Source organism: Spea bombifrons, chromosome 4, assembly GCF_027358695.1.
Source record: "Spea bombifrons isolate aSpeBom1 chromosome 4, aSpeBom1.2.pri, whole genome shotgun sequence".
In the NCBI taxonomy this organism is placed as follows: domain Eukaryota; kingdom Metazoa; phylum Chordata; class Amphibia; order Anura; family Pelobatidae; genus Spea; species Spea bombifrons.
In genome coordinates this window covers 50,667,883-50,812,061 of record NC_071090.1, presented here as the reverse complement: position 1 = coordinate 50,812,061, position 144,179 = coordinate 50,667,883, and the positions used below count along the sequence as shown (strand labels likewise).

At 38.3% G+C, this 144,179-nt stretch overlaps 1 protein-coding gene across 1 annotated transcript; it reads right to left on the bottom strand.

Annotated features, from left to right (window-relative positions):
* Positions 1-55,558: 55,558 nt before the first annotated feature.
* On the bottom strand, positions 55,559-142,845 carry ADAMTS20 (ADAM metallopeptidase with thrombospondin type 1 motif 20). The gene is made up of 39 exons (XM_053463502.1): positions 142,719-142,845; positions 140,292-140,647; positions 125,680-125,845; positions 115,654-115,910; positions 109,490-109,573; positions 109,172-109,296; positions 108,151-108,191; positions 106,496-106,601; positions 105,407-105,553; positions 104,950-105,091; positions 102,374-102,478; positions 100,014-100,159; positions 98,804-98,985; positions 98,574-98,710; positions 98,125-98,242; positions 96,487-96,579; positions 89,097-89,263; positions 88,292-88,421; positions 88,009-88,135; positions 87,527-87,737; positions 86,988-87,152; positions 86,216-86,380; positions 85,551-85,670; positions 85,229-85,333; positions 84,264-84,428; positions 83,880-84,170; positions 83,494-83,655; positions 82,548-82,724; positions 66,291-66,458; positions 65,655-65,828; positions 65,144-65,314; positions 64,245-64,445; positions 63,700-63,829; positions 62,075-62,166; positions 61,903-61,997; positions 59,189-59,322; positions 57,962-58,053; positions 57,385-57,489; positions 55,559-55,731 (listed from the first exon to the last, which is right to left on the bottom strand). Exons 1-39 carry the CDS (start codon positions 142,807-142,809, stop codon positions 55,642-55,644), a joined length of 5,733 nt encoding a protein of 1,910 aa, XP_053319477.1. The 5' UTR covers positions 142,810-142,845; the 3' UTR covers positions 55,559-55,641.
* Between the last annotated feature and the right edge of the window lie 1,334 nt (positions 142,846-144,179).

Genomic DNA, 144,179 nt, shown 5'->3' with positions numbered 1-144,179 from the left:
CACAGCAGCTGTTGCCGCACGGATCACAAGGGAGTGATATCGGAGGTCTTTAACAGACCTCCGGCTCCCTTGAGCGATTTTAAGCCGGGTTCAAGGGAGATCCTTGAACCGGCTTAAATCACTCAAGGGAGCCGGAGGTCTGTTAAAAGACCTCCGATACCGCTCCCTTGCGAGCCTGCTCCTCCAGCGGCGGACATTACTGTCCGTCTCTGGAGGGGTGCCGGGTGCCCCCCCGATGAGCGGCACCCGGTGCCCCCCGCTAGGTACGCTACTGGCGGCCGCGGACCCCGCGGTGGCGCCCCCTGAAGTGTGGCGCCCTGTGCGGTCGCACAGGTTGCACACCCCAAAGGCCGGCCCTGCATGGTCGCTGCTGGCTACCATGCTACAAAAAGTTTAAAAAATAAAATAAATGTATCTTTTTTATATCTAAACTGTGTTTGTATAGTATATTATTATTTCATATTTAACATACACAATCGTGACACCCGACCATTACACCAACAGGGACTTTTATGACATTGCATTCTAAATACATACACTTCAATATGTAGTAACAGCTTCCTCTCTTCTGGAAAAGCTTTCCACAAGATTTTGGAATGTTCCTGTGTGAATTTTTGTCCATTCATTCAGTAGAGCGTTTGTGAGGTCTGGCACTGATGTTGGACCAAAAGGCTTGGCTCGCAATCTCCATTCCAGTTCATCCCAAAGGTGTTCAAGGGAGTTGAGGTTAGGGCTCCGTGTGGACGAGTCACGTCCTTCCACAGCAAACGAATCCAACCATGTCATAAGAGTGTGCTTGCTATTTCTGTATTTATATTTGGTCCCTTGGGGTTATCTCCTACCTATTTCATCTCTGCTCTTTTTGATATTATGTGATATTTCATTTTCAGGGTAGGTGTTTCAACTCATTTTTGGGTAAAGGAACCAAGCATCATATCTAATAAGGAAAAACTAGAGATAAATCCAGTAAACGGGACAAAGGTCAGAGCAGGAAGAAGTAAATCATGTCAGGAATAGTGAAGATTTTAATTGGGCCAACTAAATTGGGCTTGTATGGCTAGGGAGCCGAACATTATTCTGGCCCAGCTTGGGGGAATGGTAGTGCCCTGTTGACAGGAGGTTACGGGAGCCTTATTGGTATTGTTTACAGCATTTAATGGTATTTGTAAAATGTAACCTAAAGCCTCTCCCATTGTTGCTTACTCATTCATTATGTACTAAAATAAATCTGTGGCCTGTTTCAGTGGTGCTTGTTCTTAGGCAATCCTGTTCTGTACTCCATTCAGTCTCACTGATACAGCTTATTGGTAAGCAATATAGCCATTAAAAATTAAATAGGACTTGCCAAACTTGGAGTACTTTGACATAGTGCCGGGCTCAGCAATGTATGACCATATCGTGTGACAAATCCCCGATATTTATGCCTTAGATTATCTGTACTCTGTCTAGATTTTGTAAACATGTTGAAAACACAAATAAAAAAATAAAGCTGTGACCATCTCAATCTAAAGAAATTGCTTGTGGTGTATTATTTACTCTGGGATGTGGGTAAAATCATGAAAGGAGGGAGTAACTTGAACAAGAAAGTCCAAATAAAGCATTTGAATTGAGTAAAATATGTATTGAGTACTTTTATATGCCAAGCGATAAAACCATGTAAAATGGATTAACAGAATGTGGTTTCCGTTAATAACACAGGAATCTAAGCAATCTTTTATAAATATTTTGGTTTAACAAATCTTATATGAAATCTTGTATTGTACCCACAGTGTTTATATTTGATTTTAATGTCTCACTCGTCATGGTATTTTAGACATATATACTACTTTAGGGATTTTATGTCTGCATTTAAAACCATCAGGAGCATAAGAAAATATTGGTTGAACATTTAAAAAAATCCAAAACTTTGTTATTTAGTAAGAGCATGGAGACGATACATAATATTTGACAGCCATAGACTCGGAGCGAAGGATATGCGAAAGGATGATTCAAATCAACAAATGCCTTCACACCTAATTAATCAAACTAACGCATAGACAACATAAATATTATTGCGTTCATGAAAGACTATCCTGACTCTGATGTGACAAGCCTGAAAGTCTATTTGCATTGTATAAATAAACCAAGGTTTGAGCTGGATATAGGTGTCATGTGGTCTTTACCCCCCATAGTAGAAGCCTAATGTAGTAAGCTATACACGGAGGAAAATAAGCTAGCGTTAAAATGGAACAAAACAGCCTTAATACAGAACTGCCAATCTGTCATCAAAAGGTTAGCAAGCTCACAGTTGATAGAAAAACTGTGCACTCTATGAGTGACTTTACAACATAAAATAGGACATGAATTTTAGAGAAAATTTACTGACTCACAGTGTTATCCATTATAAAATATTTCTTTCTGTTTTGTAGGTCTGGATCTAATATGTATATATATAAATATATATATTGTTCCCCCTTGAATGAGGTGAAAGTTATTGGTTTATGGGTGGGACAGATTTAAGAAGAGAAGAATGTCAGAGAAGGTTAAACGTACTTAATCACATGCGATGGAACTTGTCCTAATAATGCAGTACAGATACTACGTAAAACATTTTTTACCGATGAAGTTAAATAAAACCTACTTAAAAGCCTGAGGTAATATATTCAAAGACATCTGGAACTGTATGCTTCATTTGTACAAATATTTGGGAGGGATGATGTTATTAAGCCATGTGACCAAATTAAATGTATATGAAATTCCAAAGACATACATTTCTTTGGAAAAGAAGCAAATTCAATCAGTACCTTAACCCCTTCGCGACCATGAGTTTTCCCACCCTTGTGGATTTCTATATGTTACTATATGTTTGTTAAATCAAGATTCCTCTTTTTTTCTGTACCCTCCTGCTGGCGTCACTCATACAAACTTTTAAAATCCTGGTGCCGCAACTTGACCAGGGGAAACCACTGGTCTCTCCGCTCCAAGAGTTAAAGGTCCGTATGAACGACCAATAGAGTCGCTCGTACAGACCTTTAACTCTTGGAGCGGGCCCAGGGCAAGTTCCGCCATCAGGAGTTATTTTGGGCGACACTGTTGGTTGATGGCAGAGGAAGCCCCTGTAGGCGACCAATAGAGTCGTTCGCAGTAAATGAAGACGAACACGAAGATTCTTCGTGCTGTGTGTCTTCGTATACGTTTTGCCGCCGCCATGTTTGTTTGTTAGGTATTCGAGCTGAACAACGAAAATGCACCCTTCGTGTTCGTTTTCATGTTCGAATACACAAGTCTAATTTAAACACCTATTTTTACAATTTTTTAACTTTTTTTTAAAAAAAAATGTTTCATTATTACTATCCTTATTATTGTCTTACTTTTTGACTGACAATCCCTTTGGGTTCTGTATTGACCTCAGGATCTGTCTTGTAATCACTTTCATCTCCACATTCATCACAGAGAGCAGGGCTCGAAAGCTCTGCAAATCTGATTGCAGTATTGGTGATCGGCCTACAGTGGGTCATCAGAGGCCCCAGCAGTACCTGGATAGTCCTCTCTGGTAACTCTTTTACTTATTATTGGTGTAGTTATTGGTGTTGACTCTGCCAGAAGAGAACCCCTGAGTAGAAGTTTCTCCATTGTATATGCGCAACCAGAACTCAAAGAGAGCATTGTTATAACCAGATCTCCTGGCTACCGGTGAGGAAACATCCCCATGCGTGCAAACACCATAGGACATACTATTAGGTTCTAACGGTCATCTAGCACTCAATCATTAGGATATAAAAATTTGTTCTGTGATCATTAAAGTGTAACATAGGAATTTGTATTTGTAAATGCACAGATACAGTACTGTGCAAAAGTTTTAAGCAGGTGTGAAAAAAAGTTAGAATGCTTTAAAAAAATAGAAATGTTAACAGTTCATTTTTATCATTTAACAAAATCTAAAGTGAATGAACATCTAAATCAAGTCAATGTTTGGTGTAACCACCTTTTGGATTCAAAACAACATCAATTCTTCTGAGTAAACTTGCTCACAGTTTTTTTTTTTTTTTAACGAACTGGGGAGATCAGTTGTTCTAAACATTTTGGAGAACTAACCACAGTTCTTTTGTGGGTTTAGGCAGCCTCAGTTGCTTCCCTCTCTTTGCGTAATCCTAGACTGACTCAATGATGTTGAGATCAGGGCTCTGTAGGTGCCATATCATCACTTCTAGGACTCATTATCAACTGTTCACCTTCATTAATTGCTGTTTCATTATTTGTGATCTAGTATTTCAGTTGTCCTTGTAGTCTTAACGTGCTGGACATAGCACCAGGTGATGCAAAGATTGATTTAAAGAGGATAGATGGCTTATGTCCAAGGGTGGTTTTTCCCATAGTGTCTCTAGGCATTTTTATGTGAATGATCCTTGTAGACTCGCTGTTATGGGTCAAGAGACCATTCCTTCCTTCAGACTGGAAGGTTTGTGTTATTTAAAGATAATCCTTCTGGATCAACTTGTTAAACATGCTTACTCCTAGAGGTTTAAATTAACAGCTGGCCCAATCTCTGTTTTTGAAATGGACTGGAAATTCAAACTAGGAGATGAACATTTAAATCCATGTGAAATCCTCGGAATAAAAAAAAAATACTGTTGAAGGGAAATTAAGTTTCCCTATGCTCCCTGGGCAAGCAGAGAGCCAAGTGAGGCATTACTTGCCTGGACCTGTATTTGCCATCTGGGACGTTTTTCCAGAGCCTGACTTGGCTGGATCGGGAAGGGAGGTTAAAGTTAGAGGATTATTAGGATAATTAGCCTACTAAGTTTTAGGCAGGAGTGAATAAAATGCTATTAAATAAGAATGCTTTCAAAAATAGACATGTTAGTTGTTCAGTTTTCTCATTAAACAAAATGCAAAGTGAAAGAACGGAAGAAAAATCTAAGTTAAATCAACATTTGATGTGACACCAATTTCCTAAGGTACACTTGACTGTGTTATACCTACTGTGTTATACCTACTACACAATATGTATATAGGTTGAACTTGATGGACTTTGGTCTTTTTTCAACCTTATGAACTATGTTACTATGTTACTATGTTACTAGTGTTTTTAAAGTATAAGGAGATGGAAAATGGGATGGTCCAATCGACAGGAACATCAGTTGCTATGGTGATAACACAATTTTTTAAATGCTGTTCAAAATTAATTAATACATTCCCCATCTTATCTACACAAAAATCTTGGTAGTTTTATACTAGCTATTTTTGTTTTGAAAACATATTATCCAACTCTTAACTGCTAATGGGTTTTTGAATTAATTATTATAAGTCAATACTTCTGGAAAATAGTGGGCTGGCCAAATAGTCTTATGTTTGGAAAACAAAGGCTCAAATAGCTGATGTTTGCAGGAAGCTAAGACCTAGTGAAAACGTTACTAAGTACGTGTCCATCACTCTTTATCTCATCTTTACATGACTTACTGGATTTTGTTTCAATTGAAAAGAAATCACAATGTTCTTGCCAAGAAAACAAGAATTAACATGTGTTGGTAATTTTGGCCAAGTTCTAAACTAATGGTAGTGTAAGTTAATATACTGATTTATATGTATATATATATATATATATATATATATATATATATATATAAATTTATTTTAATTCTGGATGAATGCATGATAATATATTATAAATGTATGCCTATTTTATGCCCTATAAAATATATGATGTTGGAACATGACTTGTTTTAAATAGAAATTTGTGCAGCCGAGTCCAGGACATTATTCCTTTAAAGTGTGGTACTGTGTTTCACAGAGATGAGCCCAGCCTGACACATGTTAGAAATGACACAAAAAAATAACACGCACATTCTAAAAAAGCATATGCATTCAGATTTTGGCATGCTGCTGAAATGATCAATAAAGTTGCGTGATGTTTTAGGCAAAATGCTGGTAAATTCTCCATTTTGGCTTTATGTTTGTTGTATAAATCATGACATGGTGTAATATGTCATGTGTTGCTATTTAGTTGAGGTTGTACGTAAGTTGTGAACCTGCTAAGGAAATAAGGATTGTTATTATGTCCTGATGTGTAAAACCAAAGAATTCACAGAGGGTTACTTTCTTTTTCACACAACTTTATGTACATCCAACAAAGCAATGAACCAGTGAGTACCCACAAGTTAGAATACTATCTGGGATGATTGGTTAGGGGCTACTCTGCCAGATGGCCCTTGTGTTTTTGACAAGGTTTGGGTTTTGCATATCCATATTGTATGGCTTTAAGATGGATTAAGGGTTATATTGTTATTTTAAAAAGTACAGGCAATACCAGTTCATGGTGATACCACTAAGTGTCTTTATATTTACGTCTTGTAAACAACAAAATGAAAAATTGTACAACTGTTCAATCTCTATCACTAGAAACACTTTATACAAAAGACCTTTTGCCTCCACTATAATCAAGTGATATATTAAACTGCCATTGTAACATGCAGTCTGAAAGAGGGCCAGTGGTTGTCCCAAGATTAATTATACAGTTCTGCTTACAACAGTATTCTCATCAAAAATGAACATAATCTTTGCTCTCAATAAATGCTTCTGGAGGTTTACTTACATGTTATAAGGTGACGTGTACTAATCATATAATATAACCTCCACCACGTTATGTTGTCTTTATTAAGTATACCTTCATTTTCATCAATGTATCCATATGTTGTCATCCTAATTTGTCTTCATAAAAGGGAAGTTGTGCGCCACATGCGATATCTATTCTGCGGTTGGCTCATATTTAAAGATGGATAAAAATACATGGCAGTAAGGGTTTGGCAACTACATGTTTATAATAACTGTCAAAATGAATTTGTAAATAGCATGTTAGAATATCTCCAGAAAGTCATAGCCATATAACCCTAGGTAAAACTGAAAATTAAGCATCAAGTTACATAAGTGACTTGTGGGGTATATGGTCCTTGTGGAACATCCCTTTAAAGGGACATCATACTCTATATCCATTAAAATGAATCACATACTTCCTTTGGCTAAGTTCCCTGAAAAAAAACCAGCAATATTTGTTTTTTTGTGGTATGTTTTGTGTGATAATAAAGGATGAGACATAACATTCCCGTTTACTGTCTAGTGCGCCTGTTATTAAAATGACCCCCCTTATTTTTTTCCTTTCCTTCTCTCTTTTCTCTCTCTCCTCCCTTTTCTCCCTCTACCATTTTCTCTCAGCTTTTCCTCTCTTCTCTTCTTCTCTATTCCTGTCTTGTTTCTCTATCTCTCTATCTTGTCTGTATCCCGGGTTCCAAATCACCTTGTCTCTCTCTCTCTCTCTCCCTTTCATCCTTCCCCTCTATATCTCACCCTCCTTTGCTTCTTTCAATCTCCCTCCCTTTCTTTTCTCTCCTTTTTCTCCTTCTCGCATTCTCTTTCTCTCTCTCTCTCTCTCCTGTCTCACTTCCCCTCCCTTCTCCCTCTCTTGCTGCATTCCTTCTGTGTGTGGCATGTGCACTCCAATTGGACATCACTTTATGCCCAGCTAAGCATTACTGACTATTTCCACAATGACAGAGAATTTTCAGAATGTAAGATATTCAGTTTTTGTTGGGTGAATATGCCGCCCTACATCCTATAAGAGCGAGGTTTAGACAGAGAAACGTAAAGTTTCATACAGGTAATATAAGAAGAAAATACCTTAGGAATGCCTTAGACTTAACACGTGTTCTTTAAAGTGCCTACATTATCTTGCAAATCAAAGTTTGCACACAACCTGTCCCATGTTTCCTAATGCATGCTATTTCATAGGAAGCTATCGAACAGCAAAACTATTGTGCCTTGAGGCCATGTGTCTTTTATAGTAGTGAAACTCTTCAACGCTTCTGTGTACTTTTTCCTTCATCTTGACATAGTTCATAAAAATAAATCCATTAATCTTTAAGTTGGACTGTGTTTAGACAATGGATTGGGCAGATTTCCAGTGTGATTGGAGGTCTTCACTTTCTTCATTTCAAAATGTGGATTTATCCCTGTAAGAGTTAAATGAGAGGAAACAGCGCTGCAGGAGATAGAGGTTTTAATGAAAAACACATGAAGCAAGATGTCTCTATGGGAATGAAGAATGAAGTTCTAACTTTGTTCTTCATATTATATGTTTTTGTTATGTTATATATACTCCCTTTCATTTCCAACTAAATCAAAATATATTTGGTATTTGAAAACATCTTTTTTTCAGAATGCTTAAATGTAAACTTGCTTTGTAGCCTTTTTTATGTAATGTTTGCAAGAAAAATTTAAACATAGTATATGCCAGTGGCAGTGGTTGTGTTACAAGCTTACGCCCAAAGATTCCTAACCCAATGCCAATAATCATTGGTGCGCAACTTCATGCAACAGGTAAACCTATTCGTTATCACAATGCTCCATGCCTGGACTATGTCCACTGTAATTTTTCACACTCTAAGTCATGCCACCTACTCCTTAAACACATAGCTTGTATTTTTCCTTTCCTGTTGGAAGACATCATTTATCTCCTGTCCTGACTACTGCAGCTGACTGTCAAAAGCATAGCTGGTCCTAGGGTTCTTGGCATTCTTGGTGAACCTTGTGTCTGGTGCCCTCTCCTGAGTGCCCTTGTTTGCTAACATAGGAAACCCTGTGGTGGTACCCTTCGCCAGCTCAGCGTGTATGTAACCATAGTCGCCTATGCAAGTCACACTGGTCACACTTAAAGTCCTTTTTAGATGTATACAATCCACAACAACGCAACCAGAAATTGTTCATTAACATTTCATGTTTCAATATGGGACTTATTAGCAAACCTTTACAGTTCCTCTATTCCATTAACAAAATACAAGTTCTCAAGTTCTTGACTCCATTCTGGCAAGGACACATCTTATCTTGCTGCTTACATAGTTTATCTAGATTTACAGAAATGTTAAGGAACACACTACCTTGGTTTATTAGACTGCCTCTGCTTCTAGACCTTAGTACATCTTCAGGGAAATGTATCCACTAGTTATATAAATACTCTCCTAGGCCAATAGGTCTGTAAAGGTGGCAGTTACAAGAGAGATCTCTGTTCTCCTCAACAGGGCCATTTACACCATGAAGGAAAGCCTCTATAGCATGCTGTTCATAGGTAATGTGTGTTCTATCTACCATGTGGGTCAAAACATTTTTTTTCAAATGTTTCTATTCTACTTTTTTGACACGAGCACAAAGTGCTGTGAACTTGCACATCTTTAGTCTGCTATTCTAATCACTATAGCTGTACTGCAAGGTTCTTTTGGTTCCGACCTGCTCTAGCCATATACTATAGTTTGTTTTATTTTTTCATTCAAGCAGGGTTCTACTTTCCTTTGGTTCCAAGGTGCTATGTCACAGACTATATTTGCACATTATGGACAACATGTTGGAGCTTCATAAACAGAAATAATGTATATAATAGATATTTACTACATACCAAAAATTAATAGACATAATATATACAGTTATGGTCGCCATTATTGCCATTCTTTGATTTTTTGTACATCATGTACAATATCTTCTGAAATAATTGGAAATAGATATATAATTGGAAATTAGAATATTTTAATGTCTAAACCCATTCAACAAAAATGCCTTTTAAAATGATAAATGATTTTACAGAAGAAACATAAAATATGACCTGGACATCATTCAAGGCATCCTTCCCTAATATTTGGTTGCACAACCCTTGGCATCGACAGCCTCCAAACATTTCTCGTAGCTGTCTATAAGCTTCTTGCACCTGTCTTTTCAATTATTTTTGCCTCATCCTATTTGTGCTGTTCGCTATATGCGTTTTCAGGGTGCCAACAATGCTCATAAATGTACATTAATTACATTATTATTTCAAGTTAAACTAAATAATACAATTATAAAAAGATTATTATTTTATAATAAAAACATAAACCCACATTTATTGTGCTTTTAATCCCATTAACATTTATTGCAAGATTGCTGCTTATTTGTGACTGGAAAACAGGTGTTCGTTCTGCCCAGAATTAATGAGACCCCCAAGTGACTCATTAGATAGCTTTATAGACTGCTCTGTTAGTGTGAAAACAGCCTTAGGGAGTACATTATAACTGATACGTTATCAAAAGGGAAAAAAGACAGCAAGGTAGATATATAAATAGACAATTTGTGGGGGAAAATCCAAGAAGTCCCCTTGAATAATTATTGTAATTTAACTTGAGAACATGTTATCTGCATCTTCAGTAAAATATACCAGTATGAGTATTATATCAGAAATGCACAGTTGTAGCAAAGTATTTTTTCATAGTCTTTATTAAATTATGATTGTTTAAGTGAAGTTTTTGTTTCTTACATATCATGATCATAATGGTTCTGTTGAAAATCATCAGGATGTCTTTTAATTTATGTTTGTTTGTTTATTTCACTTTGAACATTGGTTTATTTAACAAGCTAGGCTTGGATTATTTCCAGATTTCTGTGAAGAACTGAACTTCTGAACTGCCCAACTCAGCAATATCCATGGAAGTTTTGATTCTTAAATCTGTGCACAATTATTTGCAAATGGAATGTTAACCAATCCCATGATCACAACCTTTATCTCAAGTGCATGTCTATGTTCTTTCAATACAGTAACATACCATGTTCCAAATGACCAAGGACGCCAGCGGTGTCTACTGAATGCAACTGAAGCTCTTGTATCTCTTTTGTACTTACGACAATCTTTTCTATGGGAGTCACCAGGGCTTTAGGTAGAGACACAGATCTTCAATATTTTCTAATAAGTGGGGCAGAGTTGGCCCTTTAAAGGTCTTGTTCCAATTAGACCAAACAATGATTGTAGTTATTAGTATGTAAAGAAAATAAATCTTACCAGATCGTCCTTTTAACTGTTCAATGAAAAACTAATCAGATAAAATCAACAACAAAAAATAAGAAGCCTTTCAGTTTCTGTGGCAAAAACCAGTGGAAGGCTGGATTTTTCTGGTCGGGGGGGGGTTAGCTGAATGGCCCTATGACCCCCAGAGTAACTACTACACTAGCGCACACTTATACACACTGACTATAACACATACATACTTGCTGAAACACTTACACATAAATGCTCCCTCTATCAATCACATCTTACTCCTTCACACTTGATTAAAACTCTTCCTTATAGCTGCCATATTTTTACCGCAAGGTCGCGTAACATTACATGACCCCCACTGCATTTTCACCTCATAGAGTGGGTCCAAGACTTACTGGCCCTGTTTGATGAATTTTGGTCTTGCCCAGGGGACAATTGCCTCTGGCAAGAAACTGTCAGCAGCTGATTTTTGTGCCACGTGATAATTAACACTTTAAGTAATAAGCTAATTGTTGCAGTAATGCTATAGTTGGATTTGGGAAACAACCTTATATCATGCACTTTTCCCAATATTTCCTTACAAATGTCAAACCAAATAGTAAAAATAACAATAGAAGTAATTTTCTAAAAAGTTGATATCGCCTTCATAGATTTATCAAATTGATATGGCTGTATATACATGTGGATGCCGCCCATGTATAGGTTGTGCATGCGTACTGGTTAGGTGCATATGAGAAGTACTTGCATGCTCTATAATTATTCTAAAAAATATAGGTAGAAAATACAAATGGTTAAAAATATGGCACTCTTCTTGTACTCCTGGCCACCACTTTTGGGGGCTTCTACTTATTTACATAATATTATATCTATGTTGGTGTGTGTGCTTTAATTTTTTTCTCTTCAGATAAGGAATGGGTTTATATAGAAGGGATCAGACTTTTCCTCCTGCATGCTAGCTAGCTGAGGTCACAATAGTTAAACTGGTAGCATGCCTCCTTTTCTATTTTTCTTTTCTGTTTCTCTAAGAGATTTGTGCATTCAATGGTACTATCAATGATGTTTAGTTACAAAGGTGTTAAGTTCAGCCTAAGTATGTGGAACAACATCAAAGGCTGCTGACCTAAGGCTATTCTTAGGTCATCTTGAGTCTTAGTCTTCTCTCTCATCCTCGAATGAAACACTTGTACTAAGAATTGAGCTGTCAAACTGTTGGCAAGGAGAATAATATTGAGGAACAGTACTGAATTCCCTGAGAAGTAAATTACCTTCAGTAAAGCAGTCCTGTTGTATTACAAAATACATATTAATGTACAATCTTAAAATACAGATCTTAAGTATGTAACAAGTTTAAATATAATAAAATTATAAGATAACAATTTTGACAACATATGTGTGTTTATATGTGCCATCATGTTGACACCAAATTGAAAGCTTAACAGGTCTTAACATTAACCTACAGAGGCAGACAACAGGAGAAGCACATATTCAAAATCCATGATCAATGACACGGCCAGATTGTGCACGCGTGCACCTGGCACGGGAAGAAGGAAGCATAGGAGGGACAGTTAATGAGTTATGGAAGCCAAGCACTACACCTGTGTCACCAACAGATGCATGGGATTGATTGGATACACAATACTTCTTTGTATCCCAAGGAATACTCCGCCTGTCATGGCAACATTTCCAATTATTGTGTCTTAGACAAAAGTAAAGGATTAGTACATTGAAGGGGCACGCTACACAAACACATTATGTGTTTGCTTGTTAAAAATAATTTCAATTTCTTTCAGAGAAATCGCTAATTTAGGTGTTTTATGTTTTTAGGTCAAATTAGAATGTAAAAAAACGGATATAAAATAATTTTAGTAGTTATATAAAAACTACTATATTTTCGATAATAAAATTAATCTGACAGGGTAATGGCAATACTTGAATGTTACATTATTAAAATAATGTATAATTAAATTATTATTTAATTGATAATATGAAGGTATATATGAAAAATATAGTTGTCCTTACAAACATATACTAAAGGTACACCATGGTACACCATGATTTTTTTTGGTAGATGTTACGTAGGTAATAGCCCCAATATTTCATAATCTTTATTTCTGTAAGCAATTTACTTTCTACCAAGTATGGCAAAGATTACTTTTGATCACCAGATTGCAGAGCTCCCTTATGTCAACTGTGTTAAAGGCACATGTAATAATTGGCGGATTCAGGGGTGGAGGGAACGGGGCAATCCCCCCCCCCCGGGATAGATTGAGGCATGCTCCGGAAGAAGGGATAAAGTCCCGGCACCTGATCTTACCTCTTTATCTCCCTAACTTTCAGAAAGAGGAGGGGCCATGCAAGGTGAGTGACCCCGCAGAGGTCGTGCAAGCTGCATCAAGCACAGGCTAAGCCTTCCGGGGATAAGTGAGCTGTGTGCATGTTACTGTCTGTTTGGCTATGTATGTTAGTAAATGCATGTGTGCATGTATATGTATCTGGGTATGTTTGTGTGTGTCTGCCTGGGTATTTATGTGTGTTCCGGCATGTGTGTGTTTGCCTGGGTATGTATGTATGTGTATGTTAGAATGGGTGTGTGTGTGACTGTATGTTAGTGTATGTCTGGGTTTTTTGTTGTGTGAACATGTATCTTGGTATCTTAGTATGTGCCTGGGTATGTTCTGAACTCCCCAGTTATTGCTTGTGGAGCAGAAGGACCAGGCTGGCCACTGCTGTGAGAGCACAAAATTACAAGCAATCAGAGCCAATAATTCATTGGAGACAGTTATGTTGTATTATAAATAACAAATTGTTAATTATCTGCTATTTTTCATATACTTAAGGCATACAGACACAATTTATAAAAAATGTCATACAAATGTTAAGGAAATGACGGTATAATGTTTGGCTGAGTTAAATAAAACATATGTACATTTAGTTCATAGATCTCAAGAATTGCAATAAAACGAAAAATAGTCCCAATGGTCAACATAAAATAGACTTCAGGGTCTCCTTAATGAGCCATAAAGGGAAAAAGGGGCCTTTGGGTATGTTATACATAATACATCAACACTGTTTAAGGTTAAATTAACTGCCATGAGGTAGTTAATTATCACTCCTAATCATGTGCGTCTTTGTGTCAACACAATTTTTTTGTTTATTTTATAATTGATTATTAAAGCATAAGCAGGGCATGTCACTATACCACAGTAACTATATAATATTTAATTTGTCTATGGTGCTGTTATTTCCTCTTTTCACACTTCAGTTTTCCAATAGCAATATATACAATGTTTCTCTATAAAACAATATAGACTTTGCATTCTATTCCTATTCTATTCTATCTATTCACTGGTCCTGGCTGTCAAAAAGAGTTATGCAACTTCACATTGGTCAGTGTCTGCCATAATGTCCTATAGTCAGTAGGAAAATGACATTGGCACTTAATTGTTCTATTCATTATTGTTTTGCTTACCCATATAAAATGATTAAAACACATAACCCAAGCACAACAGGATTTAGCCAAAGTCACAACAGGCATGGTCCTTTATTTCCAGTAAGTACAAGATAATCCAAATATTAAAGCATTTGATTATTCAGCTATTCTTGTGCAACACACGCACAATAGTGTTCACAAGCTGTATTAAATGACCGATGATGTCCTTTGTTAAAAAAAATGGTGACAGTTCCGAATTTCTAAACTAATAATCTTCAAATCTGCTGTGTAACATAGAGTTGATAACTAGCGATAGCATATGCAAGAAATAGTTAGGCTTTTGTAAATTAATTAACTAAATAATCCCTGAACCGAGTTACACACAGTATAATGTAGACCATAATGGGGCTGACAGATGATGTGCATTCAAATTAACTATATATATCACTATATATTTTGTGATTTGGGGTCCCTGATTTGGGGTTTATATCCCGCCTATTGCTACCTTTGTTCCGCTTTGCAGAAGCAGAGGTAGGGTGAGGCGAGAGCCGTTGTCACCTCAGGTGCAGCTGCGGGGGGGGGGGAAATGTGCACAGCCTGCAGGACTAGTTGGGAGATCACAATCTTGCTCTAGTAGGCTCAACATTAGGGAGCTCCCTAATCACTATGCGCCCCCAAATAATGCCGAGCGCGGGGATATGACGTCATATGAGTGATGAGGGAGCAGTAGTGACAGGCCTCGCGCTCCCACCACAGGATGGTGGATGAAGAATGAAGGAAGAAGGATGGTGGACGAGATAAGAGATGGGGAGAAAGGGGTGTAATGGCAGTGTATATGAATGTATGTGTTTGTAAGCTTGTGTATGTATGGACAGGTGTGTGTAAGAGCAGCATAGGTATTTGTAAACTGTGTGTAAGGGCAGTGTATGTGTATATGTGTGTGTAAGCACAATGCACATGTATATGTGTGTGTAAAGGCAGTTGTGTGTAAGGGCAGTATATGTTTATATGTGTGTGTAAGGACAGTGTATGTGTATGTGTGTTTATGAGCAGGTGTGTGTAAGGGCTGTGTATGTGTATTTGCATGTGTGTAGGGTCACTGTGCGTGTATATGTGTGTTTATCAGCAGGTGTGTGTAAGGGCAGTGTATGTGTATATGTGTGTGTAAGGGCAGTGTATGTATATGTGTGTGTGTAAGGACAGTGTATGTGTATATGTGTGTTTATGGGCCGGTGTGTGTAAAGGCAGTGTGTAAGGGTCCTGGGAGGGAGGCTAACATTAGCCTTTTTTTTTTTTTTTTTTTTTTAAATATCTGCTGTTGTTGACTACTCGTCCAATGATACTCAGCCAGCATCATGGAAGCAGTATGTCTGGCTGAGCCTCATGTGAACTGTAGTTAACAGCAGATGATGTGACAGGTGTTAGTTGTAAATTTAAACTCCCACGATGCCTAGTCATGTGGACACCTGGCTGGCTGAGCATCATGGGAATTATAATTCACAGCTAACATCTACTGTTAACTTTTCAGCCAGCATCATGGAGGTAGTATGTCTGGCTGAGCCTCATGGGAATTCGATTCTTTATTCTTTATTTTTAATATGCATGACTGTGCTGACACAAATGTAGCGTGTTTTAAGTAGCCATGCAAGCGCGGCATTGTAGAGTGCAATTGTATAGATGAGTTCCGCGAGAGCAATTAAAAAAAAAGTGTCCCTCATTTGGAAATGTTGGGAGGTATGCTATTATGTGTTGTGGTCATGAAACTGATTCTGTGGCACAATGCATTCAACAAAGTATCAATAACTAATCTCTTAAAACCCCTATAAATAGATAGATACTTAGATTTTGGCAAAGAGAACCACATAACATTTAACAGAAAGTAAGGCTTAACTAATAGGAAGAGGGCTGCACATGCAATAAATGGGAAAGAAGGAACATATTGATAGCATATGAAAGCCATTCATGTCCACAGTTTATCCATTTGTCACCTCCTGCCTCCTCTCCCTTTGCCTCAAGTTATAATGCTGTAAATAGCTCAAGTTTCATTTTGATTTGTTTTGTTCTGCTTGGAGTAAGTGACTGCCTTAGATGGAACAAGGGGATGCCAACCACGACACTACCTATAAACAAGGGCAATAAATGGTTTCAAAGAAAGACTGATTCAAGGGCTTTGATCTGTTTCAAAGGACCACAGTTAAAACCCAAGCAACTAAACAAATGGCCACATTAAGCACATCTGGGTAGGTGACTTTTTACATTTTGTTTCCTGTATGTCACCTTTATAAACACATAAATAAATAAGCCATTACACGCATAATGCATGAACACAAAGAAGATGCATTGGAGCAAGAATCTGTAATAGTAAATAACAATTATTGTTGTTGTTGTTGTTGTTGTTAATAATCATCATTTTTCTCTCCATTAATATTGTCACTGAAATGCATCCTCTAGTCTATATGCCCATTTATTTTTGACTATGTCATTGATGAGCTATTTGGCTGCCTCAACCTCGTCCAACTGATGAAAGGCGCTATCACATCATGTATGCAATGTACAATAAATGGAAAATAAACAAGTGTAAATATATTCATTATTTTGTGTAATGAAAACTAAATCTATTGCCATTAATCTTTGCTGTGTATTATTTTTTTGTTATCCATTCATTTATATGGCAGATGAAACAAGAATGTGTTGAAATGAATGTTCAGTTAATTAGGTGTGATAATTAACTAGAGCTTGACATTTGAATTAACCTTAAACATCGGCAATCTATTATGTGAAAACTACGTTATTTGACTTTATGGTTCATTAGAGAATCTGTATAACTGTGAGTTGGCATAAGTGATCATTTTTATAATGCCTGATTTTATCGACCAGTTTTAGGGGATTAATTTAAGCATATCTTTAAAATGTTTAACCCCACAACAGCTGCATATAATATTTTTTTTTCCATTTTCATTATTAGGCAGGGTTTATGGCCATCGTCTCTCTCCAGATAGGCAGAGACCTCCATTGTGTAAATTGGCAGATTACAGGATCTCGGATCTACCCAACCACCCATTGAGGAAGTGGTTGTACTAGGGCGCGTAATAGACTCAAGTGCATTGGGATGTGCATGAATTCCAATTTAAACAAATTTTGTTGGATTTGTAAATTCATATGAATGTCCACCAACTAGAAGGGACAACCAATAAAACAAACAAGAAGAAGGAGAAAGCACAGATTTTTTGTTTGAAATTGGTTTGGTTTGTTTGTTTTATGTGTTGGATGTGTAATGTGTATTGTAGTTGTGACCAAGAAAATAGTAACCAAATTTCATTTTCTGAATGAAAAAAAGCCCTCCAAATTCCATCCAAACCAAAAGGGTTCATTGTCTGCAAACAAATGATCCAAAAATGAAACAAAAAACTCTTCTTAATTGTTCTTGGTTCTTGTCTAGACCTTTATCGTACAGTAGGGTGATCAGCTGCCAGTAATGCAGAGAATCACAGATTTTCTATTAAAGTTGAATTGCAGTTTCCATAATTTAATTATTCAAGGTAAATCAATTTTTAATATTAGTTCTCTTATTTCCATTTGTAAAGAAGAACAACGGATATTTGTATTATTTGTATCAGCCAAAACATTATGACCAGTGACAGGTGAAATGTATAACACAGATAATCTTGTTATCATGGCACCTGGGATGTATTAGGCAGCAAGTGAACATTTCGTCCTCAATGTTCATGTGTTAGAACCAGGAAAAATGAGCAAGTGTGATGATCTGAGTGCCTTTGACAAGGGCCAAATTGTGATTGTGATGACTGGGTCAGAGAATCTCCAAAACTGCAGCTCTTGAGGGATGTTCCCAGTCTGCAGTGGTCAGTACCTATTAAAAGTGGTCCAACTAAGGAAAAGAGGTGAATCGGCGTTATGGGTGGCCAAGGCTCAATGATGCAGGTGGGGGGCATAGGCTGATCCCTGTGGTCAAATTCAAAAGACAAGCTATTGTAGCTCAACTTTCTGAAAGTTAATGCTGGTTCTGATAGAACACACAGTGCTTTGCAGTTTTTTGTGTATGGGTCTTCGTAGCCGTAGACCAGTCCGGGTACCCATGCTGACCCCTGTCCAATGCTAAAAGCACCTACAATGGGCATGCAAGCATAAGAACTGGACCACAGAGCAATGGAAGAAGGTTGCCTGGTCTGATGAATCACGTTCCCTTTTATTCCACGTGGATGGCCGGGCAGCTGTGCATCGCTTACCTGGACAATACATGTCATCAGGATACACTCTGGGAAGAAGGCAAGCCAGCAGTGGCACTGTGATGCTTTGGGCAATCTGCTTCTGGGAAACCTTGGGTCCTGCCATTCATATGGATGTTACTTTGACATGCAATACAAACAAATCAATTCAATATCCTTTCTATGTTTCGTCCACAAGATCAGATCAAAAATGTAGTTTTTTACACATGGCTTCTCCATTTTTGCTTTACCTTTGTTGAATAAATCATGACACGGTGTAATATGTCATGAGTTGTTGTTGATCTGAGGTTGTATTTACCTAATTGTTAAACCTTCCAAGTATACCTTATTTGCTCGATTATAAGACGACCCTGATTATAAGACGACCCCCCAAAATCTGAATATTAACTTAGGAAAAAAAGAAAAAGCCTGAATATAAATACATTTACCAGTAAATGTTAATTCATGTAAACTATTTTTTTTAAAAAAAGCTATGATTGAGAAAAATATTTTTTTTTCTTTTTATTTCCTTGTATTTTCCAACCTGTCTCCCAGTTACACACATCTGCCCCCAGGCTTGCCATACCAATATGGCACTGTGGCCCATGATATGCCTTTTAACCCTCTATATGCCACTGTGCACCATGGTATGCCTTTTGACCCCCTATGTGCCACTCTGCCTCCAGAAATGCCTTATACCCCTATCTCCCATTCTGGCATTTAGGGGGTTAAAATGCATATTATGGGGCAGAGTGGCATATAGGGAGGTATAAGGCATTCCAGGAGGCAGAGTGGCATTAAGGGAGTTAAAAGGCATTGTATAGAGCACTCTGCCTCCAGAAATGCCTTATACCCCTATATGCCACTCTGGCATTTAGGGGGTTAAAAGGCATATTATGGGGCATAGTGGCATATAGGGAGGTATAAGGCATTTCAGGAGGCAGAGTGCTCTATTAAATGCCCCCTTAACGCCACTCTGCCTCCTGAAATGCCTTATACCTCCCTATATGCCGCTCTGCCCCATAATATGCCTTTTAACCCCCTAAGTGCCAGAGTGGCATATAGGGGTATAAGGCATTCCAGAAATATGCCCTCATTTAACACCCCCACACACACACACACACACACACACTTACCGGTGCTTCCAATATCCTGCTGTATTGCCGGGGCAGCGGGTTGACGTCTCCTTCCGCTGCAGCCGGAAGGAGGTGGAGCTGGCAGCGGGGGTTTGTCTGCGTCCGTCGGACATACCTTCCCCGGCTGTCAGAGATCAGAGTTCCCCGGTGCGGGGAACTCTGATCTCTGACAGTCGGGGAAGGTATGCGCGACGGACGCAGACAACCCCCGCTGCTAGCCACACCTCCTTCCGGCTGCAGCGGACGTTGTCTACGCGGATCGCGTAGACGTCAACTCGCTGCCCCGGCAATACAGCAGGAAGCACCGGTAAGTGTGTGTGTGTGGGGGGGTGTTAAATGGGGGGGGAGACAGGAGGATCCAGGTCCCCTGCAGCGGTGCGGGGGATCTGGATCTTAGTCTCATAATCAGACCTCTATTTGAGGTCTGATTAGAAGACAACCCCGATTAGAAGACGAGGGGTATTTTTCAGAGCATTTGCTCTGAAAAAAAACCTTGTCTTATAATCGAGCAAATACGGTATATCCAAGGATATTTATATATATATACCGTATTTGCTCGATTATAAGACGACCCTGATTATAAGACGACCCCCCAAATCTGAATATTAATTTAGGAAAAAAGAAAAAGCCTGAATATAAGACGACCCTATAGGAAAAATGTTTTACCAGTAAATGTTAATTCATGTAAACTATTTTTTTTAATAAAAGCTATGATTGAGAAAAATATTTTGGTTTTATTTCCTTCTATTTTCCAACCTGCCCCCCCAGTTATGCACATCTGCCCCAGAAATGCCTTATACCCCCTATATGCCACTGTGCCCCATGATATGCCTTTTAACCCTCTAAATGCCACTGTGCCCCGTGATATGCCTTTTAACCCTATATGCCACTGTGCCACATTATATGCCTTTTGACCCCCTATGTGCCACTCTGCCTCCAGAAATGCCTTATACCCCTATATGGCACTCTGGCATTAAGGGGGTTAAAAGGCATATTATGGGGCAGAGTGGCATATAGGGAGGTTTAAGGCTTTTCAGGAGGCAGAGTGGCCTATAGAGAGTCAAAAAGGCATTTCTGGAGGCAGAGTGGCATTAAGGAGGTGAAAAGGCATTTCACATAGCACTCTGCCTCCAGAAATGCCTTATGCCCCTCATTTAACACTCCCTCCCCCTCCCTCCTCCAAACTTACCGGTGCTTCTGACTCCCCTGTCACGATTCGCGCAGACAACTTACGCTGCAGCCGGAAGGAGGTGTGGCTAGCAGCTGGGGTTGTCTGTGTCTATCGAGCAGACCTTCCCCGACTGTCAGAATTCCCCACACTGGTGCTGCACTGGTGCGGGGAACTCTGATCTCTGACAGCCGGGGAAAGTCTGCACGATGGACGCAGACAACCCCCGCTATTAGCCACACCTCCTTCTGGCTGCAGCGTAAGTTTTCTACGTGAATCGCGTAGACATCTACACGCTGCCCCGGCTACACACGGGGGACTCAGAAGCACCGGTAAGTGGGGCGGGGGGGAGACAGGAGGATCCAGGTCCCCTGCAGTTGCGGGGGATCTGGATCTTAGTCGTCTCATAGTCAGACCTATTTGACGAGTCTTACAATCGAGCAAATACGGTATATATATATATATATATCTCCTTGGATGAATAAGTTGAACAAGAAAACAAAATTAGCTCTTATCAGGACTAATTTAATTGTGAGACAAGCCCATTTTTAGCAGAACTAGACAGTTGCTTAGAATTATGTATGAAAGACTGTCATGAAATAGGAAGGTTCGCACCTAATTGCTTCAATTAACAAATACCATCTGTTATTTAACATCAGTACAAGGACTCTATAAGATCATTAATAACTGTTTTACAATGAAGTGCTAATTATTCTTTCTCAAGTGGTGACTTTGTGATCCATGTCTTTTGCTTAGGAAGGACCAGATTTTCACAATTATACATTTTATTAAAATACAAGAGTTCAACTCTTAGATTGACTCTTGTATTAGAAACATAGAATTTGATGTCACATAATGTCACGGAGCTGGCTAGTCCGACCGACTACCTCCGCTGTCTTGTGCTCCCTTAGCTTGGGACACCACACTTTCCCCGGTTCCCCAGTCACTAGCTGAGACTCAGTGTAGGGTAAAACCAAACGAAGACTGATTTATTTCTCACACACAGGACTGGATAAATCCAGCAAAACACACATTAACATAAAACAAGATATTGGGACACAAACCGCCCCCTTAATCTGCCTCCCAGAGACAACAGGGGCAGTAACGAGATTAACAATACAATAGGGGGGGGGGACTGATTTATACAACATTAAACTGAAACAATGGTGGTCACTCCCGGGTGGCAGATCCTGGCTGTCTGCTGGAGATAATCCCCTCAGACAGTGATGAGATGATACTGCTGGGGGTAGCCACAAAAGTCTTTACAAACCCAGGGTCCATAGTCAATAGGGAGGAGGCTGGCAGTCAGGCCTCTCCAGTGGTCCCAGTGATGGAGGCTTCCGTCACACATAAGGACAGTCTTCATCTTTTATTCAGGATTGTCATATACCTGCCCCATGCCAATTTAAAATCCCTTACAGTATTAACCTCTACCACCTCATTGTGTATTGAACAGCTGAAGTTTTCTCTGGGAAAGAAAACTGTATTTCAAAGGAACCATGTATTGGAAGAGACCCAAAAGCATATACGCTCTTCCCATGGGCTAAGGCTCTCCTCCTCACGTATCACCTCTTCCTTCCCATCTAAAAGATTTCACTTGGGCTGCCCCAAATCTCTGGAATCTACTTCCACCTAACCTACAGCATTCACCCTCCCTCCCAACATTCACGAAACATCTCAAAACTCACTTCTTCAGAGAAGAATTCCATCTTAGCTGCTAGAACTTCCTTGTCATTGATACAACCACTACACTTACTCTCACCCTTTCTCTGTGCCTTATGTTTGTCACCCCATTCCCTCAAGATTGTAAGCTTGCGAGCAGGGCTCTCTCCACCTAATGTATCAGTTTGTTTTAGTCTTGTTGGTGCTATTTAATAATTAGATAATAATAATATGATGATGATGCTTATAGAGTACTCTGGAGGCTATATTGGCTTGGTACTGTCTTCCATAGTGTAAATGGGCTGGTTGGGAGGTCAACTGGTAAGAAGAGCAGTAATTCACCACGGAGCCTGATCTTCCTGTTTCCTAGACCAGAATACATCACCGGGTTATTCACTAAAGACTGTTAGTTGAAATACTCATCTATACAATATAAATGACGAATGCCAGCCATTTTCCCCTGCAAGACGTACAGATGTACCCTGCCTAATGTACAGATTAGTTTTCAAAGGAATGTCATCTATTTATATATGAATTATTTAGAGAGACGTTAACAAGAAACTTGATACCCAGGTTAGCCTATTTACGAGGTAATCGCTCGGATTGGGCCTTTATAATATGCAGAGAAATATATAGTATATATATATATATATATATATATATATATATGTATAGTGCTGCATATATTGGAGAATTTATAGTTTTAACAATGCAATGGATTCTGATTGTTCTGCCTTCTGGATTCTCTTTGGATAGGCTATATTATTATAATTAAAAAAAATCACAGCATGCAATAACATATCATTTAGAGCTAAATGTTTTACCGACTTTAATTTTCTTTTTAATTCAATGTAGGCCTTTGTATTAATCATGCAAAACATTATCCCATTCAGCAATAAAAAGTAACACTTCACATTTTATTATGTGCTGAATCTACACATGAATTTAATTTGAAATGTGACTGCATGAAACAGTGGAACACATTTAGTCTTCGAAAACCAGGTCAATGAAATCACCATCATAGAGTTATAAACACCTTTTCTTTGGAGCAGTACAAAGCAAAAGTGTATATTTTATGGAGTTTGGGATCTACCTATATGCAAAAAAGATATTAACATTTATTAAAGAATAGAAAATGCTAAATATTTTAACATTATTTCATTTTCTCAAAACAATGCACTACAGTTCCATGTTATCTGGCGTTAACAAATCCCATCTGTTTTCGATTTATAAAGATTGAAATACTTCAAGTATACAAATATCCTTCTCAGTAACCTAGAAACCCATCCCTGTAGTTCAAAAGGTCCTGCACACAATTTCCATGTGTGTTTAAAAAAGGGAAATTATATTTTATATTATTTCTAGATCCATGGAACATCAATATGAAATCTACACTGAATAAAAAATATTGAGGCCACTACATCATAAGTTAATATGTATAGTGAAGGCTTTAGTTCATAAGTAAACATAAAGTATATGACTTGCTAGAAATAAGCTGAAACATATTTATATTTATACCTCTTCATGCAAAGGAATCACAATGTCTCCAATAGTAATGTGCTTTCTAAAGTGATCCTTGTATAATCTGGATTACAAGTATACTTTAATCTAGAATGTACAGAGAAGTGTCCCACACACCCATAAAACTTAAAAATGAACCTACCTCTGATATCGGTAGATATTCTAAATCATGTATGCCGAAGGGGACATACCAAGACATTTTAGACAATGCTTTGCTTCAAACTTAGTGGGAACAGTTTGGGGAAGGCGTTTTTCTATTCCAGCATGACTGTGCCCCAGTGCACCAAACAAGGTCCATAAAGACATGGTTGAGTTGGTGTGGACGATCTTGACTGGCCTGCACACAGCCCTGACCTCCGATTTTTCCTTGGATCAAAAAGCTGTTTCCCCATAATTAAAGATTATATCCCTGAATATTATGTTTTTCCAAGTATCCATCCAGTTGCAGTTTAAACGTCTGTACAGACTCCGATAAAACTACCTCTGCAGGCAGAGAATTCCACATCCTTATTGTCCTTACTGTAAAAAACCCTTTCCGCTGCCTTAGACTAAATCTCCTTTCTTCCAGTCTAAACGCGTGACCACGTGTCCTATGCATAGTCCTGTTTATGAACAGAGTTCCACACAATGGTTTGTATTGGCCCCGAATATATTTATATAATCATCATAAACTCAACATTTGGAAGCAAAAAAAAACGGGGTAAGATAATAGTCAGCAAGAATAATGTAAATTACCAGGGTCATCAATATCGGAAGGCAAATACAATCCATACTAAAATTTCTAAGCTACTTGTGCATGCAATATGTGTGTCTCTTTTAAGTACCAGAAATGTTACAGCTAGGAGATGAAGGGGATATTATTCATGAAACATGGCTTAGGTAATAAGCAATGTTGAGTTATAAGTCCAGAATGGAAGAGAGTGTCAGCGATGCGTACAGTCAGGATACTGTATATACACTATATGACCAAAAGTATGTGGACACCCCTCTTAATTATTGAGTTTAGGTGTTTCAGCCACAACAATTGCTTACCGGTGTATAAAACCAAGCACATTCTTTCTCCATAGACAAACACTGGCAGTAGAAGTGGTCTTTAAACCTGCCATTCTTATAGGATGCCAAATTTCCTACAAGTCATTTCTGGCTCGATCTGTCCCAGTCCACTGCATGTGCTATTTATTTGAAGTGGAAGCATCTAGAAGTAGCAACAGCTCAGCCAAAAAGAGGTAGACCACGTACTTTCACAGAGCAGGGCCGCCGAGCACTGAAACCGCTTAGCGTATAAAACTCTTCTGTCCTCTATAGCATAGTTTCACTACAGAGTTCAAAACTGCCTCTGGAAGCAACATCATCACAATCACTGTGCATCAGGAGCTTTATGAAATGGGTTTCGTGGCCGAGCAGTTGTCAAGATCACTATGCACAATGCCAAGCATCCGCTGGATTAGTGTGAAGCACTCTGCCAGTGTACTCTGCAGCAGTAGAAACCTCTTCTCTGGAGTAATGAATCACGCTTTGCTATCTGGAAGTGTGAGGGACAGGTGCCAGGAGAATGCTACCTACCAGAATGTACAGTGCCTGCTGCAAAGCTTGGTAGAGGAGGAATAATGGTATGGGGCTGTTTTTGAAGGTTTGTGCTGGGCCCCTTTTTTTTCTAGTTAAGAGTTGTGGGGAAGGCCCTTTCCTGTTCCAGCACGACTGTTAACCCTGACCTTAACCCAATTGAACACCTTTGCCCAACATTGCTTGAACTCAGAAAATGCTGTTTTGGCTGAATGGGCACAAATTCCAACAGACACACTCCAAATGTTTGTTGTAAGCCTTCCCAGAAGAGTGGGTGTATAGCCACAAAGAGGGGGTGTATCTCCATATTAATGCCCATGGTTTTAGAATGGCATGTCCAACAAGCTCATATAGGTGTTATTCTATTCTGCAGTTCCGTTCTGTCCTTAAGACGGTATTGCCAAGAATAATAAATGAATGCATATTGCCATTTGTACATTGTTTGTTGATGTGAAAAGCACTTGAAACACAAGGAGGTCCCTTACACATTCATACACGTATAGGTACATGTGTTTTGCTTTATTTATTTACCCCACCATTTAAGAATTCACTTTTATTTGGTTAGTTTAGATCACTTCTTCGAAAAGCAAACCATAAATTATATTTGATAACATAGCAAAAGAAATGAAAACCATACAGAAGACTATTCTGGAATAAATATAATAACAAGACATCAAACATACTTTCTAACTAACTAATACATATCATATGCTACAACCCATCATATGCTATGTATGATATTACATAGTACATTTTTTAACAAATATATATTCAATTTCACATTTTCTGCAAACAATTTCAATCATCTGAAAAGCCTAAATGACAACTTAATTTCACAGTGACGTTTCATGCTTTTATTAATCTACTAAATATTGAGACTTTACTATACATCATAATGGTCTATAACGGGCCTTAGTGTTCTCCTGCTGTAGAAAGAGCTTGACTGTCTCTGTATAACGCATTATTTTCTCTCCTATTGAATTATGCATTATACATGGCAAGCTTAGCCCTTCTAGCACGAATGGATATTGGTACATATCTGGGCAAACTGGTGTTGGGTGAAGTCTTTTGAGTTTTTAGAAATGATTCAGTATGATTACGTGATTCACTGTGATGAAGAGGCTCCCGTTATTTTTGAATACATATAGTGATTAATATATTGATCGTTAAAAGCGTGGGCAATATGTCACGAGCTGCCCGCGGTCACCTATACTCTATCCATGGTATAACCAAGAACAGCAGTAAAAGCAGACAGTTACGTTCTATGTATTGTTAGGTACCATTAATTTCTTACTATACTGTCCTTTAGTCCAGACCTTTTGTATGTGGAGAATAGTAGCTTGGGTTAATCAAGTGTCTAGACTTTCACAGGACAGTCCTGGGTTTTAGGCAGTGTACCGCTGTCCTGCATTGCTACATTGCTTTTATAGGCAATGGTGATCATGAACACTAGGAGAGATCCTCTCATGAGCCCTAACCGGCCCAGGCAACCACAAAAGCAATGGAGGGTCTATGCTGCTGTGATCTCGATTCGCCACACATTAAGGCTAATTAATATATAATTTTAGTATGCAATCTGCATTTTTAGACATGTCATTGAATCAAGTCCATTTTGACTGTGTATAACCAGAGTTTTGGCATATTTCTTTACTCCTTCTACATCCTTGTCTCTTTAGAGCATTAAAAGAAATGTGACTGGTAAGCGAAGGTCTGACACACAGTATACTTTTGATATCAAGACTGTACAACGTTCGAAGAAATCAACCTCAGTTTTCTCTTCTTCTTAATTTTAACCTTGCTTTACCTACCTTTTCTTACTTGTTTACACTAGCTTAATGTCTGTCATTTTCTTTTCTTATGATGAACATTGTACAATACCCAGAAAACACACAACAAAACACATATTTACATCTGTCCACTAGGCCTCGAACATAAATTGTCTTTTGTGACAGTAGGCACAATTCGTGTGTCAATAAAAAAGAAATTCATTGTTGACATATGGGAAGGCACGTGAGCTAATTCTGCCTCTGAAAAGGCTGTGGGAACATCTGAAATGAATAATGAAAAAAATGAACATATGTAGGTGGATCTGGCAAATGCAGTATTTATAGGAGGCGGAGGGGATCATTTGGGAAAAAGGAAAAAAGGTGGAATAAGATATGGTCTAGAAAATAACATGGTTACCTGTATGGGGAATAATACTTTCAAAGGAATGTGGACTTTAATTATAAAAACAGCTGATTGTACATAAGACTATTATGTTTTTTCATTCGGGTCATCCTGTATTCATTAAAATCCTTACAGCAGGGTATATTAGTGGAGCTTGAGCAGACTGTTTACAGTATATGTCTGCTTAGGAATAGTTTTACAAATACATTGCTTGCCAAGAATGAAAATCCAAAACACATTTTATAAACATACGGCAAAGTCTCAGTACTAGGATGTAGAATGGACAAGTGTTTGCATTGTTCTGTGGTATTTCCTGTTAAATAATGTTAGGGTTAGAATCAGCTAAATGATCAATAAACATAAGTACAGAAGGGAACCTAATTTTACCTTTACATATGACTATAGCACACCATACACAATCAGTGGCGTCACAACCACACCAGGCAGGGAACTCTATGAGAGTGTAATCCGCCTGGGATCACCCTACCATAGTGCAGCCGTGGCGGTACAACCGGAGCGGAAGAGGCAGATCTGGCACTGCAGATCATCACTGGACGGCAGAGGAGAAATTACGGCACCACGCACGTCGAGGGGCTGTGTTTTCATTTTTCATACCATATTGGAATTAATCCAAGAAGATGTACATTTTGTGTTGCCTTTAGACTTCCTCAGGGGTATACAGATGCAACCAGATTTTAGGTGGCATTTTTATTAACATACATACACGCTCCCGCGTATTCTGTCTTAAAACTCTCTACTTTTATATGGATGCCAAATGGGGCTGAGCTGGGTTGGAAATGCATATGCATTAGACCTGTGCAAATAGGCCAAAAACATTTCGGATGCATTTTTTTAGTTTGTTTTTGGCCCATTCGGTTCAGATTAAAATTGAGGGACTTTTTTAATTTGGGAACTAAATTCGTCGACTGGTGCCCTCATTCACTCTCTCACTCTCTTTTACATTCTTGTTCTCTCTATCCCGCTCTGAATGTTTCCATACCTTCTTTGCCAACCACTTCTGCTTCTGCCAACAACTTCCACGTCTTCATCATCCTCTCTCTTTTATCTTCTTCCGCATCTCTGTGAACATAACCTGGTGTGAACTTCTGTCAAAATGAGGGTGCTTCTGGTGACGTCCTCTCGCCAGATCCTCCAATTGTGTGGAAGGACATCATTTTGGTGGAAGTTTACCTTAGGGTAAAATTGCGGGGCTTTGGGTCATGTCCTCCACAGCATTTGGCAAGTAAGTAAACCACATGTCAGGAGATGTGTTCGGCTGCACAAAAAAATAACTGGGGGGGGTTACATATTGATATGGAGGGACTCTGCAGAATAGCAAGCATCAAAAAGTATTTAAATGTTCTTGGTTCTTTCAAAACCTACATATAGGGCCATTTGGATTTTGACTCTAAATGAGCAATGCATTGGCAGTTAAAAGATAAAGCAAATATTTGAATGTAAATTTCCATTTGTACAACAAACTATCACTAGCAAAGGGTTTAAAGCAAACAAAAGTTATTCATAAATCATTATTTATGCAAAATACCTGGGCATTCTAATGTTTAGTCGGTTTATGGTATCCATTACAATGCCACGAGATCTGCTCAGAGCTGCCAGGCAGGAGTCTGGACGGCCTGACACTACAAGTTACCTGATCAATTTAGTGATTTGGGACAAAGCCATCATTGTGCCTAGTATTTAAATGTCCTATAATGAACTGAAATAAAGCAGCATGCAACAGAAGGGAGAAGAGGCACTCTGCTAGAAAGGAAAGCCATAAAAAATAATGAGCAGCCTTTCACTTCCGTCTTTTTATTAACTTTCTGTACAAGACAACCTAACACTTTATTTTTAAACCCAGCCACCCGTTCGCAGCCTTCTACCATGCAGAGGGCAAAATGTCATGTTGTATATTGTTTATTATTTAAAAATGCATATTTGTACACAGAGAGGTACTGTAGTGTTAGCAGACTAGTCTGGAGAGAATTACAGAAGAATGTTTGTTACAGAGGCTGAATTTCGGATAGCTGCTCTAAGCTATTTTTTTCTGCTAAAGAAAACGTACATTGATAAAAAAAAAAAATGTCTGTTTTGGCTCACTTTACTTTCCTGTTTTACAAATGGCTTGTAAATGTGACATTAGGAAGAATGCAGTTGTTAGTCAAGCCCACTATTAACACTACAGTGTATGTTCAGCAGCCAAATCATGTTCTCTGCACCCTTGTAAAGGACACAGGTAACCTACTGAGGTGACATTTTTATATAGTTAGGTAGCATTAAAAGCTTATGACATTTTAAAGCTGCAAACAAACTGTCTTTAGTATGACCTACTAGCAGACTTCAATTGAGGTTATTAATATAAAGTGATTCTAGTACAAAGTTTAAAACGTGGTCTTATCACCAAATAAGTGCCAATCAGCATTGGATTCCTAGTTTTTATGGTGATAAAATCAAAACTTTGCACCCGAATCACTTTTTAAGCATCCATGTTATAGTGGAGTCCCAGCCCAATTCAACTTTAAAAACGTTTTTGATTTGGTAAGACAATCATGTTGAACTGATTGCATTGGACCAACAAACAAGACTTAATTTGCAAGCAGAGTCCACTATATCTGGTAATCAATTTTGCTGGAAAGCCTTTATTCTCTTGATCATCTATAGAGTAGGAAAACACACGATTCTTGGCCTCATTGCCATTCTGTGATCTGGATATGCCTGATCACACTTATTCAGCCATTCATTTTGTCAGGTGGCCGCTGGCCTTAAAGTGCCAGGGCCGCCTTGTGATCACCGCTCTGGTAATTCATTATTAGTTATTGGTGTATGTAGCCTCATCATGCTCCACAGCACTTAACAATGGGATGAATTCATTTATATAACACAGAGAAGCTTATATATTTTATGCATCTGAATTAGTTCAAAAGGAGCATCTGCATATATTTACAAAAACCCAAATTGTTGATATAAGTAGGTCAATGATTTTATGTTTGCCAGGATCAAAGACATTTAACATGACTGGAACATCTGAATTCTCTGACTAACAAAAACTTTTAAATACATGGTGATTCATAGATTACATGCTTCTGACTGATAAATCAAAAGCAGACCCATTCTCATCTATTTCTATGGACCACAACTTACTTACTGCCAGTCTTGCTCAAACTAAATATGAGCCAGTTCTGCCAAATCCAGTGCACCATCTTGAATACATTAACAAGGACACTCATGATGGTAGACAATCATTAGTTTAAATTTCATGCCACCGCTTTATTAATATAAATCTTATAAAACATATTAGCCAGCTTAATCCAAACCTTTTATAAAAAACAAAACTACCATATTTGCCCAGATGAAACTAGAGGAAAAAATAATTAAAATGAATTCAGTGTTTTCGGCTGATTATTGTCATTATTGTATCGCTATAAGTTAGTAAGCTTTCCGTGTCATGTGACATTAATGTGTCTTACAGAGTAAAGGTTATAAGTTCATCTCTTTTGTTAAATTGCCGATCCTTTCTTATGAAAGGCTTCTTTTGGCCTCCAGGTTATGCTTGTTACTTGTTAGCTCATATTACTAACAATGACCTCCTGTTCTATACTGAAAGTTTTGTCAACTTTATATTGAACTATATACACATCTTTACTTTTTCATACAGTTCCAGTGGAACAGGTATCATACAATTACCTGTTCCCTTACTAGAGGTTGAAGGGGGAACAAAACTACTTTTTCCCACGGAACCCAAGTAGAACCGCAAGCTTAAGCCTCATAGTCAAATCACTGTATGCAGGCCCGGACTGGGACAAAAAATAGGCCCGGGCATTTAAGCCTGAGCAGCCCATATTTATTTATTTATTTATTTACTGTTAAAGCCCACCCTTCATGTACCATCTTTGCATTTAATCATTCACACAAATCATTAACACATTCATTAATGCAGTCTCACAAATCATTCAAGCAATTCATCCTCACATGAATTCATTAATTGTCATACGCATTCACACAATTCATCCACACATTTATTCATTCATTCTCATACGCATTCACACTACCCCCTCTCATCATCTTATCTGCCCCTTCTCACTATGTTCCCCCTTTTCACTATGTAACCCCCTTCCCCACTTATCAATATGTACCGCCTCTATCTATCCCCTCTCCCCCTTTCTCACTACCTAACCCCCCTCTGCCCCTTCTCACTGCAGCCCCCTCCCTCACCCTACTTACCTTGTTGCCAGAGCAAGCAGCAACTGCGACCGCGCCTGTGGCAGGGCAGGATTGACTTAGGGGCTGATGGAGCTGCAGCTCCAGGCTAGTACCTTAAAATATGGCCGCATTAAGGCAGAGCCCCTTAAGCCCGCCGCAACTGCAACCGGGTCCGCCACTCTAAGGCAGAGCCGGCCTTAGGTGTTCTGGCGCCCTGTGCGGACTACTCCTCTGGTGCCCCCCATCCCAAAAAAAGAAAGGAATAAAAACTTGTAACAAAACTCCCCTTTCTCACTATCTATCCCCCTGTATCACTATCTACCACCTCTGCCTCTTCTCACTGTTATCATTATATACTGAGGCAGACATTGACGGTGGTACAGCATAATACTTATCACTATATACTGAGGCAGAAATTGACGGTGGTACAGCATAACACCTACCACTATATACTGAGGCAGACAATAACGGTGGTACAGCATAACACCTATCACTATATACTGAGGCACACATTGACAGTGGTACAGCGTAATCCCTATCACTATACATTGAGCCAGACATTGACAATAGTGCAGCATAACACCAATCACTATATACTACACCACTTCATTGTCTGGCTTAGTAGTAGGGATGCACCGAAACGAATTTTGGACTGAAACCGAAAATGCAGCATTTACCTGTCCGAAACCGAATATGACCTCCCCACACCATAAAAAAACACTTTTATTTAAAATAAGTAACACACCAAAATAGGACAAAACAATTAAAAAACAATATTATATGTATATATATATGATTGTTAACAGCAATCACATTCCTATCATGCCCAGGCATACCCAGATTCCAGGATGTACTCGCAGACTTGGCATGATAGGAGTATGATTGCCCTATCTACCCCTTCTCACTCCCTTCTGCCCCATCTACCCCTTCTCACTCCCTTCTCCCCTATCTACCCCTTCTCACTCCCTTCTCCCTATCTACCCTCTTTCCCCCGTCTCATGCCCTTTTCCCTATCTACCCCCGCCTAACTATCTACCCTCTCCCTCTTTGAAGTTCACTTACCTTTCAGGAGTCCTGCGGTGGTGGTGCAAGGCCTCTGCCTCCCAGCTCTGCCACTGTATGGAACAGTATAGAGTGATGGGAGTTATGATGTACTTTTAGAGCATAATTAGATCATGAAAAAGACATTGGAAATGGTACAGCATAACACCCATCACTCTCACACACTTACCAATCCACACATATATACCAATCCACACATATATACCAATCCACACCTATACCAATCCACACATATATACCAATCCACACGTATACCAATCCACACACATATACCAATCCACACACATATACCAATCCACACACATACCAATCCACACACATACCAATCCACACGTATACCAATCCACACGTATGCCAATCCACACGTATACCAATCCACACGTATACCAATTCACACATATATACCAATCCACACATATATACCAATCCACACATACACCAATCCACACACATATATACCAATCCACACATATACCAATCCACACACATATACCAATCCACACACATATACCAATCCACACACATACCAATCCACATGTATGCCAATCCACACGTATGCCAATCCACACGTATGCCAATCCACACGTATACCAATCCACACGTATACCAATCCACACGTATACCAATTCACACATATATACCAATCCACACATATATACCAATCCACACATATATACTAATCCACTCTCACTGAATATTTTCCTACCTTTCCTCTTTTCTCCTTACAGCTCCTTTTCCTCCTCTTCTTCAGTTCTTCTGTCTTCTCTGTCTTCTTCCGGTTCAGAGGGCAACAGCTGCTGTGCGCCGGGGTTTGTTGTCAGATCCCGGCGCACAGCAGCTGTTGCCGTGCAGATCACAAGGGAGCGGTATCGGAGGTCTTTAACAGACCTCCGGCTCCCTTGAGTGATTTTAAGCCGGGTTGAACCCGGCTTAAAATCACTCAAGGGAGCCGGTGGTCTGTTAAATACCTCCGATACCGCTCCCTTGCGAGCCTGCTCCTCCAGCGGCGGACATTGCTGTCCATCTCTGGAGGGGTGCCGGGTGCCGCAAGTTGGCACCCCCTGATGAGCGGCACCCGGTGCGGACCGCCCCCCGCCCCCTAGAGTGTGACGCCCTGTGCGGTCGCACACCCCAAAGGCCGGTCCTGCTCTAAGGGGCCGGGAAGCCCCCACCAGGGCCGGCCTTAGGGGTCTGCGGCCGCACAGGGTTTAAATTAAAACATCGGGGGTTTTTTTCAACTTTATTTAACATCCTCCATGTTAAATAAAGTTAAAAAAAACTTTATTTAACATGGAGGATGTTAAATAAAGTAAAAAAAACCCCGATGTTTTAATTTATACCCTGTGCGGCCGCAGACCCGTAAGGCCGGCCTTGGTGGGGACTTCCCGGCCCCTTAGAGTGGCGGACCCGGTAGGTAGGGTAGGGGCCTGGAGCTGCAGCTCCATCAGCCCCTAAGTCAATGCGGCCCTGCCGTGGCCCGGCCCACCGGGCAAATGCCCGGTGTGCCCGATGGCCAGTCCGGGCCTGACTGTATGTACCATTTTAACTGCTCTGTGTCTGCATCTCTCCTGAATGAGCAGACTGCTTTTGTACATGGCAAGGATACAGAGTCTCAAACTGACATGCATTATGTGAACAGACAGAAGGTGTGGATCTTTATAGATCTTACAAATAAAATTTAGTAATCTTATTATTTGTTTTCACTGATTAAAGCTTTAACTTGTATAATGATACGCACAGTTACTCTTTGCCATGTGCCTTATAATAACGCATTCTAAAACATTTCCTGTCCATTTGAAATTATTTTGACACCAATATGTGTTGGACAGTACCTCATTCTTCACTCTGGATCGGTGTGCTGAATTGTCCGGAACGTGAGCATTAACATGAAATGCTAAAGACACAACACAATTGTCACTTACTCCCATAAGGATGCAGGCATTCTGCATTATATTCTACATGTATTTGCAAACTTAAAGAGACTTTAGACTATACAGTCTTTTATATGTCAGTAACGTAGAACTAAAATCTTAAACACAGATGACCTCATTTACTGTGAGTTTTTCATTAGGGTAATGAGACAATTATTTTAATGTAAAGTAAAGATTCAGGTAATTTTTCAGATAACAGCTGATGTCTGTGATCAAAACATCCTTCACTTTCATTCATCAGGAACGCTTAGGTCAGAGTAAAATATTTTACTCCTACTGACATTTATACATTATTGGATGCCAGCATCGCTGTAATTTACAGTAAATAGGGAATCAGGAATTCAAAAACTTTAGAAAGTAGATTACTACGTGTCATAACCATGCCTAGTCATAACCCTTCTCTGGTATTCTCAGACTATGTAAGACTTTTTAAAGTATATTTGCGGGTTTGAGTAATGATTTATGAAGTCGTTTAATACCAGTATTTCAAATGCCTGGAATTACTTCCTACACTCTTACTGGCTGGCTGACCTGTAGCTCACCACTCTACCATTTCATGTGTGAGTCAGGAGGGGGTGCAGCTGGTTCAGGAGGCAGGGACAGCCATGTACAGCAGGGTGGCCATATTACACCAGCAAAGGAGCAGAGAAAGGATGGAGCCATGAAAGGTGTAGGCATGGCCACACAATATTCCCCCTAATTGGAAAACAAAGTGTTACCCCAGTACCCGATTAACTGCCTATATTAGGAATTTATGCTCAGCACAGCCACTTGAGCACGAACAGCATTATACATATTCGGCTACCTGAAGTATCTTCTCGCAACACTACCTAAAAACCTCAGTTTGGAAGTATTTAAATAAACACCCAGTTCCTGTAACATCATTTAATATTCATTATTAAATGTACATCAACTTAATGTCTTTTTTAATTGCACTGAGTATTTGCATTTTTTTCTTTTACTGTGGTTATTTATTGCATTCTTCCATTGAGTTTAAATACTTATCATAAGCAAATGCTGTTATTTAGGATGTGCCCAGTATTGTTAATTTGTTTTAACCCCCCCCCCAAACAATTATAAATAACCTTCAATTGGTGCCTTGAGTAAGCATTTTTCTTTATTGAATTAATGTTGCAATTTACTCAACCTAATGCTGTTAAAATGGAAATGTTGCTTTTTAGCTAGTAAGTATTGAAAATACTCACTTGCTTTCAGTGGATAGACTGTGCTCATCAAAGCTTCTGAGATATATTTTTGTGAACTAAAGGGGACCAGATAAGTATTCCTTAGAGCATTGATCAAGCTGTCCAAATTGCTTTTTTTGCAAAATAAAAGTTCCCTCAATCAGCTTTGTTTAAATTGAATATAGCCCAATACCAGTTACCCTACAGTCATTAGTTCCTGTTACCTAGGTCAGTTTGACACTTAGTTCATTTGAATTCTATTTGGATACCTGATGACAATACCTGGGTACTACTCACAGTAGGCTACCCAGAACTGTCCTTTTTTGGGAAGTTGCTCTGTGAAGGGAAGGGCTCATCACTCAGGAGTGGGGTTAGTTACTTGTAAGGGAGGGGCTAGCCATAAGTAGTCTTTAGTGCAGGGACATCCAACATGCAGACATGGGCCAAATGCAGTCCACCAGACATCAAGGTGTGGCTCACATGAGATTTTCAGCGGAAGCCACACCTCCAACCAGGCTTGGGGGCCCTGAATAGCAGGGGCCCATTGGGCAGGGAGTACACTTTCCTCTAATTGGGGCACAGGGTGCGCCCAGAAGCACAGCTGTGGGAAATTAGACAGGGATGCAGAAGCAGCTGGAGGAGAAGCTAGGGAGAGCGTGTAAGTAAGAGTAAAAATGTGTGTGTGAGAGAGAGAGAAAGTGAAGATGAAAAAGCAATAAAATGCAAACAAAAAATATGATGGGAGTTATTATGTACCACTGTTAATGTCTGGCTCAACATATAGTGATGGGTGTTATGCTGTACCACCATCTGTGTCTGGATCACTATATAATGATAGGAGTCATTTTCACATTGGGCAGGGTACCTGGGATTTGTCTCTGGTTCCCGATGCCGGCGGTCGGGTAATTGTTCGCCGAGGCAAGGTGCATGGGAATCTATCTGGGGGTCCCTCTACCGACAGGCAGGGAGCTGGCAGGGAGCTGGCAGGGAGCTGGCAGGGAGCTCGGGAGCCCTCAGAATTATGTACGTACTTGTCTCCGGCATGCTGGAGGCTCCAGTAGCAAGAACATGGGGGGCAGGCTATGCCCCATGGCTGGAGGCGAGGCTCTGATGGAGGTTCGACTATGACGGAGGTTGGGGGCAAGGCTACAGCAGGCTCCAGATGTAAAAATCCAGAAAAGCTCTCTGCTGGCACCCTGTTGTGGTCCTTTGCTGTGCTCTGTATCCAGAGTTCCTGATCTTCGTGTTTCGACATTTTGCCAACCTGACCATCCCTTTGCCTTGTTAGTTTGTGCCTCAGTCTGTTCCCCACGTATATCAGTTTGGCTTGTCTGACTACCTGAGTTGTTTACGGACCCTTGGCTTGTATGACTGCCCCCTACGTGTTCTGACCTGGCTATTCTGACTATCTAATTCGCCTTAACCCTTGGTTTTTCGAGATACTCTTTGTGATGCCTGTCCTTTATTGGTTCTCGAACCTTGCTATCTCGGCTCATGACCTATACTTACCTGCTTTCACACAGGCCTCCTTACTGTTGAGATCCTCTAAGTCCTAGTTTTCTCCTACCAAGGGTTTTTCCCTTGTTGGCTGCATTCTGGGCAGAAAAACTTCCTTGGTAAGTGCCTCTGGTGTTGGCAGACATGCTGTACCACCGTCTATTTCTGGCTCACTATATAATGATAGAAGTCATGCTGTATATTTTCTCTTAATGAAAAATGAGTGAAGCCCACGCACACATGTGTTTCTGATAAAGTGGTCCACTGCAGAAAAAACTTGGACACTCCTGCTTTAGTGGATGGGGAGCGGCAGGATGCTGAATGTGAATAGGCAGGAAGCAAACCAAATGCTGCTCCTCTGCCCAGTACTAGTAGAACCTAGAGACCCAAGGAAGCAGAGCTTCACCGAGAAACTCTGATGCTGGTTGCCAAATCAATCAAAAGTCAGAATAAGTATGATAGCAACAACAAATGAGCTACAAGTTAAGAAGACTGTAATATATTAATAAGAGTGTCTTTTTGCGTGCCTGTTTTTTGTACAGGGCCACACTGGATGTATTTTCAATACTTGAATCAGATTTTGGTGAGGATTAATTTCTAACCATCAGGTTATTACAGTTGGTTAGTCTATAATGAGAATCATAGTGTTGTCCTTAAAAGGATAACTTATTGAGGAGGTTTAGGATAAGCTAATTTTCAAAAGTTTCCAGGTGTTTGTTATTATAAATGTATTGTGACCTGTCATGTCCGCTGGACTATAAAAGTCAAGTGTTAGCTTCTACTGTATTCAGATGAAATGTTATTTCACAATGGAAAAGTGACATAACACTCATAAGCTTAAAGTGTTACTCCAGAACTCATGTGCAGCACTATATTATGCATTGATCATTGCTTCTGGTGGCAGCAGACTGTCCATTTAAAATGTTTGTAGTGAGAAAAGGTACCTTTTGCCTGTCCCTACAGTTACATGCTCAAAAAAGTTTCAAATACATTTTGTTACAGATGGCACTTTTTATTACCGGTAATTAAATCACAAATATATTTTAGTAAATATCTGAAAATATAAGCAGTTTGCATAAAAAAACAGAGATGGGGTCATTATACTATGTAATTAACAAAAATATAAATTGCACATGATTTTAAAGCATTTGGTAATTTTTGTCCATCATGGATCACCACAACGCTAAGAACCAAATTTTCACAAAGCATTCAGTAACATCATAAATTATATTTTCTGACAGACTTTAGTATGCAACAATATTTTACAAAATTGCTTAAAAAATGTAACAACTTGCGCAAAGAGTACCATCAAGAAGATTTTTTCCCCTTCATGTGAAATATGTGGTATGCAAAGTATGTAGTTTCCCCTGAAGCTAATTCGAACCAGAATTGCTTTGGCATAACTGCTGATGGAATTAAGTTGATGACAGTTTCATAGTCCCAGGTTGAAACTCCTGTAGAGACTGTCATCTAAGGAAGTTATTTGCACCTCATTGTAACACTGAATCCTTTATAAACGAAGGTGAATATACGTTTTGTCAGTCAATGAGAGACATCTGATATTTTTCTTCAGCTGAAAACATTGGTAAATGGGTAGAGGAATCAGCCAATAAATTGGATTTTCGATTTATAGCCATCTTGTGTCCTAAATTTCATATGAGGCATATGCATGCAACATATCGAAAACTATTGACTAATACGTTAAATCATTGTTCCACTGAATCTTAGTCTACTTACAAGCTGAGATGAATGTTAAGTTATGTGTTGATGCCATTTAAAGAGCATAATGGTACAAATGAATTTACCAATCAAGTAACCTGCTAAAATGTGCTAGCAGTATAGTTATCATTCTTTTTGTTCTTCTAATTGTCTTGCCAGGTTTATTGCATCTGAAGCACAACCTTTAAGGACAACTGTAGTGGGGGAAAAAAGGTTTATTTTAATCCTTTAAACTCTAATAACATCAGAGCTGCTGTAAAACTTTAATGCAAGGATATAAGAAATACTCTTTTCCCAGCTCCAACACTCTGCATACAGCCTGCCGTGGGCATCCATGTTGAGTAATATTTTGGCCGGATCTGTCCGAAGATGTGCGTCCCCATCTGTATGCGTCCTTTCCATGAATTTCATTGCACCCATATTGAAAAAAATACTGGCTACTGCACCTACTTCTCACCCACATAAGTTTCAACTGCACCCATAATGAAAAAATGACTTGCCATTGCACCCACTTTGCACCCACAGAATTTTATTTTGCACACATATTGCAAAATGATGGGCTTGCCACTGCACTGCAAAATGACCGCCGCCAAAAACCAAAATGGCCACTGCAACTCATTGGGATGCTAGTGCTAATAACCAAAATGGGCAATGCGCATGTGCAAAACGTTGCATACAGGTGGGGATAAGCCTTTGGATGTATCCGACCAAAATATTACTCAATATGGATGCGCACAGCAGGCTATATGGAGAACTGGAAAAAAGGTTATTTCTTATATCCTTGCATTAAAGTTTTACAGCAGCTCTGAATTTTTTTAAAAAATTTCCCCACTACAGTTGTCTTTTAAGTTTCCTAACTGGTTTGTCTAACAAAAAATAGTTTTCCGCTTTTTTTCTGAAAAATAAGATATTTTTGCTATTTACAATTGAATTATGACCCACACAGACAAAAATATTCGATGCTGTACTTACCAAGTATCACTTTTCTCAAAAGAATTAACAAGGAGAACATACTATGGTATTCATTTTGAATGAGTTATTGGATTTGTAAGAGATACCTGGAATAACCCAAAGAAATATAGTTAAACATTTATCCTTTTCCATAGTCAGGAAATCAAATCTTGGCTTCAGCAAATGCAACCCCCCCCCCCAGAATCATCAAACACAAGCTCAGCAATTCCAGGGAGAAATATAATTAGATTCAGTAGATACTTTTGAAATAATAATTAATCAATAACATACAGCATAAGCACAATGCTATCATGTAGGTTGTATTGTTTTATGATGTCATGCCTTAATTATTTTCTTCATTTATTCAATTACATATAGCACATACGTGACTTATTAAATCAAGTACAGACATGGTCCGACATAAATGTATTAAAATATGTCCCTTTGGGCTTGTATAGATTTAGTATAGCTTAAGGACCAGAGAGTTAAATGAAAAAGAAGTACAGAGGTTGTGTTGTCTTTTGTGTTTATATAAATCTTAAGGGCCTGAAAGTTGTCTCTCCCTTAGTTCAAAAGAGATAGAGAGGTTGTGTTGCTTTTTTGTTTGTTTATATGCAGCTTAAGGACCAGGGACTCCTCTCCTTTAAATGAAACGGGAAAAGGATGTATTTTGTGTTTCTTGTTTTATTTTTTGGAAATCAAGTATTTAAAAAAAATATTTGAATTAAATGGTATTTATGTTCACTCTAAGAATGTGTACTTTTCCCTGCCTCCATGGATTTTCTTAAGCTTATGTATAGCAGTGAACTGCCAAAACAAGGATACAGGGGATAACCATCTCTAATTTCTACATGGCCTCAAAAAGTCAATAAACCGTATTTATAGTGATGCATAAGTTATTAATTATTTATATAATTCCTATCATTTGTAAAATACATAGGCCATTAAATGCAACTGGGTTGACTTAATGTGTGTTCTCATGAGCCAAGGAATCATTCAAAACAAGATGCCACACAGTCTGCTCACTTTATGATGTGCTCAACACACACCAGCTACTTCTGGCTGCTATGTTATAATATTATGTGTTGGCTGATATATTCAGGGCTAGATCTATATTGCAGACACCAAGAGGCCCAAACACCACTGATGCCCCATGCTTTAAAAAGCATTTTCTTAGGAGGGTGTATATGTAAAATAAACCAAGCATGTGAGTAAATGGTTGGTACGGGGCACAGCTTGGCAAAAATGGTCAAAGTACAGGCGGTGGTGGTTGTAGTTACAATTAAGCACCTCTCTTCATGCTTCTTGTGACATCCTTAACATCATTATACTAATATACTAATAAAAAGGTACTCATTTTCCTAACCTGCCTAATAATAAATCAGGCCTTGGCTATTTTCAGGGCTATTGTCCTCTCTGAATGTTGGAGATGGGTGACATCCTTATCTGGGTTTTTGCTGATGGCAGTAAAATATGCACATTTTTGGGAAGATAATTATCATATAGCATATTATTGATTTAGTTTCTTGCAATTTTAACCAAACAACAATTCCCAACTTTTGTGCACATACCGTATTGGCTCGAATATAGGCCGCACTTTTTTCCCCCACTTTAAGTTTTTAAAGTGGGGGTGCGGCCTATATTCGGGGTCTAGCGCCCGACGCCCGGGACATGCAGTCCCGGGCGCCGGGCAGGCAGCGGGGTTAAGATACAGATCCCCCGCAGCGGTGCAGGGGACCTGCATCCTTCTCCCCGATACGCTCAGACAGCCTCCCCTGCCAGCACTTCCCACGGGGGGGGTGCCGGCACGGGAGGTTATCTAAGCGTTTTACCTGTGCCCACCCCCGACTTACCGGAGCAGACTCCCGGGTGTCTTGCGGGGCCGGCGGGAGACATCTACGCAATACGCGTATGCAACTTCCGGTACCGGTACCGGAAGTTGCATACGCGTATTGCGTAGATGTCCCTCGCCGGCCCCGCAAGACACCCGGGAGTCTGCTCCGGTAAGTCGAGGAGGGGGGGCAGAGGAGGACAGCGGCAGCGTATCGCGGGGAGGGAGGACAGCGTATCGCGGGGAGGGAGGACAGCGGCAGCGTATCGCGGGGAGGGAGGACAGCGGCAGCGTATCGCGGGGAGGGAGTACAGCGGCAGCGTATCTCGGGGAGGGAGGACAGAGTGGCAGCTTGTTTTTTTTGGTGCTTTTTTAAAGAAAAAAAACTTTTTCTTTAAAAAAGCACCAAACTTTTAGGGTGCGGCCTATATCCGAGCCAATACGGTATTTTGGTATTTTTAAGAAGATTCTATTTTTCTAGCTTAAAAAAACCTTATAAGAGAATGTGGTGTTTCCCCTCCCTCATATAACAGCTGAGATAAAACAGTGCTGATATGCATGATGCCAAATACAAATATAAAAGGGTAAGAGATAAGAGTGTGAAAGATAACAGACATACATATTTTTGACATCAGGTTCCCATACTGTGGAGCATATGAGGTCACAGTACAATAGCCAGACTGTAGTGAGAATATAGTCTGAGTGAACTATTCCAAAATAATGTCTCTAACTCAATCAGTAACAAATATTGACCAATACACTGTAAAAAAGTTCAGTTCAGTAAAAGTGCATTTTCTAAGTAACATTTAATCCCTTCAATTTTGTCCTATTTGGGCATGTGTCCCAAACGTTTAATTATTTATTTTTAATACAGATGACCCCCCCCTACCAGGGTGTTTATGAATCATATAGGATCACTGAAATATTTCATATGGGTTTTTGTTATTACTCTACACTTCTTTGTTTCTTTAACATTGAAAAATATAATGCTCTTGCCAGAAGGACTTATCCATGGAGCTGGTAATGTGATTAAACACAAAGAGAAAATGATATCTACATTAATACGGTTTCCAAAGCAGGAACAGAGATGACCTGCATAGTGGGGGCTTATGGGGCCTATTGATGAGGAGAATGTGGCTTGATGACATCATAACATAGTTTACTCTCCATCACTGGACCCTACTTACATCACATACCATTGTATATGTCAGTGTATAGTAGACATGTGCACAGCAAGCAAAACTAATTTGGACAAAATTTTGGTTTAGTTTTTGCTGCGTTTGTTTTCAGGCAACAAATTTAGTTTCCCGGCCGTTTGTCTCAGACAAAATTCATGGGTCTTTTTTATTCAGATCTACATTCAGAGGGCATTCTCAAAAGAGGAGGTCTCTGACACCTTCTGGACTCACCTTTCATTATTGAAATTAAAAACAATGTTCCCCCATAGTTAGGATGGTCAAAGAGGGGCAGGCAGGCACTGGCAGATGATAGGAGCATGCAGCCCCTTGGAACAGGACTGAGATGATAGAAAGATAATTTAAAATTAAATTAACGTGTCCAGAAACTACAGGTTCAGTTGTAGCATAAATGGGCAATTGTCCTAATCAACTAAATGCCACTCAGGAACAGGGAAAAAATGTCTGCTGCAGTCCCTGTAATACACCACAGTAGTCACTACAGCTTCTCCAATCCACCCTACAACAGCACATCTGTCATTGATATTTACCCTTCTATACACAGTCCCTCCCACTTTACCTCATCAATGAAAGTTTGGGCACTTTTGCAGTACATTTTCATCAGTTTCACCAGAGATTGCCCTTGTTTACGAATGAAGAGGCAATTTTTGCTAGAAAAAGTTTGTACGAAAACAAATGCACAAGTCTAGTGTATAAAGGTCTGTACATGCATAGCTCATCTGCCTCAGACCTAGTGTCCCTCTTGCTTAGCTGAGCTATAGGAATGTGATGGGGCCTAATATTTTCAAATACTTTTTAAATGAAAAACAAAGACAATGCACACAATAGTGTACAACTTGCCCTGTACACCCTTAACGCAGAACTAGGGGAATTTTAAATTTGCTAAATTTTAATTACGTGTTACAAAGGTTCTAAAATGTCTCTATCCTGGATGAATGGCTGAGAGCCCTGTATAAAGCATAATGTGCAAATGTGACATGTAATTGTCGTACTGGATAAACCCAATAGTTCTGAGGAAAGGGTGACATAGACGTCAACCCAGACCGAGAACACAATTTCAAGGACCAAAACACGAAAAGGAAGGAGTTATATAGGCTGGATGGGCTTGAGTTCCACCCCTTGACAAGCTAGGCCGAATCAGGACCCATAGATATACAGTTAATTATTGTTATATTTTCGAGTTTTTTTTCCTACTTAGATTCTTCTCTAAAGTATTAAAGTAACTACTAAAGGGCATACAAATGAAATTATGTTTGAGATTTTTATTTGAACAGGATTGGCTTTTTACTGCTCCTGGGAAGTCTTCTAAAAGGATTACAGTTTACTGCTGGATTTACAACACTTCCTCATTTTGTAATGTTTAGTGAAATAATCCACAGATCACACATATGGATAGAGAAAAAAGGAAGAAGATTTATGCAGAGCTGTAGCTCAGCATTAATGTTTTATTGTTTTATTTTATTTCCCTCTGTGTAAAGTAGGTTCATGTAAAGGTATATTTCACTACCTCCAGCATTTTCTTCCATTATTTTACTTAGATTGTACAACTCTACATTAATGGATCTTTTATTGACCCTCAGTTTCCAATATATTTATATAACTCATACACATTGTACATTTGCCTGTAATGTGCAGGACTAATAATAAAATTACTAATTACAGCTTGTACTTTCTCTGTATAATCATGCCACAATTTTAGTTAATTTCAATATACCATATTCTTCAGCAGATGTGAATTCGCTGAAATACATCCCACTGTTTATTTTGAGTTGCCCTTCCTTTTGAGATATTATGCTTTACCAGCTGTTTGTATAATGCTGTCCATTAGCTACATTCCATCATTAGACTCATTTCCTATTAAGAGCAAGAAAGAAAAAAATGTCATTACTGGCATGCTGTTGCCCCCTAGTGTTAAGTGGGAGTAAGTCATTGTTCAACATCCACTTCATGGAAAAAGCAGAAAACTAAAAATATATCAGAGCAGCACAAGCTAATCCTATATGTGCAAAATGTATATATAAGTTCCTCTAATTTCTGTCTCTCATCCATGCTTGCAATATTTCTCAAAGGCTGCCCCATCCTCTGGAATGCACTTGCCCAGCCTATCACAACCTTATATGTTAACATCTTTCCTCCCATAATCCTTTATCTCACCTTTCCTAGTCCCCCTTCTGCAATACTTATACTAGTGTGGCTGGTCTGTCCTTAGCACTGGCTCTTGTGCAATACACCCTGACACCCTCTAGATTGTAAGCTCTTTTGAGCAGAGCCCTCCTCACTTGTTGTTTCTTTAAGTTAAATTGTTATTTTATGTAACACTTGTTATGTCCTGTCTACCCATTGTACAGCTCTATGGAATATGATGGCGCTATATAAAACAATAACTTCATATTTACCTCACATATTATTCATTGTGAAGCACATGAGTGTGCACAGTAAGTAATGATTTTCAGATAGTGAGGACATCTGCTTAAAATAATATTTTAGTAAATAGGGAGAAAATTATTTCCTTGCTTATTCATACTGTACATCTAAAATATACTTCAAATGCAATGTAGTATGTTGTGGACAGGTACACTCGAGTTGATATAAAGCTTTGTGACACTTTCCAGAAATTGGAGGATGATGGGATAAAACTCTGTGGGCTGTATTGTGGAGCAGGCGTTATTAAATGCTCATCTACGTCAATCAGACAAGCCAGACAACTTGCTTTTTTCATAGAAATCTTGTAGTGCTGCCACTACTGCAAGCAATTCTTGGTAGGCGTATGCAAACAAGGTTAATGATCAGCTTTTTTGCCTCTATATCCACTTTATACATGATCCTTTTAGGGCATGTCTGTTGTACTGCTGTACTAGACAGCCGTAAATCATAAAGATAACCAAATAGCCCATTAACGTCCCTATCTTAATAACAAATATTACTAAACTGCTGATTAATGCTTCCGTTGTAACAAAATCTGTTGAATTAGGAATGCTGGGAGCCTCCAGGGTTTCAGAGGTGTAACATAACACAACAACTAGTATTTATATAGCCTTTTTTCCCAGTAGGGCTCAAAATGCTCAGAAATAACCGAATCAGCAGCTGATAGCAGGCAAGTCCTACATTTATGTGACGGGCTTAAAGCTTTGTATATGTTAAAGAAAAATTGTCACATGAAATGCTCTCCTTTAATTATTATTGTCTCCTTTAATTATATTTAACTATAATTTAAGTTTTTTTTTAATGTTGATAGCGAACTAACCCATGCGAATGGAAGAGCTGTAAAAGGTTAACAATATCCTTACCTTTGTAATGATCCCAGATTCTGCCGTTGCACGAAAAGGTAACTTGTTAGCACATGTCAACTTTAACATGATTGTGTCAAACACAGGGAAGGGATGGCAACTTTCAGCCGAGGGGAAAAGTCCAGCTAAATGGCCCATTAGTAATGCAGCCCAAAAGACATCTGACATAGAATATGTTCCATGTGCCCTATCCAGTCCTGTGCAAAACACGCTTATAGAAAGAGAATGTAGAGAAAACCCATAAACCTATAAAAAGACTGCTTATTACTGTAGCCACGGTGCCAATATGTGGAAATTACAAATACATTAGAAAAAGGGCTTCAGGTAGTGGCTCAAAATCTTTAAACCAGACCAGCTGAGGAGGAAATTGCTCACATGAACCCCTGCCAGCCCTCCCGGGTCAAACCTTCTTACTAACCTTTTCCACATATTAAGAAGCAATGTTAGTCTTCCTTGTGGTATTGACAAAAACAACCAGCATAACCATTACGTTGGATTTCTACAGTCGGAAACTTAAAGTAACACATTCAATATTTAAAAGTGAAACCAGATTACAGATGTGTTAGAATTACTTGCTTTTATTTTAACTGAAACGTTTTTGTTTTTTTTGAAGATCAATTTTATGTGTAGTGTAGAGGTACAGCCAGGGCCGGCCCGAGTGGGGCAACCATTTTTTTTTTAAAAGCGAAAGAGAGAGAAAGGGGCGGCGAGTGGTTTTCGCTTACCAAGCTGTCAGTACCCACTCGGCGTCCCTCTCTCTCTCCTCTGCGGCGAGTCTCCCTGTTCGGTATCATTTATTCAACAAAAAAAAACAATATATGTGAAATTTAAGTGAAAAACTAAGTGCACCTTATTATTCAATAGCTTGTAGAACCACCTTTAGCAGCAATAACTTGAAGTAATTATTTTCTGTATGACTTTATCAGTCTGTCACATCGTTGTGGAGGAATTTTGGCCCACTCTTCTTTACAACATTGCTTCAGTTCATTGAGGTTTGTGGGCATTTGTTTATGCCCGCCACAGGCATTTCAATCAGGTTGCGATCTAGGCCATTGCAACACCTTGATTTGTTTCTTTTTCCGCCATTCTGTTGTTGACTTGTGCTGACTTGCCGGTGTGCTTGGGATCATTGTCCTGTTGCATGTCATATATGACTCTAGAATATTTTGGTATACAGAGGAGTTCATGGTCCACTAATGACTGCAGATTACCCGGTCATGTGGCTGCAAAACAAGGCCAAATCATAGCTTGACAGTTGGTATGATGTGTTTGTGCTGAAATACTGTGTTTGGTTTTCGATTTGTCTGTCCAAAGGACATTTTTCCAGAAGTATTGTGATTTGTTCAGATGCGACCTTTCAAACCTAAGCCCTGCTGCTGTGTTCCTTTTAGACAGAAGAGGCTTTCTCTTTGCAACCCTTCCAAAAAACCATACTTGGTCATTTTTTTCTAATTCTACTGTCATGAACTATAACATTTAAGATGTTAACTGAGGGCTGTAGAGTCTGAGATGTAACTTGGGTTTGTTGCAATTTCTCTTACCTTGGGGTGAATTTGCTGGAACGTACACTTCTGGAACATCCACAAGATGCTAAGGAAGAAATGGTTGTTATTATGTCCTGATATGTAAAACCATATAATTCAAAGAGGCGGTGTACTTTTTCACACGACTGTATGTGATTTTTTGGGAAACGGCATAAATACTACAAAATGATTGAATCACTGTTTAATTGTTTAATTGTATAATCGATGATGCTTTTTTTTTGTTGGCAGGGCTCCCGTGACCAGTTTGGTAACTTTGTTACTGATATTAACAATTTGAATCTGAATATTAAATTCACCAGTCAGGTGAACCAACATCCAGTCTCGTTTCTAGAACAACCTTTTACTTTATAGTATTTTTCATCCTGAACATTTCACGAAAGGACTGCCATATAGTCCTCCAGACTAAACATATAGTGAGTTTTCATATTAAAGTAGATGTAAAATTGGACAAGATGACCCCGAAATTCAGACAGCAGGGCTATGATGACAAGTTGCTACAACCACAAAGAGACAGGTTAACTTTGGTTGCAAAATCCGAATTATTACTGTCAGAGATACATACACTCCCATCGGTCCAATAATAAAAAGGAAAATATTGAAGCAATGGCATATTTTAGAAATAGATACAAATTTCCAACTTTGAAATTTGAGAGATAACCAAGTGAAAATTCTTCATCCAGAACATTGGCACATTTCCCTTTTTGAATTGTAAACAATAGCTTCATTAAAGGTGACACTTTTTGCCATCCACATTTGGGAACATTATTTTAAATTTATTATACATATGAGAGACCACCAGACCTGTAAAGTAATGTATATCTGAATGTATGACATGCACGTAGGCAATGTCAGTAAGTTCCAAGTTACTAAGCGTTTCAATGAGCTTGGACATAATTCGAACCAATTATGGTTCTAGATCATAAATAACATTAATCTTTCAGGTAACTGGAGTGATTATAAAAAAAAAATACTTAAAAAAAGGAAGTAAAATGAATAAGTAAATTAGATATACTATCACTACAAGGTCTTAATCACTTTGAGTGGATACATTTTTTAACCTTTAATTGTATTGTTGTCGCGCCCCATCCAGGCTGAGGAGCTGCATATTTTCCCTGTCTCGCTACAGTGAAATTCAGTTGGCAGGGTTTAGTGTTATGACCCACCGAATATTGGAGTACTTTGGCGTAGTGGTGGGCTATGCATACTATGGCCATAAGATGTGACTAAATCTCCAATTGTTATTTTATAGTCCTAGGCTAGTCCTGTATTTATCTGTGTCAGTCTTTTATGCACCTTTGCCCTCTTTTCCCCGAATCATCTGAGGATTTCGGTTCCTCTTTCCTCTCCCCATGTCACAGTTTAAGATATCCTATCCTTGCTTAAAAAAGAAGCGTCTGAGGATCCGGGGTCCTCACTCCATCCCGTGTTCCTTGCCTTGTTCCCTCTCTTTTGTTGTATCCTGTACCATGTATGTCTGACTATGTTTCTTGCTCTGTCCCTGTTACTCTGCTTAGCTTCTCTACTCCCAGCCTGCAGCATCCTGCACATTCGTCTGTAGAGCTATGTCTCATGCCTGCTCCAGGGTGCCTGCAGAATATCACTTTTTGTTCTGGACAACATCTATGTCAGGGCCCTGGTGTGTGGCCGCTCAACCCTAGGTGCTCAAAACCCTGGAGAGTGCAGTCACCCTGAATCAGGCCCAGTCCAACTCCGCTCTTGCACAGTGACTTCTGAATTGAATCATCGGGTCATCGAGTCATTACAGTCATCTGTATGCACCCAATTTGTGACAATTCTTTTTTATGTGCCTCTTTGGTTTTCTAAACAATGTTTAGTGCCTGCAGTGACTTTTCCCTTTAGCATTATATTCATTTTTAAAAAAAAGCTTTTTGACCAACACAAAGTGGTGGCTGTCCCTTCTTTGATTTTTTTTGTGTGGAATAAATTTGTTCGTCAGAAAACAATATTTTTTGTGCCTTTAATTAAATTTATGTCCATATAAGAGACAATTCTACTAAAGAAAAATTGTCCATTTGATTTATGCAATGCAAATGGGCAGCAATATTTTTTCTAGCAAACTGTTATTAGGGTTAATATAGCTTTTATAAATGTATTTAAATCATCAGAAATCTTTAACATTGCAATTAATTTACTGTTTATCAATTCACTTCTGAAACACAGTATTATGTATATAGGAGAGTTGAGGGGACTAAAAAATATATTTTAGTCAATGCTTGAAGCTCCCAAAAGCCAATTTTGAATTATATATGGTAGTGGTGTAGGTTGTAATGATTTCCAAATGAAAAAGTGGGTGGTTTTATCTATCTGAGTGTAGGAGTAGGAAGGAGTCATTATACCAAGTGTATGTAAGATTTATAAACATTTATAAAGGATGTTTACTATTGCCCATTGAAAGGATTTACATTTTAGTCCAATCAGCCTCTCTTAACATTGTATAGACAGCCTCGACAACTACATCTTTTGTTACTGACGTTGAGAATTTGCAGTTGTTTGTCTACAATGAAATGAGCTACAACTTAACAAACTGAATGGTTTTCCTATTTGTTCCCTCCTAATTCCACTCTTTGAACATCTTAGACATCTACTACTACAAGTACATTTTTCCTCATAATGAACTCTCTTCCAAAACACATCCTAGAAATTAAACATGTGCATTCAGGTTAGTACAAATTACAAATTATAATATGATTTGTCGATTTCATCACCGGACCCCTAACAAAACAGACAAAGCAAAAAGTTTAGAATCTTCTTCCACTTTCTCACTGTTGTCTCCCTACCTTCTTTGCCGACAACTTCCACTTTCATTTCTTGCAGCTCGACTTCTGTGTCTCGCATCTTCTTGTTCTTCATCATCTTGTTCTTCTCATTTCTCTCATCTTTCATCATCCGCATCTCTTTAGACATGACCTCCCAGTGAACCGATTGAAGGATCGCGGAGAGGACGCCACCGGAACATTTTGCCATAAATTAACCTTGTATGACTTTCCACCAAAATGGCAGAGCTTCTGGTGACGTCTTCTCCCCTGATTGGAGGATCAGAGAAGAGGATGTCATCGGAAGCTTCGCCATTTTGGTAGAATTTCGCAGTGAGGTTATGTTCGCAGAGATGTGGATGCGGGAAAAAAAGATACGAGACACGGAAGAGGAGCTGCGAGACATGGAAGCAGAAGTGACCCACAATTTTAGTCCAAAATAAATGGGCAGGGAATGGAATTTGTTGATCTAAATCGTTTTTTGACCCATTTGCACACGTCTGCTAAAAATCAACCTATCCATAAATGCAGTGCTTGGCCCCACATAGTCCCTCTTGAGAGAAACACAAGATCACACTATCTCTCTGTGGTTGTTTACTGGTTGTTTTTGGTTCATGGCTTATTATATGTAGTTTATGCTACCTTCTCTTTCTGCGACCGGTGTGGCGTTTCAGAACCCACCAGCTGCCTGGTACCTCCACCTGCTCTGGGCTCAAAGGTTTATATGTGACTAAACAAAGCATTACGTTAGTTTGTATCTACTGCTCTGAAAGACATAACCACACATTAGTGCTGCAGGCTGAGGCAAATCTTTAGAACTTAGACATATTCTATAAATTGCTCAAAAGCTGTTCTTTTTTCCCAAAGTCAAAGGGGTTTATTTATTTATTTTGTATTTAATAATATAAAGGCGAAGGGTTGAGCTGGCCCTGTATAATGCATAATTCAATGTCAATGTCAATTTGTATAAATCTCAATGTGGTTAGACATTTATTACGTATAGTTAAGTTAAGGAATTGAAGCTCCTCCCTCCGAACACCTGCCTATTTTAGTGAGAGGAGTGCTATGGGTAGTTGCTATACTCAATGTAAAAGTAAGAAAACATTTACTGATTTGCGAAGTCATACGCACCTAGCACAAAGTTATTTTTTCTAGTTTTTAGTACCCACAGACATTGACCACTTACCTAGGTTCATAGTAATGTGCTCTATGTCAGGTATATATGTTCTGTCTTTGAAATATATCTATCTATCTATATATCTATCTATCTATCTATCTATCTATCTATATATATATAGGTAGATAGATAGATAGATAGATAGATAGATAGATAGATAAAGATAGACATACACATATAAATTATACACATACACATATATAAATTATGAGTTGTTTTGACAGAGAAATCTTCAAAGGAATAAAACGGAAAATATACAGTGCAAGAACAGATATTTTCTGTAATCTGATAAATGCATGGCATTCCTCTTAAATGAAAACTTGAAAGAACTCAAAAGAATGTTTGAAGTTTATTTCATCTCTATGCATTTCTATACTTTGGTACATATGTGGCCTTAATTCTGCTTTGTGTAGTTTGGTTACACAGAACATACAGCTTTCAAACTTTTTAGAGCTTTGATAACATGCAATAAAGCAGCAGCTAAACATTTGCAGCTCAGACAAGTTATTTAATGGATTCTTGTATAGTCTATTAAGCTCTGTTTGTTAGATTTCTCGATGCCAGATCCAGAAAAAGTCAAGCTTTATCCAACTGGAATTCCAGTAAGGCTCAAGTCTTAAGGAGTACAGAAATATTTGTTAACCAAAACATTATAGTTCTTGACTGGGCGCATATAATAGGACCATTTCATACATTAGTAAGCTATGTAATGCATTCCTGTACAGCCAATTTTGCTGAATTTGAGGATATAGGTATAGAATAGCGATGACTGGCTTACATGCCTAAAGAAGTGACCAATAAAAGTATCATACTTACCAAATTTGAATTTGTGTATGCCAGTGATCATTAAGGAGCCCTTTGTTACATGAAAATTCTAGTAAGGGAATATATGATATAAAAAAATAATACTTCTAAAATAATATTGTAAATATATAGTGGATCTTCCACTGCTGCACTTACTTACTTTTCTACTTAATATTATATGTTAGAAATGGGCATAATATGTAAAGGTGAAGTATTCCTCCTCCTCATCCAGGTGTTCAAAAAAAGGTCTTTATACACAGATCATAGTATAAATGTGTGGAACATAACTGAAAATGGGTGAAGTATGATTAAAAAAAAGACAGGAAACATATGGAAATATATATTGGCTGGACTATGCCATCATCTTTGGTTTTTTTCAGCACCTATAAAACTTAATGTTTTGCATCATCCATCTTTCTAGCTACCTGTTGATGAAATATATGTGACCACTAGATTATTATTACTCCGTTATCACATTGTCATGTTGATTTTCACTTTGCTTTCTATATAAGGCATGTTTTTGCACTGTAACTGTCATGCATTTAATGAGTTCCACTCTTTTGGAAATAAGTATTGGAAGCTCACATGAAATTGTGTCATCAAACCCCCCCAAGACATAGAAAAAGAAAAAATAGCGAAAAGTTTTTACTTTGGCGATACTATATACCCATGTGTGTTCGTGTTCAAATCGATTTTTTTATTTTATGATTTTTTGGGATAGTACATCATTCCTAATCATGCGAAGGCATTTTTTTTATCATTATTAAAACTTGGTTAATTACAATTAAATTACATTTTTTTATTAAGATAACCCTTGAGTACTATTGCTGAAAGTCCTGGAGAACTTCTTAAGCACATGTGATATTAAATATACATTCACATTTATTTGTTAAGCTCTGGACTGGATATTCTCATATTGGTTTTGTTTATCTTGGCTATAAAGTATGAGCGTGCACTGTTTCTGATAAATGTATACCAGTACAAAGTATGTATGGCTCAAGTCATGCAGTATTTATGTCTCTGCTTAAATATAAACAGCTGTACTTACAGACTTCATTCTTACCTCCGGTTAAGAAGCAAAAATCAGCACTTTTTAATTTTATTTCATAACAATTGTGAATCCCAAAATGTCTGCAACTGAAACATGCATTACAGTGTGCTTTATTTTTGTGTTACTTATTTTTCTTTTTAGCATGTTGAAGTACAAAAAGTTTAATTAATAACATATTTTTTGGAAAGACCATAGCATCTATACGTGCAAGAGTCATAAGAGATGTATAAGAGAGTAAGAAATGCTTAGTGAGCTGGATTGTATGTTGTCTGAGCCTCTTTTTTAAGGCCTGAACCAGCCATCTGCAACACTGGGCAATTGGCGGATGGCGGGTTGCCAATAGCAACCCATACTTACCCTTAATGCCCTTCCAGCTGCAGATATGTTGCCTTATGCGCCCACCAGTTGGACACAGATGTGGTTGCACACTGCGGATGAATAAAATGTAACGTGTGGGTGGGATAGGCCACTGTTGCCTTTCGTGTCTCTATACAGACAGACAACATACAATAAATTCACAAGACACAAGAAAAGCTTTTATAAATAATTTTATAAATTACAGAGTTGCAAATAGAAATGCAAATATCCTCTACAATGTATGAAATAATGTCCTAATAATCCCGGATTCACATAGTGCAAACTGACTTTCTGATAAAAACATCAAAAGTGTTACATTTAAATATGTTAAATAATACATGTAGCACCTTGTATACACACGTGTACCCCACTTTGCAGAGATTAAAGGCTTTCTTAGATTACAGCTGCCATATAAGGATCAATTGATGTTTGCAATAGAATAATCAACATATTGAAATATTATAATTTTGTCCAAAATAAACCCACATAAATTACCAAATAGGGCAAATTTACCTTTATATTTAATTCATATCAATACCTGAGATCATGCCCTGAAATTCTAAAACTCACCTTCTTAAATATTAAGCATATTTTCTTTCTAGTAGAAGAGAATTATATTAATAATGATCCTTCAGAAAAGATAAGGAAATGTGCCAAATACACATTACATTCATTCATTAATTAGATTAAAGTGATCAGTTTTATTTTCTGTACATGTACATAAAATATTTATGTATATTCCTATGTCCCTCCGTCTATGCGTGTTGGCATATTGATTTGGCATTACACACAAACAACTGAAGCAATACATAATGTACACAAAGCACCAAACATGTATTGATATATACAGTATATATATATATATATATATATATATATATATATATATATATATATACCGTATATATATTACTGATTTAAAGGTAGGTTAACCTGTTAATATTATTTTTTTTATGTTAAATGTCTTTATTTGAGGATGTTTAAGCCTTGATGTTATACTGCTACTAATGCAACTAAATGTTGCAAAAATTAAATACTGTGACAATAATTTACAGCATGAAGGACATAATGTTGACAATGACATAGAAACACATTTTACATTTGGTTGACTAAGCACAGTGTGAGGCTAAAGTTTATATTTTTCTGAGCAAATTGAGGGTTTTTACTTTTATTCAATGTCAATATGGTCAATGTGAACACTGAAAATATCTAATAAAGGTGAATTTGGTCAAGGATAATTCAGCACCAGTTTTGATAACAAGAGACAAACAGTGTATAGAGGAGTCTGGTAGATTTCATCAGTGTTTAGTGAGTGTCAGCCATAACTTTTCAATAATTGTGAATGGATAAAACCATTTTCTGTTTTTTTTTAGCACCTCTGTAGTTTCATGTTATTCTTATTTCTACAGCACTTGGACCGGTAGACCAATGCTTGAATGGGGAACACACTTTCCACAGTACCCTCCACATCTTCCATATATTTTTGATCCATCCTAAAGAAAACCAAAGTATTTGTGAAGATTTCAGCACACGGTAAGCTATACAACAACATATAGGTGGAATAAATATCCAGAATAGCCCAGAATTCCATAGAGTCTTTTTGCATTTTGGAACAAAATAACTTTAACAGAATATAACACAGACTTTATTTACCACAGTTTGTTTGTAACAATGTAAATGCTATGTAATATAATAAGAAAACAGTTAATTAAGTTAATTTTACGTTGGGTTAGACCTTAACAGACTGTCTAAACACCTAAATAGGAATGGACTTCATCTGATAAGCAGGTTATTACCGTATTTGCTCGATTATAAGACGACCCCGATTGTAAGACGACCCCCCAAAATCAAAATATTAATTTAGGAAAAAAACAAAAAGCCTGAATATAAGACGACCCTATAGGAAAAAAGTTTTACCAGTAAATATTAATTCATGTAAATTATTTTTTCATGTTTAATAAAAGCTATGATTGAGAAAAATATATTTTTTAAATTTCCTTTTATTTGCCAACCTGCCTCCCCCCAGTTATGCCACTCTGCCCCCATAAATGCTATATACCCCCCTATTTGCCACTCTGCCCCATGATATGCCTTATACCCCTATATGCCACTCTGGCATATAGGGGGTTAAAAGGCATATCATGGGGCTGAGTGGCATATAGGGGGTTAAAATGCATTTCTGGAGGTATATAGGCATATCATGGGGCTGAGTGGCATATAGGGGGTTAAAATGCATTTCTGGAGGTCCAGAAATGCATTTTAACCTCCTATATGCCACTCAGCCCCATGATATGCCTTTTAACCCAGCATGTACTGGCTGCCTTGGCTTGATAGGAGTGTGATTGCTGTTAGCAGTTTGATATAGATATATATATATATATATATATATATCTATATCAAACTGCTAACAGCAATCACACTCCTATCAAGCCAAGGCAGCCAGTACATGCTGGAACCTGGGGATGATAGTAGTGGGATTACAGCCTCCCTATGCCATGCTACAACCCCCACCCCCTTACACATCCATGCTATCACACACAAACACATTTAAATACTCATTCATTCCATTAATCACACATACTTCACACATTAAACACACATTAATCACACATACTTACCCAAAAACCCTCCCCCACCCCCTTACCTGAACTGCAGATCTCTCACTCGAAGACTTCTGCAGGGGACCGGCTGTAGAGCAACTTCTCTGGCCCCGCCCCCAGAGGAGGGAGGGGGAGATAGAGCTCTGTGAGGACGCTGCAAGCTTCCTGTCCTCCTGCTTCTAACAGAAGAGACGCTGCTCGCGACCGGTAAGCAGCATGGCCCCAGCAGACATTTTTTGGGGGGTCTGAGAAGACGACCCCGATTATAAGACGAGGGGTATTTTTCAGAGCATTTGCTCTGGAAAAAACCTCGTCTTATAATCGAGCAAATACGGTACTAGCATTACCATAAACCATCCGCTCAACGTGGTATGCATGTACAGAAGGTCATCAAAATATCACAATTTATTTATGGTAACCTCCCAGGTCTGCAGATTGGAACGATACGAAACAAAACCTACTTTTGTTCAGAGCCACACTACATTATTTTATACAGCGTTATATTAAATGATTCGTTTTTTTCATCGGTCTTCCCCTTTAACCCACCTGTGATTTGTGTATATTGACAGTTGCATAATTTCCTTGAGAAATCCATCTGGCAGTGTTTGATATTTGGAAATCAGTTCCTGAAAGGTTTATACTAAATTGACCCTAAAACAGCATAAAAACAAAGATTTGAAAAAAAAGAATATGAGACCAAGTAAAATTCGGATAAGTTCCATAAAGGTCACAAGGGATAATGTTAGCTCTATTACAAATATATAACACATATTAAAAATACTTTATTAAATAAACAGTCTATTAAAAAGGGCCATTCCTAGTCAGGTATGTAGTTTAATTTTACGGTCATGCACTTTAATGAGGAGACCATGTGAAAGTTTGAAAAATAAAGATAATACATCCCTATGTAAAGACCATGTTAGAATAGTAATATGTTAGGAATACAGATGATAAACCAGGTTCTTATTTGTTATTGAAGGTAAGAGGTTGTTTTTGATAATTCTCAAAGAAATTCAAGCCCTATATTTAGACCTATAGCTTTTAAGTTAATGGTGTCAAGGGATGCTTTTAGGTGGATTTTATATATTATCACAAATGTAGTAAAAGTGTGATTTGTTCTTACCTGAGGGCACTTGGCAGCGCTGTAACAGTCACCTGCTGTGGCAAATGGGACTGCCCTTCCAAGCAGTGTGTGAGCAAAATGAAGGTCTGTAGCTACAAACAGTAAAGTAATAAGAAATGGAAGATAATTCCAAGACCTTAGAACCCCTCTGATAATGTGACACAGGGCAAAATGTTTCAAACAAATGGTCAAAGAGTCAATGGGCGTTGGTGTTACTTTAACTGTACAGATAAAAGAATGGACAATTATAAAATGATACTTTTGCTTGCACAAGCATGTTTTCCTAGCGCATCTCTATGTGGCTGCACTTAGTCCACTGTCAATAGTATCAGCAAAGAAGCTTGGCTAAAGCGGTAGGATTATTTATTGGCCTTTATTATTCTAGCAGAAACCAAGGAATCTGAATGTGCTCAATGAGCTCCCTTTTATATTATTTTTGCTGTGCAGGTTCTTAAAAACCTTAGGGTTGGGCAGCCCCACCGGCGACACAGGCACCCTCATTAATGGTGTCCAGAGAAGGTTTTAGTTTGCTTGATAGTCTCATTAGTTTTAAAATGCAGTTCAGTCCCACTGATTCAGCTTGGTAAGCAATATAGCCATGAAAAATTAGAAAGGACTCTCCAAACTTGGGGTACTTTGACATAGTAATTCTTGCTTTGTTTTGAGTAAAAAAGGTTGGATGCTGACATCAGCAAATCCATCCAGTTGAGTATCCATGAGATATTTGAAAAAGATTCCCATACCTGCTCCTACAGAATAATTAACAGTTGCTTGGGAGTGAGGGGAGCATTGGCCAACCTCATAGTGTTTTTATTGCATCTTATCTCTCCACTTCAGACATATTTTAATATCTAATTTTGCAAGCTATTATTCAGCAATTTATAAACTGTACTTCCAAATAACATTTTTGAGTTGCACTGCTAGTGTAACTTCTTAGTGACCTCTTTGTCTTGCAGAGAGCACATAATGGTTTATACAGAATGTCCACTATTCAGTTTATCAGTGTTGATCACCTTTCATTTCACTCCGAGAAAGGCTCAACAGTTAGAGTGAAAGAAATGCCCCACTAATTTTTAAGTTAGAGGTATTTTAATTTAAAAAATACAATTGTTTGACCAAGTCAGTTATGATTTTGGGTTAGTTCTACTTAGATAGGAAAAAAATGAAGGTTATTTATTAAAGCCTTATTTTGAACTATTATTAAATATACTAAATGCAGACACTTACTTTTGATTTGCATGGAAATGAGGTCCAGACGTACTTTACTGAAGGCAGTATATCCTGCTGCAAGGTAATCATTTTTACATGCACATTGATGGTTTCTGCTTCCATTAAAAGGACATTGGTATGGGTTTTTCAGCCTAAGAAAATATGTTTAAAAGATTAAGATTAATTGTTGATGCTCCGAACCATGCAAGATACATTTCTGAAACAACTGACTTATACAACTAAATGAACTAGGAATGTCACCAAGAAGATTGAAGCTCACACATAGTAATGCAGCAGAACCCTGATTCTGCTGATCACTGTGTGATCGGCAGGATGAGATCAGAGAGAGGGGGGCAGAATGCTCACGGAGGTGGCATCCTAATATGGTTGCTTGCTATCATGCCAGTAAAGTAAAAGCATGAGCGTACTGCCAGTTTTTTTGGGGATCAGCTGGCCAGCATGCAGGAAATAAGATGTCTGATCCATGCTAAAAAGCATAAATAAGATAAGAACACACACACAGTAGCATAAATATCAATAAAAATGTTTTAATAAAAACACAGCTGATGAGCTATTTTGACTATAGCTCCCATCACCCTCATCCAGAATAATGATGGGATTTGTAGCCCTCAGAAGCAGGTGCATTAGAGGTGTAAAAGGCTTGGCATAATTCTCTAACTAGATTTTGTTGGGTGTGTTTTTAAGAAAATGCTGTTTTTGTTGCTTACTTGGCATATGAGGGGAAAAAGGAGAGATTTTTCCAGAAAAATTACAATTATATCATGCAAAAGTTGCATGGTTGGCTTTTAATTAGGTACATATGAATAGCTTAACTTTTCCTTAAAAAAAACAAAAAAACTATATATATATATATATATATATACCTATGACTATATATATATACCAATGAATATATAGGTCTCCCTAGGTAACAGTAAGATATTTAAAAGGTTGTCTAGCATAAATCAAACTATAGCAAATCTACGAAAGTTGGACTAGCTTGCATTGGGATAAATGAATCCACACTCCTGGCATAGATAGACCCACATGTGATGTCATCATGAGTTTTGCCAACTTACAAGGGATCCCTAGGGTCCATATAATTGAAAAAAGTGGGGGAAATTAAAAAGTGAAAAAGTGTTAAAAGAAAGTCTCTGAACACTCCATACCATTCCTGGTAGACATAGAAAATTCAAAATCCCTTTGCTGCCCAAAATAAGCAGAACATAAGCTGTTTTTTTTCCCAACAACACCTGCACTCCTGTGGAAGAAATCCTAATTGCAAAGGGGTGTGTGAAAAATGCAGTTTTATTTTTGGCACATACTTTGCACGAAAAGTGGTTGTGAAATAGCCTAGTCTTTCAGAAACATATACTTTTGTGGGGAGGTTTTGGCTTCAGAGCGGCATAAAAAAAATTATGGTTTGGAAACAAGATGTGCATCTTTTCATATTTGCTTTGTAATTAAGCTAATAGGTTAAAATCCTGGGTATATGAGATGTTCCTAAAATCAGGGCAGATGCTTAAATATATTTAGGTCCCTTTTTTCTTTTCTTTTTTTTTTACGCCATCTGTTTTTAATTAGTATAAAAATGTTCATTTTTCACACATTTGTATATATTTTTTACAGACCAAATTAATCTTTTTATAAATAAGTACAGTTTCAAAAGACAACCCACCTTGTTCTGCAAGAAAATCAAACAAAAATTAGAACAACAATATGTAATTTAGGGTTGAACAAAGACATAGGGAAAATACTAAAATTGCTTTCATCATCAAGTTTAAAAATAAGCCATAGTCCTTAAGAGGTTACGTTTTTATAGTATATTGAATTTAAAAATACATTACATGAAAATTATGGTTCCCAAAATTCTCTTGTAGATTGCTAAAATAGAACATGAAAGTCATGGACATTGCTTTGACATATCATGTCTGCAGCATGAGGAGGTTGCATTGTACACTACCCCTGTAGCTTTTCTTTGAAATAAATGTTTGAAGCTTGTCTGTTTTGTTTGCCCATATTATGACCTAGTAACCAAACCTGGGAACTCTCCGGGTTTGACCCGCAGATTGCCAGGTGAGCGCTGCTCCTCCGGCTCTCCGGATCAAGACCTGAATCCTCCGGGTCGCGGGAGAGGGGTCTTGACACGCCCCGCTCCCCGCCCATTTTTCCTTTAAATGGGGGTGTTTCCCACTGCCATCAGCGGGAACGCCCCCAACATCAACGGGAACTCCCATTAACATCAGTGGGACCGCTCACGTCAGTGTACAGTCCTGGCCGCTTCCCGCAAGTAAGACAAGTAACTGAGGCAAGTAAGATCTGCATTTTTTTACATGTTAATCTGGGGTCTTTTGTGACCTCCTGGTTGTGTTTTCAATGCGCTGTTGGAGGAATTTTTAGCAGGCTGGACACTCCTGGGAAGGTTCACTACTGTTGTAATTTTTTCCATTTGTAGGTAATGTCTCTCACTGTGGTTCGCTTGAGTCCCAGAGCCTTAGAAATGGCTTTGTAACCCTTCCCAGACGATAGACATCAATTTCATTGATGTTTAGATTCAACAGGGCTAGCAGTAATCATGCCTGTGTTGTGTCTATTAAAATTGAACCCAGTTATGAGTTAAATTTGGTTAATTGGCTCATTTAATAACTAAGGGGGAATTACAAAGATTTAAACCAGCATTGGCACATAATTGCAATATCCATAATGAATTCTGGCATTAACCCTTACAATACCTATATCCAAATACTTCTGAAAAGTTGTCCGCTTCACCTTTAACCAATGTTATGTATTCCTTTGGGCTATCTGACTGCATTCCCAAGCAGTAAACCTAAAAAAAAAAATAATCAGAATAAATGTTGATACACACAAAACACAAGTTAATATGCATGTTTAAATGTAGCATACCTTTACTTTCCTGTTGTTAATGCTCAATGTGTATTCACCATCTGCCTGAATATTATTCGTTAGACGTATTTCCTTGCAGCTTTTAAAGTCACCTTAAAATGTTAAAAACACACATTACCAGGGTAAAATAATGATACAAATAAAAGCAGTACAAAACTTAAACTCATATTAATTTATCATGACGTTAAAAATTCTGTATTCGCAGCAATAAAATCTCTCCAGAAAATACTATATATGTGTGAGTGACTTCAATTATTGGGCGCCACTAGATTTACCCACCTCAAGCAAAAAGAAGGCCAGCCAGGAACATATGTGGCACATTCACACCTATATGTCATAATATATTGGATTTATGGCTTTAATACATTTGGAAAACCTTAACCTCCTTATGCCACATGGGTCATCATCCCTTTCTATTGTTTTCTATTGTTATTTACAGTTGTTTGCCTTAATTATAATAATGCATTGTCTTCTCAATAAATTATAATTACAAAGATGATCCTAAAAGTAATAACCAATAAAGCTGCCCCCCCCTCAAAAAAAATAAAGGCAAACTTATATAGAGCAATAGCCCACAGAAATGTAAACTCTCTCACATCTCGGATGAGTTATATGATTCTTTATATTATTTAGTATACCAATACAAATGTCCACATAATGAGTTTTGTTGCTATAGTTATAATTGCAAGAGTCAAACACAAGGGGGTGACACATGACCCTAGATTATTGCATCCTAGGTAGAATTATACGTGAGGCTGTTTTTCTTGTGATATACAAAAATGCAACAAATCATTATTTGTGTGTAACATTGAAAGGTCAGTGAAGGACCCAACATCATATAAAATTAAATTTAATTTACGGTTTACTGGTGAAAGTTGAATCTCAAGAGAATGGATGAAAGGACTGCCTATGCCAAGCAATTTTGTTTTAATAGCAATACCAAACCATATAAAGATCTTGTGGGTCCTGTTTAGATTAAGATTTGCAACAGCACATACATGAGCGGTTCATTATTAATAATCGGGTGCCGAGATGCCGTTATTAATAATTTTTATGAGTAGTATAGTGCCCCCTGGTATAGAGTATGGACCTTCCACTAGTAGCCATATGATTCATAGCATTGCTTGCAGTTCTGCTTCTCATTTGGCTTTTTTAGCATTTGATGAAGCCAAAATCTAGTCGCCTAATCTAGTCAAGTTGCTTACTAGGGTGATTTTTGGTAGGCAAAGGTATGGGGTTTTGTTTAAATAGCTGTTGATCCATACTTTTGGATTAATTAAGAAATAATATTAACATATTAACACATTATTGTAGCTAAGGAATATATATATGTTCTGGTCTTTCTTAGCTATAATGTGTTACTGTTCACAACAAAGTACAAAGAAAACATGCACTTTTAGTATTAATGAAAAGTTTAACTTGTTCAAAAATACTTGATTCTTAAGTATTCATATTCAAAAAGCCTATGCAATACATCAGTTAGGACTCATCCCCCAAAAGTCTGCTTTTTTTTCTCTCCCAGAGGTGTTAGTGACATCCAAACTCAAACAGAAGCAATTCTATTAGATAGAATAACAATTCTTAGATAGTGTGAAAACATTGTATGTCAAATCATAGCTACTTACAGCTATTAGACTGGCATGTCTTTCTGGAAGGAGGCTTCACATGGGAAGGACAGAGATCGCTAGGAGAACTGCCATCCGTCATGCATACCACCCGTCTCTCCATCATCCCAACGCCACATGTTACAGAACACTGTTCAGAGATTACAATCAGATGTCTTCTTTCAAGCATAAGGACCAGCAAGAACAGCATGTGTTTATAGTACGCAGCATTTTGAGATATTTTTTAATTACAGTAAAACATTTATTATGAAATGATTATTATTATTTATTAGTTTATATTAACATTAATAACAAACAAAGCAAATGCATTTAGCATGGTAAAATTTTGAATGCATATATTGGATTGTAATTTTTCTCTTTTTCAGGCATATAATACACGTAACGACTCTATACCTTTATAAAATTCTTAATATAACCACAGTAAAATACCATACCAAATACCATACCAAATTACAAAGAGCAAGTTAAGGTCATAAAAAAAACATAGCATATACATGGATCGTATAGTCATATACACATACTTTAGTTTGTATTTTAAAACTAACCTTGCTCCATTTTCCAACTTTCCAAGAAACGGCTTGCACACAGCTCTTTCCTTTACAAGTATGATCCAGCAACCAGGGGCGAATAGGACACCTTTTATAGACGACGGAGCGAATACCAGCCTTATACTTGCTGTAAGTAGAAGGCACTTTTTTGCAATATGTTATTTTTTTCTTGTAACCAAACCAGCATACACCGGTACACTGAAAAACAAGGAATGGGGGGTATTGAAAAAAAGATAAACCTTAGTACAACATAAAAAAAGACGTTATATACGTTTTTAGAACCTCAGATGTCTCTTCAGATGAAATGACTCCGTCTCAAAAACTTAAATTCCCAGAAACATATGTAATTTTACATTTTTTTCTATATCAGGCCACTAAGACTTGCCAACTTCAACTAAAGGCTCTACAATAACAAATGGTCATAAGCGGTTTAGAAGATATAATACTATTTGAATCGATGAGCTGCAAAGTAAGAGGATAGGTTGGGTTAAAAGTAACTGAATAGCAACCCTCCTATAGATTTGGAGAATATCAGATTGGAAAAAGAGATACATTGTCCCAAATGTAATAACGTAGATAAAACATAACTGTTTTCGGATCTCTTCTTTTTTTTTCTTTTTCAAGATTGCTGTTCACTTACTAATGATATATTTTTCTTTCATGACTATGGTCTGAGGCTTAGATATATTGTAAGGAGGTTTTACTGTACTGAAAGGCTGGTAGAGGTTTACACAAGAAGGTTTGGACATAAAGCTTGGGGAGATCAAGGACTGCTTAAGGTTTGAATATATAGATCAGGAACAATAGGCAGACAAGATGGGCAAAATGGTTCCTATCTGCCATCAAATTCTATAAGTCTATGATATGTACCTAAGTGATACAAATTGTGCATGTACCTGTGACATATCTTCAGTGACCACTATGTGCTTGCAGGGAACATTCTTGCATGTCTTAGTAGCTGGTGGCTTGGTAGCAGGGTCACAGTATGCATCATTCACAGATCGCCCACTTTTGTCAACACATTTCACCTTCCTTCTGGACTCCCCATCCTTGCATTCTGTTGAACACTAAATTATATAAGGGTGGAATGGTTGTATGTTTACTGTCATATTTACAAACCACCTGGAACACACACACACACACAAACATATATATATATATATATATATATATATATATATATATATATATATATATATATACCAAACTATGGAGCACAATACAAATCTGTTCTTGCCTTTTCTGTTCTCCTTTATTTAGAATCCGACCATGATTAATCAATTTAATGTAATGTAACAATTGAAATATGGAACGCTTTGTGTTAAAAATATATATTTTCCACATTGCTTAAACACATTACATTAATTAAACTATTAACAGTAAAATAAGTAAAAGGTAAATCCTTACACCAGGCCATTCATCTGCAACCCAATGATAATAGAAACATTCAGGTAGCTGACAGTATTTTTGACTGTCAGGGCGAATACTATGGTTGCAAAATGTATCTTTCATTCTTCCGTGACCTTTTTTCCTACAATAAACATCTCTGTGCTGGGTCCCCACACCACATGTCACTGAGCACTGAAAATGCAAAGGGAAACAATGGCACTATTAGTTTAATGGTAAAATGGATTAGTCACCCAAAAAACGTAATTTTCAACATTTTCGATTAAAAGTGTCAATATGCTGCCTTCAACATATACTTCATAGAACAAATTTTGACTGAAGATATGCCTGTTCATAAACCCACGACACCTTAATTGTTTTATGCTTTTGTATAATATTATTATTTTTACTTGTATATAATCTATGGCTTTTGTTTTTTGAACCAACAAACTGGGTTTCAGATATTCTTCTAGATTTCAGCATCTTCCTGAGGGAGCTTTTACAAGGATTTTGTGTTTGGCTTATTTACGGTAAAGGTCATTTTTCAGGTTTCTTTTTGATTTTCTCAACCATTTGGTGTGTTTTTTTGGGGGGGTTATCACTCAATTTTTGGACCCTAATTTATTTTTCCCTGTAAAGATGGCGAGAAGTAGATACCTCATTCCATGTTCCGGCCTTCCAAGAGGGGCATCTGCCATTTCTACAAATTTTCTCTGTACGAGGTTTCCGTAAATGTTTGCACTTCTCATCAACCACTACTTGTTGACCTTTGGTAACACAGGATACAGTGCGATATTTTACTCCTTTGCCACAGGTGACAGAACACTGGAATGGATAAATATATACTCAGTAAATACAGTCTACTTAAAAAAACACAAATGAGAAACTAAGAACCGTAACTGAGAAACTTTCACATTTGTATATAAAGGTTTATATCTCAAGTCTTGTCTCAAGACAAAAAATCTAAAATTCTCAATTACAAATCACAACAAAAACAACCAAGGTGTTCTAAATAAAAACAATTAGAATTTAGCCATCTACTACACGTGAAATAGGGTGATTGTTTACTTTTAAAATGTTTTGTTTATCATAATTTACCATAAGTACAAATAATACTTTCCATGGGTAGCATATGTTAAAGGACCTAAGAAAAATTGTTCTTCCTAATTTCAACGCCTTATAAAGTTGCTGTTGCTCACAGACATGCAAGTACCCTACATGTTAAAAAGAAGGAAGAATTTACCCATGTAAGTAATATTACACATAATACTATACTTAAGTACAGTATAGTGATATAGTATGTATGTATAACACCAGAAAAAAATGAACAATAAATAAATTCACAGATGTTGATTAGGAGTAAATTGGATAAGCTATATACCCATGTGATGACGCATCAGTTTTGGTGTAGCTGTTTAATAATTTAAATTTTTTTTCTCTTTTCAAGACATCAAAATACTGTGACATGTAAATCAGCAAGAAAAACAACCCTAGAAAGTATATTCGTAGTGTGGACGACGGAGAGTCTGTAGGTCTTATGTAGCTGAAGGAGCAACTGACCCCTTCAGTGTTTTAGTCCTTGGTAGCGAATAAGGTGGGTGGATGCCAGAGGAAGGTAGGAGTTCCCCAAAGAGAGAAAGGAACAACCACCCTTAAGAAGATCCCATTACCCACCAAACAATCCATGAAGGCCAATAGGAAAAGCCCAGGAAGTAACTACAGAGGATGCTAACAGTCAAGGTGCAGAAGAGCAAGGTAGTACGACAAAACAGAAAACAAAGGTTTTCGAGCAAACAGGGTGTTGGAGTCAACAACTTCCTCGGCATCAGTACTGTGTGGACCCAGAAAACCCTAAAACGCAAGATGGTAAAGAGACCAGGGCTACTGCAACGTCAACTGAAAACACAACAGCTCTCAAACCTAAGTAGGGTAGAGCATGTAATATCAGATTAGCAACTCTACTGCTATCTAGCCTTATAAAAAATATTGAAGTTTCCAGCAATAGAAATGAACAAATATTTGGATCTGAAGACTTCTTTTGTTATTGGTTATTAGTGTAAAATTATTTATATTCTAGTTTACTTAGCTCTGAATTGTTGTGTTTTGCAAGTATCTACTGTGGTTGTGTGTGTGTGTGTGTGTGTGCGTGTATATATATATATATATATATATATATATATATATATATATATATATATATATCCATTAAATCATCAAAGTCACTACAAAATGTTTCCAGACACCATCCAAGAGACTGGCACTGAAATCCATTTCACCATATTTTATACGATGTGCTAGGAGGCAGATACAATAAACATTCACAGAACTTGGGATCCCTCCTCCTTGATATATTTTCATCTGACAAAACTTAAATTCCAGGCAGAAAAAAAGGGACAAGAACAGTCCTCCCTTCATAGGGCGGTAACATTGCTGCTGCAAGAGACATTAAACATTGCATGCTCTAAAAATTCACTAACAAAAAGCTCAACTGGAAAGACTACAAAGGTATGGTAAACTTTTACATATGGCTACATAGAATAATACAGGTCGGACACAGAATATACAGTATGCATATTGTGGGCTTTATTTGTTTATGGGTTTTATTATGTTTTTTTTCATAATAAAGAATTTAACATAATGTCCAACTAGTTTGTCCACTTAATTCTAATACATACATGGAAATGTATTTGATGTAAGAATGATGTGATTATAGATATACCTATATTTTAAAAATGTTGTCCTTATTATGTTTAAAGTTACATTATTAATTAAAATATTTAACTTTTAGATGAACAATGTTTTCCTTTACTCCTATACTTTACTGAGTTATAAAACGCTTGCCTTTAAATAATTTTCAGTTGTTCATACCAGAATACTCTGATTGAAATGTTATTCTTACATTATTTTAAAATATATTTACGATTAAATATTTTAACAACCTTGTAACCTTGATAGGAACATACTTTTACAGAGAAGTTTCTGCCACACCCTTAAGAACACAACACTTTCTGGCACTTCTCTTTTAATAGTCTGTATAAAATATATAGATCTCAATGATCAACCTTGAAATATAGCAGGTATATTAGGCATTTAATTGATCTTGTACAGCAATGCTCAGAATATGTTTATTATAGAGTAAGCAGTTTAAGAATGATAAATGCTAAAGCACATAGAACCCTATTAAACAAATGCTGAAATTAAAATAAATATGCAGTTTCAATTAACATGGATTTTAAATGGAAATTATTTTTCATAATTTTGTTTGAGTGCTATTTTTACACGTACAAGTATGTTATTCCGGTAGTGTAAATTGAAGGAAAAGAAATGAGTACTGCAATAAAATATAATACCTTTTTATTGGACTAACATTCAATTTTAAGGGCAAGCTTTTGAGGCTATCATCCTCTGCTTAGCAAGTATTGCTTTTGACTTGATAAAGGGAGGTTGATACTCTTAAAAGCTCACCATTAAACTGGAATGTTAATCCAATAAAAAAAGTCTTATTTTATATAACTGCTGTTATGGTACTGGTTTTACACATTCTATGTTTGGTTACATATATTGCAATGACCATAAACAATATATAGAGAAATATTGGGAAGAATATATATATATATATCTTGATAAAAGCCCCATCAAGTTTACATCTGTGGTACCTACTCTGTGACAACAAATAGTTTTTCAACTCCGGCAGACTATATATATTCTAATTGTAATTTGTAATTTGCAAATATTTTAAGTCATTTGAAGCAAATATGCTAAGCTTTCCAAATATGTTTTCTGGTTGATGTACAATAATTCATGTGCATTTTAATCATTTTTTAAGCATCTCATTTTCTGAGACCTGTGAAAACTCCCAGATAGCACTTTAAGAGACAACAGGATGTGGTTCAATAATATGCATCGGAGTTATTTAAGATGAAACATTTCACCTCATCATCTTAATTATGAGGTATGAAGGGTCAACCCTGATGAGATGGGCAGAACTGACCATGAATACATGTCACCTGACATTGTTTAGTATGCAGTATTAGGAGTTTATAAAAGAAAATTCCATGGGTCACATCTACTATATAGAGACTGGTCTGTAGACCTCTCAGATGTGACGCTACCATACAGATATAGAATTTGTCAGCAGATAAGAACCAATCTGCCCATCTAGCCTGCCCGTTTTCCCAGATGTAAAGACACACCTTAATCAGTTCTTGGTCTCGTCTTGATTCAGGATAGCTTTATGTCTATCCTATACATGTATACATTCCCTCACTTTTTTGCGGTGACTACCTTGCATATATCCCTTTCCCAACCCTCAGGTATTTGCTGTGCCAGAGTGGTGTTTAGCCACATGAGATCTTTCCATGTGCATGAGCAGAATGCATGGGCAGGGCTGATCACAAAGTAGAAATGATCTGCGTTTCCACTTTAATAGATGACATGGACTAATAATCTGATGTTAGACTATGTACCAACAACCTGAATATATACATAAGCATAGCTATAAGAATGTGGTTACGACACATTGGTTTGAATGTCTGAAGGTAAGAACATTATAGCCACAGTGTTCATGCCTGGTATCACAGCCTATCTTTACACTGTCCTGTACAAAATGCGTGAGACACCTATCAACCATAACATTATGACCACCTGCCTAATATTGTGTAGGTCACCTTTTTGTTGCCAAAACAGCCCTGGCCTGTCGAGGCATGGACCCCAGTAGACCTCTGAGGGTGTGCTGTGGTATTTGGCTCCAAGACATTAGCAGCAGGTCCTGTAAGTTGCGTAGTGGGGCCTCCTGGTGCCATTTGTCCTCCAGGTAAGCGACACACCCGGCCATCCGCGTGAAGAAAACATGACCTATCATACCAGGCCACTTTCTTCTATTGCTCCGTTGTCCAGTTCTTATCCTCACATGCCCATTGTAGGCGGTTTCAGCAGTGGACAGGGGTACCCCATGCAGCCCCATACGCAGCCAACTGTGATGCACTGTGTGTTCTGACACCTCTATATCAATTTGAGGTACAGTAGCTTGTCTGTTGGATTTGACCACATTGGCCAGCCTTTGCCCCTCTATGTGCATCAATGACCCTGTTGCCAGTTTACTGCTTTTCTTTCCTTGGACCACTTTTGAAAGGTACTGACCAATGCAGACTGGGAACACCCCACAAGAACTGCAGTTTTGGAGATGCTCTGACCCAGGTGTCTAGCCATCACAATTTGGCCCTTGTCAAAGTCGCTCAGATCCTTACGCTTGCCCATTTTTCCTGCTTCTAACACATCAACTTTGAGGACAAAATGTTCTTGCTGCCTAATATATCCCACCCATTGTGATAATGGTATGGCTTATCAAAGTAGTTCTGTGCATTGAAGTAGAATGCAAAAGGTAGGCAGCCCTAAAATATGAAGTTCCTTATGACAGATTTTGCCTTTGTTTTGCAGTCAACAGTCTGGATTAAAGAAACATCAAAAAGAAGCAATCATCATGCTACTAGCACCATAAATTTGTTTATGACATAAAAGATTTCAGAGACCATCAAAAAAAGCGGCATAATAAATATATACCTTTTTGTGTATTGTCTTTCTTTCATTGAATGATCTTTAATCCAATCAGGTCCTCGGTAAGTATTAATCTCCATTGTATGGTAGATACCACCATTGCTGGAGTAAGGATTTGCTAGGTAAATATTAAAGTTAAGTATATGCATAATAGATGGGTGGTGCTAGAACATCTTGATAACAGAATGGCAAAGAAACTAATAAGAAATAAATTATAATTTGTCACAGCGGCATCCTCCCCCTCTTAAAATGTAAAAACACTCCAAAAAAATCAATGTGTGCAAGAATAGACTTCCCTGTTTTATCACAGCATTTCTCTTCCCTTACTGCATCCCCTGGACTTGGTTACTTGTTCTCTGGTGATCTAGTAAGGTGTTTTCATAAGGTGATACATAATGACACTCCAAAGTGGATTTGAAGGAGATGTTCAGTGCCAGTGCGTGGCATCACAGGTGCTCAACGTGTTACAGCACAGACTTGTCACACAGATAGAGCAGAGTACAGACGCACACAGACCTATGAGTCTGCAACGCAGATGCAGGTCTGAAAGTTACCTTCTTGACGCTGGAGGTCGACCTTAGGTGATAGGATACCCTGTGTGGGCCAACCCTGTGGCCCCCTGGCCATCACCCCCAGAGTCCCTTTTGCCCCCTCCTTCACTGTGCTACACCTCTCTTTTTCTTCCCCCATGTAGTTCAGATATAGATCAAATAAATAACACAAAGAATCATAACATTGCAGGTATAGAGCAACTAAATAACACACAAACCTAGCCTTGCAGGTATATATCAATTGAAAAAATCACATGCAAACTCAGCGATGAAGGTATAGACCAAATAAATAATGCATGGATTGGAAACCCTAAATTGCAAGCATAGATCACAGGTCACATACCCCAAAGGCAAGCCTTGGCACCCATATTGCGCACATGGGATTTGCTCAGAACCCACATAGCACTTGCCCCAGCACCCAAATTACATCCACGGGATTTGCCCAGCACACAGATTACATCCACAGGACTTGTCACAGCATCCAGAATACATCCCCAGCACCCAGATTGTGTCTACATATTCGCATTCCCTTGGACATACTTGTCCTAACACACAAGCACTTTCAAAACACAAACACACGCTCTCCCCTTTCTCCAAACTTCTCACTCCATTTATATTTCCCCTTCCCTCTATCTCATCTCTCCCTTTTCTACCTCTCTTTGGATCTCTCTGCTTTTCTTTGACCCCCTTCTCATTATATCTGTTCCTCTTTATCTTTTCTTTTATTCACCCCATTTCTCTTTATCGCCCCTTTCTCTTTATCTCTCCTCCTCTTTCTCTTATTTTACCACACCTTTTTTCCCCTAGAATTTTCACTTTGCAAAACATTCAATTACTTAGTTTTTCTTTCACTCGCTCCAGTTCTCTTTATCTCTCCCTTTTCTTCCTCTCTCTTATTTCTCTTTATCTTATCTCTCACTTTCTTTTTCATCTTCTTTCTCTTTATCTCTCCCCTTTGGCCCTCTCTCTCTCCTTAATCATTATCTCTCCCCTTTTTCACTATCTCGCCCCCTTTCCCAATCTCTCTTCCTTCTCATTATCTTTCCCTTCTCTCTACCTCTCCCCTTTCTCTGTCTTCATCATTATTTCTCCCCTATAGCTTTCTCTTTATTTTCTTACTATCTATTATATGCTATCTGTCCCCATCTCTTACCATTTTAAAGTCCTGTGGTGGGAGCGAGAGGTCTTGTTATATAGACCTCTGTCTCAGTGCTCCATCACAGTGTGATCGGCTTCTGGGCTGAGCGCCAGGATATGACATTATATCCTTTGTGTCCAGATTCAGTTCTCTTCTTTAGAATGGTTTGCAAATCAGCTGTCAGTGTGGAAATAAGCCAACTTTATTCAGTGTCAGCAATCACAGAGATACTACCACCTACAAACTGGGTGCCCAAAGGTTACCAAACATTACATTGATAGTATTTCCCATAGATATTATACCAACAGAAACAGCAAATTAATCCCCTGGGAATATGATGGCAATATATAAATTAATAAATTATAATAATATTGAAACCCTTACAGTAATAGTGGTTAAAAAACATTTATATACTTCAGCAAATGAGTCCCACAAACTTTAAAGTACACATAAAAATCGATCCACTGACATATTATTTACAATCTGTATTATGCTTATTTGTCGTTATTAGTAATTTTATTATTATTTTAGTTAAATATGAAAGATTCCACAGAATGAATAAGTCAATTTGCCTCTATCACAATGTTATGTGATATAATGTGAAATATCCTTAAAAATTATCAGTATTCACAACAGGTTTAAGTAACCAATATCCACCAGCAAATTCTGGTGGATATTAAAGAGGCATCTCACCTTCTTTAATTTTTGGTATCACATTAAAAAAGATGTTTTCAAAAATATGTTGATTTTTTGTTTTAAAGCAATTCTATATTTTTTGTGACATCTGTCATGTGCTATAGTGCTATCATCTTAGCCACATCTACTAAAGAAAAAGCTGGCACTGACAAAATTCTATGGAGGAAATATTATCAGTATAATCTCACGCTGTGTAGCTGAATGGCAGAAATAAAATGTGGTCACCCTAGCCCATAATGGTAGAGTCGCCGCCTTCATGACGTCTCTGCCCCCAAATGGCTTGTCTGTGTCATATTTGCACCCAAACAGCTTTTCTGAGCCATCTTTGCAGAGGGGGCTCATCTGGGTAGGGGGCTCCAGGCCATTTGTTTTGTAAGGGGCACAAAAACTACTGATGGTGGCCCAGGAAATGGCAGAATAAGCAAATGCACATTTATATAGTGCGCTGTGCGCATGTGTGTCACAGAGGATCAGAGAGTGCTCCAGTCTTCCAGGTAAACCTTCACTACTTCTAATGCACTTCAAGACTCTTTGTAAACCACCCTCACCAACCCACAAAAAGACTTTATCAGCGTTGTACCCAAAATATTACAACTGGCTACAATGGTGACCGTCAGGTCTACAGATAAAGACAGCTACTTTTCAAAATGAAATTAACACACATTAACCACATTTTCTGTTAAACTTAGATAATGCATTAATTGGATTTAATGCTTAAAAAAAGACACAAATAAACATAGCCTGCTTCTACAAAATATTATGTTTCCATTTCTACAGAGATACTGAACAGACTGTGGAGTAAACTGTAATGAAATGTTTTGCAAAGTGAAAATTCTATGGGAAAAAGAGGGTGGTAAAAAAATAGAAAGATGAGGAGAGCTAAAGAGAAAGGAGAGATACAGAGAAATTGAGTGATTGTAGGTAGAAAAAGGAGAGATGAGAAAGAGAGGAGAAATAGAAATGGGGTAATTTACTTTTTATGGATTTTTTGGATTGTTACTTTTTACTTGATATTTATACAGTTACAAAATCTCTTTATATTTGATTTATGATTAATTTGTGAAGAAGCAGGGAACATGAATTATTAGTAAATAATCAGTCAATGTTTCACAGTATAGACATATAACCTATAAGGCTTTGAAGAAGGCTGTGGACCAAGGAAAAACTTTAAAGAGTTTCACACCTTCTATTAGACAGCAATGATGCAACACTATAGTACAGAACAGTATCTATGCATTCTGTTCTGAAATAATAATAATAAATCCCATTTTATCTCCATACCTATAGGATAACCTTAGTCATCATGGCTGGTTAGGACAGGCAATCAAGGGGTGCATGTAGATATTTCCCTGGGGTTTATTCCCTAACAGGAGAGTTGGTAGGAGAGTTTGGAGAAGAACAGTGCTTTTAACTCCCCTACTTCATTATTTAGTAGATGTGCCAAAATAGCCAGGTTCTCCAGCAAGAAGATTTGAGCTTGCCTTGTACAATGCATAATTCACTGAGTAATGACACATCGATGAAATCTCTTTGAGTTTGCTATATATTATATAGGGCTAGTCAAGCTCTTTGTGAAGGAGAAGTTCAAAGGGGGTTGAAGTCAATTGTTATAATTGTGAAATTAAGTAAATTAGTAGAAACCACAACTCTCCCACAATCTCTCGACAACTCTCCTTTAATCCCTTTGCATTGTTGAGGACGCAGGACATAATAGTACATCCTGTGTTTTGATCCTTCCAGAGCTGCGCTCCTCCGAAATCTACCGGGTGCATGGCTGATGATGGCTGCACAGATGCCAGACACTTTAACCACATGCACAGAAACCTAAGGAGTATTGCACCTTTGTATTTCCAGCCCCTTTCCATTATGCGCTGGAGAGGGACTGGAAAACAGTACAGTATGACATACACGCACCAATAAAAAATAAAAATCACGGTGATCAAATCAGTAGCATATAAACATATATAGGACTATACTACTGGTTTTTTTTCGTTTCACTAGTGGGGAAATTGGGATATGATAAAGTAGTGTATAGGGAGATTCAACTAGAACAGTCATAGGCATACCTGGGAACTCTCCGGGTTTGACCTGGAGATTGCCAGGTGAAGCACCGCTTATTCGGTTCTCCAGGTCAAGACCTGATTCCTCCGGGTCGCAGGAGCGGGGTCTTGACACGCCCCGCTCCCTGCTCCCCGTCCATTTTCCCCTTTAAATAGAGGTGTTTCCCACCGATGTCAGAGGGAACACCCCTGACGTCAGGGAGACATCCCACTGATGTCAGTTGGAACTCCTGGCCGCATCCTGCAAGGGAAGGCTCCAGGTAGCCGGAGCCCAGAAGTTCCCAGGTATGGTCATAGGGACGGTAAAGTCAAAACTTTTGGGTTGTAAAAAAGAGAGGAAGAGAAGAAGAAACAATGAAAAAAGCAACTGTGAAAAATGAGGGATATATAACACAGAGCACAACGCATATGGAAAGGAGAGGAAAAATTTAGCGTGAGGGAGAAAATGTTAGGTGTATACATGTGTGAAGGGTTTCAACTTCCCGCCGATTACTTTTCACATTAGTAAAACTGGCAAAGTTTACAGAATTCAAAAATAATTTCAGGCATCTGTGATTATAATGTATCTACTTCTGTTACGTTTAATATTTATACCAGACATAAGTGTCACTAAGGAAATCATTTAATTTAAAACTTGTGTTTCAGAACGAATGGTTGAAATCCCTTTTCATAAACTATACCTGGGAACCAGCTGAGACATGGTAAATGATTTACGGTTTTGCAAAAAACAATTTTTTATGCAATACATCAGTTAAAAAAAAAATACAGATGCAATTAATAAGAACATTTTCAGCTCATGTTGTATACCCTGTCTTTAAAACCTTATTGATAATATCTTGCAAAAACGCCATAAAAACCAATGTAGTAGGAACTTAAGAGAGCTGTGTATAAACACATGTAAAATAAATAATAAAACTCAATGAACTGAAGGAACGTTGTAAAGGAGAGTCGGCCAAAACTCCTCCACAATGGTGTGAGAGACTGATAAAGTCATACAGAAAACTATTACTTCAGATGATTACTCTATAACAATTGAAATAGCATTCACAGAGATATAATATAGATCCAGAATGCATAATGGACTCTGTTAATTGTTTGAAATGAAGCATACTGTTATAAAAGGAATGTGTGCATACAGACACTGCCTTGCTGAACACTTTTAATATTTAATCATTGTACTTGTATCACCTAAATGACTAAAAATGTGTTATGTGATGAAGATTTCTAGGCGATACATCTTGAGCTCTGAAGACATCTGTAAATATCACATTCATACTGGCTCCAGTAAGTCTATATTACTCTAAGGCATACATTAGCATTGCTCAATGTCAGACTTCGAGGAAGGCAAACATGCCACAATATTTGAAATCTCAATTAAAAATTCATTGAACAACTTGTTTTCAGGCTGCAATGCACAGAATCCAAGAAAGACATGTCACAAGCACAGAAATATAGGCATGAAGTATACAGTAGCTATATAACTATATAATTAATCAGAGATATGGGGCAAACATAATAGATTAGAGAAATAGTAGCCCCTTTTGTGAAGCTCTAGTTATTGGTTTCAAGCAACTTATGGAGTAGGCTCGAACTTTTTTTTTCCTGTTGTAGATGTTATTTCCATTTATGTCAATACCCTTTTGTAAGTGACATAAATAAAACATATAGAAATAATTTTTCTGTATGCCAATATCAGACTGCAATCTACAGAGGACACGGAGGATTTTGTAATAATAAAACCTGATGGCAAAAAACATATACACTGTGAAGAACAGGGACTATTACGATGCATTTCATTTCTGAAAGGACTGGTCCTTGAGTTTCCAAATAGGCAAGGTGACCTGTTTTACCTGGTCCTCCCCCTTGTATATACTTACTTGCTGACATGAAGGAGAACCTCTTGGCAGTACCACCATACCAGCTCACATCATAGGCAACTACCTAGCTTACATATGTGATAGGGCTAGTCCTGCAGTTGTAAGCATCATAATAAATAACTGCCTTATGTATAATTGTTAATACATCAGAAAATAAAACATAAGCTGTTTAAAACAAATTAAAAAACATATTTGTCAAAATAAAGACAGATGTTAAGTAATGACAAGACATGCATTAACGTTTGAGAAAATTTAATATTTTACTAGTAACAACAACAACAACACAATTAAAACAATGGTTTTTTTAAAATTATTTAATGTTATTTTAACAATTAGGGCGGAATCCATTAAAAAGGGCATATTCACAATGTTAGAAAGTGCACAAAACATTAAATACAGTATACAGACATACACAAGAACACAAACACAAATGTTTTATAGCTTAACAATATATTTTATTTCACACAAAAGGAATGCTACGTCATGTGAATAAGCGGGTTGTGAATGTTGTTAGCGTATTTGTAGAACAGGTATGTTTATTCTCATTCGTGTATATTCCACTGGCCGATTGAAAGCAACTAAAACAACAATTCCTTTCACACAAACGAATGCTACATCATGTGAATAAGCGATTTGTGAATGGTGTTAGTGTATTTGTAGAACAGGTATGTTTATTCTCATTCATATATATTCCACTGGCCAATTGAAAGCAACAAAAACATCCACCATGCCAATACATTTTGTGCCAATACAGGCAGCAGAGTGTGCTGCGTGTTTTAATGTATAATGATTCCATAACATTAGCTGAAGCTAATTCTGCAATTCCCAAGCATCTGACATCTCCCTCATCAGTAAGCATCAAATCAATATATTTTAATGAGTTCCACTTTACATTTGTTAATAAAAACTGGTCGTATAACTCCATAGGCTATACTTTATCTATGATGTGTTCTGTATTTTCATAGCTGCTAAATAAGCTGCTTTAGATGCAGAGATCAGAAAGATCTAGAGATGCATGTACAGTGAACAATTGCCACGATGCTAAGCAATCTAGAAGACTGGTTCATTTTTATGGGAACCATAGTCTACAGCAGCAGTAATGCCAATACAACCCCAGCACGGTACATACTTTAATATGCATTCTTCACTTATTTATTTATAAAAATATAAATAAATGAAAGATTTACCTGGTAAAAAGGCACTGTCCCCTTTGAATTTTGTAACAGCTATGGCTGCTTGCAAAAGTCAATTAATGTCAGGAAAGCACTCCCTCAATGGGAGTACTTTCAGCGCATGCACAAAGGGGGTCTATTTAGACTCCTGGGACGTATTGCGTGAGCCAGCATTGGAGTTGGCTGGTGGTATGTATGCATTTCTACCACAGCACAGTAGAATGAATGGATATATCTGCCTTTGCAAAGCAAATAGCTGGGAGATGGAAGATTTGATGGATCCCTTTATGTTTTTGCATGCGAAAAGCATACTACGTTAAATGTGACACTCAGCTATCATATGCATTAAACAGCAAGGCATTGCTGGAGTGTCCCTTTTAATCTTGCATAACTTGTAAACGCTGAATTCTGTATCAAAACCTGAGGTATGTTAAAGTAATTAAAGTAAACAAGTAGCATCCCTTAAAAGGGTTTAGTATTTCTGGATTAAAAACCCAGTATTCTCAAAACTGCAAAATCTTTTAATATAAAAGGACTTTTTTCAAATATATATATTGTAAATAGAAACTCTTTATATGATTTTAAAAAACATCTATATACCTATTTTAAAAATCTAACTTTATAAAGATACATTGTCTAACATCCTGATTATTTTGTTGTTACTTGCTGTAACTAATAAAAAATATGTGTCATTTTTACAAAATAACATGTTTAGATGTACAAAGCGTAGGAACCCAATACTACCGAGATAACTCTACATTACAAAATGGTTAAAAAATTGTTTCATTAAAAAAAAAAAAAGAAGGCATCATAGACTAGACTCAACTAATACACAGCACATTGGCCAATTAGGGCTTGTGTACTGATTGTCTGAATAGACACAACATACGGATTCATTTACAAGTGACATGTTTGGCTGCTTGATTACTATGCAGTCCTGTCCGGCACAAATTTGCTAAGAAGAATTGTAGAATAAACCCATAAGAGGAGCAGAGGAGGGCTCTGGACATTATATAAATACTGCCTAAAGTGTTTTTTTTACTCTAGACTCCATGGGGGCAAACTGGAAATAAAAGTAGTGCCCCCCCCCCTTCATTCCCTGCAACTATAAAATGATTGAATAAGACTGGATGGAACTTACATTGTTATGCTACCAGAATTTTCTCAGGACCACTTAACCTATAACTATTTAGTGATGCTATACATCATTTTAAAACGAAATCAGTTTTGGTGTTTGTAATCCTACAGTCATTGTTAACAATTCTCAATTTTCCACCCACAAAAACTAAATTTTTATTTTATAATGAATGATAAACGCTTGCAATAACTTCAATCAGAATATATATATATATATGTATATATACAGTATGTAATACAAAAAAAATGTAAAATGGATGTTTCAATGCAATGTGTCTTTAATTAATCCAAATATTTGTGAAAAAGTGTGACATCGTAAGATTTGTTGATTATGAGGTATTGTATAGGGAGGTACGACAGTTTCCACTAATTATAATTCGGTCTATGCAGCAACACAATTTACTAGTTTATACCAGACCTTATGGAGTTAGAATCTATGTTTTTCATGAGAATGTGACAGTTATATGGGGGAGTAGGTTACGTTTGTCACATAGTTTAGCAGATACAACAAAATATGTGTATGGTTGTTTTAATAAATTGTTATAAAATCTAAGGTTCATGTTTTTTCTTTTTTTTAAATATACATTTTTTCCAAACAAGTATACAATAGAATGTGAAAAATCTCTAAACTATTTAAAATTGCACAAGTTGTTTTCAGCAGGTTGGCAGAAGCCATATTACTTCCCCTGAAGGACAAAGGCTATATCCAGTGATGTTGCACCAAGGCAGCATCCCTAGACCTACCTTACCTTCTCTTCTGATGGATGTCTACTTTGTGGAGAGCGTCAGAATATGACATCATATCCCGATATTCCACGTTAAATACTGTGGATGTCTGAACAGACATCTGCACTATAAGTGGGCTTGTTTCAGAGGAGATCTTCAGCCTATAGAGTGGTGCAGTGCATTAAGTCTCTTAGTAAAGTAGTACAGGGGCTTCCCCCTCCCATATCATCTAAAACATGCTGGTTTGAGACATATAATCTTTTATACACACACAGCTGTTAAGGATCTATTAATAATCTAGTGCTCTATTCAGACTACAACCCCTGTGCTACCCTCTTGCATGCACTTTCTTCTTAAAATAGGAATGGGCTTGACAGCTGCGCTCTCCACCAACTCACTGCCCTAACTAGATAGCTAGCGGAATAATTTGCTGGTTTTCTGTTAACAGAAAGTGGAACCTTTCGCTGTTTGGTTCTTGGCTAATTTAGAGAGAAGAATGAGGAAACGAGGTATTTACTAAAGATTATGACATTGGTAATTAAATATATATTTGTATAGTTTGATGGTTGTTCCACAACATCAGCACTTTGCATCAGCATTTTGTTTAAATTCATTGCACTTCTCAAAGCCCCAACAATAAACTTTGTTTCTTTAGAATTACTATATACTATTAACAGATTATTTCACCAAAATGATAGGCACAGCTATTCACAATATAAATATTTATGCTATTAATAAAACATTATGCAGTTATAGCATGTTTGGGTAAAGTGTTTTGACATACATTTATGTATATACTAACAACCATTCTCACGATGTAAATAAATAAAAAAACAATTCACATTTATGAATAGAGTACACATATGACCATAATTAAATAACCACATTATGATCTGCATGTAGGAACCATGGCACAATGTGGGAATATTAAAAACTTCACATTTTCCTGTGTGCATTGTTTGTTAAAAACAGTAGAGAATCTAATGCACACCATTTAAAAATTCTGACATGAAATAATTCAGCTAATTCACCAATTATCTGATATGATTAGATTTTGTGTCCTGCTCCAAACATGTTTTTTAAGTGTAAAAAGAAATCTGGTAATAATATGGTAAATGATCAGTGCTTACAGTGACATATAAATGTTGACTATTTAAAAAACAGACACACAAACACGCACATATCTACATGCATACATACATACATACATGCACACTGAACTGTCCTGACTATGAAACTCACCAGATTATAATGTTTGGAATGCACAATAACACTGTATATAAAGTGTTTTTTTTTAGAATATGAGATAATATAATAATGTTTACATCTTATATTCAAGATACACGTGAATGCGTTGTGGATGAGGTTAGATTCCCTTTTCTGTTGCAGATAGAGAAAATGGACAGATAGCCAGACAATATATTGTAAGTCTGCAAGAGCACGGCCCTTCCCCTTGGACAATTATTGTCTTATGTTTGCTCATGTTTTTGCTAGTTTTGTATTCTACCATGATTATAGCCAAATGTAATAGGCTGGTGTTCTACAAATAAAATATAATGATAATTACAGATATATACAGCAATAACGCTTTACAGACATATATACATTACCAAAATGAATCAAGTGCTCATCCACATAGTACCTGTTTCAAACTCTATGCTGTTGTGCTGGAGTAGCCCTGTTTGTTTTTGCCCAGCTTAGGTACTTTGGCATAACGGTTGGCTATGGAATATATAGCCAAGCTGTCTGAGTGAATGGACATTATTTCATTTGAGGTAGGTGTTTATTCAGCACTTACTGGATTTCTAGTTATGTATAGTGCACATATTCAGAATTTCAGTTACTCATGTTTTTTTAGCACCAAAATGGTTTAATGTGTGCCTCCCCATTTGTTGACTGGTCTCTCTGTCTATGAGACGGATTATCATGTGCACCTCTCACAGTAGAATATACTGATACAAGCTGTGTGTACCATGAAGAATAAGATAAATAATACTATCGTACCGATTTCCATGGTCCTAGATGCCATGCAGTATCAGCAGGGCACGCATGTGTGTTACACTGTGCCACGTTTGGTGGTTTACTAAGGATCTCACAGTTTTGATCATTCAAAATCTGTCCACTTGTCAGCTGGCAAATCACTAATCTTGTTTTCATTCCACCGCCACAAGTTTTTGTACACTGCAAAAGTCAGGAAAAAGAATTGGGTATTACGTTTCACTCTCTGATACTTAGCTAACAGTTATTTTGTGTTACTGATTAAATGAACCCATTGACATGATGATAATAATGCTTGTATATTAGAAAAAAAACTCCATATTTTTCTAAAAATCACTGAACTGGATCTTTGGAGACATCAAGTTTCTCTTCCACCCTGACAAAAGAATTAAAGAAGAGATTTGGTATGGTAGTTAGTTGTAAACTTTTTCTACTGAAAACCAACAGAGCTGTACATTGTAGTAAAGAGAGGTAAGGGGTGGCAGAAACTTATAAATCCATAATGGTTAGAAAAAGGGGCAACAGCTCTGCATCCACTTTTACCAATGATATTTGTGAAGGAAGTAGAATCAACAGGTAATGTGTGAAAACTAGCCACCCAAACAGTACAAGGGAGAGAAACCTCAAAGTCTCCCAGGAAGTATTGCAGTCACAGATATTCCACTCTGGGACAGTCTATGATATCTGCTTGCTTTTTTAATTTATGGCAAAAATGCTACTTGAGCGTGCTGGAAAAGTAATTTAAAAAATAAAACAGGACTTTTAAATTGTTAGGCATGTAACTGTCTCAGCCTACAGAAAACTTAAAATGGAATGTTATATGTGCACTCTGGCTTACTTTGGTTGTTACACCTAACACCTAACATTACATTCTAAAGGTTTGAATGTCTGTTATTATTATGAATGACAACAAATTCAGTTATGGACATAAAAAAGATCTAATTCCTCTTACTTCTCCCCAAATCCCATGATTCCACCTGGGACAAGTTCCAGAGTCACAACGCCTTGTTTCAGCAGGTTTAGCTTCCTGGTCACAGAAATTACTACTTCTTCCTTCTTCATCTTGACATACCACAACCCTGTGCTCAAAACCACCCGAGCATGTGCTTGAACACTAACAAAAGAGATAACAAAGAAGACATATACAATATGTAACCTAAGTGCACAACACCTATAATGTTTTTTCAAGGCTAAAAATCCTCTTGGACAAGAAAGATCAAAAAACTATAGAGTGTTGTGAAGATAGAGAGAGTGTTGTGAAGATGAGCACAGAGTATTGTGAAGATAGACAGACACAACCAAAAGTTGATTAACAGATACTTGTAAGATATTGCTTACTGCTCCCCAAGGTCCAGTTCTCCATTGAATACCATGAGTAATAGGCTTGTTTCTTTGGTTGATGTTGTCAGGCGTATCATATCCTCTAAATGTAGGTTTATTATCAGGCTGTTGGGCTCTTGCATCATGATTACCAGGGTTCTGGTTGTAGGTTTTACAAGGTCCCATATTACATTCTTGTTCTTTAATTGGCTGGTTCTCAGGATCACAGTTGATATCCTCAATCCTTCCCTCATAACCGACACAAACAACCTGTCGCATTACCTTTCCACGACCGCAGGTTACTGGGCACTAGCCAAACACAGGGACATATAATTAGGGTTTTATATTTTTTAAGTATGGATATTATTTATCATGATGAAAGAAAACATTAATAAGGCTTACAGGAGACCAGTCCCCAGACTGCCATTCTCCACATGGAGTAAAACAGCTAGAAACCTCAGCAGGCCGTGGTGAATGGGCACAGGAGGATTCATCTGCAACTCCACCAAACATATCTCTACAGCTCACATAGCGAGCACGGTTACCACTTCCACAAGAGGCAGAGCACTGAAACAAAAATACATATTCATACGTTTATGCAGATGTCTTACAGAAAATGTTCACAGACAATATAATGCTATTACCAAAGTGTATTACAAGGTCACCTGATTGTGTGCTGTCATTCAGCATTATAAAGGTTTCCAACCAGGGGCGTAACTAGAAGAAACCACAGGGCCCTGATGTGAAAATTGCCCCCAGCATGTGTCCTGGCAGCTCAGTTAAATGGTTTGGACTGATTAAAACCTGTATTTAAAGCAAGGATTTACCAATGTCATGATCTATTTGTGGCCCTCAAGGGTTGGAGTTTGGAGATCAGCACCCATGCTGTAGGGTGTATTTTTTCATAAGCCAACCATTATAATAGGAACCTCCTCAGTTTAGGAATATAAAGGCAATATACATGTTAGATTAATAAAATATGCTTGCATTTAGTTTTTTTACCAATATTATCGGGTTTTGATGCAAGAAAAATAAGTCAAAAGTTCAGGTATGAGCAAAACACTTGTGCTATCCATATATTTAAAAGATTTTGACGCTTAAACCACAAAAAATGTATGTATGAACTTTTTTTCTAAAAATTATTGAAACCTGTGTTCCAAGGACCTTTCTTGATTTGTCTGTATAGATGTGTTGAATGGTACCTAACATTGTACTTTGTTAAAGATATTATCCAAAAAACACAAATATTGTTTAAAAGATTATCCAACTGGTGAATGACCTTAACAAATGTCACAATATTGCTTGCCACATGATACAAGCAACATCGAAAGTAAAACTGGTCTAGTAAACAAATATGTGACACTTACTTGAGTCCATGAACCATATCTCCACTGTGTATTTTTTTGCATTTGATTACCAGGAGGTAATGTAGTTGCATGGAAATGTACTTGGCACGAAGACCTTTCACAATCCTGCATGCAGAGAAAAAAACAACTCTATATAACACTAAGTATATGATTCCTGATAAAAAGCAAAGGCCATTCTGACAGCTTCTAGGCCCTCTAACACTCTCCAAAAATGCCATAAATACACAATTTTCAATTAATAAAAGAAAAAAGAATGACATCTACATACTCGTGACAAAAAGAAGATTGTACAAAATACTTAATTTTAATCTGAGAAATATACCTGGCTATCTGTGGGCCGAGTAGCAGCGTTGCATTCACGTTCATCCAGAGTTGCCCCATGACTCCCAAAGACACATTTTACTTTGCGTAGCTGATATCCATGTCCACACGTCACAGAACACTGTGCAAAAATATTATTTGGAATTATGCTAATCATAGGCTTGCAAGCATGTATTTTACATACAGGCGAAAATAAAAGGTTGAAATACAAACTACCCACAACTCGTGCTTTTTTGTTTTCGGTCAGGTTAAAGTACCTGAACTATCGTACAGTATCTCTCATTCTGCTCCCTGCCATTATGTACCTTGCTAATGTCTTAGAGCACAGGGCTAGTGCATCATGACTTGCTGCCCGAGTTCAAATGTAATGTGCAGACCATCAAGCAGTAGGAAAAGATCTGTTCTGGAGGCAGCGGTGATATCACTGCATCCCGTTACACCACCTGAAACGCCTGCAAACTGGCTATACATCCCACACTTGCGCACAGCCGTAAAAGAGAAGAGGATGTGACTTCATATTTTTTGGTGGGAGGCCTATTAGGTGATATAATTTATATGAACATGTTTTGCTTAATGCCAGCCAGAGATTCTCTTTCGTTTTTCCACATGAAAAATACAATAGTATTTTTATTATCTTATTATGTGAAAATAGCCTTTTTCACTTACTGGTCCCCAGGCTTCTACTTGCCACGATGCACATTCTTGAAGTTCACAGTGTCTGACTGATTCGGGCTTGCTGTTTGGGTCACAATAATTGTCTTTAAGTTGTTCATCATTCACTTGGCATGATACATGTCGGTGCTTGAATCCCTTTCCACATGTCACATGGCACTAAAATTGTATTTTTGTGCTGTTAGTCTAGCTGTCACATAAATCAGTATTTTTATACATGGTATAAAGGGGTTAATTCATTAAGTCCCAAATTGTGGCCAGTGATGTAGGTAGCAAAAAATATCTGTGATGTGTCACAGAACACATGTTGAATACTCGTTTCAATGAGGACTAAACACTAATGGTGAAGTGTAGCAAACCGAGGTTCAGTTTAAATAAGATCAATGGACAAAAAATAGTTTTAAGGACACATATTTCTTAAGAATACAAAATTTTAGTCATTTCAGAAGATGTCAGGGAGAAATCCTAAACACGTGGCCAGTGAAAGGCTTTCAAAGACCAATCTTGATAACCCTGAACATTTGTTAGGCGTTTCCTATTAAGCACATTCTAAATGTTGCAAATTCTAAAAGCAATCTTAATACATAATTGTCATGCAATACATACCATATCTTAATCTATTTTCTAATTGTTAAGCTAACAGGTGTATTTTAACGATGGCTCCTTTTTTCTAACAAATACAATCATATTACATATTTCATAGTGAATGATATTACCTTCTGTGTGCCAAGTAAATTTGCCCTCCTTTGTCCTGGTCAAACCTTACCTCACTCCATTCACTTGTAGTCCAGACAGGGCATGTGTGTTCACTGCAGCTCTGGGTCACAACCTTGCGGTGTTCACTGCATTCTCTATCAGCCAAGCGACGGCCAAAGTTGTTCATACAATAGGCTTCTCTTACTTGCACCCCTCTCCCGCAGCTTTTAGAGCACTAAAACGCATATGTGTTCAATAATGGATTATTTAGAATAGATGTTTTTTTTTTTTTTACTATATTTGTATAACTCCTGGATAGCCTTTGCATTTAAAGTGCAGTTAAAGCCCAGTTTGTTTAGTAATGTTTGTACATAGCTGCGGTGAATTACCTTGTGAGACACTGGTTCCATTCCCAACGTATTTGCACTTAGTTAAAAAACATTAATACATTTTGGGGGGTTTTCATTTATAAATATGAAATTTTTGTTCATGCAATCACACAAGCTTTTAATTTTATTTAGTTAAAAAAATAGAAATGCTTATATTAGTTATTCTTCCCCAGTTTTGGCATTTGCCATTATCTTGTAAACCAAACTAAGGTACACTGACCTGAGACCATTCTGTATAATGCCAGCTTGCCGAGAGGCAGTCACCATTGCAACGTTCTCTGTTTGTAGGTTTAGGGAAACTGGCACAAAATTTATCTCCTACTGGAGTACTTGTCCCTTTTGCAGATGAGTATTTCATACAGCGTATATCTAAAGTTCGAAGGCCTTGTCCACACTGTGACGAACACTCACTTTTACCAGCAACATACCACCTATGGACAAAAACAGTTACATTGATGTACATGCATTTTTTTCGTTAAAAGTTCAGCTTAATCATTGAATTTACCTATGTGCAGTAGAATCATAATGTCAAAACCTGGTAAAGTGACAAAAATTACTTTACCATTACTTTCTCTAGGACTGATGTGGAGCACCATTTTATATGCTGCTGTATGAATAAATAGGACCTCCTTCCTGAAATCAGACCAGCCTGTCCCTGCTAAGACATATCATAAAATGTGGCCTGCCTGCCTTATAATTTACCTTAACTGACATTCGCCATTACATGGCTCAGTCACCGATTCTGGGCGAGGCAGATGTTCACATCTCTGGTCAGAAACCACAAATCTGTCACTTCTTCGAAGACACAAATGTTTTCTTTTTCGCATGCCTAAAAAAAGGAAATCAAGTTTTAATAAATAATTATTTATGGGATTGTCAACAACAATCTGGTGTTTTTATTGAATTTCAGGAGAAAAATAATTAACGAAATGATGTATTTGCTAAAATAATTTACGGCATACACATCGGCAAACACAAGCATTACCTTGACACATCTTGTTGCAGGACTGCCAAGGCCCGTACGGATCCCATGCAAACTGTTCATTTTTATCTTCAATAGGGATATTAAAAGAATACTGTACATCGGGGCTGTATAAGTTTCCCACACACAGCACCTGAAAAAGAAAGCAATAGGCGCAGAATGTACATCATGATTACATCTCCAAGAACTGAGGAGGGATATATGCTGTCATTGCATTTGATTATACCAAGAATGGTATTACTAATTTAGCAAAGTTTACGTAATATGCTATTTTGCAAACACACTGGAAAATTTGCCCAACATATTGATGCCTGGTTTATTTACAGTATCTCACAAACAGTACACCCCTCACATTTTGTAAATATTTTATTATATCTTTTCATGTAACAACACTGAAGAAATGACGCTCTGCTACAATGTAAAGTAGTGAGTGTACAGCCTGTATAACAGTGTAAACTTGCTGTCCCCTCAACACACAGTCATTAATGTCTAAACCTTTGCAAAAAAGTGAGTAAACCCCTAAGTGGAAATGCCCAAATTGGGCCCAATTCGCCATTTTCCCTCCCCGGTGTCATGTGACTCGTTAGTGTCTCAGGTGTGACTGGGGTGCAGGTGTGTTAAATTTTGAGGGGACAGAAAATGTACACTGCTATACAGGCTGTACACTAACTACTTTACATTTCTTTAGTGTTGTCACATGAAAAGATATAATAAAATATTTAGAAAAATGTGAGGGGTGTACTCACTTTTGTGAGATGCTGTATCTGGCTCTGTATAAATACCAATGAATAATTAAAAAAAGGATTACCTGCAAAATTAGCTCTTCTTCCAAACGGTCTGTGCTGTTTATTCGTTCAATTATGCTGTCTGAACCACTATACTCAAATGTGGCACCTCTTATAATAATTTCCCTTTTGAACATGGTCACAACAAAGTTGCCATTGAGGAAGAAGTTTCCTTGGCTGTCAGATAATGCTGCAATAAATATAATAAACACAAAATTAATATTTATATGTAAAAAGTGAATTAGAATGTAAAACATTATTTTTTACATGCTTGTTGCAAGATGATATAGCAGCATTTATGCAATTTTTCCTACATTTGGGAAATTTTCTAAAAAGCAGAAACCTCAGGCTGATTTTATTCTTTCATCTGAAGGCTTAGTCACAAAACATCAACATTTCACATAAATAAAGTATTATTTCTGGGAGCAGTTTGGTCATTAAAAAGTACTAGGCATGGTGTTTCTAAAGCTGTAGTAGCAGAGTAGATGGAACAGTACCTCTAATGTTCTTAAAGCAAGCATGCATCAAAATACAGATACCAAGCTTATTTTTACTTGGTAAAAACGTACTTTTTAAAATAAAAGTTTACATTTTCCTTTTTTTTCCAGAGATAATGCAAGAAATTATGTTTCCTCAATTTTAACTGTATGTGCAAACCTTACACCTGCGGCCTCCAGAAAGTAGCTCACAAGCTAATGGTAGTTCTACAGCTGCAGCAGCACAGCCCTCAAGGGACCGAAACACTCCATGCCTCCCTCCTTCCACAAGGGGATATTTTATGTAATGTTGTGTAATTTTATGTAATGCTTAATAGCTTGAATTCCACTTTATTTCAATAAAATTGTGCAGTTGTCCCCAAAACCATTAATTCGTCATAACTAGATCTGCCTTATATTTTACACAATAAAGTATGGACAAGAACAAATCGGTAGCATTGTGATAATTGGAAAAATATGATGCACTCCACAGTATACATCTTTAATGCATCATGGATAAAATGCAGACATCCCAACTCTCCCGAAAGTTCTGGGAGTCTCCTGCACTTTGATAGGGGCTCCCTGACGCAGGCAAACTACAACAGATATCCTTGAAATAGAGCAAGCGTCAGTTCAGTTATGACCATTGACGTCTCTCACGCTCACGCTCAAAAAAAATTGTGCTAAGGTGTGCGCCTGGGCTCTGGTCCTTCTCTGTGGTGCATCCTGGTTGGTCTCTCTCTTTGTGCTAACTAACCTAACCAAGAAAACTGTACATCTCATAGAATATTTTACCATGTAGTAACATGGTATATACACACATATATATAGTATATATATATATATATACAGTATATATAAAAACCGAAAGTACACCCTATTTGAATTCTATGGTTTTACAAAGAAAGAAAGCCAAAATGGAGAAGCCATGTGTGAAAAACTAAGTACAATAGCTTGCAGAACCACCTTTAGCAGCAATAACTTGAAATAATTGTTTTCTGCATGACTGTATTAGTCTTTCACATCATTGTGGAGAAACTTTGGCCCACAACTTTGGCTCTTCTTTACACCCTTGCTTCGTTGATTTTGCGGGCATTTGTTTATGCACAGTTCTCTTAAGGTCTCCCCACAGCGTTTTAATTTGGTTGAGGTCTGGACTTTTGACTGGGCCATTACAACATCTTGGTTCTTTTCGTTTTCAGCCATTCTGTTGTATATTTGCTTGGGATCATCGTCCTGTTGCATGACCCCATTTTGGCCAAGATTTAGCTGTCAGACTGATGGCCTCACAACTGACTCTAGAATACTTTGATATACAGAAGAGTTCATGTCCTGTGGCTGCAAGCCCAAAACATCACCCCTCCACCACCATGCTTGACAGTTGGTATGAGGTGTTTGCACTGATATGCTGTGTTCGGTCTTAGCCAAATGTGGCAAAGTGCATTATGGCCAAACATCTCCACTTTGGTCTCATCTGTCCAAAGGACATTGTTCCAAAAGTCTTGTTTGTTCAAACTTAAGCCGTACTACCATATTCTTTTTAGAGAAAAGAGGTTTCTCCTGGCAACCCTTCCAAATAAACCATACTTGTCCAGTCTTTTTCTAATTTTACTGTCATGAACATTAATATTTAACGTGTAGAGTCTGAGACGTAGTACTTGTTTTTTTTGCAATGCTTCTGAGCATTTTCTGACCTTGGGGTGAATTTTCTGGGACGTCCACTCCCGGGAAGATTGGCAACTGTCTTGAATGTTTTCCACTTTGCATAATCGTTCTAAATGTAGAATGATGGACTTTACTTAAAGATATTTTTATTGGGTTTTTGATCTGTATAAACATTTGATCCATGTATCACAATATATGGGCTTTGGTGGTACACAATTGTATGTATTATGTCACAATAAACAGTATGATTATACAATGAATCACTTATGTACTTTGCTGCTCCCTCTGCCCTTAACTGTTGAGGACCAGCTCTAAATAATCGATCATTGGTCAATCCACATAGGAAGTCAGGCCACAGATCTGTGCTTGTATCATATGTACAGTTCAAAAGGATGAACAGGGAGAACCAGGTAACCAATCACCAGCCACTTTGCATGTATAGAGCGCAAGACAAAATGCGTGCATGAAAACAATACATCATAGAAAAAAGAATCAGTTTTCATAACTCAACATCAATGTGTGCTCCTTATTCAGAGTGGACTCTATGTAATCCATCCTACATAAAATTTATAACTTGGCTTTGAAAAAAGCCAGACTCCTAGATTTACTAATATTGATCTTAAAACCCATCACCAGCCCATACAAATTTAGTAATTTAAGAATATTGGGAACAGTGTTTAGGATCTGAGATGTATAAGAGTATGTTGTCTGCATGAGCGATCAATTTCTGTTCCCTAGTCCCCACATGAATACCCTTGAAGACTGTTGACGATAGTAGTATGGGCTATGTTGAAAAGAGGTGGTGACAAGGGGCAGCCCTGGTGAACTCCACGGCTACTTGCAATTTATAAGCCCAGAAGTCAAGCCAATTAGTGTTTATCAAGGTCTTAGAGTAGCATGCAAATTACCAGAATAAAGTCAGAAAATTCTGTCTAAAAAATCTATTTTTGAGTATTCTGTAAAGATGTGTCAAATGATTTTTCTGCATCAAGACTTAATAATATTCTGGGGTGTTTGTATTAGGACGGTTGGCAGTGTATTATGGCAGGTCACGCCGTGCCTATGCCTTTAATGGCATGATGCCCCTGTCAGACCTCAGTTTCTGTTGCACAAGTAATTGTGGCAGGAATTGTTGCAATATCAAACCCATTCATTTAGTTAAGATTTTTAGGTTGTGGTTGAGAAGTGCCATGGGTCTATAGGAATGTACTTTGGTAAGGGCTTTATCGGTTTGGGTAATATAGTTTCTCTGGCAGTCTTTAAAGTTTCCACAAGGAAGTTATGTAAAAATATGTCAATGTATAGTGTTGTTAGGGATGGTATAATGTATTCTGCAGAGAACCCATGTGGGCCGGGGCACTTGCCATTTCAGAGTAATTTTATTGTCTGACCAACCTTTTCCTCAGTAATCTCAGATCATTAGTTAATGTATCCTTATCTTAAAATATCAGATGAAAGCCCTACTAATGGCATCAGGTGCTGTGAGGGTTTCTTCATTAGCTGATATCATTTTCAAAATATGGTATCTTGGTTTTAGCGATTTAGCAATGTTGGCCAAGAGTTTTCCTGACCTATTAACCCTTCGAAAAAATGCTTTTGTGTAATCAAAGTCATATTTTACTCTCTCCTGTAAGAGGGTATCCAACAGCTGTCATCATTGTATATATTTGGTCGTATGGGGCTCTTTGAATTACTTGTACTACTCATAAGCTTCCCAGAAGAGGAGGGGATTGTTTACATGATCCAGGTTGTCATCCTGAAATGTAGCCCAAATGCCACCAAAAGACTCCGAAAGTCATCCCTTTTAGAGAAACACCCAGTGTCTATGGAAACGTGACACTGATGGAAGTTGGAACATAAGTTTGACTGGGGCATGATTCAATATGATTATAGGATATCAATCAGTGGTGATCAATGGTAAAAGGATATATAGGATATATATCAGTGGTGATCAATGATAAAAGGTGATTGGAAGCAAGGATCATATCTAGCTGAGCCCTGGATATATGTGTGTATTTCCTTTGTGTGGGGAGCATGACATGCCATGGGTCCACTAAGTGTAGGGAGTGCAAAAGATGGTGAATACCTTCTATTAAGATCAGGGTGAGTGTAGTCGGTCCTGTCCTGTCCAGTCTGTACGGTGTTAAAATCCCCACCTATTACAAAAGCAGGAGAGGTCAGTGCATTCAAAGATGCATATAAAAGTAATTATTTGGATAGTTCGGAGCATACAAGTTTACACATTTTATAATTATAAATAGACATCTCCAATATAAGAAATCTACCCTAGGGATCTGATAACACTTTATGTATGGGTTAGAGATTTACTAATTAGGATAGCTACACCTCTGGCCTTAGACTTATACAGGGCAGAATAGCAGCTCTGGATCCAGTAACTTCTTAATGATCAATGAGTTTTGCCTCAGAACCATGAGGATTTTTTACAGTTTGATAGGCCTATTCCGGCCTGCCACGTTCCAGGACAGAAAAAGTCCTGCCCGACCACCAGTGTTATTGGGGCATGCTAGTTAGTAAAAATGACAGGTGGGCCAACTAAGTGATTTTAATAGCGAGGGCCCCTCCATGTCCAAGCGTCTGAACCCTCAAGTCGGTATTCTGTGCTACACTTCCTCATTCACTGAGGCTGTTGAGATCTACTATGCTCATATGGTAACGATGGCTTCAATAAGCCAAGATGGCCAAAAAACAACAATTAAAATCAAAGGAAACATCATATAAAACAAAACCATATGGTTAAATTGGTATTATAGGTGGTACTTGTGGATTGCAGGCTGCAAGTTAAAGTCCCACTAGAGAAGAGTTGCATTATCCAGCAAAGCCGGGGGCCGCAGCAGGCCCTCCAGCTAAAGGGTTACTTCCTATGGTGTCTCGCAGATTTGGGTTTGTCCATTCACAATAAAGCAAAGCTTGGCTAGGTAAAGCATAGTGAACTTGATCTTCTGGGCCATGAGCTGTATGCAGGTTGTAGTGAATTTCCTTTGTTTCCCCGACACTAAAGCAGAGTAGTCCAGAAAGATGGTGACTTGATGTGACAGGTTCTGAATGGTACGGAAGGCCGCCAGGATCTTCACCTTGTCAACAATGTTCAGAAGCTTTATGATGACTGGCCGTGGTCTGTTCTGATTCATGGGCCTTTCTGAGCCTATAAAGTGAGCTCTTCCAATCTGTAAAGGAGTATCTGTATCCTTGTGGAGGTGAAGAGCAGCCGGGAGCCAAGATTGAAGCATAGCTACTCTGTTTCACAGATTTTGGAATGCACATGAATCATTAATTATTACGCTCCAGTTTTCAAGGTCGCATTTGAGTAGATATTCTGTTCCATTTCTGTGATGGTGCCTTCTCGGTCACTTTGGCTACACTACAATTCCACGATTCTATTTGTATTGTCAGTGATCTGTTGCAACATACAAGATTTGAGATCCTGAAAGCACTGATCTAAGTGTGGCAGCATGAGGTCAGATCAGACAGGGTTGGTCGATGGTCCGTGTCCATTGAGTCTTCTTGGCAGGAATCTAAACATGGCGAGAAAAGCCCTGAGTCCAGATCAGGCGATGAAGTACATGACAGCATTTTGTATGTAGTTCTCTTGTGTGAGGTCTTGGTGGTTGACTTTTTAGAACTATTGTGTAGATATTTTTTAATTTCTTTAGCAGTGCACGTTCTGTGGCAGGCATTGAGCAAGAGCGAGAAAGGAATCCGATAATTTCAGGTATGAGGTGGGGGCAACCCAGGTTGTACACTTATTTTCCACAGAGTGGAACTAAAGGCAGGATCAGACACATGTGTGGAATAGTAAGCTTTATGGATCAAAAAGCTTTCCTAGTATTATGTTATTTTTGTAAGATACAAGTATCTTGGCTGTACCGGATTGTTTCCCCTTCCCCAGGAAGGCTACTTGCAATTTATAAGAGTGAAAACAGATTACGTATGGCCCACTGGTATATGCAGCAGACAGTCAAAATTAATGAATGAAAGGGCTTACATGGCGTGTTGTCAGCTTCTTCTAGTCTGGGGCTCAAAGGATGGACTGTAAGAGAAGTCCAAGCAGCACTGCCCAGCAGGTGCGGACTTAGGTTCTCCACTTCGTCCACTTCCAGGTGGTTTCAGTACCCCCTGGTGGGGTCCGTCTTGCCTATTGTGTTCCTGTGCTGATCTGGTCATTTGCCCGTCGCAGGGATAGATTACGTCTGCAAAAAGTTTCCGGGCAATCCGAAGATTTCGGCCCTGACAGCCTTTCCATCCAAACAGCCGGGTGCGGTCTAGCGTGGCCCAGCGCGACCCTCCTCGTCCACCCAGACATGTGCGGTAGAAGTTGTAGCGGCACCCCGATGCGTTAGATGAGTGCTTGCCTGTCTTTAAAAGCTGGATGGCACCTGATAATAGGGGTAGTGGAGGGAGCTAAGTATAACGCGGCAGCTTGGTGTGGCTCTGCCCCCCAGAAGTCAGAATGATGGACTTTAAGTTGTTTAGAAATGACCTTATAACCCTTCCCAGATTGATGGCCAACAACAATTGCTTCTCCAATATCATTGCTGATGTCATTCCTCTTTGGCATGGTGTAAACACACTTGAATGCACCAGACCATCAAACTGCTAAAACTTCAGCTTTTATAAGGTGGTCACACTTGCTGATGAACCTGTCTGCTAGTTAGCATCTTAATCCCTATGGAAAAAAATAAGGGTGTGCTTAGTTTTTCACAAATGGCTTCTCCATTTTGGCTTTATTTTTCTTGAATAAATCATAACACGGCATAATATGCCATGCTTTGTTGTTCATCTGAGGTTGCATTTACATAATTTTTAGACCAGTTATTATGTCCTAATATGTAAAACCATAGAATTCAAAGAGGGAGTACCTTCTTTTTCACACATATATACAATTTATGTCACCATTAACATGGCATTGTGTCTATGACGTTGGGTAAACTTTCTTTGAAATACTATTTTGTACTATATGAAATGTGGATGGTAAATTGAATGGAATAATAATAATGGTGAGGCATGGGTGAGAGATAACGAAATTATAAGACAAGTTTACAAGGGAAGAGGCTCTGATGTGTAAAAGGAAGTCACTGTGAACAGAAGAATCATTGTTTAATTAAACAACAGTTTCAGGAGGACAAAAAATAAAGAGAGTATATTGAAATAGTCTAATATTTGAAGTGTGAATGAATACAGCACTTAAGCTTTGAACTACAACTTCAGTTATGAATCCTACATGAAGAAGTAGATCTTTACTTGAAAAATTTACCGAGGTAGTTATCATCTGGTACTTCAGAGGAGCTACGCTGATGAATGTCAATGTTTGTTGAGCCAACAGGAATTTTCACGATGGTTGTGTATCCTAGAAGAGAACAAAAAATGTTATGGAAAGAAAGGTACCATTCCAACACGCTGCTGGCGTTAAATCTAACAGCTGTGCGGTTTTATAATGCCAGTTTTCTTGTACAGTTTGGAGGATTGGTGCATTACAGCCAGCAACAAAAATTGAAGAGAAACTTGGGGTGAGTTACAGGGAGGCTGGAAGGCAGGAAAGAGAAGAATGAATAAGACTGTAGCCACTTTCCAATTAAAAGGCTGGGGGGAGGCGATGAGGCGGGAAAGAATATGTAGCAGTGTTAGCTACATTAGGAACATTTTATTTTAACCTCTTATAAAAAAAAATGTATTCATGCGGTGTAATTAGAATTTTGTTGCATTCTGTTTATTCCAAACGTGAATAGAAAAAAAACCTGAAATATGAACGGAAACATGCAATGGTAGAGTGCCTTCTTCCTAGACACATTATGACCACTAGGCGGCAGACATCTCAATAGGTTTGAATACTTTTACATGAAGAAACAAACCTATCCATTCCCCTCTGTCTTGGACTACACTAAAATATATGAAGAACCTAATTATAACATCACCAAGATTCATAATTGTAAACATTAACCCTCCATTTTCTGTTGGCAGATGCTTCTGTCATGTAAAAAGATTGAGTTGTGTCTTAGAGCCCCTACAGATCACAAAGGCTTAATTACAGCCTTATTCATTCTTTTACTAAAATCTATTACAAATATTATATTACATATTATACAGGAAACTTGACTTCCATGAAAGAATAACAAGTGATTTTTCGTAGAAGTTCTACGAGTACCTCGCCTTGTGAGTTAGTTTGGGAACAGCACCGAGGCAAATTAGCCCTGAGGCCTTTGTAAACAGCGAGTGCAAGACATATGAACTCATTATATATACATATATATATATATATATATATATAAAATTATATTATGAATGACAAGACTAGAATTGACAAACTAAGGCAAACCGATATCTGTATGTCTACATGTTCCTTTATTCTACCTTCAGGTCCCTCATTCATTTAATATCAGTGAGCATGGCTAGATGTACACGCCACGCACTCCTAGACAGAAAGCCAGTAAAACAAAGAGGCTTTCTAGGACAGGCATATGTATAAAGTTGGTGGTGTTTGGTCAAAATAGATGGGAAAAGAGCAATAGTGGGAGGAAGGCAACATGAAGCTCTAGGCACGTTCTGAGAAGCTGCTGGTGAGTTTTGAAATTTCTGAATCCAGAGGTGTAAATTTCATACTGTAACCCTGCACTGTTAAGTTTCTGCAAACACTTCTTTCACAATAACAAAACCAGCCGCAAATAAAACTCATAGTTGTTCTATAGTTAATGCCACCCAAATAATAATATTTATATTTATTACTACTACTGCTCTTTTTATTATTATTTTAACTTGATGTTTATAAAACAGATACATAGAAGTAAAAATATAAAATGTCCCTAATGTTTCCAAACCAAATAAAAACTGGTGTGTGGTTTGTTATTTTATTGCTACAACAACCACAGCTACTTCCGAATGGTACAAATAAACTTACCATACTGAGCATGATTAAAGGTGCCCATCATAGTTTTGCAGGAGGAATTATCGCCCCCACACACACCACATTTATCTTTCCTTGCTTTAGAGTTCAATATGTGGTCACATCCAGCTTCCTGCAAAAAGAGAGAGTCATCAGCCTATTAATACATACCTGCTTAATATTATAATTCAGCTCAGTTACTTCAGTTTAACAAAATGAACAAAATTCCATGTAGAACTTTTGTAACATTTTTAAAGTGGCCACAATGTATTTTTAACACAACATAAACCTCTGCATTCCAAAAAAGTTATTATGCACCTTTTATTGATAAGATTGATAAGGTATGCTCAAATATTATTCTTTATTGATATACATGGGGCCATCATATTCTGCAGTGCTGGACAATGGGTAAACAGGACATAACAAGCAGTGCATAAATCGAATTAGCTGGCATAATGTAATACCCTGCATAGTCCTTGAACGCAAACATCATCTGTCTCAGGCCCGCAAGGAGTACCATCGGTAACTCGGTCTTTTAGAGGATAGTACGATGAAGACCCAGACACCCGACAAAAAAGTTTGCAGCGATCTTTCATTAAAACTGTAAAATTAAAATGATATTTTTTTTGGTAATGTGAAGTTACTGTTGCAATTGCACATGGCTTTTGTTTTAAATATTTACATTAACACTTACTTCCACTATATTTCGGAATCCAGCGTACATTGGATGTAAGACCATTGATGTTGAAATGTTTACCATCAAACTGAGAACACTGCTCATCTCTAAATTCCTTTTTTCCTTTAGGACAGGACTCAGTGTTGCAAGATCGAAACTTCATTCGCCTCCCAACGCAATATTTGCCTCCATTTCTTGGCCTGTAAAGAAAAAAAGAAAAGAAAAAAGACAGCCTTTATGCTTTCATAAATAATGTTGTCATTTTGTATTTGGGAGACTAGAGTCAAGTTGATAACGCTATTGTCTGAGTAGATTTAGCGTGCAAGCTTTTGAGACCACTTAGGTCTCTTCCACAGACATAACATATTTCTACGCATGTTTCTACGGCTAACACGGTACCAACTCTCACGGGTTTTTTTAGATTTTGCCCCTATTTTATAGAGATATAAAACATTTCCTACACTTATTTCTGTTGCATGAACAGCTTTGCTGGCCCTGTTGGATCATAAAGATCTAAACAGATTTATTTAGTCTTCTCACGCATGAAATTGGCTCCTCAATAAGCCCTTACTGTCCTAAATTAGAAAAACAATGTATTACAAACAAATTGTGTATATTTTTTGTATACATTTTGGAGTTATTTATAAAATACATGGGAGATACATTTCATGTCTTAGCAAAATAAAGTGGTCACAATGGGACATTTAGCATAACCCTATAAATAAACGCCAGAGCGTTTAGTGCCTATGGAGACTGGAAAATGGGTTTACGAATTTTATCTAGGCTTTGTATCATTGGCATTTTTAGATGCATGTCTTCCTCTAATTCATTTAAGGTTTATTAGTTGGACTGGGGGAATCCCAGTCAGTCATAGTAGAGTAGGAGAGGAAAACTAAAAAAAGGCTGTCTTTGTGTATTGTGAAATGACCTACAGCGTAAGAAATTCCGCAATCGTCACCACACATTTTACATTACAATACACACAAACATATCACTGTACAATAAATTACTGTAAGAAGCTTTGAGAATGTTTACTGCTTTATAGCTCAGTGTCTATGTGCAGCACAGACATGTCATTAAAACATACCAACATCTAGAAATGAAACAGGCATAGAACCCAGCATTTACAGTGGGGCAATGCCTGAGAAATGCCATACTATGGGATGACTGGATGGCTCCTTTAGCTAGGGACATTTATAATATATAATGTATATATATATAGTCTTACTCTGGACGATTACACTCTCTTGTAGAACTCTTAATTCCACCGCCACAAGTCCTTGAACATGAGCTGTAAGGTCCCCAGGATCCCCATTCACCATCCACAGGTTTTGAATCCATAAATTTGTTCACACAGAGCCCACTGCGGCAATGCTGTTGAAGACAAAGATACACACTCTTGGATTTATTAATTTATCTTATACATAAAAAACTCAAGGGATGCAAGTACTAATGCAGACTCAGACTAACAATCCAGCTTTCAGATGTGTATGATAAGAGGATAGGCAAGAATTGTTTTTCCGTGTAGCTTAGCAAGAGTGTTAACTGCTCATTTGCACAATTTAACTGTTTATTTAAGTGGTAAAAAAAAAAGTTCATCAGCTGGCTACTGAAAACAGCTTAGTGATGGTTAAAATATTGAACAGTAGTGTATATCAGCAGTAGATAGATTATTAGATGTGTGGCAGTTGAAGGGTTTCCAGGGAGCAATCTCTGTTTTTCTTGAAATGTACCATAAGGTCCTCTGGCATAACTACAAGGGTAGCAGGAGTCCCCTGCGACCCCTTTTTAATGTCTCCTCGGAGCGGTACGGTCCAGGTTGGAAGGGTCCTTTCTAAGCTATTTTTAACGAGCGCTTGGAGACAGAAACGTATTGGGGTCATGTTACGTCACACGACCCTGCGCTGAAACGGAGTCTGCTTGCTGCGAGCAGCTGGAGAGAAAGCTGCAGGAATGGTGAGAGGTAAGCAGGGGCAGGAGGTATATGTATATATGTTTGTATATATGCATGTATGGATGTGAGCATGGATGTGTACTTGTGTGTGTGTTAGCATGTATATGTACTTGTGTGTGGGTATATTGTGTGTGTGAGCATGGATGTGTACTTGTGTGTGTGCATGGATGTGTAATTGTGTGTGTGTGAGCATGGATGCGTAGGTGTTTGTGAGCATGTATGCATAAGTGGGATGAGATGGAATGTGTATTAGTGAGTATGAGTAACTTCACTGCTTTATTGAAGTGGGGTGGGTCTGGCAATTTCCCTTTCAAAATTTGTAAAAATCACAACCTCAAGATTGAGTTTTAATTCAATCTACAAAGAAATGCATAATAAAGAATAGCAAAACCTTAACTAATAAACAACATGGACTTTATGGAAAAACAAATTCACCGACAGTTTCATTTTGGTGAAATAAAATGTACAGGTGTGGATAGCAACAACTGAGTCATGTCTGTATGTGAACTTTGATCACATCGCTGAACAATTATGTCAGGCATGGTATCTTTTGGTATCCTGAAACACATAGCAGTAACTCTAAACAAATGTTCTAAACTTCACCTTTCTACTTTTTTGGCAGAGGAAAAGAGATCAAAGAATGTACAGTGTGCCACAGCTGTGTTTAAGAGAACTACAGTTAGAAACAGTTTCACAGCTAGCAGTGTTGTCAATGTGGAACTAAATGCCTTTTATTATACATTCTTTTAGGAGTAAGCACACAAGAGTGAAAAGTGCTGCGCAACATTTTTGTCTTTTGTCTCCACATTTCTGTTGGCAGCTTCCAGCTTAAAGTTTTTTTGCATATGATTAGCTGTAATGAGGGTCCTCTCTTTGATGCATATAGTTTTGTTCCTATTTCAAAACCATTAAAAATCATGGAGGAGCGTGGTATATCTGCACACATTCCTGCATTTATTATGAAGGAAATGTGTACTTCATGAGTGATGTTTGACAAGATGTGTGCGAGAGCAAATTAATCCTTCCGTTGGGCTAGATCTTAAATCCAGAGACACAGGATTATATTCCCTAGCATAATGGACAGGCCAAATAAAAGCCCTGATTTAGGAGGGATATCGGACAGTCTTTGTGGTGCTCTTCATAGTTACATAGTTACATAGTTTCATAAGGTTGAAAAAAGACCTAGGTCCATCAAGTTCAACCCTTCTACCTAACCTTTCTATTCTTGATCCAAAAGAAGGCAAAAAACCCCTAATTAAGCTACTTCGAATTCTGCCATCAGGGGAAAAAAATCCTTCTTGACTCCAAGAGGCAATCGGATTTCTCCTTGGATCAAGAAGCTCTAAAATATTATAAAATATAATATACATGTACATTTACTTTTACATACCCTTATGTGTTAATTATGTGACATGTGAGTACCCCTCTTAAACATGCTTAAATAGCAAAGAAAATAAATAAGTAAAAGAAAAAACATGTTTATATACCATGCACAAGCAGCCTCCAGTGTTTAGAGGATGGATTGGAGTTTTCATAGACTTAACAGGCCAAATTCAAGTTTATGGACACCATAATCTATGGATGGTGCAACTAATTAGAATTAGTTATTTGTGTTAACAAAGCGCCACTCTTACCATTCCAGGGCCACAGTCACTTCCATCAGCCAAAGGCATGTGCTGAGTCCGACACCCATTACGGATTCCCTCCCTGCTAATGCACCATAAGCGCCTGCACTGCTTCTGTAGAATGAAAAAAGTACATCCTTGAAAAAAATTAAGCAAAAAAGGCAAGTTGAGAATAATTATCATTCGAATTAAACAATAGACATATTTACTTTCACTGGCTCATTATATAAAATTCAAGCTAAATGATTCACATAATGGCACAATACCAAAGCTTGTAGATTATGAAGATGTTTAGGCATACAGAACACTAATCATAGCATTCATATATGGCTACAGATGTTCTTCCTCCCAGCAGTATACTGTAATTGATGAATATTATAAAGTATACAATAACACAAATAATACAGTGTTTATTTTAAGATTGAACATTGTAATGTCATAACAGATATTCCTTCCATAAATAATTAACAGGCTCACTGGCATGTCTGCTCCAAAAGATCTACAGGAATCACAAGTTAGTTTGAAAAGCAACGTGCAAATCACATCCATTTGTATCATTAAGCCCATATTTTCAGTTTTTTAGTTTGATGGATCGTATTACCCACTGCATTAAGATAGGGTTATCATGTGCTATCTACAATGTGACAACATCCTATCCTTCACAAAACATTTAGCAAGAGGGAATCTAGAAGTCATTTTTGGTTAGACAAATATATTTCATCTTGTTACAGAGGCAGTTCAATTGGCAATTCAATTCAAAATACAGTTTGATGGCCAAACCAAATACTTTGCCTTATCCATGCATCAAGGTTGCCAAGATAAAATGTACCGTATTTGCTCGATTATAAGACGACCCTGATTATAAGACGACCCCCCAAAATCTGAATATTAACTTAGGAAAAAAAGAAAAAGCCTGAATATAAGACGACCCTAAAGGAAAAAAGTTTTACCAGTAAATGTTAATTCATGTAAACTATTTTTTTTAATAAAAGCTATGATTGAGAAAAATATATTTTTTTTGTTTTTATTTCTTGTATTTTCCAACCTGTCCCCCAGTTACGCACATCTGCCCCCAGGCTTGCCACACCAATATGGCACTGTGGCCCATGATATGCCTTTTAACCCTCTATATGCCACTGTGCCCCATGGTATGCCTTTTGACCCCCTATGTGCCACTCTGCCTCCAGAAATGCCTTATACCCCTATATCCCATTCTGGCATTTAGGGGGTTAAAATGCATATTATGGGGCAGAGTGGCATATAGGGAGGTATAAGGCATTCCAGGAGGCAGAGTGGCATTAAGGGAGTTAAAAGGCATTATACAGAGCACTCTGCCTCCAGAAATGCCTTATACCCCTATATGCCACTCTGGCATTTAGGGGGTTAAAAGGCATATTATGGGGCAGAGTGGCATATAGGGAGGTATAAGGCATTTCAGGAGGCAGAGTGCACTATTAAATGCCCCCTTAACGCCACTCTGCCTCCTGAAATGCCTTATACCTCCCTATATGCCACTCTGCCCCATAATATGCCTTTTAACCCCCTAAGTGCCAGAGTGGCATATAGGGGTGTAAGGCATTCCAGAAATGCCCTACACACACACACACACACACACACACACACACACTTACTTGCTTACTTACTTACTTACCGGTTCTTCCAATTTCCTGCTGTATAGCCGGGGCAGCGGGTTGACGTCTCATTCCGCGGCAGCCGGAAGGAGGTGGAGTTGGCAGCGGGGGTTTGTATGCGTCCATCGCAAATACCTTCCCCGGCTGTCAGAGATCAGGAACTCTTGAACTCTGATCTCTGACAGTCGGGGAAGGTATTTGCGACGGACGCATACAAACCCCCGCTGCCAACTTCACCTCCGGAAGCACCGGTAAGTGTGTGTGTGGGGGGGGGCGACGACAGGAGGATCCAGGTCCCCTGCAGCGGTGCGGGGGATCTGGATCTTAGTCTCCTAATCAGACCTCTATTTGAGGTCTGATTAGAAGACGACCCCGATTATAAGACGAGGGGTATTTTTCAGAGCATTTGCTCTGAAAAAAACCTCGTCTTATAATCGAGCAAATACGGTAAATAAGCAAGTACCAGCAAAGATTTTCAAGCAGTTTCCAAGATTAATGCAACTCGGAATGACTGACTTCTATATCTACATAAAACTCACACAAACAGAAACCTTTGATATATCCCCTAGATATTATGTTTTTTTTTCACCCCTTTTTATTGCTCACTATAATTGTCTTGGAGATATTAAGCTTAAATCTTCCCCTAATGGGAACTGAGATATGGCACAACTACCATTATTTATTAATTTGTATTCATGCAGTTCTCTTCCTTCTCCTCACCCACCTATACAAGGGCCACCGGACCCAATCAGCAACTTAACAATGGGATCGGTCTGGAGACTATATATATATATATATATATATATATATATATATATATTGCATTTTAAGCTGTAAGCAGCTGTGCATTGGTCATTTTAGCACACAGAGAACTGTAAAATGTAAGATTTGGAAAAAGCGAGTGCTTTAGGCTGATTATAGCAACTCTATAAAGATTAACACAGCACAACTCACCATGTAGGGGCATACTTGTGAACCAATGCCAAACATTAATTCACACTGCTTGTTAGCATCGTAAATAGCACCTGGCAATTGTTGTGAAAACTCATAGATTCTTCCACTAGGCTTATCAAGGAGGCATTCCCCATAACCAGTACTGCAAAAACAAATCAATTTTATCACATTTATTGAAAACATACATTTATCAATCAAAGTCATTTATAGTAGTACCAAATAAATTGTATACCAAGTTTCATAGTCATTACACTATGCATCGTTGTGTTTACATGTTTTTACTGTCACATTGGTAAATTGTAATAAGTTGCATATGTTTTCATACAGGTTGATTTTAGTTCATTCACACCCTTTCAATATATGTATTCCAAGAAGCTCTGCATAAATTGTTGGCACTATATAAATAAAAGATATTAATTATAGTAACATATATTGTAGGTGGCTTCATAATACTTACTCAAGAAATTCTGTTATGTATTTCTTACTGCATGCTGACCAGGTCCATGGACTTGTATCGTAATTTAATGTGGCAGACATCACATGAAACTGGTTTTTTATCCCTGCTTCCCTGCACTTGAAGCTGTCATCATGAGGCATGTTAAATCTTTAAAATAAGAAATAATGGTTTGTTTCACTTGCTACTAATAAATATATTTACTTTACTGCTCAAACAACGAAAAGTCTGAGGATCATTAGAATTAGTAACTTTGTGCATCTTATTTTTATAAATGTCTTAAGAAACCACATTCTAGTTTAATAGTATCGACCAAACAAGAGCACACTCAACACATTATATTCTGCCAACTGCCAAGACTAAATCTAAAAGACTAACTATTTTAGAGATAGGCATTATCCCTCTGACATTTTGGTATATGGATCACAACCAGTTAAAACTATTGAAAGACAGGAATAATTGAGTCCTAATTACAGTATAAACCATGATGCAAAACATAAAAAAGTTTGCAAGTTTTTTTTGTAAAGAAAATCGGTAGATGGCCCTGGCCATTTCTAAAATATACGATATGAGTGCTGTTTTTCGTCTTCAGACACATTATCACTAAGGTTTTGTTTAGATAATCCTTATACATATTCTTTAAGTTTGATAAAGAGGTTTTATGGTTTAATAAATGTTAAAGCTCTCTGTAAAGCATGCAAATTTTGACTGTAAAATAACTACGCATTTTAAATCCTCAATGATTCCATAGGGATTCAAAATAAAGGATCTAATTAATAGTCACAGAAAAAATTAATTTGAACATTCGTCCTTCTAGCTATAAAAAAGTTGGACCTACCATTAGACCACTTCATAAAAGAATTCAGGAAATATTAAAAGGATACAAAACGTGAATGGATATTTTTTAACAAATCATAATAAAATCATTTAACTTTAAACTTTATCGGCATCAACCATGTTTAAACTTCCTTGGAAGGGAGGAGTGTTTATAAGACTCCTTTAGGTTTCTAACTTTTAAAATTGAATGATATTTATCAGAAATGAAACAATGCACTGCTACTGGTATAAAGGATACGGCCGGTTTGTACTTACACATGTCCCAGTTCATGTGCAATTGTAAAAGCTGAACCAAGACCATTTTCTTCACTTATGGAGCAGCTTCGGTGGGGGTCACACATAGTGCCAAGCTCTGCTAACCCTAAAACCATGAATGAGACAGAAATCAACCTAAATGACAATTCATAAGTGTGCTAGTCCTCAGGACTGAAGTATAATGCAATAGATGCTGCAAACCAGGGAATGAGGTATATCGACCTTAAACTCATTTGGGCATCAACGTTTGAAGTTGGATTGTCCTCTACCTGTGTGTTCAATGACGTTTATACTAAAACTAATGGTTATTTATCTGAAGCAGAAAAGTGGAATACACATACAGTGCTGTGCAGGTGTGAAAAATGCTGTAAAGTAAGAATGCTTTAAAGAAAATAGACATGTCAATAGTTTATTTTTATCATTTAACAAAATGCAAAGTGAGCGAACAGAAGAAAAATCTAAATCAAATCAATATTTGGTGTGACCACCCTTTGCATTCAAAACAGCCTCAATTCTCCTAGTTACATTTCCCAGAGATTAGTCAGAGATTTTGTAGGCATATAGTTAGGTGTATGATTAAACAATTGAAGCAAACAGGCGCTAATGATTAATATATAGGTTGAAACACAACCATTAACTGAAACAGAAACAGCTGTAGGAGGGACAAAACTGGATGAGGAACAGCCACACCACTAACATGGTGAAGTTGCTGAAGACAGTTTAATGTCAAAAGTCATACACCATGGCAAGACTGAGCACACCAACAAGACACAAGGTAGTTATACTCCAACAGCAAGGTCTCTCCCAGGAAGAAATGTCAAGACAGACAGGCGTTTCCAGATTTTGAGGAAGCACAAAGAAACAGATGAGTCAAAATTTGAAATGTTTGGCTGTAGCAGAAGGCAGTTTGTTTGCTGAAGGGCTGGACAGCGGTACACAAATTAGTGTTTTCAGGCAACAGTGAACAATTTACCTGCAGAGTTCCTTAAAAAACTGTGTTCAAGGGTACCCAGGAGAATTTGCATTTTGCTTAATATTAAAAAATGAACCATAAAGATGTCTATTTTTTGAAGTACTCTTACTTTACAGCATTGTTCACACCTGCCTAAAACATTTGCCCAAAAAACTATAGTATCAATAAAATGTTTTATGCACAGTGTAACGTGCCTTTCTTTTTCCAAGTAAGCAAACTTTAAAATTAAAATATATTTTTCAGTCATATCTCTGAATCCTATAGAATACAGCAGGATTTCTTTAACACTGACATTTTTTTAGAGGGTGCACAAAATTGGAGGACATAGAGACCATTTATTTAACATATACTTAGCGAAGAGATGGGTTAAGCAGACACTTGAGATAGGACATGCTGGATAAGAAATATGAGGTTAGTGGTAAGCCTGTGCCAAGAATAAGCTCTCTTTAATAGTGGGTGCCAAATTATTTAAACCTTTTTTCTATACAACTATAAATTGCTTTTACAGGGTTTTGTTTTAAGATGATTTTGTGGGACATAACCCTACTGTAAAGGGAACATTTCTCCGCTGAGTTATGCACTATTTACTATAAAATGTTTTGCACAGAAACATTCATATTACAATGTTTTAAAATCAATTAAGTATTACATCCAGCATCTGATATATAATGAAAATGCTCACCCAGCGTATCACACTTATCAGTGGCTCTACATATGTCTTCCCTAAAGAAAAAAAAACATATAGAAATTATTTAGCATTAGGTTTACACAACAAGAAAAGTGTTGTATTACTGTTATAAAGGATGCATTCGTAACAGAATACACATCCTAAAGGAGAAAAAAGTTTGGGAATCACTTTGCAGGAACAGCGAGTGGGTTTGTTTTGCTAACCTTACAGCTAAGGATTTTGTGAACTTAAAGTTAACTAATGTCTTAACACAAAAACAATTAGCTCTAAACTAACCATTACTAGCATTTTTAGCTACTACTATGAAGAGCAGACCTAGCAGCGTTACTATAAAACTTGTATTATTTTTTGTACCATTAGGGATTACCCTTAATCCTTTTTGTAATTTTACTCCATTATGTGTACACAGTCAGCTGGTTATTTTGCCTATACAAGCAATTAGGGAAACACAGATGGTTGCTTTTAGTAGCCCTTATTGGTAATATTTATTATATAGAGATATTTGCCAATATTTTGCTAATTTATGTTCTTACTTTTATGTGGCTTCATGAAACCTGCTTTGGCAGGTGATTCCCTCGTAGTGGAATTAAAATTAGTGATATAATACAGATGAGTTTCTCACTATAATGATGCAAGTTTCTAGGTTGGATCCTAAGGTTCTCGGGATCACAGTTGTAGTTTAGTTTTGTGTTCATCACCCATTTGCCTTAAAATCCATTGTATGTGACTATACACAGAACCTTGGCAATCTGCAGAGCTTTCTAATTAGTGTTGGTTATTGATTAAAAGAATCCGTTGTATTCATGATACATATTTAAGTATTTTTACTCCGATATGATTCTTCTCCTTTTTAGAAAGGAATTATAAGTTTGACTATTGGATAAGGCACAGGACTACTTGCGGCAGACAGAGTGGTGCTAGAGCCCACCTGCTGACTGTCTCTCCTCCTCCTGGATCAGACTGAAGCCTCGACGGAGACCCTGCTTATAAGAAGATGTGGCTTGGTAGATAATACCTGGTGAGAAGAACAGCTGTATCATAATGGGAAGGGTGAGAATCATCTGGGATATTTTGTGATTTTTGCCATACACAAAAGTTGTGAAGAGTTGTAGCGGCATTAAAGCTGATTACAGGTCCATCCTGAATGTAAAAACACAAAACACACAGTTTGGTAGATTCAACATTTGGGCTACAGTATAATGCATTATAAGCACAACATTATTTAACAACAACCATATGAATATTAAATATTAAGTAAAAGACAACACATATGGTATAATAATCATTTTATATTTTATTTTCTCCAAGGAAGTAATTACCTGTGTATACGTACCTGTTCACTATGGATTACAACAAGCTTTACAATCATGATGTTAATGAGATTCCCAATGCTTGGATCTTTGTAAATAGCAGCAACCTAGAAATAAACACATCAGAGATGTATTAGTCAATATTCATGTGTGTGTGTGCCTTTCAATAACACAACTTAACCACAAAATGTCAAGCTAGCATACAGCAGGTTGGAAGGCCCTACGACTTTGGATAAAATATGCCAAACCATATTAAGTCAAGAAACGTCAGCTGTGTTATGATGGAGATGAAGAACATTCTGCTGTCTGGTAGTCAAGGTGTACTTGAGAGTTAGTATATAATCATGAAAATAAAGAATGAGAATAAAGGTTTTTCATCTCTGGACTAAAAATGTAAATGCCTTGGTACACCCCTATAATCTTAAATATTGAAGGAACATGTTATGTTCATCCAAGAGGTAGTAAATAGTTATTCAGCTGTGATGTAGCTGAAATAACTGCAGTTGGAAATATTTCTGAATTAGATGACCAATTCATTTTCTGCATTTATTGCTCAAACAAATGTTGTATTTGTAACGTAGATCAAAGACCGACATATTTGGTTTTGTGGGTATGGCTTGTACAGTGCATAGGGCCCAGTTTATCAACAATTTGACTGCTGGTTTAATATGCAAACCTATTTTACCACCACATTACTTACAGTTAAACACACAATAATGAATACAAGAATACCTGATACATTGATACACATTGTCTCTGTGCTCTTATAACAGAGTCAGAAAAAAGGACATCAGGGTGTCCTCTTCCATAAGACACATGATTTGTAGATAGGGATGAACCACCACTATACTAAAGTAATTTGTAATCAGAAAGCATGATCTAAGCCTGCTGGCCATTTTTCCAATAGGCTAATTTGTCTGCAAGAATGCGCATCATTTATATGCTTATACGGAAAGAGTAAAATATAATTTTCTACTTTTTATCTTGTTTATTGTTTACAAATTAAATTTTGCTTAGAAAAAGTAACTTTAAAATACAGAAATATACATAAAAACAAACATTAGATAATGCTAAAGCAAATCATCTGTGTTATAACTAGACTTGGGCACCAGGGGGCTCTTCGTGTTCGTCTTCGTGCTCGTCTTCGGCAAAAAAAAAAACTTCGTATTCCGCGAATATTCGCCTGGTCCTGTCTTCTCTTCGGGCGAATATTCGCGGACATTCTTCGTGCTCGGGTTTTCTTCGTTTTCCCCGGTTAAGGGGTTAAAACGGAGTTAAAGCCGCTCTGGCGCCAGGAGTTTAAATGTCCGTATGAGCAACTCTATTGGTCGTCAGCAGGGGGCTCGTCTGCCATTGGTTGATGGCAGACGAGCCCCCTGCTGGCGACCAATAGGGTCGCTCGTACAGACTGTTATACTCCTGGTGCCGTAATTGTTCGGCAGATCCCGCTGGTCTCCCTGTTCTATCATTTATTAACTGATAGAACAGGGAGACCAGCGGGATCTGCTGGGTAAGTTGCAGCATTGGGATTTTAAAAGTCTGCACGAGCGACTCTGTTGGTCGCTCGTGCAGACTTTTAAAACCCCAATGCTACAATTTACCCGGCACATCCCACTGGTCTCCCTCCCTGTTCAATTAATTAAATGTCCGTACGAGCGACCAATAAAGTCCCCCGTACGGACATTTAACTATCTGAACAGGGAGGGAGACCAGTGGCATCGGCGTGGTAAGTTGCAGCATTGAGGTTTTAAAACCCCAATGCTGCAACTTGCCCTGCCGATGCCACTGGTCTTTAACTAATTGAACAGGGAGGGAGACCGATGCCACTGGTCTCCCTCCCTGTTCAATTAGTTAGTCCGTGCGGGGTTAAATGTCCGTACGAGCGACCAATAAAGTCGCTCGTACGGACATTTAACTCTGTACAGGGAGGGAGACCAGTGGCATCGGCAGGGTAAGTTGCAGCTGCAACTTGCCCTGCCGATGCCACTGGTCTTTAACTAATTGAACAGGGAGGGAGACCGATGTCACTGGTCTCCCTCCCTGTTCAATTAGTTAGTCCGTGCGGGGTTAAATGTCCGTACGAGCGACCAATAAAGTCGCTCGTACGGACATTTAACTCTGTACAGAGAGGGAGACCAGTGGCATCGGCAGGGTGAGTTGCAGCTGCAACTTACCCTGCCGATGCCACTGGTCTTTAACTAATTGAACAGGGAGGGAGACCGATGTCACTGGTCTCCCTCCCTGTTCAATTAGTTAGTCCGTGCGGGGTTAAATGTCCGTACGAGCGACCAATAAAGTCGCTCGTACGGACATTTAACTCTGTACAGGGAGGGAGACCAGTGGCATCGGCAGGGTAAGTTGCAGCTGCAACTTGCCCTGCCGATGCCACTGGTCTTTAACTAATTGAACAGGGAGGGAGACCGATGCCACTGGTCTCCCTCCCTGTTCAATTAGTTAGTCCGTGCGGGGTTAAATGTCCGTACGAGCGACCAATAAAGTCGCTCGTACGGACATTTAACTCTGTACAGAGAGGGAGACCAGTGGCATCGGCAGGGTAAGTTGCAGCTGCAACTTACCCTGCCGATGCCACTGGTCTTTAACTAATTGAACAGGGAAGGAGACCGATGTCACTGGTCTCCCTCCCTGTTCAATTAGTTAGTCCGTGCGGGGTTAAATGTCCGTACGAGCGACCAATAAAGTCGCTCGTACGGACATTTAACTCTGTACAGAGAGGGAGACCAGTGGCATCGGCAGGGTGAGTTGCAGCTGCAACTTACCCTGCCGATGCCACTGGTCTTTAACTAATTGAACAGGGAGGGAGACCGATGTCACTGGTCTCCCTCCCTGTTCAATTAGTTAGTCCGTGCGGGGTTAAATGTCCGTACGAGCGACCAATAAAGTCGCTCGTACGGACATTTAACTAATTGAACAGGGAGGGAGACCAGTGACATCGGCACTGCCGATGCCACTGGTCTCCCTCCCTGTTCAATTAGTTAGGGGTTAACTTTATTTTAAAGGGTTAAAGGGCCGTGCAAGTGAGCCTATTGGTCGCTTGCACGGCCCTTTAACCTATGGATTTCCGCTCCCGTTAACCCCTTCGATGCTGTGTTAGATAACGCAGCATCGAAGGGGTTAACGGGAGCGGAAATCCATAGGTTCGCTGTCAGGGGCTAGAAAGACCGTGCGAGTGAGCCTATTGGTCACCTGCAGGGTCTTTCTCTGGCATCAACCAATTGGTTGATGCCAGAGGAGGTCCCTGTAGGCGACCAATAGGCTCATTCGCACTGCCCTGTAACCCGTGACGGCGAACCTGCGGATTTCCACTTCCGGGAACTGCCGTGATGCCGCGAAGCCGCGAAGCCGCGATGCCGCCAAGACAAGGTAAGATGAAGGGGGGGAATGGTAGACGAAGACGAAGACAATCACGAAGATCTTCGTGGTGTGTGTCTTCGTCTTCGCCTACGTTTTACCGCCGCCGTCTTCTCTTCGGCGTGTCTTCGGAACGAACACGAAAACGCACTCTTCGTGTTCGTTTCCATGTTCGCCCGAAGACGAATGCACAAGTCTAGTTATAACACTGATTGTGTTTGTTGGTTGTGCAGCTGTTTAACAACCCACACACAAACCACATTGAAAGCATTCTATGTTCATATCTTTCTTCATGTTATGCATTTTGTGCTATACAGTTGACTAAGATAACAAACAACTTTAGGTAATGCCATAAATATAAACTGTAAAATAAGGTCATTGATACAAGCAATTAGGGTATTGTGAAGATGTTGCGAAGGTGCCTATGTATAAAGCATATGTACAGTAAATCGCAGGGTTTGCTTGAAGCCTAAATCTATAGTCCGCCTTCCAAGAAAAAAATCAGAATGACAAGTATACCTCTCAGTATAAACATCTATGACAGAGAAAATAATTTCAGTATCATGTGCATTGTACTGGTTATCTTCACAGTCATGAAGATAAGTCCTAGCATATCAGACAGTTTAGTAAAAACAGCACTCTCATAGTTTGTAGATAACAGAGTTTTACGATGCCAGCATTTAAATCAAATAATTGGTGTGTGTCCAAATCTTCAAGGCACCATTCTTCATATCCAATCCACTTCACTGATTTATTTTATGAAATAAAATAACTAATATGAATCTTACATGTCTACTCAACACTACTCAATTGAATGCTATCAACATTAAATGTATGTTTATGTTCATTTTTTTATTATTTATGTTAAACAAACTCTTCTTCTTCATGGAAATGTTTGCAAATATTACAACCATTTAACATATTTTTAAAAACTGTATATCCTGTGTACACTGGAGTTTGCATTAATTTATTAACCAATGTTTACAACATATATATTGTTTATAACTGGAAACCATCCCTTGTTTGAATCGTGGGGAGATAAGATTCAGCAGGAGCTGAACTAACTTTTTTTTTTTACATAACTGTGCATAATCATGGCTAACCCAATATTTTGTTTGATAGTGTGATGCCACATTGCTGTATACGTTCCATCACCGAGTACATGTTATCACACTCCACCACTCCTATCAAAGGGAGACACACTTATCAGACATATCATTATGACCACCTGCCTAATATTGCGTATTTTCCCCTTTTTGCCACCAAAACAGGAGTGACCCATCAAGGCATGGACTCCACTAGACCTCTGAAGGTGTGCTGTGGTACCTGGCACCAAGACATTAGCAGCATGTTGTTTAAGTCATGTAAGTTGTGAGGTGGGGCCTCCATGGATGCATCCTGGTGCCATGTGGTCTCCATGTAAGTGACGCACCTGGCCATCTACGTGATGTAAAAGAAAACATGATTCATCAGACCAGGCTACCTTTTTCCATTGCTCCATGGTCCAGTTCGTATGCTCACATGCCCATTGTAGGCACTTTTGGCAGTAGACATGGCTCAAGCATGGGCACCATAACTGGTCTGTGGCTACTCGGCCCCATTCACAACAAACTGCGATGCACTGTGTGTTCTCATACCTTTTTATCAGGACCAGCATTAACTTTTTAAAGCAATTTGAGCTACAGTAGCTTGTCTGTTGGATTTCACCACATGGGCCAGCCTTCGCTAAACAACCCACAAGAGCTGCAGTTTTGGAGATGCTCTGACCCAGTCATCTAGCCATCACAATTTGGCCCTTGTCAAAGTCGCTCAGATCCTTATGTTTACCAATGTTTCCTGCTTCAAACACATCAACTTTGATGTTAACTCTTCTTACTGCTTTCATGAGATCTGCAGTCATTTGTAATGCGCCTCCATTGTCCTCAGGTCATTATACCTTTAGAACTGTTATTTTTTCTCTTATCTTGGATCTTATAAACATTGAGTGTCCTTCGTCACTCTACATGGTGTGATGTAGACATGACTAAATGGAGAAGCTGTCTCTGAATAGACAGAGTCCTGAGAATAATTAATTTAACTAGGACATGATGTGACCTTTAACCACAATATCTTAAAGGGACACTCAATGGACACACACTTTAATGCACTTGATAATTGCGTGCACCCTTTTTTATTTAGTCACCCTTGCAAATGCATTTGGGGATTCTTTATACTCCTCTATTCCTACTCTCTTGGCTCCTTGGCTTTCTGGAGATATGTTTAGCTTAACACGTCTCCTACTAGGTTAAGTGCATGCACAGTATATACACAAACCAAACCAGCTCCAGCAATGACTCACCCTAGAAGTCCAGGGTATAATGAGAGCCCTGCCCCTTCACATGCGTAGAAAGCGCCCCCTGCTGATATAAGTGGGCATACTTTCCTGCCACTGAAAGTGGTGCAAAAACAGAAAACACTGCAACTCAGTAGCTGCTGCTTCTACTACAGGTAAGAGGGCTTCATATAACCTTTCTACAGGCTGTAGGATGCATATTAAAGTACTTAAAGGGTACTCATTGGTGGGTGTGTATGGGACATGAAACTGTCCTTTTAATGTCTTAACACTTTGGTGTATTATTCATTATCAAAGCAAAAATACAAGCATACAGAAGAATATATTCTATATTCAACCATCCTATATTTGCATCATCATTATGTCTTTATTACTTCACAGTAGATATTTGCAGCAAACAGCATTACATTGTACTTGAGGGTGTACAAGTCTAATTCACAAAGGCATTTGATTTTTTTTTTCAAAAATACTTTTGCATATACTTACTATTGACATTAAAGTTAAAATGTAGTGCTGTAAATTTCGGCCGTGATGACGAACCATTTTTGCATCGGCTGCAACCATGAGTTCCACATATCTGGGATATGAAAGAAAACGCTTTTTTCTGATATGTATCTTGTTTTCATCTTCTTGCGTTTTATTTTGTGGTGAGTAAGAAAATGCTGAATTTACCAAACTGTTAATATCTTGTGCAAAGCTGCTTGAAACATGAAATGGGAGCAAATCCTCCTTTTTCTTAGGTTCTGCAAGAAAAACAAATTGAAATCATCAAAATATGTATATTTTTTAGTAAAACGGCACAGAAATAAGCTAATTTATTAAGCATTTGCTCGCCAGAAACCTGTATGTAGAGGGGCAAAATTGTTAAAGCACAATCTGGACATTGGAGAATGTCTCTATTGAACTTGCTGCTGGATGTCTGGATGTTTTTTTCTTAACATTTGACAGTTTTAATCTGTCACATACAGCCAACACCACAGATAAGAATGTAATGAACCCTTCTAGTGCAGAGGAATGTTTGGGAATTTCAACTAGTAGAGACTTGAGGAAACTAAAGAGGTTGGTATACCAAATGAAGGAATGCATATTCTAAATGTAGAGCTTGCTCCTTGAGAATACGATTGTATTATAGTACCTGAGCTGATCGAAAGCTGAACACACTCATCAATGCCTTTTAAGCAGCACTGTATGGCAGCTATCTTAGTTATATCTCAGGCTTCGCTCTTTGGCTATTGAGTGAGGTATCATGCTAGATGAAGACATCTCCTGATATGTCCAGTACCCAAAAAATTTGAAAACCAAGCCACAGAAATTTAACTCAGCAAGAATTCAACAATAGAGGCTTTTATTCAAACATTAATATCTATGAAAGTTAACATTTGGTGTTGATATAGGTAAATAAAAACAGTATAGTTTAAAAGTAGCAATAAATGGAAATCAAAATGCGGTAACTTCATTTGGGTTTATTCACTAAAGGTATAGCTTTCAAAAGCGTTGTGGTTTTAACTCCCTCGCCTCACTACTCATTATGAAGCAAGAAAGTTTGAGTTGGCCCTATATAATGCACTTTGCATTATAGAGGGCCAAGTCAGCCCTTCTAATTGGAGAAACTTGACAGTTTTGGTCCTTCAAAATGAATAGTGGCATAGCTTAAACTACACTCCTTTAAGTGAATAGACCCAATTATATTATACATCTATATATACATTGTTAAAGCCTTTAATTTGTAATACTCATTTGCAATGTAGACTGTAATATTACTGGGACCAGGGGATTTGTTATTACACCTGTTCTAAATATAAAAACAAGGGACTATCCATGTCACAATATAAATAAAACACATTTAAAAAAACTGCAAACTAGTAATCCAAGTTTATATTTTATTTGGATAAAATATAGGTATCAGTATTTTAACCATATAATATTATACCTTGTGGGAGATGAAGTACTTGCAATTGTTGAAAACACTTAACATGATATAGTTTGTATTAATATTTGCGTAATTAGATATTCAGAACACATATTGTAGCAAAGTATATTATGTCCTCCTTTTGTTGACAGCCATCCATGGGAATCAACAGATGTGGCCACAAGGATCCCACATTCTGAATAAAGTAGGACCCACAGCTTTATTTTCAGAACATTACATCATATGTACTACCCTGTATATATTCAGTTAAGCTGCAAAGCATAACATGCAAACAGCTGTCAATATTTTTAAACAAAACCATATCTTACCATCAGCTGTAAAACCTGTTGGTTCTTGACACTCTTAACAGCTGTTCTTTATTTTCATTTTAATAGCACAGCCTTCACGCTTGTTATGAACATGCTAGATGGTCTACTGGTAACTTGTTCAACTCTTCTTAAAACTCCAAAAAGGTGGTGTTCTAGCATCCCAATAATAACCAACAGGAATTCCTAAGTTACCTAGAGCTATAAAACATATACACGTATCCTCCCATAGTTGTTTCCCCCAGTGTTAATAGAAGGCATTTTTTTTATATAAACAGATGTCTACTGTAATTTGTATATTTCTACAGGTTTTTTCTTGTACCCCTGACATTTTCCCATACATGATATAGACTTGGACTGCTCTTCCTTAAGGAAGACATATTGCTTAAGTGTACACTCTTTAGCACCCCACTGATGATAATATTCTGTTTTTAGACATCTCAACAAATGTGAAGGAAATGCTTCCACTGCTGATCCTGGGACTCTCTCTTTAAAGTTAACATTGATCTTGCAATAACACCATTATACCCATCACATCATCAGCATATCTTTCTCTGACAATACAATCAATGATGAGTGTGTGCCAATCCCCTAATCCATGTATGTATATTGGGTATGTTTTTAAGACATGCATCACACATGCACATCAATGGATATTAATTATAGGCACTACATCTTACATATTAAAAATAATAATAATAATCATTTGCAGCTGTGTCCTTCTCTTGGATGGGCACATGCAGTAGCTATCCCCAGCATCTCATTGTAACTAAACACTTACTTCCAGCTACTCTTTCAGTGCATAAAACCGTAAAACAACAGAACAATACTGTGCCTTAATGCCAATACTGGATTTGAACCACATATTTACTAATTTGTCAAAATCTAAATATTGATTACAACCATGAAATCAGGTTACATGCCAAGGAGGTTACCGAGGAGCAGATTTAGAAGACAAATGTGTAGATGACATGTTGGCACTGAGCACGGAGGTTTCAGTTTCTTGCCAATCACAAAGAATTCTGTAATTAAACTATTTTAGGCACGTGATGAACTCCCTATGCAATGAGAAAAGCCTGTAAAATGCCATACACTGAACAGATTGAGGCTTATTATGACTATTAGAAGTGAAACATCAAAAATTATTTCGATGTTTCACTTTATGTTGCAAAAAACAGAGATACTGTTTATTTCAACAAAAGTTGGACACCTTTAAATTCCCAATTTATATATATTAAAAAAAAAAAGCATACATTCGGATTAGTAAAAACCATAAAACCAAAGGTCTATATTTCAAGACTTAAACTGCAGGTAAATTATACAACATTCATAGGTAATAAAATGCCATTGATTCTATTAGTTGTAAGGTACCTCTGTGTCCTGTTACATAGGAATAAGAGGGGTTTTAGTCTGGGGTTGTTAAATATGCATTAAATTGTACCTTGCACAGAACACTGGTCTAAATATTAATCTGCAATACTCTGGAAATCAAAACATATTGAAATAACATAAATCCCTCTAGGGTGTTTAGAAGACATCCACCTACCCTTCAGCCTTAAAGTTAATACTTAAGGTCCAATAATTAAAAGAAAATAAATCATGGAGCTAAGGAATCTGCTGGTGCGCTATAAATAAAATTTGATATAACTTGATTTGAAGCCCTTGTTGGTTTCTTTCTCTCATAAACAAGTGAACGCAGTAGGTAGGTATTTGTTTCAATCTACTATACACCAATATCTATCACTATGCATCCATGGTCAATCCTTTTATAGCCAATACTCTGACAGCACCACCTGTTCAAAGTGTTAAAATGATAGGACTCAGCTTGGCCAAAAGCTATCAGGTCAGCAAATGTCACAACCAACTTCAATTTCAAAGCACATGAATACTTATGATCATTCAAGACCAGAGGAAGGAAGGAGCTATGTAATAGTAAGCTGGGTCAACGTAATGAATATGCAGCACGCTCACATTTTCACTGTTCATTAAGACTCAAATAGCATGCAATAAAATGATCATGCTTAAGGCATTTGTAACATTTGTATTATTATATTTAGCAAATAAAAAAAATATGAAGTTATTTTTCATTTGCACTTCTCAGTGGATTTTATGTATGTATGTATTTCTGTTTAAAGATCAGACACTTACACTGTACACTTTACACATTTACACATTTGTTAGTCTTTCATAGCAGTCATTCTAATTGAAAGTTCTGAAGTAGCATGGTCAGAAAGCAGATAAATATGATGGAGGAGTAAGAGAGATAGAATGTCTGCACCCAATAAACAGTAAACAGTTTGGCAGGTGTTACAAAGGATTCTCTGGAGTTATAGGTGGTGGAGTGGCCCAGACTGCAGGGTCATTGAGATGGAAGTGAGCATTGTCTAAAATGTTTGAATAAAAATTATTGATGGTCCAGGACACTGGCAAAGGGAAAGACATGGGGAGACATGTTTAGAATCTGGTTCTTTACTAGATGAAATTAAGCAAATTCCAAATCCCAACTGATCCACAGTCTATAGGAAAGTTCTCTTACCGATTGCAGGATTGGACAATGTAACAATGTCTTGGTATAAGAAATTGTGTGGGGGGGGGTTGGTAAAGCATTTGTTGCCCCTAAAAATATTAGCATGTTATTCGACTAAAAGACATACAATCTAGTAGCAAAAAGCAAATAGCTATGTATTTTAAACGTTCATTACACTTAGCAGCTAATAATAGTGTTTGCAACACGAAAGTGGATGTTCCCCCTCGCAGCCATTTTCCAAGTGGTAATTACAACACATAAATACTAAAGTATAGATAAGGATAAAAAGGGGGGATAAATAAACAGGTAAGTGCATGAAACCTTAAAGACTAGAAAATGTAGAAAATTACAGCATAGTTAACATTCGTCATTTCATTACCCTTAAGAAATGCATTTTTTTGTTCACTCATAATAACTCCTAAATTTAAAACAAGCAACCAAAGGTAATTAAAAACTGCAGATTCTGTCTGTTACAGCCCACCACATATTACGAACAATTAATTAGTTGGTAATTTTAGCACTACTCAATGGAACAAAACCCAGACAAATGGGCCACACTCAAATTAGTATGACATGTATAAAAGTTTCCCAGTATTAGTTCTCCATGATGCCTGCTCTCTCTAAGCCAGGGCTCGACAAATCCCAGGCGCCAGGTCGCCATGGCGACTCAGAATTTCGTCCTGGCGCCTAGGAGTTTGTCAGCCTCTTACGTCCACAAAAAAATGCGTCACCACGCGGGGGCGCTGCTGTCTGCTGTCTGCCCAGAAGTCTGGGCAGACAAAACAGCCACTCAGAGCCCGCCCCCAAGCCTGAGATCACTCCCACGGAGTGATCCGGTAGGCTGAAACCGCAATTGCAGGAAAACCTGCAATAGCGTTTTCAGCTGCCACAGGCAGCTTCAGGAAAGGGGGTTGAGTGTTGATTGGATCCCCACACAAGTGTGGGGACCTGACACAACATCCCCCTGCTGCCTGATCGCTCCATGAGAGCGATAGGGCAGCGTTAACCCCTTCAATGCCGCTTTGTACGGGGCTCTGCTGCTGGTGGTCTGCCTGGAAGCCCAGGCAGGCCAGCAACAGCAAAAACGAGCCCCCCCCACAAGCCCTTTGATGACTCCTGTAGGCATGGAAGCCTACAGCAGTCATCAGAGAGACCCCCCCTGCAGTGACTGGTCTATAGACCAGCAGTCGCGTCCCAGCTGCCAGAGGCAGCTTCAGGGACAGGGGGAGAGGGTTCTTTCCTCAACCCTCCCCTGCTGCCTGATCGCTCCATGAGAGCGACAGTGCAGCGTTAACCCCTTCAATGCCGCGATCGCGGCATTTAGGGGTTCATTCCCGTTTTGTAAGGGGCTCTGCTGCTTGTGGTCTGCCTGGAAGCCCAGGCAGACCAGCAACAGCAAAAACGAGCCCCCACAAGCCCTTTGATAATTCCTGTAGGCATGGAAGCCTACAGCAGTCATCAGAGACTCCCCCCTGCAATGGCTGGTCTATAGACCAGCAATTGCTTCCCAGCTGCCAGAGGCAGCTTCAGGGACAGGGGGAGAGGGTTCTTTGGTCTTCACACTCATGTCAACACCCCTCTGCTGCCTGATCGCTCCATGAGAGCGATAGTGCAGCGTTAACCCCTTCAATTCCACAATTGTGTATAACACATTCGTGGCATTGCAGGGGTTAACATTTGTCCCCACAAGCTTGTGGGGACTAAATATCAGTCAATGCTGTGCTCCAATGGAACATCAGTATTGAAAGTGTTACATATATATATATATATATATTTATATATATATATATATATATATATATTTATTTATCAAAAAAAATAATTAAAAAAAAAAAAAACAGCACTGACTTGAAAGTCCAGGGTGCTTCCAGGTCAAATGCTGTGAGTTTAGTAAGTGGGCTGATGATGATCAGATCACTCCTAACCAACTGGCTCCTAACTTTTTTAGCTGGCGCCTAGATTCACAACAAATTTGTCGAGCCCTGCTCTAAGCATGATTCTATTTTTGACTGCAAAATATATTTTTGAGGTACATAGCCTAGACAAGGGGGCACCAGCAGCATTATTTGTAATCCTTCTCAAATTATATAAATTAATAACATCGATGACATAACAAAATAATGCCATTCAGGCATTGCAGAGAATGGATGCATGGCAACATGCAACTCAGCCAAGTTAAACACAAGCGTGTGGAAAAGTACACCCTTTTTGAATTCTATAGTTTTATATATCAGGACATGAGAACAATCACCTGTTTCTTAGCAGGTCTTAAAATTAGGTAAATACAACCTCAGATGAACAACAACAACAACACATGACATATTACACCGTGTCATGATTTATTCAACAGAACTGAAAAAAAGCCATGTGTGAAAAACTAAGTACAGCCTATAATTCATTAGCTTGTAGTGTTTACCTGCTAAATACATTCTAATATTAGTTCAATTTATTTAACCATAAACCATATAAACCATATATATTTTCACGCAGTAGTTCTACCCTCAGCCTTTGTCAAAGTATGTGGTGGTAGTTTTTTCCATTTTTTTCACACACACATTGTACTTGAGGTAAGCATTTACACCGATTATTTTTTAGATAAAAAAACCCACGAGCCATAGGTGCCATACCTTAGATACGCCTCTGACCATAACTGCCCCTAAATTAACCCCCACCTCCCCTAACTGACAGCAGCCCAAATATTAATTTTATAGATGAGTTTCTGAGCAGTGTGGACGCTATAAGGAAATGGACGGGGCCAATCGTCACTGTGACTGCATGGAGGGACTGGGAGAAAAAGGGACGGAGCCAATCATCAGAGTGACTGCAGGGAGGGACTGGTAAGTAGTAACTTGCGCTGAAAAAACCCTCATTTTATAATCGATAAAAATCGATTCAACTAATCGATAATGAAATTTGTTGGCAATTATTACAATTAGTTGTTGCTGCCCTACAACTGAGCCATTAAAAACAATCAGTTATTACATCAAAAAGTATCTTATTTAAATATTGTAATTATTGGGCACCCCTTCTTGAAGAACACCAAGAACTATACAAGACTGTCATAAAACTTCAACTTTAAACCTGTTCATACTTAAAATCTGCACTTTTCAGGATGGTACTATATCAAAACAATATGTTCAAAGAAGTACATATTATTATATCTAAAAGCAGATGTTGTCTTTGGTTGTGGACACCAAAATTATCAGATTCTTTCTATTCCTGTATTCCTGTAGTGTAAACTTTGTTGGTAGCATGTGTCTTTTTCCAGGTTGTCTGCGTGCCATTCAGTCATTCTCTGAAAAAACTGAGGTGAATATAATGGGTAGTAAGTCAAGGCTTTTCAGTCCTACAGTCTTAAAAATAATGTCTACAAAATAGACAAAAAGTTTTATCACATAGTTGTTCCAAGCATTTGTCCATGAGCAATGTAATCACCTGTTATCTAACATCAATACACATCAGAATGTCCTCAATTTATTGCACATTAGCTGTCTGTAATAAACCAAGCCATTGAGAACCTTGCGTCTGAATTTTGGAATTTTTAGAAAGCACCTGATAGCAAAGTTACAAGCTACCTTTTCTGGACCACAAATGCAGACCAGTCATGCATTACGCAAAATGGATATGAACTTCATGTGAAAACAATGGTCCCTCACTGTAGAAGAAGCAAAGAAAGATCACTCAATGTGCTTCCTGCCCATCAGTGAATATCCCCATCTTTAAATTCTTCTAGGTTTGCTGACTCAAAAGCTTCCAAATCATTTTTTTAAATGAACATGCTCTTACATTACATATACACAGACTTTCCCAACAAGGTCAATGCACATCGGCTTTGTCTGTCCAATACAGTATAGGTCTCTCCTAAAGCAGCTTTACAGAAAGCACATTGGCCTTGTCTCATCTTCAGAATAGCCTTATGTGTATTCAATGCATGTTTTTTTTTTTTTAAGAATTCTCTGGGTTTGATCTGGAGGCTCTGTGAATGAAAGCTCATTACAGGACAGTGTTTTACATGGCAAAAACCTCTCAGTGCATTATTTTGTGTCACATGAAAATAAAACATTCCTTGAAATTACAAATAAGGTAAGGTTTTATATGATTAAAATCTTATGGGAAGGGTTTAATCTTCAACTGTACAAAGAATGTTTCTCATGCCTCATTTGGTTAAAGTGTTAAAATCAGCTTTAAGATTGAAAATAAACCAGATGGACACGTGGAGGGCTTGGGTATGGAATCCAACTGTCTATCTGCATTGCATGAATATCGAAGAGGATTTCTGCACATGGTAGTGATGTAAGAAATTTCACATCTATCAAAAAAGTCTGAAGTTCAAAGTGTGGTAATGACATATTTAAAGAAATCTGCTGTGTGAAACATCTGTGCTTTTATATAAACCACATCTAATATTAACCTTCACTGGTTCTTTATGATTCTCAATAGGCCTTATGGAAATTATAGACTAGAAAACTGAACATCTGCACTAAGGAAAGATACGCTGAGGGTTACCAAGGGATAATATCTATGGATTACATTTTCAACAATAATAATAATAGTTTTGAGAGGGATACATAATGAGATACTATAATAAAATGTAGACCATGGTGCTGAAATAATTGTGACCTACTTTATGTTTTGGAAATGTTTTTGGAACACTGCCACTATGTAGACTGCATTACAATTTCAGAAAGAACGGGACCTTTCTCATATACTCTAAGCAACCTACAGGTCGGTAGCTGCTATGGCGCTCCGAGTAAGGTGCTGCTCTGGTGAAGAATCTCCAAATGAACCATCAGTGTAATGGCATGGAAAATTATGCAAAATCACCAGCGTTTATTGGGGGAAACATGCTTTTTTAATGGCCAAAAGACAAAGTGATTATAGGTAGATAGGTAAGACACCATCAGTTTGGTTCTCATTATCTGGGGTGTTGAAGGTGACGGACGAGTGCCCTTTCGAAGTGGCCAAAAGATTTATACTTGGAAAGGTGGGACATGATAAGCCGTCGGTAAAGTGCCTATTATTTGAATGAGGGGGCATGCAGGCGGTCACACAATCACTGGGTGTGATACAACACATTATAAGATTAAACAGCATATAAAACAAACATATTACTATCTCAAACAAAATAGAGACAACATGGGTATACCAGTAACAGCGTATACAGGATCAGGTATATACTGTATATTACATATAAATTAATAAAAAATATAATGTTTAAAAAAAAAACTAAAGAAAAAAAATCAGCCATACCAAATTAAAAAAAAATATTACAATTTGTAATACATACGCACACCTTTTAATAATTGTCCTATAACTGCCATAATAAATGAAGGTGTACCTAAACTCAGGACAGTTATATGAATATATTTTATAATATAGTTAAGGTTTTATGACGCCATACTGAATGATGGATTGTATAGGTGAATATGGTTTAAAAAGAAAGCCCTACTTATACAATATATTTTGTGTGGGTATGCCAAATGAGAACGATAGAACTTATGGTTCAATACGGACATAGAAAAAATAAAAATGTTTTCATCACGAAATGGTGAAAAACAAGCTGCGGACTAGTTGGGACAGTAGCACCACATTTATTGTAACTGCTATTGTCAAATATCACAGAATAAAACAGTTGATAAATGATGAATACAAATTTAGAGCTGGATTTGCTATTAAGTTACTTAAGAGTTATTAAAGGAGTCACATTATGTCACTTTTGAATCACATTGTATTTGGAAGTGTAACTGTACCTGAAGCAGCACAGTTTGGTTGTGGATCCCCAGAAGAATCATTGTGTTTAACTTCATGTCGGTAGAGGAGGTGTGGCTTGCTGTCCCCATCTTCATACTCCAATCCATCAGATTGCATCAGAGGCTCTAAAAAATATTCCCCATCATGTGCTTTAAAAGTGCCAATCTATGTAACAAAAAGAGTTGATGTGTTTTCATTAGAATCTTCAACTGCAACGTGGTTCCAATTTACTTACAAAACCTGCCCTCCTACAAAGCGAGAGGAAGTCATAAATTAAACACATTTAACTTCTTAAAGAATCTCAGGGTGCTTAAATAAGCTTTCAATTTGGTAGTCAATAAAAACACAAACGAAGAGGAGAACAGAATGACACTGCTATTTCTAAAATATTTCATCTTAGAAGATATCTTAGAACAAGTAATTAGCAGCCATGGTCAAGATCAGCTTTTTACAAACAGTCCAACAATCACCATCATGTGGGTTTCACTTGACTTATGCAACAAAGTAGTTCAGTTTCTACATTCTAAACAGCCATTCCCAGATTAAAATCAGACTGTTTTTATTATTATATGTTCTAAATTTGTAACTAGAAGCGCATGGTTCACAAATATAATACATAAACAGAAAGGAACGTTAGTTGTCCCAAAAGGGTTCAGGCCTCAGAAATCACTGCTTCTTTTACATTCACAATGGAGGCCTATATGAAAACAATTAAAGATTATGTTTCATGTTGGTATTTAAACAGTCCATGCTGGGACAAAAATACTACTAGTGAGACCAAATGCCAATGCCTTAGTGCTATGTAATCATATATACTTCAGTCTCATCTCTTTTATTCCTGTGATTATGTGCTTGGTTCCAATAAAAAACAGTAACTATTACAAATAAACAATAATCTATAGGAGGTTACCAAATACAATTTCCCTTAAACCTTGAAATTGTCGGACCTGTGCTGAAGGTTAAACATTACAAATAAATTACATCATAAAGTAGATTACTGTATACATTTAATTTCTTTAGACACCATACTGATGTTCCTATTACAACAAAGTGACTTTATCAACTCAATGGACCATAGTCTAGTCAGTTAAGCTATACCCAAGCTAAATATTGTGGCCATCATTTTATATTGGCACGTCCTTAGCATATCCAACAAATTAACGTCATATCCGCATTGTCATTATTGGGTCATTTATTAAATGGGTACTGCCTAAAAGTAATAATTAGCAAGATATGGTGACACTAAGCTACAGAATCACTACTGAGGCACAAGTCAAACATAAGGAAGCTACATGGTACACTACTCAGCATGGGCTTGGATTGGGAAGTTTGCTTCTACATAAAAGAATTCCCATTACAAAATGGTTTCCTGTGAGTGTAAGATCATCTGATATACATCACTAGCGCCATTCAAACAGTCTAATTATCAGGAAGGAAGTAATAATACAATAGATATATTTCAAAAGGTCATTAGGAAGATTGGAATCCTCATGAAAACACAAAATGCTTTCATGTTTAAAAAAAAATTCCAAACAAGTTTTAATTCTTAAAACTGGAATCAAAGAACACAGCCTGTTTTATACAGTCAGAGATTGTTGGCCCCACTCTAGAGAATTCTGTCATCATTGCCACATCATTTGTTATTTATCAAACACAATGTGTCCACAAACAAGGATATTACAAGGAAGGCAACAACTGGATACCACAAATGGAAAGAAATAAGATTCAGATTAAATCATGGGCACACAAAGTACTAGTGATATAACAATAAATTTATAATGCATGTGGTTCAATGGTATATATTTCACATAAGCACAAACACACCATAAACATCAAATGTTCCTGCATCTTATAGGTCACAAATATTCATTAGTTATTAGTCATAAGTTACACAAGTAGGTATCGTAATGATAGGTATTCAACTCAGGCCAGATCTATTTGCTCTACTACTCTTCTCAAGAACACTAGCACTAGAAGACAGAATAGGGGCATTATCCTATAGCATAACATAACTTGTTAGTATATAGGCATATCCAAAAGTTTTGAGAATGGCAAAAATATAAATTTTCACAAAGTTTCCTGTCTTAGTTTAGATGATGGCAATTTGCATACACTCCAGAATGTTATGAAGAGTAATGAGATAAATTGCAATCAATTTCAAAGTCCCACTTTGCCATGAAAATTAATTTAATCTCAAAAAACCATTTCCACTCCATTTCAGCCCTGCCCCAAAAAGGACCAGCTGACATCATGGTGAGAGTGTTGACGTGGACAAGGCTAGGGATCACTCTGTTATGCCGACTGAGTTAGAATAACAGACTTGAAGCTTTAAAAAAGAAGGTGGTGCTTGAAATCATTGTTCTTCCTCTGTTAACCACGGTTACCTGCAAGGAAACACGTGTTGTCATCATTGCTTTGCACAAGAAAGGCTTCACAGGCCATGATATTGCAGCTACTAAGATTGGACCTAAATCAACCATTTATCGAACCCTCAAAAACTTCAATGAAAGAGGTTCAATCGTTGTAAAGAATGCATTAGGGCAGCCAAGAAAGTCCAGTAAGCACCAGGACCGTCTCCTAAAGTTGATTCAGCTGTGGGATTGGGGTGCCACCAGTGCAGAGACTTTTGGAGGATGGCCTGGTGTCAAGAAGGGCAGCCACTTCTCTCCAGGAAAAACATCAGCTGAGGACTTGGGTAAAGTCATTTTCTCTGATGAATCCCCTTTCCAGTTGTTTGGGGCATCCGGAAAAAAGCTTATCCAGAGAAGACAAGGTGAGTGCTACCCTCAGTCCTGTGTCATGCCAACAGTAAAGCATCCTGAGACCATGTGTGGAGTTGATTTTAAGCAAAGGAAGTGGGCTCCCTCACAATTTTGCTTAAAAACACAGCCATGAATAAAGAATGGTACCAAAACATCCTTCAAGAGCAACTTCTCCCAACCATCCAAGAACAGTTTGATGATGTAGCACCTTGCCAAAAAGCAAAAGCAAATTGGCCCGGGGAACAAAAATATCGGAATTTTGGGTCCATGGCCAGGAAACTCCCCAAACCTTAATGCCATTGAGAAGGTGTAGTAAATCCTCAAAAGGCTGGTGGACAAAAACCGACAAATTCTGACAAGCTCCAAGCATTGATTGTGCAAGAATGGCTGCCATCAGTCAGGATGTGGCCCAGAAGCTAATTGACAGCATGTCAGGGTGGATTCCAGAGGTCTTGAAAAAGAAGGGTCAGCACTGCAAATATTGACTCTTTGCATAAACTTAATGTAATTGTAAATAAAAGCCTTTGACACTTATGAAATGCTTGTTATTATAGTTCAGTATACCATAGTTACATCTGACAAAAATATCTAAGAACACTGAAGCAGCAAACTTTGTGAAGACCAATACTTGTGTCATTCTGAAAACTTTTGGTCACGGTACAGTCTGTGTTAACAAAACAAAAATATGTAATATAATAATAATAATATTTTGGTGCTAGAATAAATGCAAAAATGACAACAAAATACAGAGTACTTAATAAAATACATATGTGTAGCTATAAATAAATAACATCATATTACTCCCACTATATTTAGTAAACAGCTGCTGATACTGTGCAGCTTACACATAATAAGAGTGGGTAGCTACTCGCCTGAAAAGGTCAACAAGAGAGCAAGATCAGAAATATTTTAGATTGGGAAGTCAAGTTCCTTTTCACTGAAGGCTGAACAATAAATACAATAATAAACTATATCCACTTGATATAAAACGCTACTAAGATAATCATAAAATGTCTCTGGAATTTCTGACCTGCAATATATTATTATTTACAAAGTACTTTTCATAAACCTTCCTAGATAAAGAAGCCATCTGGTCACCATACCTTCTGAAAGAAAGATCCTGTGGATTTTCAGATGTCAATATCCCAAGGAAGGCCAGACAAAGAAAAAAGTTTCCTTAACAATCTTGATGGCAGGATAATCCTTCAAAGAAACCCAGCATAATGACACCTAACTGTTTTAACCCCTTTCCGACGATACAGACATTTTCTATACTGGTAAGCCCAACAGAAGATGCAGTGGCACACTCTGATAGGCACCACAGGCACACCCGAGGCACTCCTGTGTGAACCAATCAGCAGCCAGAATGGCCATGGGATCGCTGTGATAACCAATTACAAAGATTGCATGACTGTTACACCAGATGCTTGGCCTGGCAAGAATGAGCATTGTGTTAGTGATCACATCTGACATAATGATTTTATCTTAGTGATAAGAACTAAGAGCAATACACTTTCATACCTATTCATTTGAACCCTTCTGGATATTTGTAAAAAAAAGTTTTTATTTTTAGTGATAAATTAGTTTGGTAGGTGGTTAGTGGGGATTGGGGATCATGTAGAGGGTTTTGGGTTTAAGGGAAAGAAAAAAAAAATATATAAAAAATGTTAACTTAAATTTAAAATGGAATGTTTCTACAGTGCAGAAGAAGTGTATACTACTCAGATGTGTCTGGAGACGCACCTCTGACAGCTACAGATATTGAGCCAATATCTGAGGTATCAGATTACGATGATGCCCAGGTTCCAAGTCCATGTGTTATACCCTTGAGCAGAATGTCTCAATGTGAAGTCCCTTTGTATGGCCTAAAGTTGTACAAACTTTGGAAAAGCAGTTCAGGATATACTGTGTCCTTCACGATACATTAGGGAAGTGTTACAGGGTCACCGTACCCAAGGCTGGGTACCCCTGTTTGAGGGCTGAGGAATCACCAGTCAGTCCCTCATACGGATAGCACTCAGATATCCACGGATCAGTCAGACCACCATTCGTAGTAAACCAAGAAGAACTCTCTTTTAGGGCTGCAACTAACGATTATTTAAATAATCGATTAGTTGGCCGATTATTTTTTCGATTAATCGATTAATGGGATAAAAAAAATATTATGCAAATTTTTCGTTTATTTAAAATAATTTAATGAACTGGATGTTAAAAAACAACTTAAAATTTACATTAACATTCTTATTTTGTTATGATGTAATAAAAAACAATATTTTCAAAGTACAAGAACCCAAACACAATATTTATGAAACAAAATAACCCCAAACATTCTGAAAAGAGGTGGACTATTACTGTTCAAGAAACTTTGCCCCAGCCCTGGCACTTTGCACCCAGCACTTTGCACTTTGCACCCAGCACTTTGCACTTTGCACCCAGCCCTGGCACTTTGCACCCAGCCCTGGCACTTTGCACCCAGCACTCAGCACTTTGCACTTTGCACCCAGCACTTTGCCCCAGCCCTGGCACTTTGCACCCAGCACTCAGCACTTTGCACCCAGCACTCTGCACTTTGCACCCAGCCCTGGCACTTTGCACCCAGCACTTTGCACCCAGCCCTGGCACTTTGCACCCAGCACCCAGTCTCCAACTCTGCCCTGCACCCAGCCCCCACACTCTGCCCTGCACCCACTCTGCCCTGCACCCACACTCACACCCTGCCCTGCATCCCCACCCCCACTCTGCCCTGCACCCAGTCTCTCACTCTGCCCTGCACCCACACTCACACCCTGCATCCCCACTCTGCCCTGCACCCAGTCTCCTGCCCTGCCCCCCCACCCCCACTCTGCCCTCCCACCCCCACTCTGCCCTGCACCCCCCACCCCCACTCTGCCCTGCACCCCCCACCCCTACTCTGCCCTGCACCCACACCCCCACTCTGCCCTGCACCCACACTCACACCCTGCCCTGCATCCCCACCCCCACTCTGCCCTGCACCCACACTCACACCCTGCATCCCCTGAAACCCCACCCCCACCCCGCCATGGACCCCCACCCCGCCGTGGACCCCCACCCCCGCGAATCGCTCTGTGCGAATGGAGCCACTCGCACAGAGCGAATCACACAGAGCGAATCGCACAGAGCGAATCACACAGAGCGATTCGCACATAGACATGAAGAATACTTACCTCCGGAACGCGTCACATCCGTCACGTAGCTGAAAGAAGGCGGAGACTGCAGAGCGTGTAGCAGAAGCGGGGAACACTCGCGGAGGTAAGTAAAAGGAGCCGAGTGCTCCAACAACGAATCGATCACTCGATTAATCGATAACGGAAATCGTCGACAACGATTTCCGTTATTGATTATTATCGATTTTATCGATTCGTTGTTTCAGGCCTACTCTCTTTATTACAAACACACAGAACTTATATACAATCTCAATGCAATGAGCACCGAACCCAACCCCCAATCCCGTCAGCCACATCCCATCACAAATCCCATCAGCCACATCCCCTCACAAAACTCATCGGTATACAGGGGATGTATCAGGTGAGGCGATTAAGGGATACAATGGGTTCCCCCACCTGTGTTATCCCCCCTGTAGTGCGGGTGCCGTCTGGGCAGACAGGGCTGTGCTGGCTGATTAAGAGCCCCAGCCAGATTATAGGATCGTCTCTTTGAAGGCTGGAGCTGAAGCCACATCCAGTCTCTGGGCCGAATACACAATAAAACGTCTTATAAAATATTACCGGGTCACGGTACACGGAACCGAACACAAAAGTGCTCCATGACCCGGCTAAACTTCATGTGACATATGAGCCAGCTAGCCTGGCCCTGTCACAGGAAGGACAGTCTCCTAGACCCCCTGGCTGCCCAGACTCAGTGGGAAAATAGTGTGGGACCTGCTTTTGTCTGCTTTGAATGAAGGCTAACACCTCTGGGTGAATTCTTTTTTGACACCCCAGCCTGTGCCACAGTCAGAAAATAACCAATCCAAAAGATCCAATAAAAATGTGGCATACTGTTTGAGAAGACCACTCCAATTGTGCAAGATGAAAATGGCCTACATCTCACCGGCACGCATTTTCCTTGCACATTATATATACATACATATATTTTGGTTTTTTTTTATTTTTTGTTTTATTTTATATTCAGTTGAGCCACAAGAGGGAAGGGAGGGGGTAATTTGATATAGTACAAATCCATGTGTTTTTTGCCCTGCAAATTAAAAATAACAAACATAAAAAACATACATAAAAAAACCTATGCATCTGAGGTATTTCTTTACATATTTACATGAGATGCAGATAAACAATTTTGAATGGGGTTCTCTTCTGTAACACTTAACCTGCGCAAACAATCCTAAGCAACACAACATTGTTGGTGAAACAGGTGCAGGAAATTACTTCTACAGCAAACATTGGCAGTGATTGGTGGCCACACAGCTGTGTGTGGAAGTGTCCAGAAGCTCCTAATGAAATACTTTGGGTCGTCTGCTTTATAGAAATAATAACGTTGAATTTGAATTAGGGGGTGCTGTTCAACAGTCCAAAATAAGACATAGGGCCAGTAAAATAAAATGTGAGAATTTCACACTTGGAATCGGTAAGAGCCATGTTTCAAATTGTGACCTGTAATGTCCAGAAACCCCCCAAAAACATATGCATGTGGGGTATTTCCGTTATCTGGAGATGCAGCTGAGCAATATTGGCTGTATTTCTCTGCCATAACATATACATTATGGAATGTATAAAATTACACTTAAATTTTTTTTTAAAAAACATTGTTTAGTGATGCAAGTTATACTTGGTGAACACAGCGGATGGGGTCTGAAATCAATGGGAGCGCTATTCTGACACTGATTGGCTGCTTCAAACAACCAGTCAGTAGAGTGGAATGTTGGGCCATGACAGGTTTATGGAGCTGCAGTTCTGAATCTGTACTTTCTCCCAAAGGTGTGTTTTTCTCTTCTTTTTTTTATTAGTTTTTAAACAATGTGTATGAAAGTACTTTAATATGCATTTTTTGCTTGGCAGGCTCCTACTTACTCAATACAGATGATCTATTGTTTGTGCTTTTCCTTTACCAATTAGTGTAATTGTTTTGCAGATATGTAGACTTAATAAAGTTGGCAACAACTTTTTTTTGTTTTTTTATACATTGTACAGCCAATATTTGCAGCATGCTTACACCTGTTTGGTAGGCCTCGTATTATACATTTGTATTATTTGAGCCTGAGACTAGCTTAGCGCACCGACATTTTTTCTTTTCCATGTAGACTTAATGACTAGGTCGGTGGTGATCTATGGAGAATCTACCACAATGTATCGCCTGACATACATACATGTGATGTCATAATGACCAGGCTGATGCATACAAAAAACTATTCCAGTACACTATTAAAAAAAAGTGATCTGCTGATAGGACCAGTTATTTGGTTGCTATGGTGATACAGTAGAATTTTAGACCTTGTACCAGAATCATTTTGTTTACATACACCACTCAGTTCTGTAATTCTCATGGATTTGTATTTATTTGCGCAGGAAGCACCCTGCCGCTAGTGGTAAGGAAGCCAAAAATGTGTTATAGGCCAATGTGATAAAAAAAAAAAGCAGGGGCAGTTCCAAATAGCATATTTAATTGCAAAACTGTAATTTTAAGTCAATTACATATTTCTGAGAGGTTCATTGGCTTTCCAGGATGGTGGGGTTGCAATTCTTTTTTTATGTCTTTTTACTTACTAGAGAAATTTAGGTTCTGGTCTTTCGTACAACGTGGTTTAATATTTATTTTATATTTTAATATTTGTATAATGAAGTAGTGCCTATCTGTGCTTTATTGATAAGAATATATGATGTATATCCTTTACATCCACTATTATGAACACCTGCATGATATTTTCCAATAAAAGCAAAACACAAAAAGAAAAATGCCATGTTCAGTGCAGTCATATGTCTGAACAGAACTGGACACGTTGATCATTTGTGAGGAGCCAAACATAAGAGCTCATAACTGTGAAACACTTAAAGTTGCCTTAGCAGATTGTTGAGCTTTCCCTCAATGGCTAACCATGTCATACAACGTTTGTAATGAAAGACACTCAAGATAAGGCTACAGGGTGCAGGATTTTCTTCCTATTGTCTCTGAGCGTTGGAAGACAAGCAAACAATGCTAAGTGCTTCTCAAATAATAGAAGCTGGCGTAATGCCATCAGGTGGATAAATGAGTCTGATGAATCCAAGAGTTAGTGTCATAACCATGCTACTTTTTTAGTGATATGGCACATCTTTAAGACAAAAACATATCAAAAGAAGCTAGTAAAGCAACATGGGTGGTTTAGAAAAAACACCCCGTCAATGTCACAGGGTTTTGTAGCCTGCAAGATATTTTAGAATATGGCACTCAAATGGTTAAAGTATACAATGTTTTACTAGTGTGAAGTTAAGTCACATTCGTGTATAGAAAATGTAATTAAACAACCAAATAATTCTCCATTTTAAATGTACAAGGTGACCGTGTTTTAATAAATCACTTTATCGGAAACACAAACTTAAAAAACTAAATTATCTTATTTAAAATGGTCATTGGTAGCAAATAAGAGGCCCAATTTTTTTTATCTATTCCTTCCCAGATGCTCAGTCAGCTAAAATACACTCTGTGGCTCATAGTTTAATAGCAGCCTATTCTCTCACCCATAAAACAGAGAAAGTGGCTTATATATCATTTATAATTTATTTGATCGTTAAAAAGAATTTACTTTAAAGTGTGTCTTTGGTATGACTTAAAATAGCAATGTCAAACTGGCAACCAGGTGTTCCGATGTGGCCCATTTTTTTAAAGTCCTTACCATCATAAAAGTTAAACAATAATGTTCTGAATACACTTTTAATGGCTGTGCTTACCAATTTGGATTCAAACATAATCCCACTGGTGTGAAGACCCTACAAAGTTTGGTTTTCATAAATTATAAATAGCAGATCACTTGTTCGTATGGATAGAAATAGCAAATTTCAATATTACAAGCAGAAGCAGCATTCTCTCAAAGATTTAAAGATGGTATTTAAAGCCTTCATAATATACATATATACAGGGCTGGCCGTAAGGGCATGCGACCTGTGTGACCGTACAGGGCACAACACCCGGAAGGGCGCCTCCAACGACGGGCTGGCAGCTTTCTTTCTGGCTACTCTCACACTGTGTGGGTCACCTCGCTTTCACCGTGGGGTTATGTAACCTCTGGTTATGTGACCCCGCTGCATTCTTACCTCCCCATGCTGGTCCAAAATTCTTCACAACTGGCTAGTCTTCTCTCTAAATTAGTGGATTTTTCTTTTGTTTTTAAATATTGCATATGAAAGTACTTATAAATATGCATTGGTTGTTTCAGGGGCTCTCTGAGACACTGGTGTATCGCTTTCAAGGCATAATGTTCTGTGCCATCTTGATGGAGTTAATGTAATGCAATAATCACAACAGGAAGGAACATCATGATGGATTATAAACATCGGCTGTTTACATTATCTACAGTAGCGTACTACAAAGACATCTCAGCAGCCCAAAACCACTCTTCTTACTCAAACGCTATATGAAATGCAAAATTATAAAATATATGTAATATATGGACAACTCTTAGTAAAGCCCTGCCTCAGAGACACACCTCTACCAACATCCCATAAAACAATAGGTATCCATCTTTGGCCATTTCAAATGTTGGGGGTATGCAAACAGCATCTGAAACCTAGCATGGATACATTGAAACGCTCCAAATAAGAAAATTAAATAAATACAAGACTGTCATTTTCTCCTGTAAAAATGTGACACCTCTGAAACAGATAATTTAAGTTGTGCAGTGTCCATTACCTGTTGAAAATCATCTGTTCCTCTAAATATTTGAAGGCAAGCAATTCTACTAGGATCCTTTTTCTGTAATGATTTTTTGCAGATGACTTTGTGATTGATTTACTGAGGGGTGATGTAATAAGCTACTGCTGAAGACTTGTATCTGTCACAATAAAATACACTGCCAAAAGCATTTGACCTATGTTATCTGCTGTTAATTAAGTCCACCAATAACATGGTTACACTGGCTGGAAGAAAAAATTACCAAATTCCGTATATATCTCGACTTATAAAGTAAAAAGTAGAACACGCTTATGAGAACTTATAAGATGGCGGTCATCTGACAAACAGCCAGTTCATTTTAAGACAGCTTACTTATTGAATGAGCCTATTTTGGGTGTTTGGTAAATTGTAAGCTTGGCTCTCTTTGCTTGTATGTATCGGTTTGTCCCAGTCTACCAATTCTAATTGTGTCATACCCTTTCATATGCTATGAAATGTGTTGGTTCTATACAACTAAAGGATAATGATGATGATAATAATAATAATAATAATAATAACACCACTTACAACTTTCGGACATGGTCTGTCCATAGTGGTAGACAGGGTTGAATTTGACCAATCTGTTTTATCTTACATGCTTTGAAGACAGGGGAGATATTTGCAGGGGCGTACCTAGAGTATTTGGCACCCGGGGCGGATCCTGTATGTGGCACCCCCCCCCACACACACACTTTAAAACTACCTGGCCGAAACTGAATATGACCCCCCCCACACACCATAAAAAATATAACACTTTTATTTAAATTTAAAGTAATTAACACACCAAAATAGGACAAAACAATTAAATAACAATATATATATATATATATATATATATATATATATATATAATTGTTAACAGCAATCACATTCCTATCATGCCCAGGCATACCCAGATTCCAGGAGGCACTCGCAGACTTGGCATGATAGGAGTATGATTGCCCTATCTACCCCTTCTCGCTCCCTTCTGCCCTATCTACCCCTTCTCACTCCCTTCTCCCTATCTACCCCTCCTAACTATCTACCCTCTCCCTCTTTGAAGTTCACTTACCTTTCAGGAGTCCTGCGGTGGGGGTGCAAGGCCTCTGTCTCCCAGCTCTGCCACTGTATGGAACAGTACAGAGTGATGGGAGTTATGATGTACTTTAGAGCATAATTATATAATGAAAAATACATTGGAAATGGTACAGCATAACACCCATCACTCTCACACACTTACCAATCCACACACATACACCAATCCACACATATACACCAATCCACACATATACACCAATCCACACACATACACCAATCCACACATATACACCAATCCACACACATACACCAATCCACACATATATACCAATCCACACATATATACCAATCCACACATATACACCAATCCACACACATACACCAATCCACTCCACACATATACACCAATCCACACATATACACCAATCCACACATATACACCAATCCACACACATACACCAATCCACACACATACACCAATCCACACATATACACCAATCCACTCCACACATATACACCAATCCACACATATACACCAATCCACACACACATACCAATCCACACATATACACCAATCCACACATATACTAATCCACACGCATACCAATCCACACGCATACCAATCCACACACATACACCAATCCACAAACACATACCAATCCACACACACATACCAATCCACACACACATACCAATCCACACACACATACCAATCCACACACATATACTAATCCACACACATATACTAATCCACACACATATACCAATCCACACACATACACCAATCCACAAACACATACCAATCCACACACACATACCAATCCACACGCATACCAATCCACACACACATACCAATCCACACACATATACTAATCCACACACATATACTAATCCACACACATACCAATCCACACACATACCAATCCACACACACACACCAATCCACACACATACACCAATCCACACACATACACCAATCCACACACACACACATACCAATCCACACACACATACCAATCCACACACATATACTAATCCACACACATATATTAATCCACACACATATACTAATCCACACACATACCAATCCACACACATACCAATCCACACACACACACCAATCCACACACATACACCAATCCACACACACATACACCAATCCACACACACATACACCAATCCACACACATCCACACACACATACACCAATCCACACACACATACCAATCCACACATACACCAATCCACACACATACACCAATCCACACACACATACACTAATCCACACATACCAATCCACACACATACCAATCCACACACATACCAATCCACACATACACCAATCCACACACATACACCAATCCACACACATACACCAATCCACACACATACACCAATCCACACACACATACCTATCCACACACATACCAATCCACACACATACACCAATCCACACACATACACCAATCCACACACACATACCAATCCACACACACATACCAATCCACACACATACACCAATCCACACACATACCAATCCACACACATATACCAATCCACACACATACCAATCCACACACATTCACCAATCCACACACACATACCAATCCACACACATACCAATCCACACACACATACCAATCCACACACACACATACCAATCCACACACATACACCAATCCGCACACATACACCAATCCACACACATACACCAATCCACACACACACACATACCAATCCACACACATCCACACACACATACACCAATCCACACACACATACATACCAATCCACACACACATACACCAATCCACACACACATACACCAATCCACACATACCAATCCACACACATACCAATCCACACATACACCAATCCACACACATACACCAATCCACACACATACACCAATCCACACACACATACCAATCCACACACACACACCAATCCACACACATACACCAATCCACACACATACACCAATCCACACACATACACCAATCCACACACACATACCAATCCACACACACATACCTATCCACACACATACACCAATCCACACACATACACCAATCCACACACATATACTAATCCACACACATACCAATCCACACACATACACCAATCCACACACATACACCAATCCACACATATATACCAATCCACACACATACACCAATCCACACACACATACCAATCCACACACATACCAATCCACACACATACAACAATCCACACACATACAACAATCCACTCTCACTGTATGCTTTCCTACCTTTCCTCTTTTCTCCTTACAGCCTCTTTTTCCTGCTCTTCTCTCCTCTTCTTCTTCAGTTCTTCTTCCGGGTCAGAGGGCACGGACAGCGGTGGGCGCGGCTTCAGTGTTGTGCGCCGGGATCTGACAACAAACCCCGGCGCACAACAGCTGTTGCCGCGCAGATCGCGAGGGAGCGGTATCGGAGGTCTTTAACAGACCTCCGGCTCCCTTGAGTGATTTTAAGCCGGGTTCAAGGGAGATCCTTGAACCGGCTTAAAATCACTCAAGGGAGCCGGTGGTCTGTTAAAGACCTCCGATACTGCTCCCTTGCGAGCCTGCTCCTCCAGCGGCGGACATTACTGTCCGTCTCTGGAGGGGTGCCGGGTGCCGGCAAGTTGGCACCCCCCTGATGAGCGGCACCCGGTGCGGACCGCCCCCCCCGCCCCCCGCTAGGTACGCTACTGGATATTTGTGGTCTTTAACAGCAACACTACATTAAAAATGCAACAGTTATAACATGGCATGAACTATAAATATGTTGAAGATGGTCCACTGAGTGGCCAATGTTGGATGACATATTAACGGTCATTTCTTGTTTCTTTGCTATGGTTTTGCATAAACCCTTCAATGTTTCCTCCCCTTGTAATCATTGTACTGTTGAAGGGTTAACTAACATGGAAAATAAGAAGTAACTCACCATTCCACCACAGAGGCTAAAGACAGCTGCATGGACGTCCAAACCATTGACATGTCCACTGTAGAAACAATGCCTGAGGTCTGAGATGTCATGATCAAAGTTGCTTTGGTTTCCAATATGTACAACATTATAAGAGTCAGCAATGAAGTTTGCATTCACAGTAAGGTTAAACTGGAAGAGCTGTCCATAGGCAGAAAAACGATAAAGCGTCCTGTGGGCAAATGAGTCTGAATGCTGGAAATCAAGACCTCTTTTCCTTCTTTGGAAATGTTCAGTGTGATGGAAAACTCCCCCCAAATCGTTTACTCTGGAAGGTATGACAACTTCATAGGATGAAAGATCCTTCACAAAACTGTCTGTAAAAATAAGCAAAATGTTAATAATCCCCAAAATGTCAGCATATAAAATGTGGTATCTATTGAGATGATTCAATATATTGAAGACTAGGACCAAATAAAATTCCATAATAGTCCTTTTTTTCACTGATAGGTGAAGGTGTTTCCACTCCTTCAGTTTCAGACTTCTGTCAGATAACACCATCATGTCTTTGTGCATGGACATATTGGAGGAGTACATTCAACCCTCTGCCATCAATGTGCATCTTAGGCACATCAAATGCCCTTGAAGGTAACATCAGAAAAAAAGTGTCATTACTAGCATATTCATATCTCAGAGGTTCTCTCCCTTCTCCTCACCTCTACATAGACATCCTCAACCAATCAACATCAATCACCAATATAAAAATAGTCATTAGGTTAAAGAAGAGGAATAATTATGCAGATCCCAAGAACAGGAAGTGAAGATCGCATCATGTACACAAAGTGTTTATAAACATATATCACTTTTGTTTGTAAATAGCATTTGAACTATAAAATGGAGTATTTGATCTGCTTTAAGGACTGCAGAAACCTTATTTGCAAATGGAATGAGAATGTGGTGACAGCTCTTTGAGGCCAGCAAGATTAAATTCAACATATCGGAGGTGACAAATTCTATATGTGAAATGCAAACTTCTGTTCCACATGCATTAAGCCAAGATACCATAAACTTAAAAAAAAAATAAACTGTACAAAAATGCATCGTCACAAATGTGGCATGAAGGGCTTGATTGGTAGACCAATGTAATACATAGTTAAACTGGGGAAATTTCTTGAAACTTGCCTCTTAAACTGATCTATGCATTCTGCAGGCCCATGCAGGAGAAACCAGGTCTAGCTTACATCACACACTATTAATTCAGTAAGATGAAACCTCGCTCGCAAACTCTTGGCAAATCTCGCTTTATTGAATACAACTCATTGTAAGTCCAATGTGGGTCACCTTTTTCCTGCATTAATTAAATCTGGCTAATTACCAGTGTAACACTGCATGACCCTAAGGGACAACGCAGTAGCCAGACCGTATTTGACAAGACATCAATTTGTATTCCAAGCATTCACAAAAGTATCATTTAGCCAGGCACAGCAAGAGTCACATCCATAAAGAAATGTAGAATAGATGACATAAAGTAACATAACTCCCTTCAAGAGCAAATTCAATATGACATTCATACACTTGCGGTATTTTGTTTTATTACCAAAGGGGTAGCCTTCATGACCATTCAGTTTTGGTACTCCAGTTACGGCAGCTCCAGACCAATGTTTTTTATTGAGTAAGCCTGAATATTAATATATATATATATATATTATTTCCTGAGAAGCCCTATGCAAGTGTTTTGGAATGTCATTCACTGGTTGCATGTGTCAAATGAAAGATGGAGAGCCTATCATTGAAGAGAACTTGGATTGCTCCGTACATTCGAATGTATGTAATTAGTTAAGGGTTCACATCCAACGCCAAAGTAGTTTTTTTAGATTGGTGAAGCAATGGTGGAGTATTTAAGATGTTTTTCCCAGGCTTAATCCTAAAGTTCATTCAAACACTGTAGCCACTTGCAGCTTTAAATAACACATTTATTAAAAACATCTAAATGTGCTTATGTGGCGGTGATATTAGTTTAGGAAATACACAATCCTAAATATATCATGTAAGAACTTCGATAGTGAGAAATGAGCCAACAGATGTAATGCAGTCATGGTATCTAATCAATAAGCATGTGATCAGGGATGTTAACAATTCTGCAGTGATTTACTCCACAGGAAAGACAAATGTCCAGAAATAAATGAATGGGTGACATCTCCATGTGGTATAGATCACGCACACATGTTCCAGTTGATGTTTGAGATACATATATCTGTGTATTTCCACACACACACCAACACACATACTAACACACACACATATCTGAAGTTTGCCAACCTCTCAAGGGTCAGACGTGGATTCCATTCATTCAAAGTGTGTGTGACAGATAGTGAGAGGGGGTTAACCCTTTCCATGCACTTGCCCGGTGTTGTTAGCCCCATGCTGTCATGGACTTTAACGCATTACCTTTCTTGGGGTGAAGCCGGCTTTCCCAGGAACGAGTGTGCACAAAGCAGAGATGACAGACCAGCCCCGCCAACCAGTTTGTAACCAGCATGTTCCCTTCAGTGCAGCAGCAGAGAAAATGAGGACTTCAGAGTCCCTTTTCTCCCCTCGCTTGTCCCCCCTGTGTCTCCCCCAACCCGCGCCCCTCGAATCCCCGGGAAGCCCTCACAGCTGCTCCTGCTTCAGCAGCCGGGCGTGTGAACGGAGTGTCTTTAGCCCCTCGCCGGCCCGCTTCCCTTTCTGCATCGCTTCCCTCCTACCCCTTCCACCTAATGCCTTCAGCCTGAGACTTGCCCTATGCCAGGGTATGTCTATGAACGGGCTAGCCTCTGGGGACAACGGCACCTTCTCCAAAGACAGAGCGCTAGAGGAAGGAGCTCAGCAGCAACTCCGTTACTCTCTGACCATCCCAGGACCCGACATCAAAGAGCAGAGACCGCCTCTCTAGAGAGCCGGGGGCCAATCAGCTGCGCCCTTCACTGTGGAGCAGTACGGTCTTACAGGGCTCACCCCTCCATCTCCGCTTTAACCGGCAGTTATAGAGGGGCTTCGCAGCCAGCCATGCCCCCTTACGTCTAGGGCTGTAAATATTCTGTAGGTCAACAGCAACTGGACAACATGAGCCCTTATATCTCTACCAGGGAAAGCCTTAATTATGATGGCTGAAAAAAACCCAGTCTTTTTAGACATGTATTATAATGTTACGATATGTAGATTCTGTTATTTTCTATTAGAAATGTTGTGATGTCATCTTTAATTATATTTCCAGAGGTGAATGGACAAGCAAATAGACAGATGTCAAGTTTATACCCCTACCCAGTGACCTTCCGGCTGTAACTCAGAATGTTTGGTGGGTATAGGGTTATGCCAGTGGTTACAACCATGTGTATACAAACAGCAAAATAACATTGTGTAAATAAAATATGTTATTTTTTTACTTTAGTACATGTTTTCCAAGCGCTGCCTCAGTTCATAAATATCTACCTAGTTGCCTAAGTTCCCAGTAAAGTGTTCCCCTTAGATCATTGGAAATTATGGAAGGTATGGAGTGTGAAGCTGGTATAAACACCATGGAGACCTTCAACGTCTCCATCATGGAATGGTCCTTACAGGGCCATCTCTAGGCGGTGCAGGCCCTTATTAAAATATACAATTTGATGGGGCCCATTTAATCAACTTATAGGGCCCTTCATACTCCATACCTACTCAGGTGTAATTGAGCTAGGAGTGGGACACAGGGGGAGCTTGCCCCAAATAATGGCAGCTGCTGTGTGCAAGATATGTGGGTTGCAGGAAGATATTTTAACTTTTGCTTTTAACAGCTATAAAAGCCAAGCAGAGCAGTGGAGCGACTTTCTGCAAGGAAACATTTTAGGGGGGAAAAGTAAACAGAAATAATAGTGATAATTCAGTGACAACAAT

Bases quoted from the DNA above. Each gene is read 5' to 3' on its own strand.
- ADAMTS20 (XM_053463502.1), bottom strand. From the start codon at position 142,809: ATGCTGGTTACAAACTGGTTGGCGGGGCTGGTCTGTCATCTCTGCTTT. The intron at 109,574-115,653 runs GTAAGTATATGC...GTTTATTTCTAG, and splicing joins TTTTAACTTTAATGTCAATA to GTTGCTGCTATTTACAAAGA. The intron at 106,602-108,150 runs GTGAGCATTTTC...TCATGGTTTTAG, and splicing joins TGATAAGTGTGATACGCTGG to GGTTAGCAGAGCTTGGCACT.